This window comes from Mastacembelus armatus, chromosome 20 (genome assembly GCF_900324485.2).
Source record: "Mastacembelus armatus chromosome 20, fMasArm1.2, whole genome shotgun sequence".
NCBI classification, from domain to species: Eukaryota; Metazoa; Chordata; class Actinopteri; order Synbranchiformes; family Mastacembelidae; genus Mastacembelus; species Mastacembelus armatus.
In genome coordinates, this window is record NC_046652.1 from 3,046,320 (window position 1) to 3,155,635 (window position 109,316).

General features: G+C 39.7%; 4 protein-coding genes and 1 long non-coding RNA gene across 22 annotated transcripts; all 5 read left to right on the plus strand.

Annotated features, from left to right (window-relative positions):
- The first annotated feature begins 9,484 nt into the window (after nt 1-9,484).
- On the plus strand, nt 9,485-31,573 carry LOC113121702 (tRNA (cytosine(38)-C(5))-methyltransferase-like). Of its 10 annotated transcripts, none has more exons than XM_026292422.1 (11): nt 9,485-9,596; nt 25,110-25,219; nt 25,426-25,502; nt 25,839-25,910; nt 26,775-26,840; nt 28,846-28,915; nt 29,014-29,097; nt 29,385-29,710; nt 30,634-30,691; nt 30,809-30,938; nt 31,119-31,573. In XM_026292422.1, exons 1-11 carry the CDS (start codon nt 9,533-9,535, stop codon nt 31,217-31,219), a joined length of 1,158 nt encoding a protein of 385 aa, XP_026148207.1. In that variant the 5' UTR covers nt 9,485-9,532; the 3' UTR covers nt 31,220-31,573. The 10 variants fall into 10 exon arrangements, 7 of the variants coding, with proteins under 7 accessions (XP_026148207.1, XP_026148206.1, XP_026148205.1 ...); XM_026292421.2 differs by lacking the exon at nt 9,485-9,596 and adding an exon at nt 13,709-14,456; XM_026292420.2 differs by lacking the exon at nt 9,485-9,596 and adding an exon at nt 17,324-18,405.
- A 3,347-nt stretch (nt 31,574-34,920) lies between these two features.
- Nucleotides 34,921-39,361, plus strand: LOC113121704 (tRNA (cytosine(38)-C(5))-methyltransferase-like). The gene is made up of 9 exons (XM_026292426.1): nt 34,921-34,983; nt 35,390-35,461; nt 36,334-36,399; nt 36,634-36,703; nt 36,802-36,885; nt 37,173-37,498; nt 38,422-38,479; nt 38,597-38,726; nt 38,907-39,361. Exons 1-9 carry the CDS (start codon nt 34,946-34,948, stop codon nt 39,005-39,007), a joined length of 945 nt encoding a protein of 314 aa, XP_026148211.1. The 5' UTR covers nt 34,921-34,945; the 3' UTR covers nt 39,008-39,361.
- A 2,291-nt stretch (nt 39,362-41,652) lies between these two features.
- On the plus strand, nt 41,653-57,211 carry LOC113121701 (tRNA (cytosine(38)-C(5))-methyltransferase-like). 9 transcript variants are annotated; one of them, XM_026292417.1, is made up of 11 exons: nt 41,653-42,050; nt 43,631-43,740; nt 43,947-44,023; nt 44,360-44,437; nt 45,288-45,353; nt 45,726-45,795; nt 45,894-45,977; nt 46,268-46,593; nt 47,208-47,265; nt 47,363-47,522; nt 47,702-48,330. In XM_026292417.1, the coding sequence occupies exons 3-11, from the start codon at nt 43,986-43,988 to the stop codon at nt 47,800-47,802; spliced, it is 981 nt and encodes a 326-aa protein (XP_026148202.1). In that variant the 5' UTR covers nt 41,653-42,050; nt 43,631-43,740; nt 43,947-43,985; the 3' UTR covers nt 47,803-48,330. The 9 variants fall into 9 exon arrangements, with proteins under 9 accessions (XP_026148202.1, XP_026148194.1, XP_026148196.1 ...); XM_026292409.1 differs by having other exon boundaries at nt 41,655-42,064; XM_026292411.1 differs by having other exon boundaries at nt 41,655-42,064; nt 47,369-47,522.
- Nucleotides 57,212-59,512: 2,301 nt separating this feature from the next.
- On the plus strand, nt 59,513-63,421 carry LOC113121705 (uncharacterized). The gene is made up of 4 exons (XR_003294783.1): nt 59,513-59,912; nt 62,037-62,108; nt 62,786-62,851; nt 63,346-63,421. It is a non-coding gene; the product is annotated as an uncharacterized LOC113121705 (long non-coding RNA).
- A 4,816-nt stretch (nt 63,422-68,237) lies between these two features.
- On the plus strand, nt 68,238-109,093 carry cubn (cubilin (intrinsic factor-cobalamin receptor)). The gene is made up of 67 exons (XM_026292250.2): nt 68,238-68,410; nt 68,806-68,935; nt 71,704-71,799; nt 71,885-71,923; nt 72,027-72,128; nt 72,382-72,485; nt 73,187-73,313; nt 73,627-73,795; nt 75,031-75,162; nt 75,542-75,637; nt 76,127-76,251; nt 76,760-76,946; nt 77,295-77,413; nt 77,734-77,968; nt 78,412-78,593; nt 78,862-79,024; nt 79,759-79,949; nt 80,435-80,591; nt 81,032-81,207; nt 81,382-81,547; nt 81,952-82,177; nt 82,277-82,407; nt 82,980-83,169; nt 83,521-83,681; nt 84,289-84,470; nt 84,692-84,848; nt 85,344-85,534; nt 85,945-86,104; nt 86,448-86,629; nt 86,995-87,163; nt 87,625-87,806; nt 88,597-88,753; nt 89,402-89,518; nt 89,631-89,744; nt 90,089-90,217; nt 90,338-90,470; nt 90,763-90,968; nt 91,848-92,029; nt 92,505-92,697; nt 93,143-93,340; nt 93,501-93,647; nt 94,221-94,411; nt 94,732-94,900; nt 95,199-95,373; nt 95,668-95,846; nt 96,106-96,315; nt 96,681-96,821; nt 96,946-97,130; nt 97,805-97,976; nt 98,169-98,372; nt 99,192-99,341; nt 99,486-99,607; nt 100,107-100,332; nt 101,857-102,044; nt 102,287-102,443; nt 102,575-102,724; nt 102,920-103,105; nt 103,806-103,935; nt 104,450-104,667; nt 104,922-105,121; nt 105,402-105,564; nt 105,785-105,993; nt 106,256-106,400; nt 106,644-106,825; nt 107,241-107,406; nt 108,150-108,385; nt 108,753-109,093. The coding sequence occupies exons 1-67, from the start codon at nt 68,316-68,318 to the stop codon at nt 108,858-108,860; spliced, it is 10,860 nt and encodes a 3,619-aa protein (XP_026148035.1). The 5' UTR covers nt 68,238-68,315; the 3' UTR covers nt 108,861-109,093.
- Nucleotides 109,094-109,316: the final 223 nt, after the last annotated feature.

Genomic DNA, 109,316 nt, shown 5'->3' on the forward strand with positions numbered 1-109,316 from the left:
GACAAAATATAGTTGAACATACATCATCTGTTAGTATTGATAGCCAGAGTGTAATCCTAGGTTTCTATACATATTAAGTGGGTGTTTTGTATTTTAAATGGACTCCTTCAGGGGACAGACAGACAGTCTGTTGCCCTCGATGTGAAGCTCTTTCAACTGAGCTAACTCGGCAATCTCCTTAGGCGATGCGGTCGGACCACTAACCCTCAGACTCAACTATTCACAAATCAGCATACTTAAAGTAACTGGGTGAACATATTCCAGCTGTTCTTAAGATCCCCAAAATCTACCAATCTTCCCCATCCTGCTGCATCTACATCATTAAATAAAACTTGTTTTTTCAGGTGCCATGTTGAACTTCCAGTGACCAGTATGAGAGACTGAGAGCAGTAACACCAAATCTAACACACCTGCTCCCCATTCACACCTGAGACCTTGTAACACTAACGAGTCACATGACACCGGGGAGGGAAAATGGCTAATTGGGCCCAATTTGGACATTTTCACTTAGGGGTGTACTCACTTTTGTTGGCAGCGGTTTAGACATTAAGGGCTGGGTGTTGAGTTATTTTGAGGGGACAGCAAATTTACACTGTTATACAAGCTCTACACTCACTACTTTACATTGTAGCAAAGTGTCATTTCTTCAGTGTTGTCACATGAAAAGATATGATGAACTATTTACAAAAATGTGAGGGGTGTACTCACTTCTGTGAGATACTGTACATTAATTATTAATCAAAGTACTTTCAGCACTCCCCATATAGAGACCAAAATCAACAATAAATTGCCTCTACTCACAGTTAATGTCTGTCAATCTTCAACCTGGATTCTCGTTTGTCTGTTTTGTAGATCTCCATTGCTCAAAAACCATTAGAAACACATCAGTGGCACAGACCACTGCACTGGGAGTCATGTTTCTTCATTACAAACCTCCCAGATATTTCTTTTTTAAATGTTGCCCCACGGGTTCCAAACAGACATAACCTTTTCCAGTGTCTAAAGTCGGTTGCGCATGTGTGAGATCTCAGCTTGAAGAACTGAAATCCAAAGTTGAAGTAGCTGTGTGTAGCACAAGAAGCTAGTGGACTCTAAGGAAAGAAGATATTCTTTCAAAGGGGGGAAAATCTACCAAGATGGGGAGAAATCTTTACATCACATTGTCAAGATAACGTCACAAAAACAATTTTGCAAGGCAATGATTTCTAAAATCCCAGCATTTGTGTTCTTTATAGACTATTTCTATGTTTTATAGATTCACTAGCTTTTCCTTTTCTTAACTGCTCTCTACTCTGCATTTCTTCTGTTATTGTTACAGTGCTACCTCTGTATGTCCTGCTATTGTCACGACTTGTTTAGACTATTGCCTCTAATAGTAGGTGTTATATTCCTGATATGACTAATAAAGATGGACAACCTGACAGTGTGTGACTTGGCATGATTGACATCTGTGACAGCCATTCTCAAAACTTTATCAGATAGATTTGCCGAAGGAGTGAACCCAGCGGTGTCTGAAAGAAGATGCTATTTAACACCTACTGTAAAATTCATAGTCTGCTACAGTAAACTATAAAATGCTCATGCTATAGAATATTTTACACTGAAACACTGCCAGCCAGTGGAGGAATGCCTGAAAAACACCAATGAACAGTAACTGGAGTTAAATATCTAAACAACACAGTAACATGAGGGGAGCAATTGCACAGGCCATAAAATCTAAGCTAACCAGACATTTATCATCAAGATGTTCAGAAGCTGTATGAACTGAGATGAAGTCATGAATTTGTCACTGCACAGGAGGCTGGTTTTAGTGACAGCGAGAGTCCTGGTGAACACCTACACTGTATAAAAATGATCTGCTTGCAGTCACAGCATTACTACTGCAGTTTGATCTTTGGACACTCAGAATGGCTGCAGGGTTTTAGAGGTAAAAATAAATAGCTGCATCCACTCAAATGTGTTGTTGTAGCAGACTTGTCTGGACAGAAAGGAGCTATCAATCACTCAATCAATCATGACACTTTGTTTGTTGCTGGAGGGGCAATTCAAGGCAGCAAGTGTGGAAACAAAGAACAAATATACAACTCACTTACACACATGAAACAAATCCCAAACATATACACATCAGAAAGATTTTGAATCTATGTATCAATCTGTTGCACCAGTGCACAAACTCTTGAATTATAGCTGAATATAAATAATCTCAATGATTGACACGAGACATAATAGCACAGTCATCAACAAATTATACAATATGATAACTTATACGTCTTCTATGGCAGTAACCTATAGACGAAGACAAACAAACACAAAAACCAGGAGAAAGAATAGATCACTGTGATCAGCCAGTGGAAGAATAAACTGATGCAGATGCTTGATTATTTACAGCTAATGCCTGAGTTCTGTTAATGAGAAAACTGATAATCCATCTGATGGGTTGATGGTCTACATGGAAATAAAATACAAGCTGTTCAACTAGTACGTGAGGTTGCATTGTAATAAAGGCTGACAAGAAGTCAGCAAAAAGTAATCTTGCATCAGTGTTTGTGTACAGAGTTCAAATGTAGGGAACTAGTCTTCAGATTTTTCATTTCTGATGTAGTTAGCAAGTAATTTAGAAATTTAGGTTTGATTTTCAGAATAGGATATCAGTGACAATCCCAGAGTTCAAGGAGAGCAGAAATATGCCATAAAAACATCACAGTATCCTAATGTCCTGGATATCTCACCAGACCCTTCAGGTTTATTTAATGTTCAATGGTTTAGTAGCAAATTGGGTACATCCTTGCAGTTGCTGCCCAGGACAGTGTCCCTAAGGATCAACTAAGTCTAAAAATAAGTATTTGTTTAATTTGTATGGTTCATACTCTCTATGGGTTGATTTACAGCCTCTCTTGGTGTTGCATTTTCTGTCTCCATGCTGAATGCATGACACCATCAAGTTGCCCAGGTGCATCTATAGATATCTCACATGTCCAGTATAACTTCAGATGCATTCTTTATATTTGCATGGGGGTGGATGAACTGTGGTGCATATGTAAATTAGGAGAAATACATTTTGATTTATGTGAAAGCAGATACCACCCCCTGTCTTCTTATTACTTACTTCATGTCTGTAGAGTCATGTTAGTATTTCAGAGCCTTTAATTTCCAGATCTGAGTCAGAAACCTGACAGTCCAACCTAGTCTTCATTAAGGCCATAACACATGTGTTCCGGTGCTCTTGCAGGTGGTAGAGTTTCACCTCTCCATTTCCATTAAAGTCCAGTGGCAGGGGTTTCCTTCTTGTGGTGTTTTTTATTTGCACTCTCTGAACAAATTAGAAAATCTCCCAGGAAATATAGAATAAGAATAAGCTGCCCATATGGGGGAACAATGTTTCAGATTTAATTTTTTGAGTTTACGCTGAGAGAAAGACATCATTATTGAGAAATGGCATGGACTAAAGACTAATTGTTTTGACCCCACCTGAGTTGACAAAAGTTTTGCAAGGTGTTGCAGCATGTGCTGGTCAACTAGTCAGTGCTTTCCCAAAAATGTCTAGGCCTTCAGGGGTTAAATAATATCACATCCAACCACTTCATGTGGCCTTTGAAACAACCTTTAGAAATAAGTCCTGAACACTTAGCTCAATGACTATCCAGTGTGGAGAAGGTAGGCCTGCTTCAGACGTCTGTGAGCTGCTGGTCACTTGTAAATATGATTTCTCTTTCCTTCTGTTATGTTTTCTGTGAGCAACAAAGTGCTGTACTGTGGCCAGTATTTATTGGAAATAATCTGCAATATTCAATTGCAGAAATTAAACTGTGGTCAAAACCTGTGGTCACATGTCTACAGTGGTACATGTTTGTGCTGTTTATTCTCTGCTTGTCCTTGTGGACCGACCATCATCCACATCAGTAACTAAATAAGCAGGGAGCAGCTCACAGGCCGGTACAGACAGATTAGCAGATAGGAAGGATTTGAAGCTGCAGGAGATGCCTGCTGAGTTTCTACACATATGTTTGTTCAAGCAACAGATAGGTCATCGGGACAACTGTTCTATTTCATCCTATTATGTGTATTTGACAAATGAAATTAGGGACTTAAAATGGTTCAAACACACAGATGCATGTCCACTGGCAAACACACATGCAGCCAAAAGAAAAATAAACAGACGATGAAAAGTGAATGCACATCCTGAATAGCAGAATGAGGCTTACACTATCCCGATGATGTTTGTCTGTGGATCAATACACACCAAGGCCCTAATCCTCCTGTCACTGACATCCTGCCTGTGCGAGGCTGCACTCATACCTCAACACACATATAAAGCCTTTCTAGCCAGCAGGTGAGGAACTGGACCTCACTAACTAATTTGCTACATATGAGCAAAAATACACTTGTACATAATTTAAAGAATCAAACAGTTTATATTTTTTATGTTACAAAAAATAAATAAATAAATAAATAAATAAAAGACGAACCTAAGAACAGATACACTGGTTGTTATGAATGTTTGATAATTACATCAGGAAAATGAAGAATCAAACTAATTCTGATTAAACCTCTGGCTAGACACTATTTTAACAGGCTCAGACTCCTTGTTTTGTTTGCTTTCTTGTCATGCAGCCTAATTAGTGAAATCATGGAGAAAGGATGTAAGGGTTAAAATAACTGCTGTAGCTACATGTGAGCTGGAACAGCTGGAGGGGACAATTTAGGTTTCAATGCTGAGAGAGACTGCAGAGAGGAAAAGGGAATCCAGTGACCAAAGTTGAACATGACATGTGTGTGTGTGTGTGTGCGTGTGTGTGTGTGTGTGTGTGAGGGTGTGTGTGTGTGTGTGTGTGCGTGCGTGCGCACGTGTGTGTGTGTATTTAAGAGGGAAACATGATGATGACCAGACAGCAGACATGCCTCACCTTAATAAACAAGAGGCAATTGACCTTCAGTTTTTTTTAATTTACACTAAACTTATAAGGCTGGCAAACTGCCTTCTCTGTGTTTGATTAACACGGATGCCAGCATCCCGGTACCAGAGACCTGATGCTCATCCTGACCTTAATGTTGTTCTTTTCTGTCTATCTTTTTCTGCCTCGTTCTGTTTATGCAGGAGGTGGATTGGACTTCGACTGAGCAAAAGTACTACATGTTGTATTTAAGAGAGCCCATGCTTGTACTCTACTTTTTATACAGACTAGCTAGGCAGAAAACTATCATAAAGCCTGTGCATTGACTGGGCCGTGTAAGGGTTAGGTTAGTGAGGATGAAACATACCAAAGGTTGAGGTGGTTTTAGCTCCAGAAGAGAACAGATCTGAGTCGGCAACTCTTCAGTCTGGTTATTGGACATGCACAGAACCTCTAGGTTTTTCAACCCAGAGATGTTGGCGGTCACTGCTAGACACAGAGGAGAGAAATGACATGTACAGTATATCAGACAGACACACACATACACACACACATGTTCATAGCTTTTTAATCTCCAACTAATACATCACAGAGTGTCTTTAGTACTCATCAGCCACCCCAATTCCTGGCAACCCACTCATCATCATTAGCCACAGGACTCTGACAAAGCTTGTGTAATTAATAACTCCATTAGCTGCTGTGCTGGCCTTGCCTCCACATGTTGACATTTGAACAGCACACATATTGCAGCTTCTTTCTTCACTAACATCAGTTTCATTCCCCCATGGTCAGTGGCCAGAGAGCTGGACACAGATCAATGGGCTGATAACGAAGAGCAGGAAGTTTATCGGATTATAGGTTGATCAATGAAAGAAGAGAGAGACACAAGCAGTGGGAAGAAGAAGAAAACAGTAAACCCACCAGGTCCTGACCTGAATGCTGCCAGGAGGATGAGTGTTCGAGAGGTGAGGTCTAGGCATACTGATAATAAATGTGTGTGTGTTTGTGTGTGTTCACACATGGGTGTGTGACAGAGAATATTTTAACCTTGTACTTATAAAGATGCAAAATATATACTGTATGAATATTAAGACTGGTAGAGACTCAGGATAAAAAAAACTGCATGAAACGTAAAAAGGCTTCTTTCAACCCAAACTGTTTCTTTATCTATTTGTTAACCATTTTATGCATTTCAGAACTGGACATATGGTGCACAGACTATGTGCCAAAAGACTTGAGAGTGTAGATCAACTGACTCATACACACCAAAGACAACATCTCCACCTCTAAAATAATGTGGTGTCTGAGGAGCTGATGAGTTGAAGAGATGAGAAGCAAACAGGCCCAGGAGGGAGAAAGAGAGGGTGAGAGGAGAGTGATGAGTCTTTTGAAAAACTATGAAGCAACTTTTTTTCTATAAGGACAGTGAAAAGCACGAACAATGACAAATCACACTGGAAACAAATTGCACCACTGTTAACTACATCCACGCAAAATATTAAGTCATATCATAATCACCAGGTGTCATCAAAGAAATCAGCACTGAAATGTGTGACTTTTAAAAGCTACGGCAGGCGAGTGACAGATTCTGTCTTCTATCCGCTCATCAAAACCGGTCAAGGCGGACGGCCTCCCACACTGAGCCCAGTCTGCTAGAGGTTTCTTCCATTAAGGTGCAGCATCTAGTGGTGAGACTGCAAAATGCAGCCTTCTGAGCACCCCCTCACATTTTCAACCCCAAGGGAAGGTATGGTGCCCGTCACCTTTAAAACAAAATGTAACTCCCTGTCTAGAGCCATCGTTTTGTCTGGGCTACTGCAGAAACATGGCAGTGCAACATGTCTGCCTCTGTGAACGGAGACCCGCTCCCTATGTAGATTTAAAAGGCTCATTATAAGATTAATAAAATGCAGACAACTTATGATGATGATGACACAGACGTTGAGTGAAGTTGAATATTATATTAAAATTAAATAATATAATAAATGCAACTGTTCTTAAATATTCTAATGTAAGGACCAGAGGGCTCAGGTATCGAAACAAACTGTAATGGCTTTGCTCTGTATTAAGACTTGAGAGGCAGGAAAGACTTAGTCTCTCTAGACCTGCTGATTTTAAAGGTCCCCGCTGTTTCACTGAGGATGTCATAGATCAATTTCATTTGACTGGTCTCTCTCTCTCTCTCTCTCTCTCTCTCCCTCTAAGAGTAGACTTCAGTTAATGAACCAACATAACTTCTTATCCAGGTGGACAAACCTAAGGTCCTTGGTACAGTAAATGACATTGATTTCCATTGATTTCCATATCCTTTCTGTGTTAGTGTGACGTGGGGAGATGCTGGATTATCAGGTTGTATGTTGGTGTGTTTGAGGATGAACACCTATTTAGTGTTAGGTGTGATAAGAAATGGTCACCTGCATTGAGTTTGATGACAACAGTGGAGTCATATTAGCTCCAGACCCCAGCCAGGGCAAGCTCTACCTCTCTGGCCTCTAATGAAAGACTTTCAAATATCCCAGTAACTCCTGACCACTTTCATACATCAACAACAACCACACCCATTCAATCTGCGCCGGTGAAGCTGTATCTGCAGCATCACAAGATGTTATACTTTAAGATAGAGGAGAGTGAGAGATAAAACAAGATATTTGCTGCTGCTTTCACATGCAGGTGGCAGGGTAGGACAGTTGAGTGCTCCTTCACAAGGCTGGAGTTACAGAGCCTTCCTGAGTGCCTCAAGGTGAGAAACTATGCCAATTATGTTATCCCCATCTTTGTCTGATCTGGGCTATAAATAACCTAACACAGTGAGATTTGTATAATCTTTTCATCTCCAGCAGCAGATTAAAAAGAAACATCAGAAGCTGAACATGTCACAGAAATCAGATTGATCTGATAAAAATAAAAATCAAATGCCCACTTCATCAAGTTCTGTTGTGCTGTTATTTACTTGGTTTACTTACCTTTATTATGTGAGGTTTTTACTTCCACTGTCATTTTGGATGAAAAATACTGGTCCTGTAATATTTATCAGAAAAACAAGATTTTTTACTTTTTATGAAATGTCTATGCTGTCAGGAAGATACTTTGGGTATGTAAAAGTAAACAAAAAATCTTTGGCTAGAGAGACAAAATACAGATTGTGAGACTAGAGGTACAAAAAAATGTAGTAGTCACTGTATTGTAAAGGTTATTATTTAAACAAGGAAAAACACAGAGGCAGCTAAAGTCTGAAAAACGGATTAAAAAAAGAAATGTCAGCTTTTTGGTTCCTGAGACTCCACTCCAAGCTAGCAACCTCCCAGAACATGTGAGCGCCTCAATTTCATAATGGGACGACACATTCAACGAGACATGGTCAGACATTTTACAGTTTGTGAAACACCTGCTCTTTTCAGGATAAGAAGTCACCCAGGTCAAACAATGACACAACCTACTGTTCCACTGTGGCTAAGCCATGTATTGGCCATGGTCAAATGTACCCACCCACACCTTTGACACAATGCCATGAGTCTCTAGTGATTTTTTTTTTATGCCTGTTTTTATTTTTGGTTATTTTGTGTCACATTGTTTCTTTGGACATTAATTACATGGGTTATTGTTTACCACATTAAGAAGGAGCAGGGAATAGAAAGGGACAGACAGGATGTGGGAACGGTTTGAAAGATAAAAGCTGTAAGTGCTAAATAAACAAATTGAAAATGAATTGCAAAAACAATGAATCTGCTTTTTGGCACAGTACAGCTCATATAGTCATGGATAAATACATAAGTTCACTGATTCACTTTCAATTTGCTGGAAAATAAAGAAAGGAGAAGAAGAAAAATAAGTCAAATTGTGTTCCTAGTACTATAATTTTATTATAACATGCTTTTATAATACTTTTATAATAAGCTTTCAAGTTCAATCTTCAAATGCCGAAATTACATTTAGAAAACAACCAAAACCTGAGGTGGTTATTTGGTGTGTGGGGACCTCCACTGGTACAAAACATGATTACAGTCCATCATGCCACAAGGTTATCTCTGAAGATTCCCACTCAACACACTCATGAATTACTTTTTGTTCTACATAAAATATAAAAACTATGAGAGAATCAAAGAAGCTGCTAGTTTTACAACATGAGCAAACTGTGCCTGTAACAGACTGTGGGGATGTTCTGCAGAAGTCCTACAAAACAGAGTCAACATGTCCAAAATGGACACAGCTAAATCAATCAGGACCAAACAGTATCTGGAAATATATTACTGAAATACATAATATTGTGAGAATAATAATGATAATTGTGCAGAGAATGAGAGCTCAACATTGTGGAGGATATAAAATGACAAATATTTTAAAGTTACATATTATATTAAGGTGTGAAGCTTCTAAGGAACAAAGAGAAAAAATGCAACTAGAAATAAGTTTTAAATTAATAGCTCATCTATAGAGCATATATTAGGAAGTAAAAAATATTAGATTTATTAAAGAAATGTGAGTGAGTGATAGAATTATAATTTTTCTTGGACTCAGTGATTGTCCATATTCCAGTCCAGCAGGTGGCGGTAGCGCACTCTAGCTGAATACCACTAGAAGAAGAAGAAGAAGAAGCAGAAGAAGAAGAAGAAGTAGCATAAACAGTGAGGTTGACATGTGTGATGGAGGCTCTGCGAGTGCTCGAGCTTTACAGTGGGATAGGAGGGATGCATTACGCTTTGAAAGGTGGGTTTGTCGTTGGTAGATACTGGACATGCATGTTTTATTTCTCTGGGTTTTCTAAGCTGTATGAAAACCCTTCCGATAGGTTGTTTTTCATTGGAGCCAACTAACATGCACATCAAAAATCACACCGGTGTTTCGGTTCAACCAGTTTCCTTGCTGGGCGGCGATTTCCTTCCCAGTATTCCCGTAGTGTGGCCCGAGAACAGCGTGGGTAGGAGTTTTAAACAAACCTGTACCCGGTTTAACTAGAGACCCTCAGCCGAGCGCGTCGGTGGTTGCTCGTGGTTACGCAGCCGTTGTGAAGTAGGAAGAGAACCAGTCGCTGTCATGGTGACGCACAAACGTCTGATCCCTGTAACGCCGGTGTCGTGCCAAAGTAGTTATCCCCGACAAGAATTGTATCCCCTGCCGCGGGAGCGCGCATTCATTCAGAATGAAGGTGGACCTGGGTTGTTAGGCTTGAATTTTAGCTAAGCTAACGAAAAAACAGTAACACTTGGATTCTTTAGTCATCGTATTGAATATAATTCTTTTTCTGCACGATGTTTTCTAATGTGTCTTTTAATTTGTTTATCTTTCTGTCGAAAGTTATTCTAGCCATTGTCAGTGTTATGTCAGGCTGTAGCCTATTTTACGTTTGTCGAGCTTCTCCAATGCACTGAGATTGTTAGGTCACTGTTTGGAAGCTTCATTCAAACACGTTGTGATCTGATATTTCTTTCAATACAATATACTGAATCAAATAGCCTGCACGTAAAACAGCTACAATAAAATCGAGTTCGACAGGAAGTGTAAACAAGCCTACAATAAACACATCATATTGTCAACAACAATTGTTTGTATAACCGACTTTTAATTGCAAAATAAATTGAGGTCTAGTTTTGGATACTGTTATGAATTACTCTGAATGATCACAACGATCATGTTATTGTATAATATGATGTTACAGGGGGATACAAATTATTTCAGTTGCAGTTTCCCACCTGAAATAAATTGTATCCCCCCTCCATGATGTCAAATGATACTCAAACATCCTGAATGTTATTCTTTACACATTTCTGATCATGCTTCATAACACTGGAGATTTTGGACAACTTTCCTTCACTATTCCTTCGCTAAAGTTACAGGGGGGATACAAATTATTTCAGATGCAGTTTCCCACCTGACATACAGTGGGTACGGAAAGTTATCAGACCCCTTTAAATTTTTCACTCTTTGTGCCATTGCAGCCATTTGCCAAAATCAAAAAAGTTCATTTTATTTCTCATTAATGTACACTCAGCACCCCATCTTGACAGAAAAAAACAGAAATGTAGAAATTTTTGCAAATTTATTAAAAAAGAAAAACTGAAATATCACATGGTCATAAGTATTCAGACCCTGTGCAGTGACACTCATATTTAACTCACATGCTGTCCATTTCTTCTGATCCTCCTTGAGATGGTTCTGCTCCTTCATTGGAGTCCAGCTGTGTTTAATTAAACTGATTGGACTTGATTAGGAAAGGCACACACCTGTCTATATAACTGCACAGGGTCGCACAGACCAACCTCAGCTGTGATGTTTTGTAGCTGCACTTCAAACGTATCCAGCACATACAGGACAGACAACAGCGCTGCAGTGAAACTCCACAGCTCACATATTTATATTATGTGCATAAGTGCAGGTACGTTGACTTTGGTCCTGCTCATAGTGTTTCACTGTGGACGAATAATCGTCAATGTTTACTGTCTTTACTGTTGTCACAGACGAACCGGCACAGTTTTACGCACGATGAGAGGATAGTCCACGTCCTGGTGCCTGCTGCTCCTTAGAAGGATGAACAGTCATATAGTCTGTTTTATCTGTATCCTAAATAATCGTATATATTTCATATTGTTGTAATTGATCGTATATTCTTCATCTTTTTATAAAGGATCTTTTTTTCCATATCGTTGTAATTGACCGTATATTCTGCATCTTTTTATAAAGGATCTTTTTTTTCATATCGTTGTAATTGATCGTATATTCTTCATCTTTTTGTAAAGGATCGTATATTTCATATGGTAGAACAGGAGGCTGTGAAAGTCATTGTGTCTGTCAATCGTAGATGGCGCTGGCAGCACATTTTGTTACGCTTCTCTGTTTCCATAGATCAGCATCAACCTGCCGGACACCACAGCATTTCTGAAGTCAACGCGTATATAAAAAAACAGCCTGTAAGGCTGCACGTATCGAAGATAGACGTAGAGGCGCATATTAAGAATATACGCTCTCCAGCTCAATACCACAGTTTGCATTTTTTTTTAAGTGAGGATGCAGCCAGTTACAGGACTTTTATACTTTAGGCTCTAGGGGAGGAGTTTATTTCCAGAGGACTGTCCAAACTTTTTTAAAAATACTTTGTGCTTACCTGCATGTGGTTACGCACATAGATTAAAAAAGAATATGTCGTGTGTAGTAGGCTAACGTACAGTACTTCACTGTGGACGAATAATCGTCAATGTTTCATCTTTACTGTTGTCACAGACGAACCGGCGCAGTTTTACGCACGGTGAGAGGATAGTCCACGTCCTGGTGCCTGCTGCTCCTTAGAAGGATGAACAGTCATATAGTCTGTTTTATCTGTATCCTAAATAATCGTATATATTTCATATTGTTGTAATTGATCGTATATTCTTCATCTTTTTATAAAGGATCTTTTTTTCATATCGTTGTAATTGCTCGTATATTCTTCATCTCTTTATAAAGGATCTTTTTTTCCATATCGTTGTAATTGATCGTATATTCAACTTTTTAGAAAGGATCTTTTTTTCATATCGTTGTAATTGATCGTATATTCTTCAACTTTTTATAAAGGATCTTTTTTTCCATATCGTTGTAATTGATCGTATATTCTTCATCTTTTTATAAAGGATCTTTTTTTCATATCGTTGTAATTGATCGTATATTCTTCATCTTTTTATAAAGGATCGTATATTTCATATGGTAGAACAGGAGGCTATAAAAGTCATTGTGTCTGTCAATCGTAGATGGCGCTGGCAGCACAGTTTGTTACGCTTCTCTGTTTCCATAGATCAGCATCAACCTGCCGGACACCACAGCATTTCTGATGTCAAGGTGTGTATAAAAAAACAGCCTGTAAGGCTGCACGTATCGTAGACTTACTTCAAAGTTACACAGCACATTCAGGAGAGACAGCAGCGTCCTGCGCAGTGCTGCAGGAAAACTTCTGATTCTGTCCATAGTTTGGATACGTCAAATACTGTTCAGTTTATCTTAGACAATATCAGTTAATACGGAGATTGGCCTTCACAAAGTGAAGGATGAACCCAGTTACAGGACTTTTTATACTCTAGTGAAGTTTTTTAAAAATATTTTGTGCTTACCTGCACGTACACACGTAAATATAAAAAAAAGAAAAAAAAAATAGTTTGACGTGAGTAGTAACGAGCCTGACGCCGCAGGTCTCTGTATTTTACTGTGCACGAATAATTGTTAATGTTCCGCCTCTACTGTTGTCAGAGACGAACCGGACTAGTTTTACGCACAAGGACTGCCAACGTCCCCGTGCCTGCTGCTCATGGCAGCTGATCCACATATTGGGTTTTAAGTATTTAGGCCATAAAAGCGGTGTCCTGACTGCTTGAACGCCGTGAAAAGGTTTCACGTGGGATGGCTTGTCTCATTGCCTATCACTATGATACGTTAACGCCGCCGCTACAGTGGGACGCCAACATACACACGTGTTGTGGTTCCTCGATGGTTCCTTTGCGTTTCGCTTTTGTTCGTATCTTGACAGTATCATCTCAGAGACACTGTGTATCCAAAGAGTTTTACTGTGACGCTGTGGCTGCAGACCTGCCGTAACTCGCACAGACCAACCTCAGCTGTGATGTTTTGTAGCTGCACTTCAAACGTATCCAGCACATACAGGACAGACAACAGCGCTGCAGTGAAACTCCACAGCTCACATATTTATATTATGTGCGTAAGTGCAGGTACGTTGACTTTGGTCCTGCTCATAGTGTTTCACTGTGGACGAATAATCGTCAATGTTTACTGTCTTTACTGTTGTCACAGACGAACCGGCACAGTTTTACGCACGATGAGAGGATAGTCCACGTCCTGGTGCCTGCTGCTCGGGGACGTGAAAATCAAACAGTCGTGTAGACTGTTTTATCTACATCCTAAATGATCATATGTTCTTCATCTCGTTGTGAATAATCGTGTACGTTTAATATCGTTGCATTTCGTACGTGACCATGTCATCTCAGACACACGTATTGTAGCTTTAAACGTATCCAGGACAGAGAGGAGTGTTGCAATGATAACGTTACTTCATAGCTCGCATGTTGATACACGTGTAGGTGCAGGTACGTTGATTTCGGTCCTGCTCAGCGTATTTTAGTGTGCACGAAAAGTGACTGTCTGACAGCTTGAAACATTGTTGTCGCTCTTTACAAAAACATTTTCCCCGGTGATCAGAACAGATCAGAGATAAACCCGACAGGTATTAAGACAACACAGACACCTTCACTGGCTCTTTATTGTCCGTCAAACCATCGTGCTGCCAAGTAAATACGGAAAAACTCAACTAAACGTGTGGTTTGTCAGGAATGAAAACAAGACAAAACTTGTATATTTTCCATAAACTTTTTATTGTGCATGGATCTTGACAGTATCATCTCAGAGACACTGTGTATCCAAAGAGTTTTACTGTGACGCTGTGGCTGCAGATCTGCCGTAATTCGCACAGACCAACCTCAGCTGTGATGTTTTGTAGCTGCACTTCAAACGTATCCAGCACATACAGGACAGACAACGGCGCTGCAGTGAAACTCCACAGCTCAAATATTTATATTATGTGCGTAAGTGCAGGTACGTTGACTTTGGTCCTGCTCATAGTGTTTCACTGTGCAGGAATAATCGTCCATTTTTCATCTTTACTGTTGTCACAGACGAACCGGCACAGTTTTACGCACAGTGAGAGGATTTTCCACGTCCTGGTGCCTGCTGCTCCTTAAAAGGATGAACAGTCATATAGTCTGTTTTATCTGTATCCTAAGTAATCGTATATATTTCATATCGTTGTAATTGATCGTATATTCTTCATCTTTTTGTACAGGATCGTATATTTCATATGGTAGAACAGGAGGCTGTGAAAGTCATTGTGTCTGTCAATCGTAGATGGCGCTGGCAGCACAGTTTGTTACGCTTCTCTGTTTCCATAGATCAGCATCAACCTGCCGGACACCACAGCATTTCTGAAGTCAACGCGTATATAAAAAAACAGCCTGTAAGGCTGCACGTATCGTAGACTTACTTCAAAGTTACACAGCACATTCAGGAGAGACAGCAGCGTCCTGCGCAGTGCTGCAGGAAAACTTCTGATTCTGTCCATAGTTTGGATACGTCAAATACTGTTCAGTTTATCTTAGACAATATCAGTTAATACGGAGATTGGCCTTCACAAAGTGAAGGATGAACCCAGTTACAGGACTTTTTATACTCTAGTGGAGTTTTTTAAAAATATTTTGTGCTTACCTGCATGTACACACGTAAAAATAATAATAAAAAAAAAAAATTAAAAAAAAAAAACTAGTTTGACGTGAGTAGTAACGAGCCTGACGCCGCAGGTCTCTGTATTTTACTGCGCACGAATAATTGTTAATGTTCCGCCTCTACTGTTGTCAGAGACGAACCGGACTAGTTTTACGCACAAGGACTGCCAACGTCCCCGTGCCTGCTGCTCATGGCAGCTGATCCACATATTGGGTTTTAAGTATTTAGGCCATAAAAGCGGTGTCCTGACTGCTTGAACGCCGTGAAAAGGTTTTCCGTGGGATGGCTTGTCTCATTGTCTGTCACTATGATATGTTAACGCCGCCGCTACAGTGGGACGCCAACATACGCACGTGTTGTGGTTCCTCGATGGTTCCTTTGCGTTTCGCTTTTGTTCGTATCTTGACAGTATCATCTGAGACACTGTGTATCCAAAGAGTTTTACTGTGACGCTGTGGCTGCAGACCTGCCGTAACTCGCACAGACCAACCTCAGCTGTGATGTTTTGTAGCTGCACTTCAAACGTATCCAGCACATACAGGACAGACAACAGCGCTGCAGTGAAACTCCACAGCTCACATATTTATATTATGTGCGTAAGTGCAGGTACGTTGACTTTGGTCCTGCTCATAGTGTTTCACTGTGGACGAATAATCGTCAATGTTTACTGTCTTTACTGTTGTCACAGACGAACCGGCACAGTTTTACGCACGGTGAGAGGATAGTCCACGTCCTGGTGCCTGCTGCTCGGGGACGTGAAAATCAAACAGTCGTGTAGACTGTTTTATCTACATCCTAAATGATCATATGTTCTTCATCTCGTTGTGAATAATCGTGTACGTTTAATATCGTTGCATTTCGTACGTGACCATGTCATCTCAGACACACGTATTGTAGCTTTAAACGTATCCAGGACAGAGAGGAGTGTTGCAATGATAACGTTACTTCATAGCTCGCATGTTGATACACGTGTAGGTGCAGGTACGTTGATTTCGGTCCTGCTCAGCGTATTTTAGTGTGCACGAAAAGTGACTGTCTGACAGCTTGAAACATTGTTGTCGCTCTTTACAAAAACATTTTCCCCGGTGATCAGAACAGATCAGAGATAAACCCGACAGGTATTAAGACAACACAGACACCTTCACTGGCTCTTTATTGTCCGTCAAACCATCGTGCTGCCAAGTAAATACGGAAAAACTCAACTAAACGTGTGGTTTGTCAGGAATGAAAACAAGACAAAACTTGTATATTTTCCATAAACTTTTTATTGTGCATGGATCTTGACAGTATCATCTCAGAGACACTGTGTATCCAAAGAGTTTTACTGTGACGCTGTGGCTGCAGATCTGCCGTAATTCGCACAGACCAACCTCAGCTGTGATGTTTTGTAGCTGCACTTCAAACGTATCCAGCACATACAGGACAGACAACAGCGCTGCAGTGAAACTCCACAGCTCACATATTTATATTATGTGCGTAAGTGCAGGTACGTTGACTTTGGTCCTGCTCATACTGTTTCACTGTGCAGGAATAATCGTCCATTTTTCATCTTTACTGTTGTCACAGACGAACCGGCACAGTTTTACGCACAGTGAGAGGATTTTCCACGTCCTGGTGCCTGCTGCTCCTTAAAAGGATGAACAGTCATATAGTCTGTTTTATCTGTATCCTAATTAATCGTATATATTTCATATCGTTGTAATTTATCGTATATTCGTCATCTTTTTGTACAGGATCGTTTTTTTCATATCGTTGTAATTGATCATATATTCTTCAACTTTTTGGAAAGGATCTTTTTTTCATATCGTTGTAATTGATCGTATATTCTTCAACTTTTTAGAAAGGATCTTTTTTTTCATATCGTTGTAATTGATCGTATATTCTTCAACTTTTTAGAAAGGATCTTTTTTTTCATATCGTTGTAATTGATCGTATATTCTTCAACTTTTTAGAAAGGATCTTTTTTTCATATCGTTGTATTTGATCGTATATTCTTCAACTTTTTAGAAAGGATCTTTTTTTTCATATCGTTGTAATTGATCGTATATTCTTCAACTTTTTAGAAAGGATCTTTTTTTTCATATCGTTGTAATTGATCGTATATTCTTCAACTTTTTAGAAAGGATCTTTTTTTTCATATCGTTGTAATTGATCGTATATTCTTCAACTTTTTAGAAAGGATCTTTTTTTTCATATCGTTGTAATTGATCGTATATTCTTCATCTTTTTGTACAGGATCGTATATTTCATATGGTAGAACAGGAGGCTGTGAAAGTCATTGTGTCTGTCAATCGTAGATGGCGCTGGCAGCACATTTTGTTACGCTTCTCTGTTTCCATAGATCAGCATCAACCTGCCGGACACCACAGCATTTCTGAAGTCAACGCGTATATAAAAAAACAGCCTGTAAGGCTGCACGTATCGTAGACTTACTTCAAAGTTACACAGCACATTCAGGAGAGACAGCAGCGTCCTGCGCAGTGCTGCAGTAAAACTTCTGATTCTGTCCATAGTTTGGATACGTCAAATACTGTTCAGTTTATCTTAGACAATATCAGTTAATACGGAGATTGGCCTTCACAAAGTGAAGGATGAACCCAGTTACAGGACTTTTTATACTCTAGTGAAGTTTTTTTAAAATATTTTGTGCTTACCTGCACGTACACACGAAAATATAAAAAAAAGGGGAAAAAAAATAGTTTGAAGTGAGTAGTAACGAGCCTGACGCCGCAGGTCTCTGTATTTTACTGTGCACGAATAATTGTTAATGTTCCGCCTCTACTGTTGTCAGAGACGAACCGGACTAGTTTTACGCACAAGGACTGCCAACGTCCCCGTGCCTGCTGCTCATGGCAGCTGATCCACATATTGGGTTTTAAGTATTTAGGCCATAAAAGCGGTGTCCTGACTGCTTGAACGCCGTGAAAAGTTTTTCCGTGGGATGGCTTGTCTCATTGTCTGTCACTATGATATGTTAACGCCGCCGCTACAGTGGGACGCCAACATACGCACGTTTTGTGGTTCCTCGATGGCTCCTTTGCGTTTCGCTTTTGTTCGTATCTTGACAGTATCATCTGAGACACTGTGTATCCAAAGAGTTTTACTGTGACGCTGTGGCTGCAGACCTGCCGTAACTCGCACAGACCAACCTCAGCTGTGATGTTTTGTAGCTGCACTTCAAACGTATCCAGCACATACAGGACAGACAACAGCGCTGCAGTGAAACTCCACAGCTCAAATATTTATATTATGTGCGTAAGTGCAGGTACGTTGACTTTGGTCCTGCTCATAGTGTTTCACTGTGGACGAATAATCGTCAATGTTTACTGTCTTTACTGTTGTCACAGACGAACCGGCACAGTTTTACGCACGGTGAGAGGATAGTCCACGTCCTGGTGCCTGCTGCTCGGGGACGTGAAAATCAAACAGTCGTGTAGACTGTTTTATCTACATCCTAAATGATCATATGTTCTTCATCTCGTTGTGAATAATCGTGTACGTTTAATATCGTTGCATTTCGTACGTGACCATGTCATCTCAGACACACGTATTGTAGCTTTAAACGTATCCAGGACAGAGAGGAGTGTTGCAACGATAACGTTACTTCATAGCTCGCATGTTGATACACGTGTAGGTGCAGGTACGTTGATTTCGGTCCTGCTCCGCGTATTATCGTTGTAATTGACCGTATATTCTTCATCTTTTTATAAAGGATCTTTTTTTCCATATCGTTGTAATTGATCGTATATTCTCCATCTTTTTATAAAGGATCTTTTTTTTTCATATCGTTGTAATTGATCGCATATTCTCCATCTTTTTATGAAGGATATTTTTTTCCATATCGTTGTAATTGATCGTATATTCTCCATCTTTTTATGAAGGATCTTTTTTTCCATATCGTTGTAATTGATCGTATATTCTCCATCTTTTTATAAAGGATCTTTTTTTCCATATCGTTGTAATTGATCGTATATTCTTCATCTTTTTATAAAGGATCTTTTTTTCCATATCGTTGTAATTGATCGTGTATTCTCCATCTTTTTATAAAGGATCTTTTTTTTTCATATCGTTGTAATTGATCGGATATTCTCCATCTTTTTATAAAGGATCGTATATTTCATATGGTAGAACAGGAGGCTGTGAAAGTCATTGTGTCTGTCAATCGTAGATGGCGCTGGCATTACAGCTTGTTACGCTTCTCTGTTTCCATAGATCAGCATCAACCTGCCGGACACCACAGCATTTCTGAAGTCAACGCGTATATAAAAAAACAGCCTGTAAGGCTGCACGTATCGTAGACTTACTTCAAAGTTACACAGCACATTCAGGAGAGACAGCAGCGTCCTGCGCAGTGCTGCAGGAAAACTTCTGATTCTGTCCATAGTTTGGATACGTCAAATACTGTTCAGTTTATCTTAGACAATATCAGTTAATACGGAGATTGGCCTTCACAAAGTGAAGGATGAACCCAGTTACAGGACTTTTTATACTCTAGTGAAGTTTTTTTTAAATATTTTGTGCTTACCTGCACGTACACACGTAAATATAAAAAAAAGGGGAAAAAAAATAGTTTGACGTGAGTAGTAACGAGCCTGACGCCGCAGGTCTCTGTATTTTACTGTGCACGAATAATTGTTAATGTTCCGCCTCTACTGTTGTCAGAGACGAACCGGACTAGTTTTACGCACAAGGACTGCCAACGTCCCCGTGCCTGCTGCTCATGGCAGCTGATCCACATATTGGGTTTTAAGTATTTAGGCCATAAAAGCGGTGTCCTGACTGCTTGAACGCCGTGAAAAGTTTTTCCGTGGGATGGCTTGTCTCATTGTCTGTCACTATGATATGTTAACGCCGCCGCTACAGTGGGACGCCAACATACGCACGTTTTGTGGTTCCTCGATGGCTCCTTTGCGTTTCGCTTTTGTTCGTATCTTGACAGTATCATCTGAGACACTGTGTATCCAAAGAGTTTTACTGTGACGCTGTGGCTGCAGACCTGCCGTAACTCGCACAGACCAACCTCAGCTGTGATGTTTTGTAGCTGCACTTCAAACGTATCCAGCACATACAGGACAGACAACAGCGCTGCAGTGAAACTCCACAGCTCACATATTTATATTATGTGCGTAAGTGCAGGTACGTTGACTTTGGTCCTGCTCATAGTGTTTCACTGTGGACGAATAATCGTCAATGTTTACTGTCTTTACTGTTGTCACAGACGAACCGGCACAGTTTTACGCACGGTGAGAGGATAGTCCACGTCCTGGTGCCTGCTGCTCGGGGACGTGAAAATCAAACAGTCGTGTAGACTGTTTTATCTACATCCTAAATGATCATATGTTCTTCATCTCGTTGTGAATAATCGTGTACGTTTAATATCGTTGCATTTCGTACGTGACCATGTCATCTCAGACACACGTATTGTAGCTTTAAACGTATCCAGGACAGAGAGGAGTGTTGCAACGATAACGTTACTTCATAGCTCGCATGTTGATACACGTGTAGGTGCAGGTACGTTGATTTCGGTCCTGCTCCGCGTATTATCGTTGTAATTGACCGTATATTCTTCATCTTTTTATAAAGGATCTTTTTTTCCATATCGTTGTAATTGATCGTATATTCTCCATCTTTTTATGAAGGATATTTTTTTTCATATCGTTGTAATTGATCGTATATTCTCCATCTTTTTATAAAGGATCTTTTTTTCCATATCGTTGTAATTGATCGTATATTCTCCATCTTTTTATAAAGGATCTTTTTTTCCATATCGTTGTAATTGATCGTATATTCTCCATCTTTTTATAAAGGATCTTTTTTTCCATATCGTTGTAATTGATCGAATATTCTCTATCTTTTTATGAAGGATATTTTTTTTCATATCGTTGTAATTGATCGGATATTCTCCATCTTTTTATAAAGGATCGTATATTTCATATGGTAGAACAGGAGGCTGTGAAAGTCATTGTGTCTGTCAATCGTAGATGGCGCTGGCAGCACAGTTTGTTACGCTTCTCTGTTTCCATAGATCAGCATCAACCTGCCGGACACCACAGCATTTCTGAAGTCAACGCGTATATAAAAAAACAGCCTGTAAGGCTGCACGTATCGTAGACTTACTTCAAAGTTACACAGCACATTCAGGAGAGACAGCAGCGTCCTGCGCAGTGCTGCAGGAAAACTTCTGATTCTGTCCATAGTTTGGATACGTCAAATACTGTTCAGTTTATCTTAGACAATATCAGTTAATACGGAGATTGGCCTTCACAAAGTGAAGGATGAACCCAGTTACAGTTATACTCTAGTGAAGTTTTTTAAAAATATTTTGTGCTTACCTGCACGTACACACGTAAATATAAAAAAAGAAAAAAAAAACTAGTTTGACGTGAGTAGTAACGAGCCTGACGCCGCAGGTCTCTGTATTTTACTGTGCACGAATAATTGTTAATGTTCCGCCTCTACTGTTGTCAGAGACGAACCGGACTAGTTTTACGCACAAGGACTGCCAACGTCCCCGTGCCTGCTGCTCATGGCAGCTGATCCACATATTGGGTTTTAAGTATTTAGGCCATAAAAGCGGTGTCCTGACTGCTTGAACGCCGTGAAAAGGTTTTCCGTGGGATGGCTTGTCTCATTGTCTGTCACTATGATACGTTAACGCCGCCGCTACAGTGGGACGCCAACATACGCACGTGTTGTGGTTCCTCGATGGTTCCTTTGCGTTTCGCTTTTGTTCGTATCTTGACAGTATCTCAGAGACACTGTGTGTCCAAAGAGTTTTACTGTGACGCTGTGGCTGCAGACCTGCCGTAACTCGCACAGACCAACCTCAGCTGTGATGTTTTGTAGCTGCACTTCAAACGTATCCAGCACATACAGGACAGACAACAGCGCTGCAGTGAAACTCCACAGCTCACATATTTATATTATGTGCGTAAGTGCAGGTACGTTGACTTTGGTCCTGCTCCGCGTATTATCGTTGTAATTGACCGTATATTCTTCATCTTTTTATAAAGGATCTTTTTTTCCATATCGTTGTAATTGACCGTATATTCTTCATCTTTTTATAAAGGATCCTTTTTTTCCATATCGTTGTAATTGACCGTATATTCTTCATCTTTTTATAAAGGATCTTTTTTTCATATCGTTGTAATTGATCGTATATTCTTCATCTTTTTGTACAGGATCGTATATTTCATATGGTAGAACAGGAGGCTGTGAAAGTCATTGTGTCTGTCAATCGTAGATGGCGCTGGCAGCACAGTTTGTTACGCTTCTCTGTTTCCATAGATCAGTATCAACCTGCCGGACACCACAGCATTTCTGAAGTCAACGCGTATATAAAAAAACAGCCTGTAAGGCTGCACGTATCGAAGATAGACGTAGAGGCGCATATTAACAGTAGACGCAGTCCAGCGCAGTGCCACAGTTAAACTTCTGTCCATTTTTTCTATGTGAGGATGCAGCCAGTTACAGGACTTTTATAGTCCCTAGGGGAGGAGTTAATACTTTGTGCTGAGAGGAGTGGCGTTTATTCCACACCTGGCCTGACGTGGCTACCAAAGGCAAGCGACCGATCATAATCACTCACTTTGCTCTGTCCTGGTCCAACACTCGAGCCATTTCCAATGTATTTGCTGTGAAGACCAGAGGACAGAGCTCATTATTAGTTAGGTCTGACAACACTATAGATGAAAAATACATTATTACATTGGTGCAATACGTGACTGGTAACGAGCAGCAGGCACCGGGACACTGTTAGTCCTTTGTCATTGTGCGTAAAACTGCGCCGGTTCGTCTCTGACAGAGAGGAAACATTGATTTTTCAAGCACAGTTCATGGTGGTGCGCTAACGCCGCCGCTACGCTTTGACGCCAACAGACACCAATATTATTTCTGTAACAGACTATCCTACCATCCTTAAGATGAGCGTTATATCAGCCAGTAACTTGGCTGATATAATGTAATTCTGTGTATAATTCTAGACATAAAGAATGAAGATGCTTAAGAAACACTAAAACATTAAATATAATTCAGCAGGTTTCACACGTCTTTTAAATTCAAGTTTCCAGTCAAATATTCAAGTTTTGCTCATTTCATTAGCTTTTTTAGGACAATATATAAGTGCAGAGTGTATCAGAGGGTTATGCAGAGTTACAGTGAAAATTCTTTTTTAAATACACAATTAATCTTACTGATCTACACATCTGTTTACAAACCACTGGGACAATGACCCAGAGCTGCATTTATCTGGAAATATTTGCCAGGAGCAGTAACTTTGCACCCACAGTCTGGAAATATGAAAACAGAGTTGATCGGTTCTCCCTTTCAGACGTGCTGTCTCTTCTGTCACAGTTTTCTAACCACAGTTTCACATAAATGAGCAGACACTTTGTCTTTAAGAAAAGGATTAACCTGTCCTTCATTTGAGATTGTCACATGAGTTTTGGCACCTGGTGTTTCAATATTTCTGAAAAGTTGAGTATCCAATGGTCTGCATCCAGTTTAACATCACTACAGCCATCATCCCTGATGTTGGGAATAATCTCCAACTAGTTGCTGAATGTATGACAGTATTGGCTATAAGGTTCAAGTGATTGTTCCTTCAATGTTAATCAGGAAATTGAATTTCTGGAACATTTGTTTCTAGGGTCAGCACAATGTTGACAGAAAGTTGGTCAAGCTCACTATTTAACATCATCTCATCGCATATGTACCCCTGTTATCATGGGACCAAGATCATCTCATCACATATGTACCCCTGTTATCATGGGACCAAGATCATCTCATCACATATGTACCCCTGTTATCATGGGACCAAGATCATCTCATCACATATGTACCCCTGTTATCATGGGACCAAGATCATCTCATCGCATATGTACCCCTGTTATCATGGGACCAAGATCATCTCATCGCATATGTACCCCTGTTATCATGGGACCAAGATCATCTCATCACATATGTACCCCTGTTATCATGGGACCAAGATCATCTCATCACATATGTACCCCTGTTATCATGGGACCAAGATCATCTCATCGCATATGTACCCCTGTTATCATGGGACCAAGATCATCTCATCGCATATTTACCCCTGTTATCATGGGACCAAGATCATCTCATCGCATATGTACCCCTGTTATCATGGGACCAAGATCATCTCATCACATATGTACCCCTGTTATCATGGGACCAAGATCATCTCATCACATATGTACCCCTGTTATCATGGGACCAAGATCATCTCATCGCATATGTACCCCTGTTATCATGGGACCAAGATCATCTCATCACATATGTACCCCTGTTATCATGGGACCAAGATCATCTCATCACATATGTACCCCTGTTATCATGGGACCAAGATCATCTCATCACATATGTACCCCTGTTATCATGGGACCAAGATCATCTCATCGCATATGTACCCCTGTTATCATGGGACCAAGATCATCTCATCGCATATTTACCCCTGTTATCATGGGACCAAGATCATCTCATCGCATATGTACCCCTGTTATCATGGGACCAAGATCATCTCATCGCATATGTACCCCTGTTATCATGGGACCAAGATCATCTCATCGCATATGTACCCCTGTTATCATGGGACCAAGATCATCTCATCACATATGTACCCCTGTTATCATGGGACCAAAACTTCATAGTAGATTCAGTAAAAACCGCTGAGTGATCTCTATGAGGAACCACTGATGAAGGCACCACGATGCAGATCAAAGTCCTGAAATATATCATGTTCGTAGACCTTTTCTGTAATTGGAGTGTTTTTCTAGTATTGATTTACTAACATAAATAAATGGGACAGTCAAGGAAACTCTTAGGAGTGACAAAATACAGCTTTATTTGAAGTTTTCTGGAAAGATCAACATCCAATGCAATGAAGTACTAGTTGAATCTTTAGAAAATCTTCATCTGTCTCTAATCTGTTTTTCTTGTTTCTTCCACCAGAGAGTGGCATACCTGCCCAGGTAGTGGCCGCCATCGACATAAACACCACAGCCAACCAGGTGTATAGGCACAATTTCCCTGACACCCCCCTCTGGAACAAGACCATTGAGGTGGGTGACAGTGGTGGGTTTAGGTACAACTTCATGCATTTTCAACAGAAACAGTGATTCATCTCTGTTCAGCTCAGTTAGTGGACTGTATGACAAGTGAAATGGCCGACATAATTGAAATACACACAGGGGTGATAATCCCCAAATTTTATCTTTGCAATGCTATAATTTTAAAAAATCAAATTTTTATCTATTGTTTTTTTTAGGGCATAAGCCTTGATGACTTCAACAAATTGTCTTTTGACATGATTTTGATGAGCCCTCCTTGCCAGCCTTTCACAAGGTAGGTCTTATGTATTGTAAGCATTGTGTTTTAGTGAAGTGTAGACCCTCAGTCAGACAAACCTATTTCTGTGGAGTGTTTCTGTTTATTCTTTGTTGATATGCTGTAGCCTATGTTCTATCCATGTGATTTACCGTCCAAAAGTGATGAATGAAAGTTGACCATTTTTTTGTGTCCACGTTTCCTATTGACTGGTTCAATTATAGACACTTTCCTGCCAAATGCAAGTCTGAATAAAAAGAGAAATATGAACCTGATGGTGAAAATCAGATGATGACCAAAGTTATTAGGATTCAATTTGTCATTTAAAGTTGTTTTTTGTTTCTCTCTGTGCAGGATGGGACGTCAGGGTGACGTCCAGGACCCCAGAACCAAGAGCTTCCTCTACATCCTCGATCTTCTGCCAAGGTCCAGGTCTTAAATCTACAGATTTTGCTTTTTATTGCTGTCTTGTCAGCCTGAATGTAAGAAACTTTGTAAAAAACACTTTTTTCACAAATTATCTTTGTTGATCACAATCACATAACTTTTCTTCCCTGCTCTTCACTGGGTCACTAAAATAATTGTCAGTATCAACTGTTAAGTTTTACAAAGTAATTAGTTTATTCATTTCAATGCAGTACTTTAATGGTTATTGTCCAGTATGAAGGAAAACTGACTTGTCCACATGGGCTAGTGGTCTACATGCATTTTGGCTGCAAGGGCACCAGTTTAAATCCAGATGGGTGTTTTATGTTTTGTTAAATGTTTTCACATAAGGTGACTCTTGCTTAAAAAACTGCTCAGTCCACATATTGTAGCATTTTCTACCTGGTCAGTCTCAGCTTTACTGAGCTGAATTGTTGGCCAAGCCTTTGTTTTACATCAGCTGTCATACAGGTGTCAGTAGAGAGCACAGTTTGTAACACAATGCAAAGGTTTAAAGTAATTCTTTTCTTGGCATCCACCTAATCTTTACTCCAACTATCCCCCTCTCAAACCTTCTTTTGCTTCTGATGCTGCTGCTACAGCAACAAATGGAAACATTTGGATTTTTGTTCAAAAAGTACTTCAGTTTCTGTTTTGTTCTGTTTTGCTGATCACAAGTCAGTGATCTCTCCAGACACATTATTATAATGTGTTCTATAGTGAACATTAATGCACTGTGGAAGTGGGACAGCTATGAGATGTGATTTTTGGCATGACTTTAGAAATGGCTGGATATGTTACAAGTATGATTTCTGTTAATAAACCGTCTCTTTCTTTCTTCCCACTTTGCATATCTGTGGCCAGGCTGAGCAGGCTGCCCCCCTTCATCTTACTAGAGAATGTGAAAGGCTTTGAGACCTCCTCTGCCAGGTAATGATGGAGACAGCAAGGGTGTATCGAAAGACCTAAATGGTCATCATGTCAGCATGCAGTTCTTTGCTGACACTTGAGATCAAGTTTTACTCATTCAGTTTCTGGGGTTCTCAGACATACAGTGGGTATGGAAAGTATTCAGACCCCTTTAAATTTTTCACTCTTTGTGTCATTGCAGCCATTTGCCAAAATCAAAAAAGTTCATTTTATTTCTCATTAATGTACACTCAGCCCCCCATCTTGATAGAAAAAAACAGAAATGTAGAAATTTTGGCAAATTCATTAAAAAAGAAAAACTGAAATATCACATGGTCATAAGTATTCAGACCCTTTGCAGTTTCACTCATATTTAACTCACATGCTGTCCATTTCTTCTGATCCTCCTTGAGATGGTTCTGCTCCTTCATTGGAGTCCAGCAGTGTTTAATTAAACTGATTGGACTTGATTAGGAAAGGCACACACCTGTCTATATAAGACCTTACATCTCACAGTGCATGTCAGAGCAAATGAGAATCATGAGGTCGAAGGAACTGCCCAAGGAGCTCAGAGACAGAACTGTGGCAAGGCACAGATCTGGCCAAGGTTACAAAAGAATTTCTGCAGCACTCAAGGTTCCTAAGAGCACAGTGGCCTCCATAATCCTCAAATGGAAAAAGTTTGGGACGACCAGAACTCTTCCTAGACCTGGCCGTCCAGCCAAACTGAGCAATCGTGGGAGAAGAGCCTTGGTGAGAGAGGTAAAGAAGAACCCAAAGATCACTGTGGCTGAGCTCCAGAGATGCAGTAGGGAGATGGGAGAAAGTTCCACAAAGTCAACTATCACTGCAGCCCTCCACCAGTCGGGGCTTTATGGCAGAGTGGCCCGACAGAAGCCTCTCCTCGGTGCAAGACACATGAAAGCCCGCATAGAGTTTGCCAAAAAACACATGAAGGACTCCCAGGCTATGAGAAATAAGATTCTCTGGTCTGATGAGACCAAGACTGAACTTTTTGGAGTTAATTCTAAGCGGTATGTGTGGAGAAAACCAAGCACTGCTCATCACCTGCCCAATATAATCCCTACAGTGAAACATGGTGGTGGGAGCATCATGTTGTGGGGGTCGTTTTTCAGCTGCAGGGACAGGACAACTGGTTGCAATGGAAGGAAAGATGAATGCAGCCAAGTACAGAGATATCCTGGAAGAAAACCTCTTCCTGAGTGCTCAGGACCTCAGACTGGGCCGAAGGTTCACCTTTCAACAGGACAATGACCCTAAGCACACAGCTAAAATAACAAAGGAGTGGCTTCGGAACAACTCTGTGACTTGACTGGCCCAGCCAGAGCCCTGACCTAAACCCAATTGAGCATCTCTGGAGAGACCTGAAAATGGCTGTTCACCAACGTTCACTATCCAACCTGACAGAACTGGAGAGGATCTGCAAGGAAGAATGGCAGAGGATCCCCAAATCCAGGTGTGAAACACTTGTTGCATCATTCCCAAGAAGACTCATGGCTGTACTAGCGCAAAAGGGTGCTTCTACTCAATACTGAGCACAGGGTCTGAATACTTATGACCATGTGATATTTCAGTTTTTCTTTTTTAATAAATTTAAAAAAATTAAATTTCTACATTTCTGGTTTTTTCTGTCAAGATGGGGTGCTGAGTGTACATTGAGAAATAAAATGAACTTTTTTGATTTTGGCAAATGGCTGCAATGACACAAAGAGTGAAAAATTTAAAGGGGTCTGAATACTTTCCGTACCCACTGTATATACATATGAAAAGCAAGTGCATTATGCAGCACTGAGAACCTGATATAGTTGGCTCTTCTCTTTCTCTCTGTTGAGAACTGAAATAAAGATTTGATTTCAGTGGTTTTGACAGCTTCAGTTGCTGTTACTGTCCTGCACCAGGTCATTTTGTGACCTCCAAGGGCCTCATCAGGACTGACTAGTGCTGATCTACTTATCATTTTTATATATAATGTTACTTTACATTTCATTTGATCTGCCCTCTACAGGGACCTTATGGTGCAAACACTGAAGGATTGTGGATACACTTTCGAGGAGATCATGGTCTCACCCACAAGTGTAAGAAACATTCAGTGTGTGACATCTGTAGTATGGAACTTACAATAAGTAACTTACCAAGATATGTTTTACCCCCTTACATTTATCCATTCCTCCAGGTTGGGATCCCAAATTCAAGACTGCGATATTACCTGCTTGCTAAGATTTCCCCAGAAAATGTTGGCATCCAGACCAGTTCAGAGGTGAACCTTGCTGACAGTGATCGTCATGTCAGGACATGTATCAAAGAAACATTGTGATCTCTTCCACTGTCAACCACACCTGCATTTCAGGGTCTAGTTGTTACATTCGGCCATGTATATAAGTAATGGAAAAATAGCAACATGAATAGCATTGTGTATTTTACTGTAGAAATGGTGCATTAGTCACAAATACTGAGAAAAGAAGGCAGAAAACAAAATGTAATAAGTGAGAATAACTGGTGGAGACCAGGTTTATAAGTATATAAGGCCTTTGTATGTAATCTTAGGTTTTAGGTGCCTTCTCACGTCATGGTGAGAGTGACTCCTCTGAACAGCCCAGCGTTATGGCCCCTACAAACCCAGGTACCTGCCAGCCAGAAGAGGAAATTCAGAGGGGACACATCCTATATAAGCTTGAGACAACAACGGATGCCCAGAGGAAAGAGAATCAAAACAATGATTTGTCTGTCAGGCAGATCCAAGACTACCTGGAACCACAGTCAGAAATAAACATGGAACTCTATCTCCTTCCTCCCAAAACGCTGCTGCGATACGCACTCCTCATGGACATTGTCCAGCCCACATGCAGACGGTCTACCTGCTTTACCAAAGGGTAGGTACAATAACTGTCTTCGTCTTAGTTTTACCATCTTCACTTGTATCATTATTATTGCCTGAACAGTTTCTTTACTGCTTGAGCACATCATTCAGAATATTTGTCAGACTATAAGTCGCACCTGAATATTAGGCACTTTTAGCAAAGACAAGCTCGATGAACGGAAAAAAACATAAAATAACATTTCTGATTATACTAATTATAAAAAATTAGCCTATGAAGAATGTAGACTGGGCATAAAATCAAGCACAAGTGCATTATGAAATTCATTCATCTGTATCAAGTAACATTAAACAACTGCGCCAGCATCAGGGGAGAAGGTGAAGCAGCGTCTCCTCCTCCTCTCTCAGGTTGTCTGAGTGACAACACTCACTCCAGACTTTGTTTCAGCTGCAGACTTTATTACCTGCATTTTGAAGTCTGCAGTATAGCTCTTTCTTTGGGCAGCATTTTCACTTGTGTTACACTAGGAGTTAAATAAGCCTTTTTACTTTTTCAGTGGTCCAGTATTATATCCACTTGAGTCAAGACTGGCATCTAATGCTAGTGACTACTTGAAAAAATAACAGTAAATTAACACATATAAGTCGCAGGACAAGCCAGAGTGAAATATCCCAAAACTGCCCTGGTCATTATGTATATTAGTTATTCAGTGTGGTAAACACATGTGGTAGACACATGAAACCCACATGAAACAGCAAAACTGTTTGACCGATTTTTAAAAATCAGTTGCTCTTTGTTATTTGTCTCATTAGTGTAAAACTCTTAAAACAGGTCTAACCCTAATCTGAACATCCCAAGAGTGTAAATGGGGGATTTGATGGTTGATAGTGTTCCTCATTGCTAATGTTTCTCTGTGTAGTTGGCTCAGTGTTAAAATGAACCCTTTGTAATGCTGTATTGATGTGTTGTTTCCATAGCTATGGACGGTACGTGGAGGGAACTGGCTCAGTACTGCAGTGCTCCGAGGAAACAGAGGTAAGTTTAACAGAATTGTTAAATGAACCCATCCCAGCTCACCTTGATCAGTTCCTGTTGAGCATTACATTTTTAAGTGTGTGTGTGTTGAAGGCTGTTGCTCTGTCTGCTGTGCAGATGCAGAGTGTGTTTAGAGGTCTGGATCAGCACTCTGAAGAAGACAAACTCCAGCGGCTGTTGAAACTGAAGCTCCGTTATTTTACACCAAGAGAAGTTGCCAACCTCATGGGATTCCCTCAAAGCTTCTGTAAGTCAAAAACATGTGAGCCTGTTACAATAAAGGCTGGTGATTTTCTGTGTTTCTCAGTGTTAGCAAATCCCATGACAAAGCTATAAAGAAAATGTAGCTTTGTCTTGTCCTGTTACCACACTGTTGCTGTTACTAGTGTTATTTCATTAAAAAAAAATCATTTTATGTATTTTCCAGCATTTCCAGCACAGGTTCCCACAAAGCAGCAGTACAAAGTCCTAGGGAACAGCCTTAATGTTGTGGTGGTGGCCAAACTCCTACGACAGCTGGTCTCATAGCACTTGGGGCAGAATTTGTCATTTGTCATTGTGGATTACATTACTTTCTCTCTGGACAATTGTCATGTTTGAAGATGTATAGTCTAGTCTTTGTTACATAGTGGCATCTCTTACATGTACAGTACTTGTCTATTTTGCCTGAACATGAATAAGTTCTTTTTTCTATTATAACAATAATAGATTTTTCTAATAATGGAAACAAGCTTCAATAAGCTTTAAAACACATTGTTTTACAGGTCAACTGATTCTTGACTGATCAGTTTTCTCAAGTTTAATCTTATTCAACAGCATCTAGCACCACTGGTTTGGTGGGCGTTATCCAAAACTAGTATTCTATTCATCAAAGTTTATCTGCCACTTACAGTGAAATGTGCCATGATAATAGGATTTTGTATTTATAATTGAAACTATTTGAGTATATTGCATTTTAATTTATGCCTCAGTTAATTAATTCATTCTGCATATTGTTTTCATGCTGTGTCTTTTCTGAATTACATCATGAAATAAACCATGAAGACTAAAATCTTTAAAGTCGTGTGGTTTGTCAGGAATGAAAACAAGACAAAACTTGTAAATTTTCCACAAACTTTTTATTGTGCATGGATCTTGACAGTATCATCTCAGAGACACTTTGTATCGAAAGAGTTTTACTGTGACGCCTGTTACAAGGGGCAGATCTGCCGTAACTCGCACAGACCAACTTCAGATGTGATGTGATGAATAATCGCCAATGTTTCATCTTTACTGTTGTCACAGACGAACCGGCACAGTTTTACGCACGGTGAGAGGATAGTCCACGTCCTGGTGCCTGCTGCTCGGGGACGTGAAAATCAAACAATCGCGTAGACTGTTTTATCTATATCCTAAATGATCATATGTATTTGACATTGTAATTGGTCGTATATGCTTAATCTTTTTATAAAGGATCGTATATTTCATATCGTAGAACAGTGACAGGAGGCTGTGAAAGTCATTTTGTGTCAATCGTAGATGGCGCTGGCAGCACAGTTTGTTACGCTTATCTGTTTCCATAGATCAGCATCAACCTGCCGGACACCACAGCATTTCTGAAATCAACATAATTGTTAATGTTCCGTCTATATTGTTGTCAGAGACGAACCGGACTAGTTTTACGCACAAGGACTGCCAACGTCCCCGTGCCTGCCGCTCATGGCAGCTGATCCACATATTGGGTTTTAAGTATTTAGGCCATAAAAGCGGTGTCCTGACTGCTTGAACGCCGTGAAAAGGTTTCACGTGGGATGGCTTGTCTCATTGCCTATCACTATGATACGTTAACGCCGCCGCTACAGTGGGACGCCAACATACACACGTGTTGTGGTTCCTCGATGGTTCCTTTGCGTTTCGCTTTTGTTCGTATCTTGACAGTATCATCTCAGAGACACTGTGTGTCCAAAGAGTTTTACTGTGACGCTGTGGCTGCAGACCTGCCGTAACTCGCACAGACCAACCTCAGCTGTGATGTTTTGTAGCTGCACTTCAAACGTATCCAGCACATACAGGACAGACAACAGCGCTGCAGTGAAACTCCACAGCTCACATATTTATATTATGTGCGTAAGTGCAGGTACGTTGACTTTGGTCCTGCTCATAGTGTTTCACCTTGGACGAATAATCGTCAATGTTTCATCTTTACTGTTGTCACAGACGAACCGGCACAGTTTTACGCACAGTGAGAGGATAGTCCACGTCCTGGTGCCTGCTGCTCCTTAGAAGGATGAACAGTCATATAGTCTGTTTTATCTGTATCCTAAATAATCGTATATATTTCATATCGTTGTAATTGATCGTATGTTCTTCATCTTTTTGTAAAGGATCTTTTTTTTCATATCGTTGTAATTGGTCTTATATTCTCCATCTTTTTAGAAAGGATCTTTTTTTTTCATATCGTTGTAATTGATCGTATATTCTCCATGTTTTTATAAAGGATCGTATATTTCATATGGTAGAACAGGAGGCTGTGAAAGTCATTGTCTGTCAATCGTAGATGGCGCTGGCAGCACAGTTTGTTACGCTTCTCTGTTTCCATAGATCAGCATCAACCTGCCGGACACCACAGCATTTCTGAAGTCAAGGCGTATATAAAAAAACAGCCTGTCAGGCTGCACGTATCGAAGATAGACGTAGAGGCGCATATTAACAGTAAACGCAGTCCTGCGCAGTGCCACAGTTAAACTTCTGTCCATTTTTTCTATGTAAGGATGCAGCCAGTTACAGGACTTTTATAGTCCCTAGGGGAGGAGTTAATACTTTGTGCTGAGGGGAGTGGCATTTATTCCACACCTGGCCTGACGTGGCTACCAATGGCAAGCGACCGATCATAATCACTCACTTTGCTCTGTCCTGGTCCAACACTGAGGGGCTCGAACCATTTCAAATGTATTTGCTGTGAAGACCAGAGGACAGAGCTCATTATTAGTTAGGTCTGACAACACTATATCCCCCCGCTCAAAGCCGGATTCCTCGTCGGCCGGAACCTCCTTGGCCGACAGAGCTTGGCCGACTCTTCATGTTCCAGAATCCACATCAGCCTGAGAGGTCGTCCCCCTGAACGACCTGCAACCTGCTCCCGTCCCAGAGGCCATCCTCCCGAGCGGCCCAGGACCTTGCTGCTGCAGCGGCGGCTCGTGAAGCTTGAAGGTTACCTTCATTTGAGATTGTCACATGAGTTTTGGCACCTGGTGTTTCAATAGTTCTGAAAAGTTGAGTATCAATGGTCTGCATCCAGTTTAACATCACTACAGCCATCATCCCTGATGTTGGGAATAGTCTCCAACTAGTTGCTGAATGTATGACAGTATTGGCTATAAGGTTCAAGTGATTGTTCCTTTAATGTTAATCAGGAAATTGAATTTCTGGAGCATTTGTTTCTAGGGTCAGCACAATGTTGACAGAAAGTTGGTCAAGCTCACTATTTAAAATCATCTCATCACATTTGTACCCCTGTTATCATGGGACCAAGATCATCTCATCACATATGTACCCCTGTTATCATGGGACCAAAATCATCTCATCACATATGTACCCCTGTTATCATGGGACCAAAATCATCTCATCACATATGTACCCCTGTTATCATGGGACCAAAATCATCTCATCACATATGTACCCCCTGTTATCATGGGACCAAAATCATCTCATCACATATGTACCCCTGTTATCATGGGACCAAGATCATCTCATCACATATGTACCCCCTGTTATCATGGGACCAAAACTTCATAGTAGATTCAGTAAAAACCGCTGAGTGATGTCTATGAGGAACCACTGATGAAGGCAACACGATGCAGATCAAAGTCCTTGAATATATCATGTTAGTAGACCTTTTCTGTAATTGGAGTGTTTTGCAAGTATTGATTTACTAACATAAATAAATGGGACAGTCAAGGAAACTCTTAGGAGTGACAAGTGGTCTATAGGCACAATTTCCCTGACACCCCCCTCTGGAACAAGACCATTGAGCTGGGTGACTGTGGTGGGTTTAGATATTTCATGCATTTTCAACAGAAACAGTGATTCATCTCTGTTCAGCTCAGTTAGTGGACTGTATGACAAGTGAAATGGCCGACATAATTGAAATACACACAGGGGTGATAATCCCCAAATTTTATCTTTGCAATGCTATAATTTTAAAAAATCAAATTTTTATCTATTGTTTTTTTTTAGGGCATAAGCCTTGATGACTTCAACAAATTGTCTTTTGACATGATTTTGATGAGCCCTCCTTGCCAGCCTTTCACAAGGTAGGTCTTATGTATTGTAAGCATTGTGTTTTAGTGAAGTGTAGACCCTCAGTCAGACAAACCTATTTCTGTGGAGTGTTTCTGTTCATTCTTTGTTGATATGCTATAGCCTATGTTCTATCCATGTGACTTACCGTCCAAAAGTGATGAATGAAAGTTGACCATTTTTTTGTGTCCACGTTTCCTATTGACTGGTTCAATTATAGACACTTTCCTGCCAAATGCAAGTCTGAATAAACTCCAGTGCGGTGAGCAGATAGTTGAAGAAAAGAAAAGGGATCAATGGCCTTGATAGTTACTTCTAGGAAAAGAGAAATATGAACCTGATGGTGAAAATCAGATGATGACCAAAGTTATTAGGATTCAATTTGTCATTTAAAGTTGTTTTTTCTTTCTCTCTGTGCAGGATAGGACATCAGGGTGACATCCAGGACCCCAGAACCAAGATCTTCCTCGACATCCTCGATCTTCTGCCAAGGTCCAGGTCTTAAATCTCCAGATTTTGCTTTTTATTGCTGTCTTGTCAGCCTGAATGTAAAAAACTTTGTAAAAAACACTTTTTTCACAAATTTTCTTTGTTGATCACAATCATATAACTTTTCTTCCCTGCTCTTCAGTGGGTCACTAAAATAATTATCAGTATCAACTGTTAAGTTTTACAAAGTAATTAGTTTATTCATTTATTCATTTCAATGCAGTACTTTAATGGTTATTGTCCAGTATCAAGGAAAACTGACTTGTCCACATGGGCTAGTGGTCTACATCCATTTTGGCTGCAAGGGCACCAGTTTAAATCCAGATGGGTGTTTTATGTTTTGTTAAATGTTTTCACATAAGGTGACTCTTGCTTAAAAAACTGCTCAGTCCACATCTTTTAGCATTTTCTACCTGGTCAGTCTCAGCTTTACTGAGCTGAATTGTTGGCCAAGCCTTTGTTTTACATCAGCTGTCATACAGGTGTCAGTAGAGAGCACAGTTTGTAACACAATGCAAAGGTTTAAAGTAATTCTTTTCTTGGCATCCACCTAATCTTTACTCCAACTATCCCCCTCTCAAACCTTCTTTTGCTTCTGATGCTGCTGCTACAGCAACAAATGGAAACATTTGGATTTTTGTTCAAAAAGTACTTCAGTTTCTGTTTTGTTCTGTTTTGCTGATCACAAGTCAGTGATCTCTCCAGACACATTATTATAATGTGTTCTATAGTGAACATTAATGCACTGTGGAAGTGGGACAGCTATGAGATGTGATTTTTGGCATGACTTTAGAAATGGCTGGATATGTTACAAGTATGATTTCTGTTAATAAACCGTCTCTTTCTTTCTTCCCACTTTGCATATCTGTGGCCAGGCTGAGCAGGCTGCCCCGCTTCATCTTACTAGAGAATGTGAAAGGCTTTGAGACCTCCTCTGCCAGGTAATGATGGAGACAGCAAAAGTGTATCGAAAGACCTAAATGGTCATCATGTCAGCATGCAGTTCTTTGCTGACACTTGAGCTCAAGTTTTACTCATTCAGTTTCTGGGGTTCTCAGACATATATACATATGGGAATGACCTCCAAGGGCCTCATCAGGACTGACTAGTGCTGATCTACTTACCATTTTTATATATAATGTTACTTTACATTTCATTTGATCTGCCCTCTACAGGGACCTTATGGTGCAAACACTGAAGGATTGTGGATACACTTTCGAGGAGATCATGGTCTCACCCACAAGTGTAAGAAACATTCAGTGTGTGACATCTGTAGTATGGAACTTACAATAAGTAACTTACCAAGATATGTTTTATCCCTTTACATTTATCCATTCCTCCAGGTTGGGATCCCAAATTCAAGACTGCGATATTACCTGCTTGCTAAGATTTCCCCAGAAAATGTTGGCATCCAGACCAGTTCAGAGGTGAACCTTGCTGACAGTGATCGTCATGTCAGGACATGTATCAAAGAAACATTGTGATCTCTTCCACTGTCAACCACACCTGCATTTCAGGGTCTAGTTGTTACATTCGGCCATGTATATAAGTAATGGAAAAATAGCAACATGAATAGCATTGTGTATTTTACTGTAGAAATGGTGCATTAGTCACAAATACTGAGAAAAGAAGGCAGAAAACAAAATGTAATAAGTGAGAATAACTGGTGGAGACCAGGTTTATAAGTATATAAGGCCTTTGTATGTAATCTTAGGTTTTAGGTGCCCTCTCACGTCATGGTGAGAGTGACTCCTCTGAACAGCCCAGCGTTATGGCCCCTACAAACCCAGGTACCTGCCAGCCAGAAGAGGAAATTCAGAGGGGACACATCCTATATAAGCTTGAGACAACAACGGATGCCCAGAGGAAAGAGAATCAAAACAATGATTTGTCTGTCAGGCAGATCCAAGACTACCTGGAACCACAGTCAGAAATAAACATGGAACTCTATCTCCTTCCTCCCAAAACGCTGCTGCGATACGCACTCCTCATGGACATTGTCCAGCCCACATGCAGACGGTCTACCTGCTTTACCAAAGGGTAGGTACAATAACTGTCTTCGTCTTAGTTTTACCATCTTCACTTGTATCATTATTATTGCCTGAACAGTTTCTTTACTGCTTGAGCACATCATTCAGAATATTTGTCAGACTATAAGTCGCACCTGAATATTAGGCACTTTTAGCAAAGACAAGCTCGATGAACGGAAAAAAACATAAAATAACATTTCTGATTATACTAATTATAAAAAATTAGCCTATGAAGAATGTAGACTGGGCATAAAATCAAGCACAAGTGCATTATGAAATTCATTCATCTGTATCAAGTAACATTAAACAACTGCGCCAGCATCAGGGGAGAAGGTGAAGCAGCGTCTCCTCCTCCTCTCTCAGGTTGTCTGAGTGACAACACTCACTCCAGACTTTGTTTCAGCTGCAGACTTTATTACCTGCATTTTGAAGTCTGCAGTATAGCTCTTTCTTTGGGCAGCATTTTCACTTGTGTTACACTAGGAGTTAAATAAGCCTTTTTACTTTTTCAGTGGTCCAGTATTATATCCACTTGAGTCAAGACTGGCATCTAATGCTAGTGACTACTTGAAAAAATAACAGTAAATTAACACATATAAGTCGCAGGACAAGCCAGAGTGAAATATCCCAAAACTGCCCTGGTCATTATGTATATTAGTTATTCAGTGTGGTAAACACATGTGGTAGACACATGAAACCCACATGAAACAGCAAAACTGTTTGACCGATTTTTAAAAATCAGTTGCTCTTTGTTATTTGTCTCATTAGTGTAAAACTCTTAAAACAGGTCTAACCCTAATCTGAACATCCCAAGAGTGTAAATGGGGGATTTGATGGTTGATAGTGTTCCTCATTGCTAATGTTTCTCTGTGTAGTTGGCTCAGTGTTAAAATGAACCCTTTGTAATGCTGTATTGATGTGTTGTTTCCATAGCTATGGACGGTACGTGGAGGGAACTGGCTCAGTACTGCAGTGCTCCGAGGAAACAGAGGTAAGTTTAACAGAATTGTTAAATGAACCCATCCCAGCTCACCTTGATCAGTTCCTGTTGAGCATTACATTTTTAAGTGTGTGTGTGTTGAAGGCTGTTGCTCTGTCTGCTGTGCAGATGCAGAGTGTGTTTAGAGGTCTGGATCAGCACTCTGAACAAGACAAACTCCAGCGGCTGTTGAAACTGAAGCTCCGTTATTTTACACCAAGAGAAGTTGCCAACCTCATGGGATTCCCTCAAAGCTTCTGTAAGTCAAAAACATGTGAGCCTGTTACAATAAAGGCTGGTGATTTTCTGTGTTTCTCAGTGTCAGCAAATCCCATGACAAAGCTATAAAGAAAATGTAGCTTTGTCTTGTCCTGTTACCATGCTGTTGCTGTTACTAGTGTTATTTCATTAAAAAAAAAACATTTTATGTATTTTCCAGCATTTCCAGCACAGATTCCCACAAAGCAGCAGTACAAAGTCCTAGGGAACAGCCTTAATGTTGTGGTGGTGGCCAAACTCCTACGACAGCTGGTCTCATAGCACTTGGGGCAGAATTTGTCATTTGTCATTGTGGATTACATTACTTTCTCTCTGGACAATTGTCATGTTTGAAGATGTATAGTCTAGTCTTTGTTACATAGTGGCATCTCTTACATGTACAGTACTTGTCTATTTTGCCTGAACATGAATAAGTTCTTTTTTCTATTATAACAATAATAGATTTTTCTAATAATGGAAACAAGCTTCAATAAGCTTTAAAACACATTGTTTTACAGGTCAACTGATTCTTGACTGATCAGTTTTCTCAAGTTTAATCTTATTCAACAGCATCTAGCACCACTGGTTTGGTGGGCGTTATCCAAAACTAGTATTCTATTCATCAAAGTTTATCTGCCACTTACAGTGAAATGTGCCATGATAATAGGATTTTGTATTTATAATTGAAAATATTTGAGTATATTGCATTTTAATTTATGCCTCAGTTAATTAATTCATTCTGCATATTGTTTTCATGCTGTGTCTTTTCTGAATTACATCATGAAATAAACCATGAAGACTAAAATCTTTAAAGGCGTGTGGTTTGTCAGGAATGAAAACAAGACAAAACTTGTAAATTTTCCACAAACTTTTTATTGTACATGGATCTTGACAGTATCATCTCAGAGACACATTGTTCGTACGAACAATGACAGGAGGCTGTGAAATCGTCGTGTCTGTTGTTGGAACTGGAAATTTCTCCCTCAGTTCCACGTGTTCGTTTGATCGATGAAGCCGAGGCGATAAATATGGTCTCAAATAGTCCGTTTATTGAAACGCGCAGAATAAAGCAGTTACAGAGCTCTGGGTCAAACTTTCCCTAGCCAATAACACACTCTCTGTCAGCGCAAGAAATCTGACTGCCTATCTTTCCCTGACCCAGTGATAATATTACAGAGTGAATTGTGCAATCTTTAGGAAGTTGGCGTGTTCCTCTCCCATAGGTTGAGAACGGTGGGATGACCTGATGTATCACTGTTGCTATGCCTCCTGGCAGAAGTCAACCTGTTCCTGTAAGACAGAGTACAACAACAAAAGCAACAGGCACACCCTATCTGATGTTATGTCTAGTTCACTTCTTGCACCGTGAGAAGCCTTGCAATTACTGGTAAACACGTTCATCTCTAAGCTTGCTGCTGTTTTGCACATACCAAATGCTTCATGACTATAACTGTAATAATGCCTTATACCTTAAGCTATAATGAAATAAAGGTAATATTTCCCACACTGTCAATAGTACATATTGCCTGTGCTAATGAAGCAGAGAGAAAGAATAAGAAAAAGTGTTTAGCGTCACAGTTAGCTACAAATGTAAATGTAGTCCAGTCAGGGGACACTTCACCTGTTAAGTACCCTGTGAAGGAAGTCAAAGCTAAATTACCATCTGAGCTTTTAGCAGAACTAGCAGAGCTTAAGACAGGTGTCAGCCCAGCAATACACTAGTTGTCCAGCCCGTCTTCAGAGGAGGTGCCCTGTTTGCCAGCAATCTGGAGCCAGCGAGAGTTGTACTGACTGCTACCTCTGTGGGAGTGGAGAACATTTTCAAGCGGGATGTAAGACCAGAGGCAGCAGCCTATCCATGGAGACCCCTTTAAACAAGGAGTGGTTACCACTGCGGGACAAGTGTTAACCATAGGCCACACAGAGTCCCAACAATGTGTGAATTGTAAACAGGTAGACCCCCAGAAGAAACAGACAATGCTCGTCATGTAAAAAGACACTTTATTGTACCAGAGCATGTCAAAAACAACACTGGGCTGAACATAACAGACAATGCACTGAACTAAAGAGCTCACATAAAGGGAATGAAGAGGAACCTGCCCACGCACTGCCACACCCACAACAGGTGAACTGCCCTCACAGATTCACGTCCCTGGTTGGCAGGCAGTGTCTTGTCGAGTGCTTCCAGGATGGCCACGGGACGTTGTGGGATCCCCCTGCAGTTTTGTCACGCCCTGTCTGTGGTCTTATTGTGAAAGCGGTATTAGTGTGCAGCGGTTGAACTGGTTTGGCCTCACCCTGTTTGAGTTTGTCAATATTGCGTTGTTGTCTTGGTGTGCAGCTGTTCCCAATGGATCTTAAGATCAGTGTGTGTTTTGGTAATAGTTTAGTCGAACTGGGGCAGGGACACAAATATTTACGTAAATTTGCTTAAAACCTTTTAACACCAGAAAACCAAAGTGCAGAGATCCTCGCTTCATTCCACCGTCCTGTGTGACAGAAAGCGCAGTTAAAAAAAGCTCAGATACCTATAGCGTGAGTGAGAAAGGATCCTTCACTAAACTGATAAATGATTTAATGTACATTTAAACTCCATCACCAGCTGAAAATATATACGGACCCTTATACATTTTTTCGGTGCAAGTATATGTAAAATATACGTACATTTTTCTGTACAAGTTAGTATGAACCAAGTACTTGGGTATAATTTGTTTAATATATTTCTGATAACCACTAAACTGAAATTATACTTTTTTATTTAAAGTTTAATAGACTTATAGGCCTACGAGAAGATTTTTAGTTATTATTCATTCTCATATGTTGCATTAACGCATGTAAAACAGTTAGAAATACACGATATATATGTGAAATGGACGCATGATTAAAAGTCTGACAGCTTGAAACATTGTTGTCGCTCTTTACAAAAACATTTTCCCCGGCGATCAGAACAGATCAGAGATAAACCCGACAGGTATTAAGACAACACAGACACCTTCACTGGCTCTTTATTGTTCATCAAACCATCGTGCTGCCAAGTAAATAAGGAACAACTCAACTAAACGTGTGGTTTGTCAGGAATGAAAACAAGACAAAACTTGTATATTTTCCATAAACTTTTTATTGTGCATGGATCTTGACAGTATCATCTCAGAGACACTGTGTATCCAAAGAGTTTTACTGTGACGCTGTGGCTGCAGATCTGCCGTAACTCGCACAGACCAACTTTAGCTGTGATGTTTTGTAGCTGCACTTCAAACGTATCCAGCACATACAGGACAGACAACAGCGCTGCAGTGAAACTCCACAGCTCACATATTTATATTATGTGCGTAAGTGCAGGTACGTTGACTTTGGTCCTGCTCATAGTGTTTTACTGTGCAGGATCTTTTTTTTCATATCGTTGTAATTGATCGTATATTCTCCATCTTTTTATAAAGGATCTTTTTTCCATATCGTTGTAATTGATCGTATATTCTTCATCCTATTATAAAGGATCTTTTTTTCATATCGTTGTAATTGATCGTATATTCTTCATCTTTTTATAAAGGATCTTTTTTTCCATATCGTTGTAATTGATCGTATATTCTCCATCTTTTTATAAAGAATCTTTTTTTCCATATCGTTGTAATTGATCGTATATTCTCCATCCTTTTATAAAGGATCTTTTTTTCCATATCGTTGTAATTGATCGTATATTCTCCATCTTTTTATAAAGGATCATTTTTTTCATATCGTTGTAATTGATCGTATATTCTTCATCTTTTTATAAAGGATCGTATATTTCATATCGTAGAACAGTGACAGGAGTCTGTGAAAGTCATTGTGTGTCAATCGTAGATGACGCTGGCAGCACATTTTGTTATGCTTCTCTGTTTCCATAGATCAGCATCAACCTGCCGGACACCACAGCATTTCTGAAGTCAAGGCGTGTATAAAAAAACAGCCTGTCAGGCTGCACGTATCGAAGATAGACGTAGAGGCGCATATTAACAGTAGACGCAGTCCAGCGCAGTGCCACAGTTAAACTTCTGTCCATTTTTTCTATGTAAGGATGAAGCCAGTTACAGGACTTTTATAGTCCCTAGGGGAGGAGTTAATACTTGGTGCTGAGGGGAGTGGCATTTATAACACACCTGGCCCAGACGTGGCTACCAATGGCAAGCGACCGATCATAATCACTCACTCTGCTCTGTCCTGGTCCAACACTGAGGGGCTCGAACCATTTCAAATTTTCTCATTTCATTAGCTTTTTTAGGACAATATAGAAGTGCAGAGCTCATATGACAATCTCAAATGAAGGACAGGTTACCTTCATTTGAGATTGTCACATGAGTTTTGGCACCCGGTGTTTCAATAGCTCTGAAAAGTTGAGTATCCAATGGTCTGCATCCAGTTTAACATCGCTACAGCCATCATCCCTGATGTTGGGAATAGTCTCCAACTAGTTGCTGAATGTATGACAGTATTGGCTATAAGGTTCAAGTGACTGTTCCTTTAATGTTAATCAGGAAATTGAATTTCTGGAACATTTGTTTCTAGGGTCAGCACAATGTTGACAGAAAGTTGGTCAAGCTCACTATTTAAAATCATCTCATCGCATATGTACCCCTGTTACCATGGGACCAAGATCATCTCATCACATATGTACCCCTGTTATCATGGGACCAAAACTTCATAGTAGATTCAGTAAAAACCGCTGAGTGAACACTGTAATTGAAGTGTTTTGCAAGTATTGATTTACTAACATAAATAAATGGGACAGTCAAGGAAACTCTTAGGAGTGACAAAATACAGCTTTATTTGAAGTTTGCTGGAAAGATCAACATCCAATGCAATGAAGTACTAGTTGAATCTTTAGAAAATCTTCATCTGTCTCTTATCTGTTTTTCTTGTTGCTTCCACCAGAGAGTGGCATACCTGCCCAGGTAGTGGCCGCCATCGACATAAACACCACAGCCAACCAGGTGTATAGGCACAATTTCCCTGACACCCCCCTCTGGAACAAGACCATTGAGGTGGGTGACAGTGGTGGGTTTAGGTACAACTTCATGCATTTTCAACAGAAACAGTGATTCATCTCTGTTCAGCTCAGTTAGTGGACTGTATGACAAGTGAAATGGCCGACATAATTGAAATACACACAGGGGTGATAATCCCCAAATTTTATCTTTGCAATGCTATAATTTTAAAAAATCAAATTTTTATCTATTGTTTTTTTTAGGGCATAAGCCTTGATGACTTCAACAAATTGTCTTTTGACATGATTTTGATGAGCCCTCCTTGCCAGCCTTTCACAAGGTAGGTCTTATGTATTGTAAGCATTGTGTTTTAGTGAAGTGTAGACCCTCAGTCAGACAAACCTATTTCTGTGGAGTGTTTCTGTTTATTCTTTGTTGATATGCTGTAGCCTATGTTCTATCCATGTGATTTACCGTCCAAAAGTGATGAATGAAAGTTGACCATTTTTTTGTGTCCACGTTTCCTATTGACTGGTTCAATTATAGACACTTTCCTGCCAAATGCAAGTCTGAATAAAAACAGAAATATGAACCTGATGGTGAAAATCAGATGATGACCAAAGTTATTAGGATTCAATTTGTCATTTAAAGTTGTTTTTTGTTTCTCTCTGTGCAGGATAGGACGTCAGGGTGACGTCCAGGACCCCAGAACCAAGAGCTTCCTCTACATCCTCGATCTTCTGCCAAGGTCCAGGTCTTAAATCTCCAGATTTTGCTTTTTATTGCTGTCTTGTCAGCCTGAATGTAAGAAACTTTGTAAAAAACACTTTTTTCACAAATTATCTTTGTTGATCACAATCACATAACTTTTCTTCCCTGCTCTTCACTGGGTCACTAAAATAATTGTCAGTATCAACTGTTAAGTTTTACAAAGTAATTAGTTTATTCATTTCAATGCAGTACTTTAATGGTTATTGTCCAGTATGAAGGAAAACTGACTTGTCCACATGGGCTAGTGGTCTACATGCATTTTGGCTGCAAGGGCACCAGTTTAAATCCAGATTGGTGTTTTATGTTTTGTTAAATGTTTTCACATAAGGTGACTCTTGCTTAAAAAACTGCTCAGTCCACATATTGTAGCATTTTTTACCTGGTCAGTATCAGCTTTACTGAGCTGAATTGTTGGCCAAGCCTTTGTTTTACATCAGCTGTCATACAGGTGTCAGTAGAGAGCACAGTTTGTAACACAATGCAAAGGTTTAAAGTAATTCTTTTCTTGGCATCCACCTAATCTTTACTCCAACTATCCCCCTCTCAAACCTTCTTTTGCTTCTGATGCTGCTGCTACAGCAACAAATTGAAACATTTGGATTTTTGTTCAAAAAGTACTTCAGTTTCTGTTTTGTTCTGTTTTGCTGATCACAAGTCAGTGATCTCTCCAGACACATTATTATAATGTGTTCTATAGTGAACATTGTGGAAGTGGGACAGCTATGAGATGTGATTTTTGGCATGACTTTAGAAATGGCTGGATATGTTACAAGTATGATTTCTGTTAATGAAAACCGTCTTTCTTTCTTCCCACTTTGCATATCTGTGGCCAGGCTGAGCAGGCTGCCCCGCTTCTTCTTACTAGAGAATGTGAAAGGCTTTGAGACCTCCTCTGCCAGGTAATGATGGAGACAGCAAGGGTGTATCGAAAGACCTAAATGGTCATCATGTCAGCATGCAGTTCTTTGCTGACACTTGAGATCAAGTTTTACTCATTCAGTTTTTGGGGTTCTCAGACATATATACATATGAAAAGCAAGTGCATTATGCAGCACTGAGAACCTGATATAGTTGGCTCTTCTCTTTCTCTCTGTTGAGAACTGAAATAAGGATTTGATTTCAGTGGTTTTGACAGCTTCAGTTGCTGTTACTGTCCTGCACCAGGTCATTTTGTGGCATCCAAGGGCCTCATCAGGACTGACTAGTGCTGATCTACTTATCATTTTTATATATAATGTTACTTTACATTTCATTTGATCTGCCCTCTACAGGGACCTTATGGTGCAAACACTGAAGGATTGTGGATACACTTTCGAGGAGATCATGGTCTCACCCACAAGTGTAAGAAACATTCAGTGTGTGACATCTGTAGTATGGAACTTACAATAAGTAACTTACCAAGATATGTTTTATCCCCTTACATTTATCCATTCCTCCAGGTTGGGATCCCAAATTCAAGACTGCGATATTACCTGCTTGCTAAGATTTCCCCAGAAAATGTTGGCATCCAGACCAGTTCAGAGGTGAACCTTGCTGACAGTGATCGTCATGTCAGGACATGTATCAAAGAAACATTATTGTGATCTCTTCCACTGTCAACCACACCTGCATTTCAGGGTCTAGTTGTTACATTCGGCCATGTATATAAGTAATGGAAAAATAGCAACATGAATAGCATTGTGTATTTTACTGTAGAAATGGTGCATTAGTCACAAATACTGAGAAAAGAAGGCAGAAAACAAAATGTAATAAGTGAGAATAACTGGTGGAGACCAGGTTTATAAGTATATAAGGCCTTTGTATGTAATCTTAGGTTTTAGGTGCCTTCTCACGTCATGGTGAGAGTGACTCCTCTGAACAGCCCAGAGTTATGGCCCCTACAAACCCAGGTACCTGCCAGCCAGAAGAGGAAATTCAGAGGGGACGCATCCTATATAAGCTTGAGACAACAACGGATGCCCAGAGGAAAGAGAATCAAAACAACGATTTGTCTGTCAGGCAGATCCAAGACTACCTGGAACCACAGTCAGAAATAAACATGGAACTCTATCTCCTTCCTCCCAAAACGCTGCTGCGATACGCACTCCTCATGGACATTGTCCAGCCCACATGCAGACGGTCTACCTGCTTTACCAAAGGGTAGGTACAATAACTGTCTTCATCTTATTTAACCATCTTCACTTGTATAATTATTATTGCCTGAACAGTTTCTTTACTGCTTAAGCACGTCATTCAGAATATTTGTCAGACTATAAGTCGCACCTGAATATTAGGCACTTTTAGCAAAGACAACCTCGATGAACGGAAAAAAACATAAAATAACATTTCTGATTATACTAATTATAAAAAATTAGCCTATGAAGAATGTAGACTGGGCATTATGAAATTCATTCATCTGTATCAAGTAACATTAAACAACTGCGCCAGCATCAGGGGAGAAGGTGAAGCAGCGTCTCCTCCTCCTCTCTCAGGTTGTCTGAGTGACAACACTCACTCCAGACTTTGTTTCAGCTGTAGACTTTATTACCTGTATTTTGAAGTCTGCAGTATAGCTCTTTCTTTGGGCAGCATTTTCACTTGTGTTACACTAGGAGTTAAATAAGCCTTTTTACTTTTTCAGTGGTCCAGTATTATATCCACTTGAATCAAGACTGGCATCTAATGCTAATCATTGCTAATGTTTCTCTGTGTAATTGGCTGTCAGTGTTAAAATGAACCCTTTGTAATGCTGTATTGATGTGTTGTTTCCATAGCTATGGATGGTACGTGGAGGGAACTGGCTCAGTACTGCAGTGCTCCGAGGAAACAGAGGTAAGTTTAACAGAATTGTTAAATGAACCCATCCCAGCTCACCTTGATCAGTTCCTGTTGAGCATTACATTTTTAAGTGTGTGTGTGTGTGTGTGAGTTGAAGGCTGTTGCTCTGTCTGCTGTGCAGATGAAGAGTGTGTTTAGAGGTCTGGATCAGCACTCTGAAGAAGACAAACTCCAGCGGCTGTTGAAACTGAAGCTCCGTTATTTTACACCAAGAGAAGTTGCCAACCTCATGGGATTCCCTCAAAGCTTCTGTAAGTCAAAAACATGTGAGCCTGTTACAATAAAGGCTGGTGATTTTCTGTTTCTCAGTGTCAGCAAATCCCATGACAAAGCTATAAAGAAAATGTAGCTTTGTCTTGTCCTGTTACCACACTGTTGCTGTTACTAGTGTCATTTCATTAAAAAAAAAATCATTTTATGTATTTTCCAGCATTTCCAGCACAGGTTCCCACAAAGCAGCAGTACAAAGTCCTAGGGAACAGCCTTAATGTTGTGGTGGTGGCCAAACTCCTACGACAGCTGGTCTCATAGCACTTGGGGCAGAATTTGTCATTTGTCATTGTGGATTACATTACTTTCTCTCTGGACAATTGTCATGTTTGAAGATGTATAGTCTAGTCTTTGTTACATAGTGGCATCTCTTACATGTACAGTACTTGTCTATTTTGCCTGAACATGAATATGTTATTTTTTCTATTATAACAATAATAGATTTTTCTAATAATGGAAACAAGCTTCAATAAGCTTTTAAACATATTGTTTTACAGGTCAACTGATTCTTGACTGATCAGTTTTCTCAAGTTTAATCTTATTCAACAGCATCTAGCACCACTGGTTTGATGGGCGTTATCCAAAACTGGTATTCTATTCATCAAAGTTTATCTGCCACTTACAGTGAAATGTGCCATGATAATAGGATTTTGTATTTATAATTGAAAATATTATAGTATATTGCATTTTAATTTAATGTTCAGAAAAGACACATAAATGATAACACCAGGAAACTGTTTATGGAGATGATTAGGTTTGAAAATACCACTTTCTCTCATGTTGAAGATTTGTTGAATTCATATACTTCAAGTGTTCTAAATGTCATAGATGTGATTGCTCCTGTTAAGGATAAATTAATCAGGAACAGGCAAAAGCCACTGTGGAGAAATGATGATTCGGTCAGGGCACAGAAAAGGGAGTGCCGGAAGGCCGAACGAAGATGGCGTAAATCAAAGCTCCAGGTTCATTATGACATTTATAAGCAGATGTTGTGTGTGTTCAATGAAACTCTACGTAGAAAGAGAGAAATGTATTTTTCTGAAATCATCAACAACAGCAGTAACAACTCACGTGTCCTGTTTGCTACAGTGAGTAGGTTGACAAACCCTCCATCGCCATTGCCACTGGAACTAATTTCAACATCTAAATGTAATGAATTTGCATTATTTTTTAATGACAAGATTCAGGGTATTAAACAAACAATAAATTGCACAAGGCAGATACCAACTCTGCAGCCATCCAGGAAACACTTGGTAGAACTGACACACTTTACACCAGAAAAATTACATAACAGTTGAAGAGACCATCTCAAGTCTGAGCTCATCCATCTGTTGCCTTGATGTTTTACCCACTAAGTTTCTGAAATCAGTACTAAGCAGTTTGTTACCATAACTCACTCAATTAGTTAATAACTCATTACAGTCTGGAACATTTCCAAGGGCTTTGAAAATTGCTATCATCAAGCCTCTCCTGAAGAAGAGCAGTCTCGATGCCATGGTACTGAACAACTACCGGCCCACATCAAACCTGCCGTTTTTAGGCAAAATCATTGAAAAAGTTGTTTACAAACAACTTAATGACTTTCTCATGCTAAACAACTGCTTTGATGATTTTCAGTCAGGATTTAGGCCCCATCACAGCACTGAAACTGCCCTCATCGAGGTGACAAATGACATTCGTCTGAACACCGACGCTGGCAGAGTCTCTGTCTTAGTACTGCTTTTGACACAGTGGACCATGTGATCCTGTTACAAAGGTTAGAGGACTGGATAGGCATCTCTGGTACTGCCCTTAAATGGTTTAAGTCCTATCTTAAAGACAGGAAGTATTTCACTGAAGTTGGTAACTGTGTCTCAGACCAAATGGTGTTGACATGTGGGGTCCCCCAAGGGTCCATCTTGGGACCCCTTTTGTTCAATCTTTACATGTTTCCTTTAGGCCAGTTAATACGCAGCAATAATGTGTCCTACCTTAACTATGCAGATGACACTCAGATTTACATTTCACTCACAGCTGGTGAATATGGACCAGTCAACTCACTGTGCAGCTGTATTGAACAGATCACTCTGTGGATGCAAAACAACTCTCTGCAAATAAACAGTGACAAGACTGAAATAACAGGCAAAGTGTCAGCAGTCACCTCGAGTCTCTTTCTCTAAAATTTAAAAATCAAGTTATAAATCTAGGGGTAATCATGGACTCAGACTTGAATTTTAACAGCCACATTAAATCGATGACATCGTCAGCAACAGGAAGTACAACCACATTACTCCTGTTCTCAGATCTCTGCACTGGCTTCCTGTCTCTCAGAGAATAGACTTCAAAACAGCACTGCTTGTGTATAAGTCTCTTCATGGCTCAGCACCACATTACATCTCTGACATACTGATGCCATATGAACCATCTCGAACTCTGAGAACATCAGGGACAGGCCTTCTGCTCGTGCCCAGAGTCAGGACTAAACAGGCAGAAGCAGCGTTTCAGTTATATGCAGCTAAAACCTGGAATAGTCTTCCTGATGATGTTAGACAAGCCTCATCTCTGGCAATGTTTAAGTCCAAGCTAAAAACCTTTCTTTTTAGTGTGGCATATAACATATGACCAGACTAGCCCTGACAGTGTTTTATCCAAACCGATCTATCTACACTCAGTTCCCTTTAATATTAATTTTTAACTTTTTATTATTATTTATTTTTTCTTTTTTAAAACTGTCTTGTCACTACTTTTGTCCAGTTGGGGGAGACAATCGGACTCACGGTCAGTACTCTAAGTTGATTAGGTTGGGAGCCTTTGATCTAAAGCCAATTGGGTCAGGGACTCAGGGGTTAGGAACCCTGGCGCTTTAGTGTTATCCTTCGAATACGGGTCTAAACAGCTGTAGACTTAAATAAGGGGTTTGGAACCTCCAGCTGTAGTCTACTCGATCCTAGACTAAGAGTCCGGGACTCAGTTTTGTCTCCGCAGATAGTCTGTGTTGAGGTACTTTTAGTCCATCAGGATGGGACAAACTGAAAGTAGGGGACCCACAAATATGGGTCAGCGTGGTCCGATAGTCGATATCATAAGGGGCAAATATGGTGACAAAGTGGTGGCATGCCTTTTTATTTTTTATTCTTGCTTATATATTTTTAACCTGTCTTTTATTTCTGTAAAGCACTTTGAATTACTCTGTGTATGAATTGTGCTATATAAATAAACTTGCCTTGCCTTAATTTATGCCTCAGTTAATTAATTCATTCTGCATATTGTTTTCATGTTGTGTCTTTTCTAAATTACAAATAAACAAACCATGAAGACTGAAATCTTTAAAGTCTGGTGACTTTCAGTATATTAAAGGACTGCTATGGTGTTTAGCCTCTGGTAAGCCTGTTGAGACTTTTCTCCCACTGTGGGTTCTGAGCGATTGTAGATCTTCTAAACTCAAATAAGGTTTGGATCATTTTATATTGGCCAATCATGAAAACAAATAAAATGCACTGGATAGATTAAACCACAGGCCTTCAGTTGTCCAACCCAAAAAGATAACATCTAAGCTTCTTTATTTGTCTATTTATTGTGCATGGATCTTGACAGTATCATCTCAGAGACGCTGTGTGCCCAAAGAGTTTAACTGTGACGCTGTTAGAGGCTGCAGATCTGCCGTAACCCGCACAGACCAACCTCAGCTGTGATGAATAATCGTCAATGTTTTCATCTTTACTGTTGTCACAGACGAACCGGCACTGTTTTATCTATATCCTAAATGATCATATGTTCTTCATCTCGTTGTGAATAATCGTGTACGTTTAATATCGTTGCATTTCGTACGTGACCATGTCATCTCAGACACACGTATTGTAGCTTTAAACGTATGCAGGACAGAGAAGAGTGTTGATAACGTAATGATAACGTTACTTCATAGCTCGCATGTTGATACATGTGTAGGTGCAGGTACGTTGATTTCGGTCCTGCTCCGCGTATTTTAGTGTGCACGAAAAGTGACTGTCTCGCTCTTTACAAAAACATTTTCCCCGGTGATCAGAACAGATCAGAGATAAACCCGACAGGTATTAAGACAACACAGACACCTTCACTGGCTCTTTATTGTTCATCGTGCTGCCAAGTAAATAAGGAACAACTCAACTAAACGTGTGGTTTGTCAGGAATGAAAACAAGACAAAACTTGTATATTTTCCATAAACTTTTTATTGTGCATGGATCTTGAAAGTATCATCTCAGAGACACTGTGTATCCAAAGAGTTTTACTGTGACGCTGTGGCTGCAGATCTGCCGTAACTCGCACAGACCAACTTTAGCTGTGATGTTTTGTAGCTGCACTTCAAACGTATCCAGCACATACAGGACAGACAACAGCGCTGCAGTGAAACTCCACAGCTCACATATTTATATTATGTGCGTAAGTGCAGGTACGTTGACTTTGGTCCTGCTCATAGTGTTTCACTGTGCACGAATAATCGTCAATATCCTAAATAATCGTATATATTTCATATCGTTGTGATTGATCGTATATTCTTCATCTTTTTATAAAGGATCGTATATTTCATATGGTAGAACAGGAGGCTGTGAAAGTCATTGTGTGGCAATCGTAGATGGCGCTGGCAGCACATTTTGTTACGCTTATCTGTTTCCATAGATCAGCATCAACCTGCCGGACACCACAGCATTTCTGAAGTCAAGGCGTGTATAAAAAAACAGCCTGTCAGGCTGCCTGTATCGAAGATAGACGTAGAGGCGCATATTAACAGTAGACGCAGTCCAGCGCAGTGCCACAGTTAAACTTCTGTCCATTTTTTCTATGTGAGGATGTAGCCAGTTACAGGCTGTTATCCCGTTTTGAATAATCGTTTCGTTCCCGGTAATGTGATGATCAGATGAACGTATTTCCCTGTTTTGAATAATCGTTTCGTTCCCTGTAATGTGATGATCAGACGAACGTCTTTCCCTGTTTTGAATAATCGTTTCGTTCCCGGTAATGTGATGATCAGACGAACGTCTATCCCTGTTTTGAATAATCGTTTCGTTCCCGGTAATGTGATGATCAGACGAACGTCTATCCCTGCTTTGAATAATCGTTTCGTTCCCTGTAATGTGATGATCAGATGAACGTATTTCCCTGTTTTGAATAATCGTTTCGTTCCCTGTAATGTGATGATCAGACGAACGTCTATCCCTGTTTTGAATAATCGTTTCGTTCCCGGTAATGTGATGATCAGACGAACGTCTATCCCTGCTTTGAATAATCGTTTCGTTCCCGGTAATGTGATGATCAGACGAACGTCTTTCCCTGTTTTGAATAATCGTTTCGTTCCCGGTAATGTGATGATCAGACGAACGTCTTTCCCCGTATTGAATAATTGTTTCGTTCCCAACAATGTGATGATCAGATGGCTTTTCCCCGTATTGAATAATTGTTTCGTTCCCGGTAATGAGATATCAGATGAACCGGCACAATGTAGGCACGGTCAGACAGCAGTCCACCAGAGAGAGACTCTCTTCTTTTATCTGTCTTATCAATAGTACATGTGTCCCATACACCGCACGACCCCATGCACTTTTGAAGTGGATGCAATATATAGCATTACAGCTTTAAAGGTAGAGCGCTTCAGAACCAGGGAGGTCCCTCCCACAACAATCCTCCACACTCACGGTGCCACGGAACTAATTCCTAAACCATAACAGACAAACTGTCCTGAATTAATCTCAACGCAATTTAACCATTTAACAACTAGCACACAAACAGTGACAACAGCACAAACAGGTAAGCCATCGAAAATCAGCCACTTTTTCCCTTTACCCGTAGTCCTTTGCGCTGAGGGGAGTGGCGTTTATTCCACACCTGGCCTGACATGGCTACCAATGGCAAGCGACCGATCATAATCACTCACTTTGCTCTGTCCTGGTCCAACACTGAGAGGCTCGAACCATTTCAAATGTATTTGCTGTGAAGACCAGAGGACAGAGCTCATTATTAGTTAGGTCTGACAACACTATAGATGAAAAATACATTATTACATTGGTGCAATACGTGACTATCAGAGGGTTATGCAGAGTTACAGTGAAAATTCTTTTTTAAATACACAATTAATCTTACTGATCTACACATCTGTTTACAAACCACTGGGACAATGACCCAGAGCTGCTTTTATCTAGAAATATTTGCCAGTAGCAGTAACTTTGCACCCACAGTCTGGAAATATGAAAACAGAGTTGATCGGCTCTCTCTTTTAGACGTGCTGTCTCTTCATGGGACCAAGATCATCTCATCACATATGTACCCCTGTTATCATGGGACCAAGATCATCTCATCGCATATGTACCCCTGTTATCATGGGACCAAGATCATCTCATCACATATGTACCCCTGTTATCATGGGACCAAGATCATCTCATCACATATGTACCCCTGTTATCATGGGACCAAGATCATCTCATCACATATGTACCCCTGTTATCATGGGACCAAGATCATCTCATCACATATGTGTACCCCTGTTATCATGGGACCAAGATCATCTCATCACATATGTACCCCTGTTATCATGGGACCAAGATCATCTCATCGCAGTATGTACCCCTGTTATCATGGGACCAAGATCATCTCATCACATATGTACCCCTGTTATCATGGGACCAAGATCATCTCATCACATATGTACCCCTGTTATCATGGGACCAAAACTTCATAGTAGATTCAGTAAAAACCGCTGAGTGATCTCTATGAGGAACCACTGATGAAGGCAACACGATGCAGATCAAAGTCCTTAAATATATCATGTTAGTAGACCTTTTCTTTAATTGGAGTGTTTTTCTAGTATTGATTTACTAACATAAATAAATGGGACAGTCAAGGAAACTCTTACTTCTAGGAAAAGAGAAATATGAACCTGATGGTGAAAATCAGATGATGACCAAAGTTATTAGGATTCCATTTGTCATTTAAAGTTGTTTTTTGTTTCTCTCTGTGCAGGATAGGACGTCAGGGTGACATCCAGGACCCCAGAACCAAGAGCTTCCTCTACATCCTCGATCTTCTGCCAAGGTCCAGGTCTTAAATCTCCAGATTTTGCTTTTTATTGCTGTCTTGTCAGCCTGAATGTAAGAAACTTTGTAAAAAACACTTTTTTCACAAATTTTCTTTGGTGATCACAGTCACATAACTTTTCTTCCCTGCTCTTCACTGGGTCACTAAAATAATTATCAGTATCAACTGTTAAGTTTTACAAAGTAATTAGTTTATTCATTTATTCATTTCAATGCAGTACTTTAATGGTTATTGTCCAGTATCAAGGAAAACTGACTTGTCCACGTGGGCTAGTGGTCTACATGCATTTTGGCTGCAAGGGCACCAGTTTAAATCTAGATTGGTGTTTTATGTTTTGTTAAATGTTTTCACATAAGGTGACTCTTGCTTAAAAAACTGCTCAGTCCACATATTTTAGCATTTTCTACCTGGTCAGTATCAGCTTTACTGAGCTGAATTGTTGGCCAAGCATTTGTTTTACATCAGCTGTCATACAGGTGTCAGTAGAGAGCACAGTTTGTAACACAATGCAAAGGTTTAAAGTAATTCTTTTCTTGGCAGGGTGTATCGAAAGACCTAAATGTCATCATGTCAGCATGCAGTTCTTTGCTGACACTTGAGATCAAGTTTTACTCATTCAGTTTCTGGGGTTCTCAGACATATATACATATGAAAAGCAAGTGCATTATGCAGCACTGAGAACCTGATATAGTTGGCTCTTCTCTTTCTCTCTGTTGAGAACTGAAATAAGGATTTGATTTCAGTGGTTTTGACAGCTTCAGTTGCTGTTACTGTCCTGCACCAGGTCATTTTGTGACCTCCAAGGGCCTCATCAGGACTGACTAGTGCTGATCTACTTATCATTTTTATATATAATGTTACTTTACATTTCATTTGATCTGCCCTCTACAGGGACCTTATGGTGCAAACACTGAAGGATTGTGGATACACTTTCGAGGAGATCATGGTCTCACCCACAAGTGTAAGAAACATTCAGTGTGTGACATCTGTAGTATGGAACTTACAATAAGTAACTTACCAAGATATGTTTTATCCCCTTACATTTATCCATTCCTCCAGGTTGGGATCCCAAATTCAAGACTGCGATATTACCTGCTTGCTAAGATTTCCCCAGAAAATGTTGGCACCCAGACCAGTTCAGAGGTGAGCCTTGCTGACAGTGATCGTCATGTCAGGACATGTATCAAAGAAACATTATTGTGATCTCTTCCACTGTCAACCACACCTGCATTTCAGGGTCTAGTTATTACATTCGGCCATGTATATAAGTAATGGAAAAATAGCAACATGAATAGCATTGTGTATTTTACTGTAGAAATGGTGTATTAGTCACAAATACTGAGAAAAGAAGGCAGAAAACAAAATGTAATAAGTGAGAATAACTGGTGTTGAACTCTGTCTTACAGGGCAGATGAAAAATAATGTATTTTTCATCTATAGTGTTGTCAGACCTAACTAACTGTCAGACCTAACTGTTTGACCGATTTTTAATAATCAGTTGCTCTTTGTTATTTGTCTCATTATTGTAAAACTCTTAAAACAGGTCTAACCCTAATCTGAACATCCCAAGAGTGTAAATGGGGGATTTGATGGTTGATAGTGTTCCTCATTGCTAATGTTTCTCTGTGTAGTTGGCTCAGTGTTAAAATGAACCCTTTGTAATGCTGTATTGATGTGTTGTTTCCATAGCTATGGACGGTACGTGGAGGGAACTGGCTCAGTACTGCAGTGCTCCGAGGAAACAGAGGTAAGTTTAACAGAATTGTTAAATGAACCCATCCCAGCTCACCTTGATCAGTTCCTGTTGAGCATTACATTTTTAAGTGTGTGTGATTTGAAGGCTGTTGCTCTGTCTGCTGTGCAGATGCAGAGTGTGTTTAGAGGTCTGGATCAGCACTCTGAAGAAGACAAACTCCAGCGGCTGTTGAAACTGAAGCTCCGTTATTTTACACCAAGAGAAGTTGCCAACCTCATGGGATTCCCTCAAAGCTTCTGTAAGTCAAAAACATGTGAGCCTGTTACAATAAAGGCTGGTGATTTTCTGTGTTTCTCAGTGTCAGCAAATCCCATGACAAAGCTATAAAGAAAATGTAGCTTTGTCTTGTCCTGTTACCACACTGTTGCTGTTACTAGTGTTATTTCATTAAAAAAAAACATTTTATGTATTTTCCAGCATTTCCAGCACAGATTCCCACAAAGCAGCAGTACAAAGTCCTAGGGAACAGCCTTAATGTTGTGGTGGTGGCCAAACTCCTACGACAGCTGGTCTCATAGCACTTGGGGCAGAATTTGTCATTTGTCATTGTGGATTACATTACTTTCTCTCTGGACAATTGTCATGTTTGAAGATGTATAGTCTAGTCTTTGTTACATAGTGGCATCTCTTACATGTACAGTACTTGTCTATTTTGCCTGAACATGAATATGTTATTTTTTCTATTATAACAATAATAGATTTTTCTAATAATGGAAACAAGCTTCAATAAGCTTTAAAACACATTGTTTTACAGGTCAACTGATTCTTGACTGATCAGTTTTCTCAAGTTTAATCTTATTCAACAGCATCTAGCACCACTGGTTTGGTGGGCGTTATCCAAAACTAGTATTCTATTCATCAAAGTTTATCTGCCACTTACAGTGAAATGTGCCATGATAATAGGATTTTGTATTTATAATTGAAAATATTTGAGTATATTGCATTTTAATTTATGCCTCAGTTAATTAATTCATTCTGCATATTGTTTTCATGCTGTGTCTTTTCTGAATTACATCATGAAATAAACCATGAAGACTAAAATCTTTAAAGGCGTGTGGTTTGTCAGGAATGAAAACAAGAAAACTTGTAAATTTTCCACAAACTTTTTATTGTACATGGATCTTGACAGTATCATCTCAGAGACACATTGTTCGTACGAACAATGACAGGAGGCTGTGAAATCGTCGTGTCTGTTGTTGGAACTGGAAATTTCTCCCTCAGTTCCACGTGTTCGTTTGATCGATGAAGCCGAGGCGATAAATATGGTCTCAAATAGTCCGTTTATTGAAACACGCAGAATAAAGCAGTTACAGAGCTCTGGGTCAAACTTTCCCTAGCCAATAACACACTCTCTGTCAGCGCAAGAAATCTGACTGCCTATCTTTCCCTGACCCAGTGATAATATTACTGAGTGAATTGTGCAATCTTTAGGAAGTTGGCGTGTTCCTCTCCCATAGGTTGAGAACGGTGGGATGACCTGATGTATCACTGTTGCTATGCCTCCTGGCAGAAGTCAACCTGTTCCTGTAAGACAGAGTACAACAACAAAAGCAACAGGCACACCCTATCTGATGTTATGTCTAGTTCACTTCTTGCACCGTGAGAAGCCTTGCAATTACTGGTAAACACGTTCATCTCTAAGCTTGCTGCTGTTTTGCACATACCAAATGCTTCATGACTATAACTGTAATAATGCCTTATACCTTAAGCTATAATGAAATAAAGGTAATATTTCCCACACTGTCAATAGTACATATTGCCTGTGCTAATGAAGCAGAGAGAAAGAATAAGAAAAAGTGTTTAGCGTCACAGTTAGCTACAAATGTAAATGTAGTCCAGTCAGGGGACACTTCACCTGTTAAGTACCCTGTGAAGGAAGTCAAAGCTAAATTACCATCTGAGCTTTTAGCAGAACTAGCAGAGCTTAAGACAGGTGTCAGCCCAGCAATACACTAGTTGTCCAGCCCGTCTTCAGAGGAGGTGCCCTGTTTGCCAGCAATCTGGAGCCAGCGAGAGTTGTACTGACTGCTACCTCTGTGGGAGTGGAGAACATTTTCAAGCGGGATGTAAGACCAGAGGCAGCAGCCTATCCATGGAGACCCCTTTAAACAAGGAGTGGTTACCACTGCGGGACAAGTGTTAACCATAGGCCACACAGAGTCCCAACAATGTGTGAATTGTAAACAGGTAGACCCCCAGAAGAAACAGACAATGCTCGTCATGTAAAAAGACACTTTATTGTACCAGAGCATGTCAAAAACAACATTGGGCTGAACATAACAGACAATGCACTGAACTAAAGAGCTCACATAAAGGGAATGAAGAGGAACCTGCCCACGCACTGCCACACCCACAACAGGTGAACTGCCCTCACAGATTCACGTCCCTGGTTGGCAGGCAGTGTCTTGTCGAGTGCTTCCAGGATGGCCACGGGACGTTGTGGGATCCCCCTGCAGTTTTGTCACGCCCTGTCTGTGGTCTTATTGTGAAAGCGGTATTAGTGTGCAGCGGTTGAACTGGTTTGGCTTCACCCTGTTTGAGTTTGTCAATATTGCGTTGTTGTCTTGGTGTGCAGCTGTTCCCAATGGATCTTAAGATCAGTGTGTGTTTTGGTAATAGTTTAGTCGAACTGGGGCAGGGACACAAATATTTACGTAAATTTGCTTAAAACCTTTTAACACCAGAAAACCAAAGTGCAGAGATCCTCGCTTCATTCCACCGTCCTGTGTGACAGAAAGCGCAGTTAAAAAAAGCTCAGATACCTATAGCGTGAGTGAGAAAGGATCCTTCACTAAACTGATAAATGATTTAATGTACATTTAAACTCCATCACCAGCTGAAAATATATACGGACCCTTATACATTTTTTCGGTGCAAGTATATGTAAAATATACGTACATTTTTCTGTACAAGTTAGTATGAACCAAGTACTTGGGTATAATTTGTTTAATATATTTCTGATAACCACTAAACTGAAATTATACTTTTTTATTTAAAGTTTAATAGACTTATAGGCCTACGAGAAGATTTTTAGTTATTATTCATTCTCATATGTTGCATTAACGCATGTAAAACAGTTAGAAATACACGATATATATGTGAAATGGACGCATGATTAAAAGTCTGACAGCTTGAAACATTGTTGTCGCTCTTTACAAAAACATTTTCCCCGGCGATCAGAACAGATCAGAGATAAACCCGACAGGTATTAAGACAACACAGACACCTTCACTGGCTCTTTATTGTTCATCAAACCATCGTGCTGCCAAGTAAATAAGGAACAACTCAACTAAACGTGTGGTTTGTCAGGAATGAAAACAAGACAAAACTTGTATATTTTCCATAAACTTTTTATTGTGCATGGATCTTGACAGTATCATCTCAGAGACACTTTGTATCCAAAGAGTTTTACTGTGACGCTGTGGCTGCAGATCTGCCGTAACTCGCACAGACCAACTTTAGCTGTGATGTTTTGTAGCTGCACTTCAAACGTATCCAGCACATACAGGACAGACAACAGCGCTGCAGTGAAACTCCACAGCTCACATATTTATATTATGTGCGTAAGTGCAGGTACGTTGACTTTGGTCCTGCTCATAGTGTTTTACTGTGCAGGATCTTTTTTTTCATATCGTTGTAATTGATCGTATATTCTCCATCTTTTTATAAAGGATCTTTTTTCCATATCGTTGTAATTGATCGTATATTCTTCATCCTATTATAAAGGATCTTTTTTTCATATCGTTGTAATTGATCGTATATTCTTCATCTTTTTATAAAGGATCTTTTTTTCCATATCGTTGTAATTGATCGTATATTCTCCATCCTTTTATAAAGGATCTTTTTTTCCATATCGTTGTAATTGATCGTATATTCTCCATCTTTTTATAAAGGATCTTTTTTTCCATATCGTTGTAATTGATCGTATATTCTCCATCTTTTTATAAAGGATCTTTTTTTCCATATCGTTGTAATTGATCGCATATTCTCCATCTTTTTATAAAGGATCTTTTTTTCCATATCGTTGTAATTGATCGCATATTCTCCATCCTTTTATAAAGGATCTTTTTTTCCATATCGTTGTAATTGATCGTATATTCTCCATCTTTTTATAAAGGATCATTTTTTTCATATCGTTGTAATTGATCGTATATTCTTCATCTTTTTATAAAGGATCGTATATTTCATATCGTAGAACAGTGACAGGAGTCTGTGAAAGTCATTGTGTGTCAATCGTAGATGACGCTGGCAGCACATTTTGTTATGCTTATCTGTTTCCATAGATCAGCATCAACCTGCCGGACACCACAGCATTTCTGAAGTCAAGGCGTGTATAAAAAAACAGCCTGTCAGGCTGCACGTATCGAAGATAGACGTAGAGGCGCATATTAACAGTAGACGTAGTCCAGCGCAGTGCCACAGTTAAACTTCTGTTCATTTTTTCTATGTAAGGATGCAGCCAGTTACAGGACTTTTATAGTCCCTAGGGGAGGAGTTAATACTTTGTGCTGAGGGGAGTGGCATTTATAACACACCTGGCCCAGACGTGGCTACCAATGGCAAGCGACCGATCATAATCACTCACTCTGCTCTGTCCTGGTCCAACACTGAGGGGCTCGAACCATTTCAAATTTGCTCATTTCATTAGCTTTTTTAGGACAATATAGAAGTGCAGAGCTCATGTGACAATCTCAAATGAAGGACAGGTTACCTTCATTTGAGATTGTCACATGAGTTTTGGCACCCGGTGTTTCAATAGCTCTGAAAAGTTGAGTATCCAATGGTCTGCATCCAGTTTAACATCGCTACAGCCATCATCCCTGATGTTGGGAATAGTCTCCAACTAGTTGCTGAATGTATGACAGTATTGGCTATAAGGTTCAAGTGACTGTTCCTTTAATGTTAATCAGGAAATTGAATTTCTGGAACATTTGTTTCTAGAGTCAGCACAATGTTGACAGAAAGTTGGTCAAGCTCACTATTTAAAATCATCTCATCACATATGTACCCCTGTTATCATGGGACCAAGATCATCTCATCACATATGTACCCCTGTTATCATGGGACCAAGATCATCTCATCGCATATGTACCCCTGTTATCATGGGACCAAGATCATCTCATCGCATATGTACCCCTGTTATCATGGGACCAAGATCATCTCATCACATATGTACCCCTGTTATCATGGGACCAAGATCATCTCATCACATATGTACCCCTGTTATCATGGGACCAAGATCATCTCATCGCATATGTACCCCTGTTATCATGGGACCAAAATCATCTCATCGCATATGTACCCCTGTTATCATGGGACCAAAATCATCTCATCGCATATGTACCCCTGTTATCATGGGACCAAAATCATCTCATCACATATGTACCCCTGTTATCATGGGACCAAAACTTCATAGTAGATTCAGTAAAAACCGCTGAGTGATCTCTATGAGGAACCACTGATGAAGGCACCACGATGCAGATCAAAGTCCTTAAATATATCATGTTAGTAGACCTTTTCTGTAATTGAAGTGTTTTTCTAGTATTGATTTACTAACATAAATAAATGGGACAGTCAAGGAAACTCTTACTTCTAGGAAAAGAGAAATATGAACCTGATGGTGAAAATCCGATGATGACCAAAGTTATTAGGATTCAATTTGTCATTTAAAGTTGTTTTTTGTTTCTCTCTGTGCAGGATAGGACGTCAGGGTGACATCCAGAACCCCAGAACCAAGAGCTTCCTCTACATCCTCGATCTTCTGCCAAGGTCCAGGTCTTAAATCTCCAGATTTTGCTTTTTATTGCTGTCTTTTCAGCCTGAATGTAAAAAACTTTGTAAAAAACACTTTTTTCACAAATTTTCTTTGGTGATCACAGTCACATAACTTTTCTTCCATGCTCTTCACTGGGTCACTAAAATAATTGTCAGTGTCAACTGTTAAGTTTTACAAAGTAATTAGTTTATTCATTTATTCATTTCAATGCAGTACTTTAATGGTTATTGTCCAGTATCAAGGAAAACTGAAAACTTTTACATCAGCTGTCATACAGGTGTCAGTAGAGAGCACAGTTTGTAACACAATGCAAAGGTTTAAAGTAATTCTTTTCTTGGCATCCACCTAATCTTTACTCCAACTATCCCCCTCTCAAACCTTCTTTTGCTTCTGATGCTGCTGCTACAGCAACAAATGGAAACATTTGGATTTTTGTTCAAAAAGTACTTCAGTTTCTGTTTTGTTCTGTTTTGCTGATCACAAGTCAGTGATCTCTCCAGACACATTATTATAATGTGTTCTATAGTGAACATTAATGCACTGTGGAAGTGGGACAGCTATGAGATGTGATTTTTGGCATGACTTTAGAAATGGCTGGATATGTTACAAGTATGATTTCTGTTAATAAACCGTCTCTTTCTTTCTTCCCACTTTGCATATCTGTGGCCAGGCTGAGCAGGCTGCCCCGCTTCATCTTACTAGAGAATGTGAAAGGCTTTGAGACCTCCTCTGCCAGGTAATGATGGAGACAGCAAGGGTGTATCGAAAGACCTAAATGGTCATCATGTCAGCATGCAGTTCTTTGCTGACACTTGAGATCAAGTTTTACTCATTCAGTTTCTGGGGTTCTCAGACATGCATACATATGAAAAGCAAGTGCATTATGCAGCACTGAGAACCTGATATAGTTGGCTCTTCTCTTTCTCTCTGTTGAGAACTGAAATAAGGATTTGATTTCAGTGGTTTTGACAGCTTCAGTTGCTGTTACTGTCCTGCACCAGGTCATTTTGTGACCTCCAAGGGCCTCATCAGGACTGACTAGTGCTGATCTACTTATCATTTTTATATATACTGTTACTTTACATTTCATTTGATCTGCCCTCTACAGGGACCTTATGGTGCAAACACTGAAGGAATGAACCCATCCCAGCTCACCTTGATCAGTTCCTGTTGAGCATTACGTTTTTAAGTGTGTGTGTGTTGAAGGCTGTTGCTCTGTCTGCTGTGCAGATGCAGAGTGTGTTTAGAGGTCTGGATCAGCACTCTGAAGAAGACAAACTCCAGCGGCTGTTGAAACTGAAGCTCCGTTATTTTACACCAAGAGAAGTTGCCAACCTCATGGGATTCCCTCAAAGCTTCTGTAAGTCAAAAACATGTGAGCCTGTTACAATAAAGGCTGGTGATTTTCTGTGTTTCTCAGTGTCAGCAAATCCCATGACAAAGCTATAAAGAAAATGTAGCTTTGTCTTGTCCTGTTACCACACTGTTGCTGTTACTAGTGTTATTTCATTAAAAAAAAAACATTTTATGTATTTTCCAGCATTTCCAGCACAGATTCCCACAAAGCAGCAGTACAAAGTCCTAGGGAACAACCTTAATGTTGTGGTGGTGGCCAAACTCCTACGACAGCTGGTCTCATAGCACTTGGGGCAGAATTTGTCATTTGTCATTGTGGATTACATTACTTTCTCTCTGGACAATTGTCATGTTTGAAGATGTATAGTCTAGTCTTTGTTACATAGTGGCATCTCTTACATGTACAGTAGTTGTCTATTTTGCCTGAACATGAATAAGTTCTTTTTTCTATTATAACAATAATAGATTTTTCTAATAATGGAAACAAGCTTCAATAAGCTTTTAAACACATTGTTTTACAGGTCAACTGATTCTTGACTGATCAGTTTTCTCAGGTTTAATCTTATTCAACAGCATCTAGCACCACTGGTTTGGTGGGCGTTATCCAAAACTAGTATTCTATTCATCAAAGTTTATCTGCCACTTACAGTGAAATGTGCCATGATAATAGGATTTTGTATTTATAATTGAAAATATTTGAGTATATTGCATTTTAATTTATGCCTCAGTTAATTAATTCATTCTGCATATTGTTTTCATGTTGTGTCTTTTCTGAATTACATCATGAAATAAACCATGAAGACTAAAATCTTTAAAGTCGTGTGGTTTGTCAGGAATGAAAACAAAACAAAACTTGTAAATTTTCCACAAACTTTTTATTGTACATGGATCTTGACAGTATCATCTCAGAGACACTGTGTATCCAAAGAGTTTTACTGTGACGCCTGTTACAAGGGGCAGATCTGCCGTAACTCGCACAGACCAACTTCAGATGTGATGAATAATCGCCAATGTTTCATCTTTGCTGTTGTCACAGACGAACCGGCACAGTTTTACGCACAGTGAGATGATAGTCCACGTCCTGGTGCCTGCTGCTCGGGGACGTGAAAATCAAACAATCGCGTAGACTGTTTTATCTATATCCTAAATGATCATATGTATTTGACATTGTAATTGGTCGTATATGCTTAATCTTTTTTATAAAGGATCGTATATTTCATATCGTAGAACAGTGACAGGAGGCTGTGAAAGTCATTGTGTGTCAATCGTAGATGGCGCTGGCAGCACAGTTTGTTACGCTTCTCTGTTTCCATAGATCAGCATCAACCTGCCGGACACCACAGCATTTCTGAAGTCAACATAATTGTTAATGTTCCGCCTCTACTGTTGTCAGAGACGAACCGGACTAGTTTTACGCACAAGGACTGCCAACGTCCCCGTGCCTGCTGCTCATGGCAGCTGATCCACATATTGGGTTTTAAGTATTTAGGCCATAAAAGCGGTGTCCTGACTGCTTGAACGCCGTGAAAAGGTTTTCCGTGGGATGGCTTGTCTCATTGTCTGTCACTATGATACGTTAACGCCGCCGCTACAGTGGGACGCCAACATACGCACGTGTTGTGGTTCCTCGATGGTTCCTTTGCGTTTCGCTTTTGTTCGTATCTTGACAGTATCATCTCAGAGACACTGTGTGTCCAAAGAGTTTTACTGTGACGCTGTGGCTGCAGATCTACCGTAACTCGCACAGACCAACCTCAGCTGTGATGTTTTGTAGCTGCACTTCAAACGTATCCAGCACATATAGGACAGACAACAGCGCTGCAGTGAAACTCCACAGCTCACATATTTATATTATGTGCGTAAGTGCAGGTACGTTGACTTTGGTCCTGCTCATAGTGTTTTACTGTGCACGAATAATCGTCAATGTTTACTGTCTTTACTGTTGTCACAGACGAACCGGCACAGTTTTACGCACGATGAGAGGATAGTCCACGTCCTGGTGCCTGCTGCTCCTTAGAAGGATGAACAGTCATATAGTCTGTTTTATCTGTATCCTAAATAATCGTATATATTTCATATCGTTGTAATTCATCGTATATTCTTCACATCTTTATAAAGGATCTTTTTTTTTCATATCGTTGTAATTCATCGTATATTCTTCACATCTTTTTAGAAAAGATCTTTTTTTTCATATCGTTGTAACTGATCGTATATTCTCCATCTTTTTATAAAGGATCGTATATTTCATATGGTAGAACAGGAGGCTGTGAAAGTCATTGTGTCTGTCAATCGTAGATGGCGCTGGCAGCACATTTTCTTACGCTTATCTGTTTCCATAGATCAGCATCAACCTGCCGGACACCACAGCATTTCTGAAGTCAACTCGTGTATAAAAAAACAGCCTGTAAGGCTGCACGTATCGAAGATAGACGTAGAGGCGCATATTAACAGTAGACGCAGTCCAGCGCAGTGCCACAGTTAAACTTCTGTCCATTTTTTCTATGTGAGGATGTAGCCAGTTACAGGACTTTTATAGTCCCTAGGGGAGGAGTTAATACTTTGTGCTGAGAGGAGTGGCGTTTATTCCACACCTGGCCTGACGTGGCTACCAAAGGCAAGCGACCTATCATAATCACTCACTTTGCTCTGTCCTGGTCCAACACTGAGGGGCTCGAACCATTTCAAATGTATTTGCTGTGAAGACCAGAGGACAGAGCTTATTATTAGTTAGGTCTGACAACACTATAGATGAAAAATACATTATTACATTGGTGCAATACGTGACTGGTAACGAGCAGCAGGCACCGGGACACTGTTAGTCCTTTGTCATTGTGCGTAAAACTGCGCCGGTTCGTCTCTGACAGAGAGAAAACATTAATGATTTCTCAAGCACAGTTCATGGTGGTGCGTTAACGCCGCCGCTACGCTTTGACGCCAACAGACACCAATATTATTTCTGTAACAGACTATCCTACCATCCTTAAGATGAGCGTTATCATTTAAAAAGTATCAATTGTTTTTACCACAGTAACTTGGCTGCTATAATGTAATTCTGTGTATAATTCTAGACATAAAGAATGAAGATGCTTAAGAAACACTAAAACATTAAATATAATTCAGCAGGTTTCACACGTCTTTTAAATTCAAGTTTCCAGTCAAATATTCAAGTTTTGCTCATTTCATTAGCTTTTTTAGGACAATATATAAGTGCAGAGTGTATCAGAGGGTTATGCAGAGTTACAGTGAAAATTCTTTTTTAAATACACAATTAATCTTACTGATCTACACATCTGTTTACAAACCACTGGGACAATGACCCAGAGCTGCATTTATCTAGAAATATTTGCCAGTAGCAGTAACTTTGCACACGGGTACAAAAGTTGGTCAAGCTCGCTATTTAAAATATTTTTCAATATGCAGAAGAATATGTTTTCATATTGTTTTCATGCTGTTTCTTTTCTAAATTACATCATGAAATAAACCATGAAGACTGAAATCTTTAAAGTCTGGTGACTTTCAGTATATTAAGGGACTGCTATGGTGTTTAGCCTCTGGTAAGCCTGTTGAGACTTTTCTCCCACTGTGGGTTCTGAGCGATTGTAGATCTTCTAAACTCAAATAAAGTTTGGATCATTTTATATTGGCCAATCATGAAAACAAATAAAATGTACTGGATAGATTAAACCACAGGCCTTCTGTTGTCCAACCCAACAAGATAACATCTAAGCTTCTTTAATTGTCTTGCTTTCTTTGTATATATATTTTTTATACATCCCTCATTCATGTACAGTAGTAGCCTTCAAATGTTGTCTCCTCTAAAAAAGATTTGTGGTGCAGTTCTGTCCTGGGGCATGTTTTGTACCTGCCTGCACCATAAGTAATGCCATTTCCACCATAAAACACCTGAACTCATCAATGTTAACTTTATTGCTCGTCTCACATGATTTCAGAGAGATCACTAACCTCCTGTGTATGTATGTGAAACAAGATGTTATTCAAGTAAATAATATGCAGGTGGTTATACAAAATCATAAAAGATATAGACATCTCTGCTAGATGTTTCCTTCAAGGAAATGCATCAGGAATATTAAGACAGTTCAAGTGAAAATCACTTACATTGTGTAATATTAAACAGTTTTTAGTCACTGTCCATCACCTGAGGAAACACTAAGACTGTAGTTATATGTCTTTTTGACTAAATCCTGAAAATAAGAGTTTTAACAACAGTTTTAGGATCAATAAAGTAAACTCGCCCTGATAGCCGAGTGGTTATGGCACATTCCACATATTTGCAGTGTTGATGGTTTCAGTCCAGCTCTGTCCCTGTGTTGCATGTCTCCCCCTCTCCCTATGTCCCTACATGTCCTGCTCACCTCTCAGTGAACTACTGCCCCATAAAGGCAAATGCATAAAAAAAAATCTTTAAAAAATTCTAAAATAATTCATGATCAATCAAAAAAATATTCAATAAGACTGAAGAAATGTTTATGTTCTGATTGTTACTATAATACATATATATTATTCATAATATTCTAATTCATGACTAGATTTTAAATACAATCTAATGATTTTTATAAAGATAATTTAAACTTCTATCCAGCTACACAGTTTTACTTCGGACATATACAGCGCACGTGCGCACAATATCACACTAAGCAGGTTACTCATCTCCTACAATCATGTGAGGGTCATTCTCACTCAATTCTAAAGTTTACCAGCTTTGGTAAATCAAGATCTACTTTATGGTAACAGTGTCAGGTCAAAGTCTTGGCAGTGAGCATTAGAGTGTAGCAACAGGTCGGCAGTGAAGTTGTCTAGAGAGTCCAGGCAACGCATCTGCCTCTATGGCTGGGACACTACGGCTCTCATGGTTCTTCTTCATGCTCCTTTTCCTTTTGGTGGGACTACAGGGAGAGCCGAGGGACGTTAGCAATGACCAGTGAGTTTGGGTTTTCTATAATTGACAATATTCATATATTCATCTCACATAATGTTCTGTTATAATGAAGCATCAGCTGGTCACTGACACTGATTTGAGCATATTCACATTAGCTATGTCTATATTACATGTAGTCTACTTGTAGTTTCTACAGAGATAATTTTAATGATCAGAAACCCATCCCCAACATTTATGTTGAAATTCTGCCTCTGCTGATCATAAACATTAAGGGAAGTCAAGGAAAATATTAATAATGTCAGAATAAGTGGCTCGTAGTGGAAACCCTGATATGTGCATTTATGTAAACGCATGCCATAAGGCTGTTGTACAGAAAGACCATATTACTGAATGATTTAACTACAAAGCTTGTTGAATTTTGATGTTTGACTCTGTAGACCTCGTATGCTGTCAGAAAATGGTCACCTTGTCTTCACAACTGGAGACAACAGAGACATCCGTTTTCAGACGTCAACATCAGGCCGAGTTAAAGTGGGAAATGAAGACCTCACCCAACTTTTGACTCAGGTAAACATAGAAAAACACATACAGCATGTGCACACTGAAAGTGATGCAACACAACAGTCCAGTGGTTCATAGGATCAAATTAATTTCCATGCAGTGGAAAATTCAGAGAACTTGAGGAAATACAATTTTAAGCAAAATAAGATGATAGACAGTTTATAGTACAGGAAACACAGACACTTTAAGCATTGTCCTGTCTTAACAAATACTTAAAAATGAGACAATAAAAACAAACAAAAAAATGCTGATGCAGTAGAGTCACTGTCCTCACAATAAATAAAGCTGGCTCTTGTGAATAACTAAATATCTTGGTGAGTATGATTAGGGTCTTTCAACATGTTAAAAACCTTGTAAACAAGATGGAAGTTAATTTCAGGCAAGTTGTGCTTTTCTTTTTCTTTGGATGTCAAGACAAAGCTGCACTTTCTTACCAGCTCTTGATTACACGGATGTGTTATACATGAATGCATCAGTGCAATGACTTCATGTGTTGGACTCTGTTTATCACAGTTCGTTAAGATTTGTCATCAGCTTAAAACTATGAACTCATCATTGTGCGCTAGAGTTGGCTATTTTTTCTTGTTTTTTTTTTGTTTTTTTAATTCAAGGCTTCTGTAAACCCTGCTGTTAGTGATTACTAATTTTCTCTTTTTATTACATTACATCACATGCTTTCTTATCTTTAAGAAAAAGTCTAGTGGCTTCTCTTTTCACACACACACACACACACACACACACACACACACACACAGTTCCCTGGCTTTATTTTTCCTGTGTGTTAGATGTTGTATTGTGTTGCCCTGTCTGAAACCTGTAATGCTTCTGTCCTGGCCAGGCCTCAATATAAAACTAATTACCTTATCTAAACGAGCTGGAAACGATATAACAATCTCATTATAACATCATGTCAGTTTTTACACAACTCAAACCCTGCTGCTCCTCATATGAGACTATGAATGATTAACACATTTGGAAACAGACACAGCAGTTTGGGCAGGGCCAAAGATCAGGGGCCAGGTGCATCTGAGTCGGGGGATCAAGGATTAAAACTTAGCGGCATTAAAGCAGACAGTCACACTTACCAGCTTTCAATTAAATGTATTAATCCCCTGTATGCATTTGTTTTAGGCACATTTGGACTTTTGCTTGTTTTAGTTCAGCTTTGAACAAGGTCAACAAAACTGAGAAAGTCTGTGTAGTTTTTTTTATCAATCATGCATTTTTTAATTTTGTTCTCATTGCTGTGTAGAAGAAGGTTAGCAGACAATAAATATACTTCATACCAGCCAATCAATACTGTTTACTGTCCAGGTTTTAGTCTAGAGTTCATTGTCTTCCTCTAATGGTATAACAATGTTATTTAGGTGGTTGACTTAAATCTTGCATTTATTCCCACATCAGCATTACATCAGCAGTGCTCTCATTAATGTCAGTGTAGCTTTTTAAACATGTTGACCTGCACATGTTCATGCTTTGTCCCATGCTGCTTTGTTTAGGCATGTTTCATTGGGACTGTGGATAAAGTTAGTCCATAAATTTGTATATTTTTGGTCAGGAAGTTACAAATTATGTTACTGTGAAATTCTGAAGATGACAGTGTGTTAGTAATAGTTAAAGCTTGACCTTGATTTTTCTGTTCATTTTCCTTTCACATTGTTGAGCTTTTGCTCATTTATGAAAATTCTAATATATTTTGCTATTGTTTTGTTGACAAAATTAACACTTTTATTATATGAATTTAAATTACATGAACCACACAATAAAAAATCATCTTATTATAAAATTTGCTTTAATGGATGTGTTTTTATTGTATATAATTGTATAATTTCTTCTTCTGAAAATGCTTAATTTTTTTTCTACAACTAATCTGGTGTTTTGGCCAAATTTGCCACGTTGCCTTTTCAACATTAGGGGGTGCATGGAGGCAGGACTGTGGTCTAGCCCTCTACAGGGCAAAGTCAGGTGCATATTCCTGTCTAATCATTACTCTACTCTGTTTTAACTTAGTGATATCTTAAAACCTGACCAGAACTTTACTGCTTGTTGGTTAATGCTAAGTGTTCATTTGAGTTGGTGCTTTATGTGCCACCAAAACATTTACAATCTGCCAAGGCATGGAGTCTCTGGCAACGACATTAGCAGTCCTATAAGTTACAGGCTGTAGCCACCACAGCACAGATTTGTTCCAGCACATCCCTCAGCATCCTGTTGTTGGTTTGTTGTTTGTCCCTCATTCACAACTCCTGAGTCGCTCAGGTCTTATATGTTTCTCAGATCACACATTTTGACCACTATTTACTCTGTAATATATCCCCAACATTGATATGCATCGTTGTTAAGCGATACAGTAGTCATCATTATTCATTTCATTTGTGTGAGAGCTGCAAAAGTAAGTGCAATTAGAAACTGTAATGCTTTTTATTTTGATGCCCTGTGCAACATTTAGTTGTCGTATCTCTGATGACCTCCAGATGCAAACAGTCAATGCATCCAGTCTCCTGTTGCTCTTATGCAAAAGGACATGTCATGTTTTAAAAACCCATCTTTGCCATAAATGTCACCATGTGGAACCAGGCTTTTGTTTTGCATAAAGGGAACATCTTGCATTCATGAAATGATGTTCTACAGGTTTATTTCACAGATTGTTTTAAATGATAAATTAGACTCCAGTGCACTACTTTCTTTAGAGTAGAGGAAGCATTTCATCAGGAACAGTTTTGTCTTCAACGTCTGTAAAGCTAAGTGTCTGTATATGAACTGTCTGACTACAGATCAAAACCAACAAAGAAGACATTGATGACATTAAGTCTCATGGAAGTGGAGTTCCCCCTGATGTCACCAACAAACTAAATCAGCTTGATACCAGGGTAGGAAATCAAATGCCTCAGTGTAATCAGTTAAATGCAGATTAATGCACCTGACATATCCAGTGCTTTTTTCCGTACTTTCCAGGTGTCGACACTTGAGAATAAAGTGACCACACTTGAACTGGTAAGATGTTTAAGAACTCATTTTTGTGACAGCTCAAAGTCAAGTCTTGACCGTGCACATGATTTTTCTCTCCTTGCCTCTCCTCCCCTCTTTGCTCCCATAGACACTCCAGAGAGTATCTTGCAGCAGTAATCCCTGTCAGAATGGAGGAACATGTCTGAACCTGCTCAACTCATACCACTGTGTGTGTCCCAACAACTGGGCTGTGAGTTTCATATTGTTTCATTTGTCTTTACACATACACATAAGGGTTGTGTTTGAGTTTATTACATCTGTTATTTGACTTGTGGAAACACTTCTGGATGTTTGCTGCTGTTTCTGCTGCAACACTGTGAGTCTGCATTGCAGTCATTTTGTAGTCTGTCCAGCAGAGAGGTGAACAGTCCCTCCAGTACCCCTTTATCCTAATGTATTGGACGGACATTTGCATGAAATTCACTGCTGTGTTTGTGTTACAGGGTCCTAACTGTGCAACAGATGTGGATGAATGTCAGGTGTATTCAGGAAAACCTCAGGGTTGTCAAAATGGAGCAACCTGCGTCAACACTCAGGGATCATTCACGTAAGTCCTAAGCTTTCCATAATACTTCACTGTTATGTTGACTCTTGTTTGCTCTGTAAATGTGTTACACAACCACCTTTTAGTTTTCAGTTTAACCTTGCTAATTTCACATCACCTTTATTGACTGTAACTAGTAATTACTAATTGCTATGTACCTATAAAGGTAACAGTTTCTGTTCTAAATCACAACTGCAGGCAGCAGCATCTCTCTGTTCAGTCCGCAGAGCTTTGCTGTTGTCGAGATGGTGTGAGAGGGAACTTGTATTTGTGTCAATAAACAAAAGATCAGGTAGATTCTCCAGCATCAAAGATGCCGTGCATATTTCCTACATAGGACAATGGATGGGTCTGATTGGTCCTGTTTTCTTGTTTTATTATCTTAAGACTCTAAAATGTATAGGGTACAGACTTACAGCAGTGATGGTGGACAACTTTCCAGTGCTTTGAGCGCTTTAAATTAATTCCAATTTAACTTCATTGTACTGGAGTGGAAATATCAGATTGTAAAACCATAATTTCCTGTATGACTAGATGCCAATAAATACATTATACTGTATGTACTTGAGGTTTTCATGTTAATTCTCCTTGTTAGTGATCAATTTATTATGAATGGTCTGATGGTCTTTGTCTAATAACTTACTGCTTGTTATAGCAATCCTTTTTTACTACCTTTATCTAAGGATGTTTCTCTTTCCATCCAGGTGTAACTGCGTCCCAGAATGGTCTGGGACTCTCTGCACTGAGCGTTACGATGACTGCAGGAATGTAGGACAGGACCTGTGTGTACATGGCACATGCATTGATGCAGACCGCATTACACCTGGACAGGTAACCAGGTCACTGGTAAAACCATCTTTGAGCAGATGATTAATTTCAACTATAAAGAAAAATTAACAAACTAAACTAAACTCAACAAAAACACACAAAACAACAGCCAGGAATTTTGGTCAGTACTTTCTTTTATGATTAAACAAAATGGTAAATGTGTTTTTGGCATGTCTACATGGCTTTCACAAAGATTAAATAATACTCTAATGTTGCAAGAGGGCAAAAGAAAATATATTCTGTATATTTTATTGATTAATTTGGTCTAATTTTCACTGTGTGTATATGTGTGTGTTTTTTTTTTTTTAATAAACAGCCTAAGTACAGCTGCATTTGTGAAAGTGGCTGGGAGGCTCCAGCTGGGAACCCAGCCTGTGTAGCTGATGTTAATGAGTGTAACCTGCCTAACAAGCCTTGTTCCACCAACCCTGCTGTTACATGCTACAACACTCAGGGGTCCTTCTACTGTGGAGCCTGCCCTGCTGGTAACGTTCAATAATATGACTCATACTGCCATTTTAAGAATTTTAAGAAAAGCAGGTCAGAAGTCCTGGAATGGAGTGCAGGCACAAACACAAGCAAAGTCTCCACAAATGGATGTGTCCAGCAATCATTTTTGCAGTTTGGGTCTCCACAGGCAGTGGCACAATCCAGGATCAACCAGACATAGCTGAGTGTATCAAGGAAGAGGGGCAGAAAACATTAGTATGGGAAATACAGAATCAGCAAGTGGAGTCTCAGTGAGGGAAGGCCTAGGTCAGACAATTTCCTGACCAGAATGTCTGGGATGGTTGTTTTTAAAAGCTGAACTAAAAATTCATATGTGGCTCCCCCAGTTACCAGATGGCTCGGTGCAGTGTGAAGAGCAAAGGCTATGGTGTGCTCAGTCCATCTGCTTGCTCTGTAAGCAAACTGGTGTAGATCAAAGAATGGAGGGAGACTAGCCTCAATGTGGCAGAAGTGCTACTGCTGAGGCTGTCTTCGGCTGATTTATGAGTATAGGAGTGATAATGGTTGATGGGAAGTCATGTGAAAGCTAAAGCTGTGGTTTGTTGTCTGAGAGGTGATCTTCTATCCTCCTTAGTAAGGTGGTCTCTTCAGTTTGGTTCTAGCAGCACAGTCTCTGAGGAGTGTTCTGACCTGGTTTGTCCTCCAGTGTTACCGGTTGGGGAAAACCCAGAAACATTTATCAACAATGACACTAGATTTTTACAGTCTTTATGTATGCATGCTGGAGAGGGGGTCTGACTGGCCTAAGTGGTTAACCAAATCCCAGTACTTATTCACTATCACAAAAGGACTAAACTGGAATGGAGCCACCACCTCCTCTACATTTGCTCTACAGTATATTCATACTGAATATGTGGTGTTTTACTGTGACAATTAGCAAAAGCTGAAAATGGGCGATTCCGTTTGTGCCGTGTTTGTGCATGCTCATAACTGAGAAATTATCTCACTTTTACTGCAGTTTTGTGAATTGTGTGTTTATGTCATTGTATGTGAATGTAGCCTAAAGGATCACCCTAGTTTATTTCAACCTGGCAAATATTCTATAAATGTACTAAGATGTTCTAACTTTAAGCTATTTGACTTGTTCAATACAACTTATATCAATCAAGCTGCAGGAACGGAACCTCCTACAAAATTTACAAATAAGGATAATTTGACATATCGTACATCATTTTTTATGCTTCATTGTTATGCTTGTGATATTTCTCAGGCTGGCAAGGCAATGGTTACAGCTGTCAGGATGTGGATGAATGTCTGACCAATAATGGCGGCTGCTCCACCACCCCCATGGTGAAATGCCTGAACACCATGGGCTCCTTCCATTGTAGCTCCTGTCCTCCAGGTATAATGGGGGGAGGGGGACTCAGAGACAATATGTATATCTAGATAGCCATCATTTGCACAAGGTCAATTTTATTGACTTTTATGTAACAGTGCTGTAAGAAATTTATTCTATATCTAATTAAATATTGATCACACATGGACAGGAGGTTATATCAACAAGGCATGTATCAACTGATGGACTTGATATGACACCGTGCAGTCATTTAGTTTTCATCTGTATCTAATTGGGCAGGTTGTTTATCTTGTTACCATTAGCTATTTATTGTTGTTTGCTGTGCAACAAGCAACCCCAAGTAAAGGCCCAGTCTGACCAGTTTAACTGTACATCATATGGCATCCTCTGCCAGATTTTAAACACAACTTTTGTATTTGAACAGGTTATGAGGGCGATGGGAGAACATGCACCCAGACCAATATCTGCAATATCAACAATGGAGGCTGTTATCCATTAGCTACTTGCTCCTCCAACCTAGGTAAGAACACATTTACGATTTTATTTCGGGTCCCAGATCAAGCCAGTTGGAACATGGATACAGGACTACAACAACAAAAAACGCACAAACAGGCAAAATAGTTCCTATTTAGTTGAAATTTTAAAGTAAGCAGTGTTGGGGAGATAGACTGCTCCAGCTATTACCCTGAAACTCAGTCCAAGCTTTTTAATGCACAAGAACATCTGGTCAAAGGACCCAAGTACCCAAGAAAGGATGTAGAGATGTAACTAGTTAATAATGTAAATAATAATGTAATATATATGTATATATAAGAATTCACCCTCTCTCCCCAGATCATTTTTGTACAATATTTTAATACTAAATAAAAGGTCTGACAAACTGCATGAGCTCCACTAGGTTAAAAAATGACAAAAGGCTCACTACAGTATGTTTAATAAGATAGTTTTAATTTCAGAGTAATGTGCAATGTGGTACATGACCATGTATTCTTCTTCCCACATCAACCAGGCTCAAGCCTCCCGGTATGTACATGCCCTCCAGGTTACACAGGCAACGGTTATGGCCCGACAGGTTGCACCGAGACTAGTAACATCTGTCAGACCAACAACCCCTGTGTCAATGGACAATGTGTGGTGAGTCTGTGCGACTGTGTATTTTCTTACAGTCAGATAAGGTCATGAAAATTCCAAGATCAACAATGAATCCACTGTACTAACCGTTATCCAAACCCTGATATACATATCCTACTCCACTATGCCTTGAGCTGCATTGTCCACAAACTGTTAAAACACAGAAATAAGCCACAATACTGCTCTAGGTGACTTTCCCTTGGTAGTTTATTTTTGACTCAGCCCCACACGTGTTGTCCTTCTGCCAGTGAGCTTTAAACAGAGATTTTAATGTCTGTCTCAGTGCAACCTTCTAAAATAAGGTGCAGCGTTATAAGTCATGGCCAAAGGGGAAGCAAATATATCCCAATCAGTCCCAAGCCTTACCATCTGATGGTTGTAGTTTCATACATAAATAGTAGCATTTTAGATTTCTGGTATTCACATCACTGAAGTCTTAATCAGTCTTTGAATGCTTATTTAATTTTACCTTGATTTTGTGTTAATGATATTCATGAATGTCTGAGATTAGGCAACCACCTCTGGCTACATCTGCGTTTGCAACTCTGGATGGCAAGGAGTCAACTGTGACCAGAACATTAATGAATGCTCCAGCAATCCCTGTCAAAATGGAGGAACCTGCACAGACGGCATTAATGGTTTCACATGTACATGTACCTCCCAGTGGACTGGCCCACTCTGCCAGACACCACAGCAAGGTACAAGCATAAAAAACATATTGTATGGAGGAGCTGGGGAAGTAAACTAAGAATTGTCTGAAAGGAGATGAGAAAACTACTAAGCCAAGCTGAAGGGAGTAAAATGGACATATTAACATATTAACTGCATTAAGAGACCTAGGGACTGTGATAAGGGTCAGCAGGGACATCACTGTTAAATATTTACATGTTTTACAGTAAATATAATGATACACTGTAGAGAATGAGTCCTGCACTGGGTCAGTTACTCAGCAGGTCCATCCATTGGCCTTTTTGCTGTTGTGTCCATGCTTTTTGCACAGTATTTAAGGAGTCTAATGTGATCGACCTAATGTACGTTTTTTCCAGAGTGTGGAGGTTACCTGAGTGGCCCTGCAGGTTCCTTCAGTTATCCCAACACCCCAGGTCATGATGAATATGACCACCAGGTCAGCTGTGCCTGGGTGATCCGCATTGACTCAAACAAGGTCTGTTGCTGTCTCTCCTACTTAGATAACAGAGACTTCATTACCCTGACATTTGATGACTTTGTAATTTCATTCTGAACCGGTAGGACACACATTGCACACGTTTCGTCAGAGCTTTAGTTTCATGAAAACATGTGTCTGGTGCTGGTGAGTGCTGGGACCACCTGCACTACACAGACTCAGGCTTTGTGCTGTAATAACTTAACAAAAAGCTACAAGTGAAAGAGAAATTGTTATGCATGATTAGCATAAGTGGATAAGACTCAACTTGAAATGAAACAGACTGAGATTCTTTGATTTCTGTGTGCTCTCTCCTTTAGATTCTGCGTATTACCTTTCCCTACTTCCATCTGGAGAACAGCGCAAACTGCAACTATGACTTCCTTCAGATTCATGATGGAGACAGCGCTTCTGCTTATATGATTGGAAAATATTGTGGCCAGAATAACCCACCGGAGCTCCACAGCTCCCACAATGCCTTGTATTTCTGGTTTCGTTCCGACCACTCCATCAGTGCTGGTGGCTTCACAGTTACTTGGCAGTCGCAGGACCCAGGTATGGGTGTTTCATTTGTTGTGTTTGCTTGATGAATAATAATCTTTGAAAAGTCTTTAATTTGATTTAAAGAATTAATTTATAAAATATCTTATTTTAATTCTGAGGTCACTAAGTGAAACATGAAAGCATAATTACATTTTTTCTTTTAATATTTTTTTTCCTCTCTGTCATATTTTACAATATTGACGCCCACACTGGTGCCACTTCACACTGAAAAGAGAAACAATGCGTTGTCTGTAAATTGGTTTGAATTACATTACCATCAGATATTTATACACTATGTATGTTGACATTAGTGAGAGAAGTGAGAAAGCCTTAAGTGGTAGATGTTCATGTTTTGGTTCCACTACTTACCTCAGAGTAGAAAAACCTCTGATCGTGGTCAAGTGGTAAAGAACAAATCTTGCTCATTCTTCCCTCAAATCTTCATATCATCTTAGTGTGTGGCGACGAACTAACTGCCCCCTACGGCAATATTAAGTCACCTGGTTACCCTGGAAACTACCCACCTAGTCGGGACTGCTACTGGACAGTAACAGTGCAGCCCAGTTTTCTCATTACCTTTGCATTTGGGACTCTCAGCCTGGAGCATCACCCTGACTGTAACTTTGACTTCCTAGAGGTGAGAAGTGCCATCATACAGTATATCCTTGTATATTTTACACTGGGTAGATGAATCTTTAAAATCGCTAAGGATTAAATATTCTCAGCAGTTTTTTTCTCACAAAACCCAAAAAGTGGACTCTTTTAGGGTGACTTTGTGCTGAACCTGTAGCGCTGTTGTGCAGTCCACTACTGACCCCACTTCATGCAACAAGCTGTGTGGAAAAATTATGCAACTTATTGCAAATATTCTTCTTTTTATTGTCTAATGTGGCCAAATGTTGTAGATCCGGGATGGACTTCTACCAGAAGATCCAGTTCTGGGGAAATACTGCAGTACTGTATCACCTCCCCCACTGCAGACCACTGGTCCAACTGCATGGATCCACTTCCACTCTGATTTCAGTACCTCTGACCAAGGCTTTCACATAACATACACAACATCGCCAAGTAAGAAGCTGTGCATAACCTTTAAAATGGTGCATACAAGTAACATGTGAATGTGATACATGTTGAAGTGATTTTGGTGCAGACTGCAAATTTGTTCATCTGGCTCAAATATAAATGTTGTGGTTGTGAGATTCCTTTGTTAACTTCACACCTGGCATGTATTGTTTTTCTGATTTGTAACAGCAACCTAAGCAGTATAAATGTATTGTTTCAGGCTTTAAGGTGTCTGTAGGATTCTCATGATATTTTTAGTAGGTCAAATAGCAAATACTTGTGACAGCTAGGGGCAGCATGGTGGCTTAGTGGTTAGCCCTGCCTCATAGTAAGAAGTATTCCTGGTTTGAAACCCAACAGGTGTCTTTCTGTGTGGAGTTTGCATGTTCTCCCTGTACCTCCAGGTACTCTGGTTTCCTCCCACAATCCAAAAACCTGTATGTTTTGATTGATTGGTGATTCTAAATTGAGTGAGTGTGTACCTTTAACTGAAGAGAGCTGAGACAGGCTCCAGCAGATCCCTGTGACCCTAAAGAGGAATAAATGGTGATGATGGATGGATGTGGCAAAGAGTGCAAAGTTTAGAGGGCACATCTTGCATGAGCGGTTGAGTTACCATAAAAAGTTGGAGTGATTCATCTGGACATCCTATGTAATATTTAGATGAAATCATTAATGAGTATTTCAGTTTTTGAAAAATTTAAGTTAACATATTTACCATATACCCTGATGTTTCTTAGGTGATCCTGGTTGTGGTGGGACCTTCACTGACAGCGAGGGCATCATCATTTCTCCCAACTGGCCCAATAACTATGCCCATAATCGCCAGTGTATCTATTTGATCAGGTTGCCAGCAGGTGAGCAGGTGGCCCTCAACTTCACTCACTTGGATATAGAGAGTCACAGCAGCTGCACTTTTGACTATGTGGAGGTAGGATGTGTTTATGACTCACAGTCATTTGTCTTATTTATTCAAATGTGCTTGAATAACTTATGAAGAATGGAACTTAACAACAAAATGAATTTAGACATATTTTACTTGACGAATGAGGAGATCTGAGGTATAAGCTAGCACCAAACCATGTGGTAATTTTAAAAGAAATAGGTAATCTCTATGTTTAACTGATAATCAGTGAAGAGAAACCTGGTCTGGTACCAATGATGACTCTTGCTGCTGCATTTGGAAGTAGCTGCAGGAAGGCTAAACAAAGAGCTGCAGTAGTCAAGACACAAAGTAATGAGCATGTCACTGTCTCCAAATCTCAGTTTAATTTTTGCTATTGAAGATTTATTATTTAATAAAAGCAATTACTAACATTTTATTTAAAAAGGACAAAAAGGTCAAGAAATATTTTTCTTCATAAATTTCAATGGTGAAATAAATAAAGACTGCCTCTTCTATCCTTCTGTTTGCAGGTCCGTGATGGGAGGATGGAGACTGATCCTCTCATAGGAAAGTACTGTGGGAGCACCCTTCCTGCTCCTATTCTCTCGTCCTCCAACTCCCTCTGGATTCGCTTCAAGTCCGACAGCTCAGTTAGCCGAGCTGGTTTCAGAGCGATCTACACTGTTGGTGAGATTTCAAATGACTTGAACAATTCACTTTGTAATCTGTAATCTTCTTCCCCCTCAGACATGTGTATATTACAGTGGATGTTATTTCAGTACGTTTCACTCTTTGCTGCCTATCTTTGGCTGGTTGTGCATAGTTACTGGTGTATAGTGCCGTGAACGTCAGGTCATGGATGAATGAATTCAATAATGAAGTCGCAGATATTTTTCCAGTAAAAATATCTAATGTTGCAGATGCTATTTACTTCATTAAAACTCAGCTTCAAAGTTCTTGAATTTTTCACACACACAGTTCAATGAAAAAAAAATGTATTTAGAAGTGTCAGCAGTAAATTGTTAATATATTTATACTTAATTGTTTATTTCAGATGACATTTTTGACAGGAAAGGAAGAAGCACCAGTAAATCATGACAAAGAATTAACCCTCTCTCTTTCCACAGCTTGTGGAGGTACTTTGTCTGGTACTGGGCAGTTACGCTCTCCCTACCACCCCAACGCTTATCCCCACAACAAGATCTGTGAGTGGGTCATTAACCAGCCAGAGGGCTATGTGGTCACCCTAAACTTCCTGTCATTTGATGTTGAGGGAGGCTCCTGTAATTTTGACTTTGTTGAGGTAAATACATTTTAAATCAATTTTTCAACTTGAACATTTTGTTTATCATGAACTGACATGTGATTTAAATGTGCCCACAATTGCTCCACAATTATTTTCAGGAGTATATGTGTGGTATACATTATGGGTCAGTAGATTCATGGCTGAGGGGTGATGCATTCCTTTGTCTTGCAGGTCAGGGATGGCTCCACGTCTAGTTCTCCTCTGCTGGGGAAGTTTTGTGGTTCTGCGATGCCCCCCATGCTCCAGTCTACTCAGAGATCTATGCACATCAAATTCCAGACAGACTCCTCTGTCAGTAACTATGGGTTTGAAGCAGCCTATGACTCTGCCTTGGAGGGTGAGAGTTGTAAAAATATTTAGAAAATTCACTTGTATGTCACCACAAATTATGTTAATTAGCCAAAAACTGATTCCAATTGCAGCAGCACAGAACTGTTTCAGATTTTAGATAGAGTCTTTCCCCTGAGCAGACATTTCAATAACCGTTCAGAGATCATACCCACTGCTTTTAAAATGACACAAGTATCAGAATTTATTTCAAGATTGTTATTTGTCTTCTCAAACTAGTTTCAACAAGTCCATCAAGATTTTAGAAATCATATCTGTCTTACAATGAAGTGAAAGTGACATGTTTGCATGTTGTTTTTAGTTATTTTGTCTAATTTCCTCTCCCAGAGCAGTTTTTGTTTCAATATAACACTGTAAAGTTATCCTGTTTTTTTTCCTCTTTGTTGGTGACAGGCTGTGGGGATACCCTGACTAGTCCCTCAGGCACCATTACAAGCCCTGGACACCCCACCAATTACCCCCATGGTGCCAGCTGTACCTGGTACATCAGTGTTACCCCAGGTAACCTGATTCGGCTGTCGTTTCAGTCCTTCAACTTGGAGTACCACGCTAACTGCAACTTTGATTATCTGGAGGTGTATGACAATGGCACTGTGGAGACTGGAACAAAGATTGGCAGGTACTTATTTATTTGTTTAGTTAGTTAGTTACACATCCAAATTCATCCAAAGTAGTATAGTATTATTTCATAAATAATGTCCCTGTTTGTTGTTTGTAGGTACTGTGGACGTTCAGTGCCTCCATCCATCACCAGTACAGACAACCTGCTGACACTGCTGTTTGTGTCTGACTCAAGTTTGGCCACAGAGGGTTTCTCTGCCAGCTATGTCTCCATCAACGCCACCACAGGTACACAGTAGATTGGCCAGACAGTATTTATTTTCAGGTTTTTGTGAATATATGTGAAACTGCTGATCAATTATCCATAAACGCTACATATCACAAGCTCATGTCATTCAACAATGCAGCCTCCTCAGTCCTCAAACGCCACTGTTTGATACAAAGATAAGAAAAAGTATGAAATAATATGTGATATAAGTACTGGAAGGTGTATGGTCTGTCACAAATGTCATGTCATGATTATATGAATAGATTAATCATTTGCATTAAATGTATTTTAGGCACATATTTACATTTGTTTGACATTGTTTTGTGTAACATTCAAAAACCAAACCTTACAAGAACTCATCTGACGTACCACAGAATAATGTTCTTTGTTTATTTATTTATTTATAATACTGGCCTGAACTGGCAGAAATAAAAGTTTCTTGTGGAGCCATACCTTTAAATAAATGGGAAAGGCTTTACCTGCAAGTGTTAAATTTTTTAGAAAGTCACTCCCAAGGTGTTTTTCTAGACAAAATGAAAATAATTTAGAATTCATATTACAATATTCTGATTAAACCTTTCTCTCTCCTCAGACTGTGGTCAGACCTTCACCACCCCTACTGGGTCCTTCAGTTCACCCAACTACCCTAACTATTACCCCAACAGTAGAGACTGCATCTTTAAGATCATTGTGGAGGTCAACATGCAGATTATGCTGAACTTCACAGACTTTGAACTGGAGGGCACACCTCCTTCTTGCATTTTTGACTTTGTGGAGATCAGGTATGCAGAAATGGCTGGGCACTTCTTTGGATGGTAAAATTTTAATCTCTTAGTTGCTCTGCATGTTGCTGCTTGAATCAAACAGAAACTTGGCAAACTGTGTCTACACATTAATATATCACATATTGAGACTCTGAACAACAACAGACAATAACTTTTCATTTGTTTGCACCTATCGTTCCTCCAATTGAATGATAATTAAAAGCTAGAGATGAAACAAAACTGTAACTGTCCCAAGAAAATCGTGATTGATGTATTGATTGAGATATACACGTCTGTGATTTTTAGGGCATATTTCCTTCTTTATTTATGGTGACCACTGACATTGGTATCTTCCACCATATTTCACAGGGATGGTGGCTATGAAACATCTCCACTGATTGGTAAATTCTGTGATGATCAGAGGCCTCCAGTCCTTGTATCACATAGCAATCGCCTTTGGGTCAGATTCCGCTCTGACACCACCATCACACGCCGTGGATTCTTCGCCCACTGGGATGGCACACAGACTGGTGAGTGGTAGGACTTTTGTTATCTTAGATTTTCTTCATTTAGCCCATTAAACAGTGAACATAAAGAGCAGAGAGTGTTGAATCAGGAACACCACCATCTAGAGTTTAAAAGAATTTGGATTATATTCATGTCTGTTTCATTAAGTATAATCCTTAGATATAGTTTCCATACCCTGTGCAGCCTCACTGAGCCAGAAAAGTCCATGTTATACTCTTACCATTCAGAAATCAAATTGTAGATTTTTCACCATGTTGATGTTGATCATGCTATAGCCTGTAGCATGCCTTCTTTGTGCACAGCTAAATCAGATGATGAAATGTTTTAAATAGCACTGCTAACAAATTTATGATGTTTAGATCTCCAAAGGACCCTTGTTTTTCTTTTTAACAAAAAACATCAGCCAAAACAGTCAGTGATATGACTGTCTACTAAACTCCTTTTTTGCCACCACTTACCCTGAACTGATTCTGAACTTAACCCTAAAACCAAGTTGTAACCCTGAACAATCCCTATGTAGTTGTAACATGTCCAATGTATGTATTAATATAAAATGTGTCCATAACAAGACATGGCTATGTGACATTTGAGCTGCTTTCTCTTTCTAAGGCTGTGGAGGGACACTGACAACTCCATCTGGGGGATTTTCCTCCCCTAACTACCCCTTGCCCTACCACCCCAATGCTGAGTGCTACTGGAACATCAGGACAAACCAAGGCAACCAGCTTCTCCTGTCGTTCTCTGATTTTCATCTGGAGTCGAGCTCAGGCTGCATGTATGACTACCTAGCTGTGAGTACTTCACCTCAAAGTGAATAGACGCGTTTTGCAATAGTGTTAAGATAGTTAGTGTACTGAATATTTTTTTTCATAGTGAATTATTTGGTTAAAAAACAATAAATGTATACATCCTTTGAGGGCTGTGTTTCTATGCCTTAATAATAATAATGTCAGTTTGAAATGCTTTGTACAACCTGCCATCTGTGTGTGTGTGTGTCTGTGTGTGTGTTCAGGTGTATGATGGTAACAGCAGCAGTGCTGCAGAACTAGTCAAGTTATGTGGCAGTCAGCTTCCTAGTACCATCAACTCTTCAAGCAATCAGCTCTACGTCAAGCTACGCACTGACAGCACCGTCAACACCGGAGGCTTCCTCGCATCATACACCACTAGTACGAAAACACACACATGCAAGCTGGAAAGACACTGTAAACTGTCTGAACATGTGACACTGGGTTATATTTTGGTAGCTCTGGCATATTAGCCTGTTAGATGCTGAAGTAAACTGATTTAGACTGTTACCTGAAAAGATCATGTGAAGTAAAAATAACTGCTGAGTTGTTGAATTGACCACATGCGGCGTCATTCAACTGTGTTGTTCTCTCCTTTTATTTTATTGAAACAGGATTTACAGCCTGACCACATGACGATTCAGCTGTGCTGAAACACATTGACCTACAAGGCATACAGCCTGTTTTTACACATTTATCAAATGATGCTGGTGTATCTTAAACTTGCTGACAATGTTTTATCTCTGACAAAGTTTTTGCATTATATTTAATAGACTATTAGTATTATTGATAAAACACAAAATCAAAATTCACTTATCAACTTCAGTTGGTTTTGCGTTGTATTGTGTACTAGTGTTTGGTTTTGTTTGTTTCCAGAATGCCATAACGTGCTCATCTCAGACCGGCACAGAGGAGTGGTGGAGTCGCTAAACTTTCCCAACAACTACCCACCCAACTCCCAGTGCAGGTGGACCATCCAAGCCAACGGTAGAAACACCATCAGCTATACCTTTACTGCCTTCCAGCTGGAGGACAGCAGCAGCACCTGCATATATGACTACGTAAAGGTACATATTGTAACATTTCAGCTGAAACTGGGCAGGCTCTGGGCGTTTTTAGCCAGTATCATTTCATCAGATGTGGAAACACATCTTTCAGTATTTTATGAATTGGTTTTTACTTTGACATACTATTCTACTTTAATGAAGTTAAAGTTTCATTAATACCATTATGCTACTGTTATATTCCTAGTGTGTTCTCAGTTTTAGTATGTACAAGAGGCAGACACACTGACAGTCCAATAAAATCAGTCTTTCTAAAATTAAAATTAATTAATTAACTCAAATTAATTTCTTAAAGTCCAAATGTTTTTTTTCCAAGTTTGTAATTATATTGGGTTTGCTGTTATTTTGGTAAATTAAGTACAGACATATTTACACTCTACACTCATACCACTTTATCCAAATTACTGCTGTAGCTCTACGATGGGCCTAACGAGCAAGCTCCTCTGATTGGTACATTCTGCGGATACACACCCCCTCCAGCCCACAACACCACAAGCTCATCCCTCACCATGGTCTTCAGGACAGACTCCTCCGTATTCATGTCTGGCTTCCAGATGATGTGGTACCAGAATGGTAAGAGAGAAATGACTTTTATTGTTGTGAGCCAGGTCAGACTAACAGGACACCTCTAAGCACATAAAAGTGATGCGCTGTCTCTGGGTTGACAGAGCTACACGTCTTAGCATCCAAGAGTTTCTTTCAGCCATACCCTTATTATTACATTGGAGGATTTTTGGGTTGTTACTGACTACTCTTACTACTGACTACCTATAACTTTACAAGACTACCTGAATTAATCTCATTTTTTGAGCATGATCCATCTCTATATTGAAAATACTGTCATGTTTGTTGACTTTTACACACAGTTAAAACGGACTCTTTAATTCCTTCTGACTTGCTGTGTGCCTGTCTGCAGGTTGTGGTGGGGAGCTCTCTGGACCCAGTGGCTCCTTTAACAGCCCAGGATATCCCAACAACTATCCAGAAAACAGAGAGTGTATCTGGTATATCACCACATCAGCTGGCAGCAGCATCACCCTTACCATCTATGAGTTTGATGTGGAGTTCCATCAAGACTGCAACTATGATGTGTTGGAAGTAAGATCTGGACCTTTCTCTCTGCTGTGTTTTGACATTTCATACTAGTCATCCATTACTAGAAGCCTGCACTGCACTGTTTCTGTTACAACTCAAACATATTTGTTATGCTGTTTACAAGCTGCTTGTTATGACAGTGATAGAGAGAAGTTTGCTGTAGAGACCAGTTATTAGTTATTATCAGTTGCAGTTGGAAAAGGTGTCTGATTAAATTGACAACTTTAATTAGATAAACAAAAGAAAAGGGTTATTTCTTTTTTATACAGTGCATTAATGACATGTTTGCAAAAAAAATGCATTACTGGCTTAATAAATGACTAAGCCACATCACTGGTAACATTTCAGTATAAAATGGATTATTGCAGGTCTATGGAGGCCCAGACCTGACAGCCCCTCAGTTGGCCAAGCTCTGTACCACCACATCCAGACCAATGCACGTCTCAAGCACTGGCAACCTTATGACAGTGCGCTTCAAGTCTGATGCCTTTATCAGCGGTCGAGGTTTCAATGCGAGCTGGGCTGAAGTTCAGGGAGGTGGGTAGAAAACTTTCAGTGCATGTTCATATGTAATGCCTTTCACATTTGTGTTAAGAAAACAAGTAAACAGAAACAAGCAAAAGATTGTTTGTGAAGAAACAACTGGAGCAAATGCACTGTGATTTGGTGATGTTTATAAACATAAAAGGAGAGATTGTTTCTAAGCATGGACAGCACAGTGAAGTAGTGGTGATATGCTGTTGTGTCACAGCAAGAAGGTTCTTAGTTTCTGTGCATGTTCTCCCCATGTCTGTGAGGGCTTACAACATCCTCCCCAAGTCCAAAATAAATAGTGGTTAGCAGGTATAGATAATGAATGAATGAATGAATGAAAGTCATGGTATACTACCACCATTATTACTACTACATAAACAATCATAGATGCATCAGACACAAATTGCTAATTTTTCACCACCACTCATATATTAACCTTTCATCAACTGTCCTTTTTCATGCAGGCTGTGGTGGCCTAGTGTCTGCTCCTTCAGGCGAGATCCATTCTCCTTTATATCCCAGCAGTTATCCTGAAAATGTGGACTGTTCCTGGGTCATCAGTGTGGATTCCCACCATCGTGTCTTCTTCAACTTTACTGACTTAGACGTTGAATCTCATAGCACCTGCTTATGGGACTATGTGGCTGTGAGTGACGCATTTGCCAGAGCCAATCCATTCCAAAATGTTGTATTGACTCTGATATAGTCAGACAACCCAGCTCTAATTTTTTTTTGTCTTTTTCCAGTGGTTTATAAATGCAACAATAGTTGCAAGAGGGTTATTTACAGCTTGAATTAAATACTGAGGAACTTGAATAGGGGAATACTTTTAGCAAGTGACAAAGAGTACTGCACTACCATTACTATTTGCATTACCTGAATAACCGTAATCATTATGAGGCTCCACAGTTCCTCTGGAAGCTGAAAATGTCGTACAATTTCTCCTGCATGACAAAAAAGTAATTTGGCATATAAAAGGCATATGTTAAAAGGCATATAGTTGTCATAAAGTGGGAAGCATGTGACCCCCTCAGAATTAACTGGTTTTCTGTATTAATTTGCCAAAAATGTGAGTTCAGTGGTTAACCTTCCCCCCTTAGCTTTTTGTAGCTACTGACACCTGCATACTGGGAACACCCCAGGAGATGCTCATCTAGCCATCACAGTTTGGTCCCAGTCAAAGTTGTTCAGAGCTCTACTGTCTCCCATTTTTCTTTCTTCCTGCATATCAACTTCAAGAATCAAGTGTTCACATGCTGCCTAATATATCCCACCCCTGGCAAGTGTCATTGTAACAAGACAATCGGTGTTATTCACTTTACCTGCGAGTTGTTTTAATAACGGGGCTGACTGAAGTAAATACAGTCAATTTACCATTTATTTTGAAATCCCTGTACGTAAACTATAGAACACAAACAATATCTGTTCCTCTCTAGATCCATGATGGTCCAACCGTATCTTCTCCTCTACTTGCTCTTGTATGTGGTACAAGTCCTCCTCCTCCCATCACCTCCACCCAGAACACCATCTTTGTTCGCTTTAGGTCTGACGCCAGTCGCAACCACCGTGGATTCAGTGCTCGCTTCTCTGAGGGTGGGTCTTTTCAGTTTCTACATTATTGAATCTTTCATTTAATATCTTAAACCCCTTTCATGGCAAATTGAGACATACATCTACTTAATTTCTGTGCTGTTTACTACAAGATGTTTCTGTGACTACTGTCCACTGTCATAATGGTTCACAAAGTACACAGCTGAGCACATATTAATTATAAGATTATTCCTTTACTCCTTATTTCCTTTCTAGTGCCCAGTAGTGAGTGCATTACATCAGTGTCCATGTCAAATAAATATATTATATAAAGTTTAACAAATAAAAAGAACATCAGAAAAATAATAGTAGAGGAATTTCAGATGTTTTGATTATTGGATGATTTGGAGTTATAAAGTTGCGACATCAGGAGATGCTGCAAGAACAGACTTGAGATTTTATCACTAAATTCCCTCAATATTCAAGTGAGACATCAGCTGTATCAATTTACAGTATTTAACAATAAGCTCCATGCCATTGCTTAAAAACAAATCAAGCCCTAAACCAGTTATTTCAACAACAAAGCAGCATTTCTGTCATTTGTCAATCTTCAGCTGTTCTACTAACCATAACACATTCAACCATCTCAGCCCAGGTCTTCTGGTGGTGGAAGACCCAGGCCATGTAATAGTGTTTGTTTGTTTTCAACAGCTTGTGGTACAACCATAATAACAGACGATGATGGTGGGGTCATTGCATCACCCCGGTACCCAGCACCATACCCTCCCAATCAGAACTGTAGCTGGATCATCAAAGCACAGGAACCATGTGAGTTGCCGTAGTCAAAGGCCTCAGGCTAGAAACCCATAAGGTTGTGTACATGCTGTTATGCAGAAAATTATGTGTATCTCTAACCTTTGAGTTTTCTTTCTGAGCCCAGTCAACCATGTGACCCTGTCATTCACCGACTTTGAGTTAGAGATGGTCTATTCCAACTGCTCCCATGATGCTGTGGTGATTCTGGATGGGGACAACTACCAGGCACCCTCCATAGGTAGCCTTACTCTGTGTGTGTGGCTTGGGGGGAGCACTTATTACTCTTATTTTGGGAAATCAGTCTTTAAAATCATCTAAATTTAGACTGACTATTAGGTTCAGGGTTAGGATGAGGTTAAGGTTGGCAAGTAGTGGTTAGCCTTTGGTTAGGGTTTGAGTTTTGTTGGTTTTAGTCTCTGTGTGTGTACAATAGAAAATATAAACAAAACATCAAACTCACCAGCCTTATCTGTCATGGCTTGGTTTTAGTATTCAGGTCAGATTACATGAGGTTAAGAAATGCATTTTGTCTCATAATATGAAATGTTGTTAAATTCAAATTAATATGTGAATTTTTGTCAGGGCGCTACTGTGGCACTGAAATACCTCACCCGGTGACATCGTTCAGTAACTCTTTGGTAGTCAACTTCATCTCCGACCACTCCGTCTCCAGAAAAGGGTTTAGAGCCTCCTACTCAGCATCCACCTCCAGTAAGACACACACATTTAGAGCTGATTAATGCAAAATCAAAGTCATTTTGTTCTCAGGCATACACACTGATACTGACCACATTTCCCTGAAAACTAATTCATTTGACCTCTTCCGCTCAGGTTGTGGAGGAGATCTGGTTATGGAGAGAGGGGCATTTAACAGTCCTAACTATCCAGAAGCTTATCCACCTAATGTGGAGTGTGTCTGGACCATCAGGAGCTCTCCAGGAAATCGTCTCCAGCTTTCATTTATGTTAGTCATTTGTTCATGCTTGACTTTGGACACGCATATCTGTGATGTGATTCTAAACTCACTGCTTTCTTAGATGCATTTTCTGGAGCTTGACAGTATCACACAACCTTTTTCAGCAAAAAGGGCTTGCTCTCTGCACCATCACTAAGCTTCACACAGTTTACTAGAATGAAATATACAGGAGGTATCACAATTCTTGTTTTAGGCACCTACAACTGATCCATTTCTGATGTTTTTTAATTAGAAGATGCTTCATCACTGAATATCAGTAACAGTCTTCTGTTGTGTTCAGTATATTTCACCTGCAGGGAGACTCTGACTGTCATAATGACTACTTGGAAATCAGAGAGGGCAACTCTACTGGACATCTGGTTGGTCGCTTCTGTGGAAGCTCACTCCCCTCCAACTACACCTCTGTGATTGGTCACATCCTGTGGGTTAAGTTTGTCTCAGATGCATCAATTAGCGGAGAAGGATTCAGAGCCACCTTCTCACACTGTGAGTGTCTGTATAAAAAAATACTCTTGTTTATTTGATATATTATTAAATTAGTAACAGTAAGAGAAATTGAAGACAATGTGGACTTTACCTCAGAGTCCTGATCATTATTGTGAAGGTTCCCGCTATAGTTTTCTACTTGGTTGACAAAGATGTTCATTTTACATCACTGTTCTCATAATTGGAGTTGGTTTTGTTTTGTTTTCATTGACAGGAAGGGGTTTAGCTATAAATCATTTCCACCGTATTGACACTCTTGCATCACTGGCATTGTAACTGTGGATTCCTGACATCTTGTCATACTACATTTAAGCCTAGGATACACACTGTTTAGTCGGTTGATTTGCTTATTGTTTACTCAAGCACTGTAATAGCCAGTTCCGTTCTCAGTTTCTTTGACTTCTATCAGTAATCTTTAATCATCATAGGATTGTAGTGTGGGAGGCCTGAGTAGAGATGATTTTGTTTCTGTACATCCCTGAAAAATATCCTTCACAGGCTCCAATACCTGAAATTTTTTGCACCATTGTCAAAGCCAGCTAAATAACTATCAGTATAAATGGGTGTAAATATGTCCAATTTACATATAATGGAGAGCAAAGGCAGCAAGCACTGTAATACACCAGAAAGCAAATGACAGCACGTGGCAGATTGCATGGACACCAAGGAAATAGAGCTGGTTACATACCTGACAAGCCTGTACCATTTGGAGCCAAAGGTTTGCTTGTGTCATCCTGGTCATACATGGGACTTTGCAGATATAAAGTCTCCACAACACCTCTGGTAGTCTGACTACAAAATAAATGAATTAATCTCATGTAGAGATTAATTCATTAACTCCTCAGAGCTCTAACTGTTGATTTTCTCTCTGTCGCTCAGTGTATGGTAATGACGTGACTGGAGGGTTTGGTCAAATAGCATCACCACTGTATCCCCGAACTTACCCCAATAATGCCAACTACCGCTGGACTATAACTGTGGAGGGCGACAGCTACATCCAGATTCGTTTCTTGGACATGGACATTGAGGACCTGTATGATTGCTACTACGACCATCTCAAAGTAAGATTGTGTGATTGAACTTTTAGAGTTACACTCAGAAGGTTTGGACCATTGTGTCTAGGTTTATTGACCTGCCTTGTGTTGTTTTACATAGTGCATTTGTTTCGGTAATTAGATCACTCAGTAGAAGTAGATGTGAGTACAGGCAGACTGTAACGGAAGCCAGATGATCTGAATGTGAACGATGGGTGTTGTCTCACTAACTAAGGGGTCAGTGGTTCAGTATCCGGGCTAAAGTGTCCTGAACCACCAGTGTGTGAATGACTGCATGTGTGAATGGGCAAACAGTGGAAAGCACTTCATAGTGTGTAGAAAACTGTTGTATAACACCATCCCTTTCCCATTCACCAAAAGTAATCTACTTTCTTTAGCAACAGACTGATCGGTTGATTATGAGTGATTTTTTTAAATTATTATTATTATTAATATTATGCCACAGTACGCTATTCATTCTACCTTCTCACAACCTCTCCAGATATTTGATGGTCCCACTGTTCATTACTATCCCATTGGGACTTTCTGTGGTCTGGCTCTGCCCCCTCCCGTAAGAAGTTCTGGCAGCACTATGACACTGCAGTTCCAGTCAGATACAGTGGTTGGCGGACGAGGCTTCCTTGTAGAATGGGCCGCTATTCCGGACTCTGGGCCACCACCCACTATCACACCAGGTGAGACACAATTAGTCCCTTTGAGAGTTGCTTGCTCAACATATGAGACATGGACAGTGTATTCAATGAAAACTTGAGAAAAGAAAGAGAAGGAAACAGGTAAATTTGAGAAAGTAGACCCGGGCAAGCTAAATTTCTACATTATCAGTTCACCTTGTTTTGAAACACCAGGTGTCTTGCTAGATTTGGCTGTCTGACCAAAAAGTCCTTCATCAGGAAGGTGACAATTTTGTTGTATTTAAAAATACAGCAAAGTAAACAGCCCTGAATGCACTGAACATACACATACACAGGCAGTGTATACTTATTATACAATGTTAAATGTAGACATTGCTTTCCTGATTGAGTGAACTAAAAAAAAACTGACTTAATGAACACTGTGTGTGTGTTTCTGAAGGACCCTATGTTTTTTAATTTTTTTTTTTTTGTCTTCGCATTGTTTCAGGTGCATGTGGTGGAATATTAGTGACAGGGGAAACTCCTGGCTTTCTCTATTCTCCTGGGTGGCCTGAAAATTATCCCAATAACCAGGAGTGTACCTGGCTGATACGTTCTCCAAACTCAGTTGTAGAGTTTAACATCTTGTCCCTGGACATGGAGGACTATCCCGCCTGCTACTTCGACAGCCTTACCATAAGAGATGGTAAGTAATGAGAGCAATTTCTGTGGGAAATGAAAGACCATGAACCAAATCTGAATAGAGCTGCAAGTATACTTTGCATGCTTCCTGCTACTGTCATGGATATATTTGTTCTTCTGGACATCTTTAAATTCCCCTTCTTTTTGCATGTACGTGTTCCCAGGTGCTACCAGTCTATCCCCCGTGCTAGCCACTGTGTGTGGTCGGGAGCTTCCAGGTTCTCTACACTCAGCAGGAGACTCCATGTTTATCCACTTCTCCTCAGACAGCAGCATCAGTGGCCGAGGCTTTAATGCTTCCTACTCCAAAGGTCATACACCAGAAGTAAATTCATTAAGATCATATATTAGCTACTACCAATATTCTATGAAAATAGACTATCATTATCTTGTAGAAGATAAAAACACATCTTGGAGAAGGGCTTTAAAGGGGGCAGAGTGCTCCAGGACTGTTGTCAGGGCTGTAAGGACGATCAGCGGAAAAGAAAGACATATTGACACTACCTTTAAAATTGAATTTGTTTTTATACTTTGGCTTTGTCTGACTTATACAAGAAAGGAGCAACGAGCTAGAAGGCAAAGACAGCGCCAGACTAATTATTTCTCTGTCTCTATTTTTTTTTTTGCCAAAAACATCACCAAAAGCAGAAGCCAGCAACTAACACAGACTCCAATTTACTGGTCTCCTGTCCAAAAACTAGCCTAGCACATTACCCTCAATTACAAGACAAAATGCCATTTTTACTGTTTAGTAGAGATTTTACAAGATGTGAAATCCCAGACTTCATGTTATTAACACAGTATTTAACTCCATCAGGTCATTGGATCAGTTGTATTGTGAGTAGTAGGACTGGTGCCATGGTCATACCCTTCTGCCTTTTCAGGTTGTGGTGGCCTTCTGCATGTAGACAGGGGTGTGGTGAGCAGTCCCAGATACCCCCAGACCTACCTGGCTAATCTGGACTGCAGCTGGCATGTGATGGTGACACCTGGCTTCAGGATTTCTGTCACCTTCCAGAGTCCTTTTCAGATTCAGGGCTATGGAACTGCATGCAACACTGGAGACTACTTGGAGGTAATCAAGATATGGCTAGCCAAATCTGTATATTATGAATGAAATTAATGAAATAAATACATACACATACACATTCATACACCAATGTGCCGATTATCACAAATACTCGTCTTGAATGTTTGCAACAATGGATTCATGAAAATTGAATCATAGGAGTAAGCCAAAAAGTGGGTCAGTTAAAATTCTAATAATTTCTGATGTATTTTCTTTGTTATCTTACTTCCCTCTGACTGATACGTCAGATGAACTATGAATGATCAGCTGGTGAATTGTTTATTTAATGACTCTCAGTTCATTTTCATTGACTGCTGTCTCCACAGCTAAAGAACGGTCCAGATGCTTCATCTCCACCACTAGTGGGACGTCTCTGTGGTTCAACACCCCCATCCCTTCTCCAGACTTCTGACAACCACCTCTTTATTCACTTTGTGTCTGATGCCAGCAATGAGGGCAGTGGCTTTAAACTGACCTTTGAGGCTCACAGTCAGGGTACAGCCACAACTCTTTTTACTATCTTTCCTCTGTCACAGTAGAACAGTCTGCACATAACCATAGTTGTTGTTCATTGTGCAGTGTCATATATTGCCATTGAGTATTAACTGATTTCATTTGATTAAGTGATGGAACCCCTTTGATTTATTCAGTGAATGTTGTCAGTTTAATTGATAATGATGAATTCATGTATTTGTTATCAACGATCATAGGATATAAACTTAATGCAATGACTCATGCTGGTCAGCATGTTAAAGTGCTCCAGTAGAAATATATTATTTCTTTCTTTCTGCAGCTTGTGGAGGTTTCATTGAGCTGAATGATGATGATCCTCCAGGGTACATCACTTCACCTAACTATCCTCAAAATTACCCCCAGAACATTGACTGTATCTGGGTCATCACCGTGCCCAACGGAGAAGCTGTCCAAATCGACTTTGAAGATGAATTCTATATTGAGCCCACAACTAGGTACAGCCACTACTTTCTCCCCAGGCACAAAGTTTGGTTATTTGTACAATTATACTTCATAATTGCTCCCTAATGTTTGTAGTGTACAGTATTTGGAAACTGAGCATATTCTGACTTTTTCTTTGCTCTTATTTGCTAAAGTTTGAACTATAGTGGAGTAATGGGCAGTGCTGGAAGAAATTTAAAGAACTATTTTATTTAGAAGTGAAAAAACAGGATATTTGTATTTCAAAGCGTAGCATCTTCTAGCAATGCTTTCACAATATTTTCATACATAAATTAATTTTTTTTCAGCTGTGTGTATGACTACTTGGAGCTGCGTGATGGCTCAACAACCAATGCTCAATTAATTTCCCGACTATGTGGTAACACCCGACCATCCACCCAACATTCAACGGGGTCCTCTATGCTGCTTAGATTTCGCACTGACACCAGCGTCACACACAAAGGCTTCAAGGCAAAGTACTCCACGGGTAAGGCAAATAAGGCAAAGGGTAAAGTTTATTATTAGTATTATTAATAGTAGTACTAGTCATATCATTATTATTATTATTATTGAATATTAGTTAAAACAGGCTTTTAAAACATTGAATTGTTTTTATGTACACAGCATCCCAACTTTTCAGAAACAGATCTGTACATTGGTTTGACTAAAGCTTTTAGGTTTTATTCATTTTGTTCTCTTGAAGATGAATGCCCCTACTCTTGTTTTATATTTCCAATTCCTTGCAGCAACATGTGGAGGTACCTACATAGGTCAGAGTGGCTCTATCCACAGCCCTGGCTTCCCAGCATCGAACTATCCTGACAGCTCCAGCTGTGAGTGGTACTTGGAAGGGCCCACGGGTCATTATCTCACCCTTAGCTATGGGAACTTAAGCCTGCAGAGTACTGAAGGTTGTACTGCTGACTATGTGGAGATCAGAGAGTACAATGCCTCAGGTAAGCAAACATAAGATTTGGTCTGCTACTTATTTTATTAAAAAAACAAACAAGTTTCACAGAAATTGCATCTGTAAAAGTTGAAAATGTTTCAACATTAAACAAGTGTTTATTCCAAAGTTGTCTGTAGAGTTTATGTATGGTGGTAAATACACACATCTAAAAAAAAAAAAACTCCCAGTGAAATGATTCATTGATGTTCACTCGACATTAGGATGAGTACGTCTTTGCCCAGATTTAGATGTAAAACAATATCAGTTTAATCTCTGTGTATTTTACGTTGGATTCAAATTGTTTTCCCACATCTTTATGAGAATGAAATTAAAAAATGATATCGTATCCTAAATATCTTATGTGGACAACAGGGCGCCTACTGGGCCGACACTGTGGCAGTGAACTTCCTGCTTCCATGGACACATCTGACAGTTTTGCCTATGTGAAATTTGTCAGTGATACCAGTGGAAATGCAGCTGGATTTAGTCTGTCATTTGAAGCCAGTGTTGAAGGTATGATGATTTTGAAAAATGTCTCAGACATTAAATACTGAATGTGTGTCTTTTAAGCTGTTTGTGTTTTTAAATTGAACGTTTAATCACACTAGAAAATGGTATTTGTCATGTTGACTTGCAGCCTGTGGAGGAGAGCTGAATGCCCCTTCAGGAACAATCACATCTCCCAATTACCCCAACTTGTACCCACACAGTCGGGTGTGTCGCTGGGAGTTGGTGATGTCACCAGGCCGACGGGTCACGCTCACTATCAATGACCTGCGGCTGGAAGGTTCTGGTACTTCCTGTACATTTGACTATGTTGATGTGAGTCCCTTCCTGCCAATATGAGTTTATGCTTCACCACTTTACAATCTCAATACCCACATTATAAACAGTGGTTTTAATCACTGTTAAAGTCATCACTACATCTGATGGACCTGTGTAGTCCTGTTTGTGTACACCCACATGTCCAAAGACGATCCTAAATATATTTGTTACCATATATGGAACAAAATCAACCAGTAATGCAGCTGTTGAACAAGCAGAACACAAACTTGATGTGAACTTGATGAAGTTTACATTTCACCCTTAAACCACTAGATGCCTGTTTACATCTGTCATCTCAGTCACATGATTCATTACTTGTTTGCTCAATAGGAGATTAAGATAGACTTTCATCTGCCAGTATGTGTGCACCACGTAAATAAAAGTCCTGTTTTTTTTTTTTCAGTGATACTGAACTGGAAACAAAGCTCTGCTACATCATTCAGTTGTTAGATAGATCAGAGAAACCATATAATAACGAAAATCTAACAGCACTTCGACAAGTGCAGACATGATGTTCAAATAGTGACTGCAAATAAATTGAATGGCTGATTCTTCTTGTTTGTATCACTCATAAATGCCAATTCTCCAATGCTCAAATTCAAATAATAAACAAAACTCTATTTTCAATGATACTGTTCAAGCTCTAAAGTATTATTTATAATATTTTGTAGGTACTGAACGGGTTGGCAGTCAATGCCCCTCTCCTACAGCGGTTCTGTGGCACAGTACCAGCAGGCACCCAGGTGCGCTCATCTGGCAACACCATGACCATTGTCTTCCGCACTGATGCTTCTGTGTCCAATGGTGGCTTCATGGCTTCTTACTCCTCTGATGAGCCGGCAGGTTAGATGCTGCCTTGCATAAAAACTCAAAGAATGTACAATACAGTAAATATACTTACAACCATCCCAGCTCAAATTGTGGCACTTAGATCCTGCCCTCTTAAGCAACCTATTGAATGAAAAGAAAGACACATTTTTTCTTTTCTATTGCATAAATAAAAATGTATTTGTTTTTCATGTTGTGTCCTGTAAGTGTGTGGCGGATTCTTGAACGACCCAGAAGGTGGGAACTTCACCTCCCCTGGGTATCTGGTGTCCAACTACAGCAACAACCTTAACTGTGAGTGGCTGATCCAGAGCTCACAGCATGTCAATTCCTCTATCGTGGTACTGATAGAACATTTGAAACTGGAAAACCATCAGACCTGTAACTCCGACTTCCTTGAGTTCCGCTTAGGTGAGTATCACAAATACATGATTATGTTTTGCTGATCGAAGTCACTACACATATATTTGGGTTCTCAAATGCCACAACCAAAGGCTGAAAGACATTGTAAGGCAGGATGTGATGTCCAAAATGAAACTGGATTTACTTCTCCAAACTTGTAGAAATTCTGTCATGAATCAGGGTTATAGTTATTTCGGACCAATAATTCACCCATTCAAAACAAGGCTTTATTTAAACAAGGACTTGAGCTAATTAAACGAGAACACTGGAAAACAGGATTTTTAAAACAAGAACAAGAGTTACAAAAGAGTGAGAACATGAAAACAGAGGGGGACAAGACGTGGGACCTGGGACACACAGGCCTACAAGGACACGGAGACAAGACGGGTTCAGACACACCAGACTACAAGAGAACATGAACAAGGCCTATAAAGTGAGGGACAAAACAAGACACAGGTGAAAACGATCTATGAAATTAGGTCAAAGTAAAGTGAACCAAAACAAACAAAACTAGATCCTGTCATGATCATTTCAGAATAAAAGAAACAGGAAGCCAAAAAGTGCGGATCATGACAAATTCATCTTTTTTCATCTGGACCTCCTCCCACACTGCATATCAAGTGTCTGAATTTGTGCCATACAATCTGGCCCCATAAGCCATTACATCCATCTTGTAAAAAAGTATATTTTAGGTTCATATATCTTCTCTCATATTTTACACACATTATACTGCATATTTACGGCACAGTAAATCAGGTATAGGAATGGGGTGGGTTACATGCAGTGTCTACGTTTTACTTCTGTTTAATTTTCTACCTAATCCCTCAGGTGACTCAAATGGTGAGCAGCTGGCCAAGTTTTGTGGGCAAACCATACCCACAGTTCCCATTGTCGTCTACACTCCAGAGCTCTGGGTTCATTTCCAGACTGACGCCTCCCAAGGAGACCTGGGGTTCAAGGCCAAATACCTGTTCTCTGGTAACAAATCACTGAACACTTCATTATCTTTATGTGCTAAGTCGTACTTTTAAATCTAACATTAAGTCTCATTAGTTTTATGTTTAATCTACCGGTCATAATATGGCTATCATCATCCCTACATGGATCATTCTCTCTTTGCAGAGTGTGGAGGCTGGCAGACAGGTGAGGGAGGGGTAATATCTAGTCCTAACTACCCCAACCTCTACCCCAGCCTCAGTCGTTGTGCTTGGCTGCTGGAGGCTGCACCGGGCCACACCATTACGGTGAGTCTGCAGCAGAGCCTGATGCAATGACATGTACACAGTGTTTTAAGATTAATTTCTTATATTTGCTTTTATCATGACACTTGTGCTTCTTTAATCATAAAGTCTTGCAGTATTTAGACGTCCCACTTCTGAGACTTTATGAGTGGAGGCCCATGTTGTAAAGAACCATTATTAACACTTAAAATGTAACAATATAATAAGTAATTTAGTACTAACATATCAAATAATTTTTTACATTTACAGTTAAATAATCAGTGGACATTAGGCAGATATTGTAAGTTCTGTACAGTATAGTACTATATGTTTTTCAACCGTAATTGCCAGTACCTACTTCCCAGTATTACTTTTGACTGGTCACCATTTAACAGTGAAGTGTCCACTGCTCTTTATTGCATTTCCTGTTTGCATGTTCCAATTAAATCCATGGACCTAATGCTTAGTAGCCAGCTACCTTTAAAAAAAAATCCTTGGATCCCACTCCGCTGTCTTACTGCAGCTAACCTTCAGCTACTTCAACGTGGAGGCCCACAGTACTTGTGGCTGGGATTCTGTCACCATCTTCAATGGAGGATCCCCTGCCTCCCCTATTATTGGCCAGTATTGTGGGACCACCTCACCCGGCACCATACAATCAGGATCCAACAAGTTGGCTGTAGTCTTCCTGGCTGACCATGTAGTGTCCAGGGGAGGCTTCATAGCCTCCTGGTCTGCTGATTCCTCAGGTGGGTTTAAACTACCTAAATGAGCAGGCTTTTGAAGTTTTACTGATCTTTACTGAATGTGTTAGTTGTGATAGTAATATTAAGTAGCTTCAGAAAGTCTTCAGACCTTTTGTGGTGACACTCCAAACTGTGGTCAGGTGCACTGGAGTATTTATAGATCTTTGAGAACAGAAGGAAAAAGATTCTCTGGTCTGATGAGAAAAATTGAACTCTTTGGGCAGAACAGGCACTGTATCTGGTGAACAGCAGGTACTGCTCATGGATAATACCCTCCCTGTAGTGAAGCACAGTGTTGGCAGCATCATGCTGTGGGCTGCATTCTCAGCAGCAGGGACAAGGAGACTTGCCAGAACTAAAGGAAGAATAAAAACAGTCAAATACAAAGAGGTCCTTGAAGATAATCTGCTCCAGATTGGAGAGACCTGAGACTGGGGTGACAGTTCACCTTTCAGAACAACAATGACCCAATGGCCAAAGCAACACTGGACTGGCTTCAGGACAAGTCTCTGTCCTTGAGGGGATCTGCCAAAGCCCAGACTTAAATATCATGGAACATCTTCCAGAAAGAATGGGATTAATTGCTCACATGCAGGCATGCAATGCTTGAGGCTTAACCAAGAGTTGAATGAGTAATTACTGCTTCTACTAATTAGTGAATTAAAGCTCAGACTGTGAGATTTCACATTTTGATCTTTAGCTATTTATCATAAATTTATGAAAATGTGTTTTCACTTGGTCATTGTGTGTTTCAGCGTAGTTTGATAGACAAACATGGACATTTTTATTTTATTAAAATCCACAAAATATGCAAAAAGTGAGGGTCTGAATACTTCCTGGAGATTCAGTAGGCTATATAATAAGGGATATAGTATACACATGCTTCAAAGAATTACTGTTAGATCTTATGTTTTTATCAACACAAAGAACCATTTGTGTTACCTGCGCTGATGTTCTCTTTTGCTTTAAATGATAATGAAGCTTGTTAACATTAAAGAAAAAATAAACATGAACTTGAAACTGTTTTGCTAAAAGGAAGATTACATTCTGTCTCCCAATAGCAGTATGTGTTACCCACATGGACATGTAAATCACTCTACTGGTAGCACAGGTTATATCAGTTTAATTAAAAATAAAATGATATTACTGTTTTTTCAAGCTTTTAACTTTAGTTTTTTAAACCTTACACAGTCTTGCTTCTTCATACTTGTCGAAATTGTTGACTTTAGGAAAAACCTCAAGATCACTCAGTACTTCTTCTTGATTAACCCTTGAGGACAAAAACAACCATGTTAGTTGGGGTGACTGATCTTGTTTGATCAAGGGTTAAGTGATCTCTTCCACTATTTTGTGTTGAAGTGTTAATGTTGAAGTGTTTATTAACTGGCAAATGGTCTAATAATTTAAATTATGTATTAATTTTAATTGTTGTAAAAAAGCACAATGTGATTTATGTTCATATAATTTGAATGATCATTTTACACATGCATTGTATAGTCACATACAGTTTTTTTTTTTTTTGGACAGGATGTGGAGGGGTGATTCATGCTGATTCAGGAACAATCAAGTCTCCAAACTACCCGCAGAACTTTCCAGCCAATGTGGAGTGTTCCTGGCGGATCATTGCCCATGAGGGAAACCACCTGGAGATGAGCTTCAACAGCGACTTTCAGATACCAGACAGCACTGGGACCTGCCAGAGCAGTTATATCAAGGTACCAGCACTGAGATACAGGAGAAACAGGGTTGACAGAGACTTCAGCTGCATGCAAGCCAGCACTACCTAAAGATAATATGATGGTGGCCACAGTCATTTCATTCAACACTGGCCTGTAGATTTTGACAGGATTGTTGCACAAAAATAAAAATAGAGCGAGAGTAGAGATCCAGGAGCAGAAGCTTGTATTCTGAAAACCATGTTGCAACAAGTTCTTAATCAGTGTGCATTTTCCAACAGGTATGGTCGGGTCAGACCCAAAATACAGAGGCTCTGCTGTCAACAGGCTGTGGCTCAGTGGCCCCAAACCCCATCATTGCTCCATTTAACATCATAACAAGCCGATTCCAGGCTACTGAAGCAACTGGCAGAGGTTTCTCAGCCACCTTCAGCACCCGTAAGAGCCAGGCACATTATGTCCTTCTGTGACTGGAAACCTGAGTGATGTATTTGTATTTTCTAAGGATTAGTATAGTTTTAGCTTGTGTGTACAAAATGCAAACAAGTCTGATGTCTCCTGGTCATCAGGTTGCGGCGCAAACTTCACAGCTGCCACCGGTCGTGTAGTTTCTCCAAATTATCCAGCCGACTATCCTAACTACTCCAACTGCAACTACACCATCAACGCTGGAGAACAGACTGTGGTTGTCCTCATCTTTAGGAGCTTCCAAGTAGAAGGCAAGTATTTATGTATCAGCAAAGAACAACCTGAAGATGCCTTGATACAATAGCACCATGTAATGGTATAATCTTAAGATTTATTCCTTGTTCTCTCACAACATTTTGAATACTGGGACAAAAGTAAATGTTTTGTGCTTGATAACTTAAAAACGGTTATGTTTTGAGTATGTGGTCTGACTGTCTCTTGTCTAGCACACTCCACTTGTCTGTTTGATGGTCTGAAGCTCTATAACCTGGCTACCAGTGCCTCTCCTATTGCCACTTTGTGTGGTACCAACATTCCCGGGCCCTTCTCTACCTTTGGCCCCATGTTACTCCACTTCTACTCTGACTCTGTGATCACTGACAATGGCTACATGGCAGAATACCAAGCCATTCGTAAGTAAAGAAGATTTGTAATTGCTGCTACAGTATGTTGTCATTTGCAAAATGAAGTAATTAACAGTAAACAAAAACAAGGTGAGGATGTGAAGACCAAATATCTGCCAAATGAATATAACGTGATGTAGCTGCTCATGACTGTTGCAACATGTTAAAATGAAATTCAATTCAGCAAGTGTTAGATTCTTGGCAAAGACTAAGACAGAAACGGTTTGATTCAGAAAGAGTTTTTTTTTCTAATAAAATCATTTTTATTTAATTTCAATACTGTATTGAGAATGTACCTAAAATGAAAAAAAAAACAAAACTAATTGCTGCCTTTATACTCTCCTCTAATAATTACCATAAATACTATAAATTAAAGAAAATGTTTTTTTTTAATGGCACATATCATGTGATGAGAATGTGACCATAGATAATGTAATCTAAAAAACAGAAAAGGGAACAGAAAAATCTCACAAATTAAAGCTTTCAACAGAATGTAAAAATAAGAACCTTTCCCAGAAAGAATTTGAGGAGGACTGTGACAGATTTTGGAAATAGGCATTAGACATGACTGCTAAAGAACACAATATATACCATATTGCACTTCTGGGGTTAAGTTTGTACTTACCTCATATCTGTAAGTGATACAGTTTTCAGTATATTGATATACTGTACATGCAATGATACTGTGTGTGTGTGTGTGTGTGTGCAGCATGTGGTGGTTTCTTTAACAGCACCATGGGTACAGTGAGCAGCCCAGCGCTCTCCATGATCAACTACCACCACAACATCAACTGTACCTACCACATTGTGGTGAAAACCAACAGGGTGATTGCTCTGAAGTAAGACTGCACTGACTGCATTAAGACCATTCCTGACTGTAGTGGTGTTAATAAAACAGGAGGGCAGAGGACAAAAAGGGACAGAGGAAACTGTAACAAAGTAATAAATTCATGTTATAAATAATAACAGCGAAAATTATATTAGAATAATAGTGTTGTTTTCATGTGTAAACATAAATAAACCCTAATGTAACCTTATTTATCATGGGGTAAACCTAAGTCAGCTAAGTAAACACAAAAAGCATTTTTAATTTAATTTAATTTTCCCATATTTTTATGGAATTTTCTGAACACTAAGAAGAAAAAAACCTTCCCTGCCTGTCCCCTTTGGCCTTAGCCTGGATAAAGGTTGCACTGGAGAGGTTAGATGTGGCCACAGTAAAAATTTGTACTGTATGACTGTGAGTTGCGATGTTGTTTCAAACAAGCTTTAAACCCTACAGAAAAGAAGCTCAAAAGTTTGATGCGATGTTTCTGATAAGCCCTTAATGTTCTCCCTTTTCTCCTTCCACAGATTTAACACCTTTCATCTGGAGGCATCTTCTTCTTGTCGCTTTGACTACGTGGCAGTTTATGATGGACAGGATACCTTGGCGCCTTTGCTGGGGCAATTCTGTGGCACAGTGCTCCCACCCAATCTGCGGTCTTCCACCAATCAGCTGTTCATTGTCTTCAGGACAGATGCCTCAGTGAATGGGATTGGCTGGAGGGCCACTTACACCGAGACACTTGGTATGCCCTGGTCAAATGCTCAAAAGCAGTACAGATAGGGAAGTAGTAGTTTTTTAAGGTGACTTGTGTCATGGATGCTTGTCCCCTGTCTTTAAAAGGTGTTGTATAAATCGAATTAAATATATGTTAACGTATATTTTGAAGCACCCTGATTCGTTTTTGGTATTTGCCAAAGCTAGTGTGCAGTCGCTTATAGTACAACCCACATTAAGATAGAAAAAAAGGTCAAATATTTGTTTCTGAATTGCCTGCAGGTCCAGCACAAGGGTGCGGTGGCTACCTCTCCATGCCCACGGGCATGTTTGGTTCTCCAGATCCAAACTTCGATGGGTTCTATGAAGCTAATATGAACTGTCTGTGGACCATTGAAGCGCCAGTCAACATGGCTGTCAATCTGACATTCAGCTCCTTCGACCTGGAGAGCTCCATTACTTGCCGATATGACTATATCAAAGTAAAGTAATTTAAATGAGTACTGTCCGTCACATGTAGAGCTATGCAGTGTCATAATGTTGCAAGAACTCACACGCAATTACAATATGTCCAGTTCATAAGATCAGATGTTGGTGTAACAAAAGTATTTATTCCCATGAACCATAGGCAGCTGACACTGATGATGTGTTTAATAATCAGAGATACTTAAAAATAAGCAGATACTTCTAATACCAATGAAAGACAATGGAGTAATGCTATGACAGAAATAGATGAACTATTTTCATCTATATTTCTATCAGGTGTACGATGGTGACAGCATTAACTTCCCTCTGGTTGGGACATTTTGTGGAAACTCCATCCCCGCTGATTTTGTATCAAGTGGAAATTTCCTGACCATTCACTTTGTCAGTGATAGCATAATAAATCGACGAGGCTTCAATGCTACTTACAGATTTGTACCAGGTAAGCCTATTTCTACTCTTCTACTCCTACATAGTGCCCTGCTTGTGATCTGAAAAGCTTTAAACTGGTGCAAACTGACTGCCTCTGGTCTTAACCCAGACTGTGTAATGGACCAAGTAAGGAACTTTGTTTTAAAATGTGATATTTGTAACTATGATAGCTACTGTACTTCAGTGTTGTGCATTTTTGCAAACGTCTCAATGTGTCTGCCTTTCTCCAGTGGTTTGTGGTGGGACTCTGAATGCCTCAACTACCATCCAGACCCTGACCTCACCTTCCTTCCCCAATGCCTATCCTCCTTATACTTACTGTCGCTGGATCCTGGATGCTCCAGCCCAGGAAACTGTCAAAGTATCTATTCAGATATTTGTGCTCCATGGCAGCCAGAGCTGTTCCACCAACTACCTGGAGATGAAGGACTGGCCTGTGGTGAGTTCAGTCAGGGATTATCTCATATGCAACAAACATTTATACCATTAACCAAATGAAGAGTTTTGTGACTTATTTTATAGTTTACTATAAAAGGTTTACTTAAAAGGCAACGGATCAGAGTTTATTTGGATCACTGATTTTGGACCACACAAATCACCATCACTATCACTGACATTAATCACTGTCACGGTTTATTGGCTTTATCATTAAAAACCTCATTCACAGTTACAATATTTTGATGTGCATTCTTTGCTTCCAGGGAGACTATGGACAGTCACATAAGTTCTGCGCATCAGATGTTCATCCCCCAGACTTCTACAGCTACGGCAGAACAGTCCTCGTGTACTTCAAATCTGACAGCTTTATGACAGGAAATGGCCTGAGTCTCACCTATCAGATTGCCGGTAGGTACTTGTAGTGAATCTGTGGCAAGATGAGAAACAGAACCAAAATATCCAGATAAAGTAGAAGCATTATTTCTTACATGTAGTTTTTTATCTCTGTATTGAAAAGTGAGTTAAAACTCCCCTCTTCTGAAAAAAAACAGTGCCACAAATGTAAATTAGGTTTTGAAACAGTAGGCATTATGAGTTTGGAGGTCCTTGGTCCCAGGTAAGTGCTCTGACTGTTGTGTTGGTGGTTTCCAGGCTGTAGTCGAACCTATGAGCAGGACTATGGCTACCTGAAGAGTCCGGGCTGGCCTGACATCTACCCCCACAACATAGACTGCACCATCATCCTGAAGGCACCACAGAACCACTACATCTCCTTCTTCTTTAACAATTTTGATTTGGAGAGCCACAGCAACTGTGACTTTGACTATTTGGAGGTAAAACAAACAGTATTTCGTACAAGGCTCACAGACCTGAACTACATTCCTCATTTAGCTTTCACATTTTATTCATGCTTTTGTCACTGAGAGGAATTTCACTCACAGTGCACTAAAGAATAGGTTTATCTGATTACACCTTTGAAAGGTGGGTCAAAAGGAATATCAATCATAAGAATATTAACATGAATATTTATTAAAGGGTAATTGCCACATTAGCTTACATAAAATCACATATACATTAAAGAAACCAGTGTTAAAAACAATGAGCTTTGTGTCACTACAGTATATGTAAAGTAGGAGCAATGAGGAAAGACAAAGAGCACAGTTGGTAGCCACTTATGTAACTGTGATCTGTGAGTGACCTGTGCATGATGTGTCAGTGTCATGACTCCAGAAATCATCATTTTTGCAGATTCGCAATGGCAGTACAGCAGACTCCCCACTGATTCATCGACTCTGTGGCAGCAGTCTGCCCAGCCCCATCTTCCCACAGTCCAACCTGCTCTACTTACGCTTCAAGAGTGACTTCTCCAACGCTCGAGACGGCTTTGAGGCCACATGGACGTCCTCCTCTCATGGTCAGAACTGAAATGTTTATACAAATTATTTTTAACCAGGTTGCATGAAAGATCCATGAATTAGCCCATAAACTTTTCATTTTTCACTTTCAAAGATTATTAATGAAATCTATAACTTGCTGTGTTAAAATTGAATAATTTTGCTAATGGGTTTAGATGGGTGTAGATCATTCTGTAATGCAGCTGCACACCAGGTGTGTTATTTTTGCTGTTGTAAGAGAAGGTAAAAGAAACCACAGCTAGAAACACATTTACTTTCATTGTGGACATGAAAACTCTCATGCATAAAAAAATACAGAAATCCCACTTTATTTATAAATAACTTTGAAATTGAAATGCTTTTCTAAGGAATTCCCTACATTTGTTTCCAAAGACCATTTTAGTGTGGCTCTTTTCTGACGTGGGAGACTTGCATGAGGCAGGTTTCCTTTAAATGAATAACAGACATGTTGGAGCCAACATCTCCCAAACTTCTCAGGGTTAACGACAGCATAATGTACAAAACAACAATGATTATCAGTCCAGATGGACTTACAGAACGTTAACTTAATGAGATAAACACTATGTGATATGTATTATTCCATGGGTAATGAAACATGTACCATAGATATTTTTAGTGATCTTGCCTCAAGTATTAATGGAGGATGTTTTTCTAGTTTTTCCATTGTTATTTCCAGTCCTAATAATATTGCTTCATTCACATCTTCCTGTTCTTTTCTCCTAATAATATACTGGTGTACTAGGTTGTGGTGGCACTCTCTACGGAGACAGTGGTTCATTCACAAGTCCCAACTACCCGGGCACCTACCCCAACAACACTCACTGTGAATGGGGTATCATGGCACCCAGAGGTCGTGTGGTGACCGTTACCTTTGCCCAGATCAGTATTGATGACCCTGGAGATTGCCAGAATAACTTCTTAAAGTTGTATGATGGACCAGACTCCTCCACACCACCTGTTGGACCTTACTGTGGCGTGGTATGTAACCAAACCAGTAACTACATATTGCTATATTTATATTTACTAAGATATTTTTATTAGGCCTGCCATCATCAGAGGCAAAAAAAACAGATTTAATACAGGGTTTATGATGTTAGATGTAAATTTGAAATTAAACTTAAGTTCACTTTAATGACCACACTTTAGCAGAGTTTACATGTTCTTTTGAGTCTAAAAGCATTCTGCAACTGTGCTGCACCAGGTCCATGCATTTTCTTTCAAAGTTATTGACTGATAAAATAACATAATTGTGTTTTTCTATTTGTCAACCATATATAGTATCTTTGATTAATAGTTTGGATATTCACATAATGTATGTAATGTCTTCTCTTTGTTGTTTACTCAGGAAACCAACATTGCTCCATTTACAGCCTCCTCCCATCATGTCTACATCATTTTCCAAGCCCAGTATGCCAGTTTGCCTTCAGGGTTCAGACTCACTTGGAGGAGCTAAAAGAAATCCCCCTCATACACACACACACACACACACACACACACACACACACACACACACACACACACACACACACACACACGCACGCACGCACACACACCCTCGCACACACACACACACACACACACAGTTGCTAACTAATTTTCTAATCAGGTAAATACCTGCTGTGCATTTGTTATTTAATGAAACCAGTGTAAATTCTAAGTTATAATAAAAACATGATTAAAGTGGAACACCAGAGTTTTCAGTCTTTTCAGACGTTATTATTATTTAACTATCATTTACCTTTAATTGTTAACTGAAGTTCACACTTGGCTACTAACATTTTAATAGCATCATATACTCAGCTTATTCTGAAAGGTTTGTCAGACAGGTGGAAACGTTTAGGCAACGTCCTCCTGCATGGAATACCTCCAATAATGAGGGAAGCGGTCAGCCAACATCCCTCAGCAAGCC

What these genes read in the sequence shown, in the direction of transcription:
- cubn (XM_026292250.2), top strand. Translation starts at nt 68,316, where the DNA reads ATGGCTGGGACACTACGGCTCTCATGGTTCTTCTTCATGCTCCTTTTC. An exon ending in TCCGCATTGACTCAAACAAG is followed by an intron (nt 77,414 to 77,733) that starts GTCTGTTGCTGT and finishes TCTCTCCTTTAG; the next exon opens with ATTCTGCGTATTACCTTTCC. An exon ending in TAGGAGCTTCCAAGTAGAAG is followed by an intron (nt 102,725 to 102,919) that starts GCAAGTATTTAT and finishes TCTCTTGTCTAG; the next exon opens with CACACTCCACTTGTCTGTTT.
- LOC113121701 (XM_026292409.1), top strand. Translation starts at nt 41,959, where the DNA reads ATGTTTTGTAGCTGCACTTCAAACGTATCCAGCACATACAGGACAGAC. An exon ending in TCTGGAACAAGACCATTGAG is followed by an intron (nt 43,741 to 43,946) that starts GTGGGTGACAGT and finishes TGTTTTTTTTAG; the next exon opens with GGCATAAGCCTTGATGACTT. An exon ending in TCATGGTCTCACCCACAAGT is followed by an intron (nt 45,796 to 45,893) that starts GTAAGAAACATT and finishes CCATTCCTCCAG; the next exon opens with GTTGGGATCCCAAATTCAAG.
- LOC113121702 (XM_026292421.2), top strand. Translation starts at nt 14,351, where the DNA reads ATGTTTTGTAGCTGCACTTCAAACGTATCCAGCACATACAGGACAGAC. An exon ending in ATCCTCGATCTTCTGCCAAG is followed by an intron (nt 25,911 to 26,774) that starts GTCCAGGTCTTA and finishes ATCTGTGGCCAG; the next exon opens with GCTGAGCAGGCTGCCCCCCT. An exon ending in TCTACCTGCTTTACCAAAGG is followed by an intron (nt 29,711 to 30,633) that starts GTAGGTACAATA and finishes TTGTTTCCATAG; the next exon opens with CTATGGACGGTACGTGGAGG.
- LOC113121704 (XM_026292426.1), top strand. Translation starts at nt 34,946, where the DNA reads ATGATTTTGATGAGCCCTCCTTGCCAGCCTTTCACAAG. An exon ending in CCTTGCCAGCCTTTCACAAG is followed by an intron (nt 34,984 to 35,389) that starts GTAGGTCTTATG and finishes CTCTCTGTGCAG; the next exon opens with GATAGGACATCAGGGTGACA. An exon ending in TTTGAGACCTCCTCTGCCAG is followed by an intron (nt 36,400 to 36,633) that starts GTAATGATGGAG and finishes TGCCCTCTACAG; the next exon opens with GGACCTTATGGTGCAAACAC.